Source organism: Notolepis coatsorum (assembly GCF_963971535.1).
Source record: "Notolepis coatsorum genome assembly, chromosome: 12".
Classification (NCBI taxonomy): Eukaryota; Metazoa; Chordata; class Actinopteri; order Aulopiformes; family Paralepididae; genus Notolepis; species Notolepis coatsorum.
The window spans coordinates 38058985-38192413 of record NC_140176.1 but is presented as its reverse complement, the minus strand read 5'-3'; the positions used below and the strand labels follow the sequence as shown (position 1 = coordinate 38192413).

The window sequence follows — 133429 nt, the reverse complement described above, 5'->3', positions numbered from 1 at the left end:
AAGCAAAGAAAATGTGTGTCAGCTGACCAGAAAGTGCTCAGATAGAATGTCTAGGATCAATGGAGATGATGGAGAGAGGAGGAGGAGGGGGAGGAGAGGGGAGAAGAAGGCTGGAAATAGGAGATAGTAGTAGGAGTAGGAAAAGGTACAAGAGGAGAGCACACCAGAGGAGGAAGAGGGTGAGGAGGGAGACAAATAAGACCAGGAACGGAGAGGAGAGGAGAAACTTATTATATTCATGTGATCGCAATATATTCACATGTGATCCCAATATGTTCACACATGATGATATATGATGATACACATGATATTCACACATGACTAGGGAGAGTATCGCATCGGCGATCCTACAAAAACAATGCATGCGTGTGTGTTCCGGTGTGTGTGTGTGCTAACCGTGTGTCTAACCGCTAACATTGAGGATAATTGCATGCCAATTAAAGACCTCTGCGACAGGTCCTGCATTATTATTATTATTATTATTATTATTATTATTATTATTATTATTATTATTATTATTATTATATATATTCACATGTGCTATCGTGAAGGTTAGCATGGAGTACAGTATGCCTCACTGAGCTGGACGGGTGCTTCACCTGCTCCCCACTACTGATGACATCCAGAAGAAGGTCCTAAGAATAAGGAGAGTGGACCATGACACCTGGCCTGAACTCTCCATCCCTCATCTCCATCTCCAGTCTCAGACCCAGTCTCAGACCCAGTCAGACCCTGCTGTCACCCTCACAGTCTCCTCAGACCCTGCTGTCACCCTCACAGTCTCCTCAGACCCTGCTGTCACCCTCACAGTCTCCTCAGACCCTGCTGTCACCCTCACAGACACAGCAGACCCTGCTGTCACCCTCACAGACACAGCAGACCCTGCTGTCACCCTCACAGACACAGCAGACCCTGCTGTCACCCTCACAGACACAGCAGACCCTGCTGTCACCCTCACAGTCTCCTCAGACAGAATCTTCTGACACACTGCTGTCCGCATGTGGAACAGTCTTCCAGGACAATGTATTGGACACATCACAGACGCTGGTCTTCAGGCTCCTCCTAGTCCACAGACACCTCCTGGCCACCCCCCCCTGGATGGAATTGTGTATCTGACTTTGCTATTGTTCACAATTACATCCAATAAAATAAAAATTAAATTTTATATAATATTTATTTTAATAAAACAAAATTATTAAATAAAAGCTCACATGGAATCATATTAATTAATCGCATAAATGATGCAGATCCCAAAACATGAGAATAATTATCCAAGCATGTCCTCTGTAGCAACCATGGCATAACTGGGAATTCTACAACAGATACATTTGGATAGATGGATGATGAGACATTACTGTCTTTGTTTTTCGTTCTCTCTTTTCTTTAGGTCTCTGTCTATCACTTCACATCTATCCTATATTGACAGATTTTTTTCTTCGTCTTTCTGTGTGTGTGCGTGCGTGCGTGCATGTGTGCGTGTGTGTGTGTGTTCAGATCCGGAGTTCCCTTTCAATGAGGAGAGGGTGATACCTGGAGGAGTCAACAGGAACTCGGCTATCATCGGAGGTACTGTACAAAACACTCTAATGTGTTCAGAGAAGTCATTTATATCTCATCTGTAAGATTTAAGAGGGTCTTGTTCACATTTATTAAATTTGTTTTAGTTAAGGACAACTCATTTACAATGATGACCTGGCGAGAGGACAGGGAACAGGGAAAGGGGACACAGAAATTAAATAGAAAAAAGACAGATGATACATACATCACAGAGGTAAGAGAAATAATCAAAAGACACATCAAACAAACAACCAAATTAAATTACAGTTTGCAGCTGGGTGTAAACAACTCTGCGATAGAGTCCTTAAAAGTAGTGAGGGGGATACATTTTTCCATTTTCAAAGTCTTTTGCATCTCGTTCCAACTGCTGGGGGCAGCAAATTGGAGGGTTGACCAAAGATTTTCCAAAGACTTGGTGTCTGTGTCTGTCTGTGTATCTACACTCGGGGGGAAAAGGACATCATTTTCAGCACATGCAATTGTAGGGTAGTCTAGGTGTGACGATGCATAATTAATTACACAGGTATAATTACACCCTTGGCTCATGGTTAGGATCAGACCGCGTTAGTTATGTTGTTGGTGTGACTTGCTTCCTAGCTTCTCTCCCTCTCCCCTGTGTTTCCTGAGGTCTCCATTCTATTCTTAACCCATCAAAAGCAACTTACACAGACCCACTTTCTGCCTCAAAGGCCTCATCCATCATCACAGAAAAACAAGGAATGTGTTGAATATACCAGACATTACATAACGTTATATAATGCAGATTTTTATTGAAAGCCTCTTTTCTATTTTATTTTTGTAATCCCCTTGTTGGGGCTATTTCTAATACCAAAGTAGGGCTGCTGGATAATTTTCCCCACATTGATATGTTTGGTAAAAGCAGTTTTATTTTGTGCCTCTTTAATGCCCGGTGTTGCTAGTTATCAACAGTCAAAAAGCGGGACAGTATTCCTCTTCACGTCATACATATATATATATTATGTGTAGCATCGACATTGTCAATACCTGGAGCTCTCATTTGAACCATTCCCTCCTGCATCCACCCCCCCCCCCCCCCCAACCCCCCCCCCCACACACACACACACATATGATGACCTTTTATTTGACCCCTATGAGTAGCATAGATGTGTGGCAAGGGGATTGGGTTTCCTCATTGAGTGCTTATCCTTATCATTAGGGCCCAAGTATCTTGTGTTGTATTATAAATAGGGGGGATTGGGTTCTGGGCGGAGTGAAGCCTGGTCTGGCTCTTGAGGGTGGTCTTCCTGTACTGGGTATCGGGTCACCACCCTCCTCTCTTCCCTCTTCTCATTCCTCGGGATAAACTGAGTATCATTAGGTCACAGCCAGGTGTCTTGTGTTTTATCGTAAATCCCAACGTACTGTGAGAGCTTAACATCTCCGCTGACACCAGGCCGTCCTCTCCGCTGACCCCCTGCAGGTATCATCGCCGTGGTTATCTTCACCATCCTGTGCACCCTGGTGTTCCTGATCCGCTACATGTTCCGCCACAAGGGCACCTACCACACCAACGAGGCCAAGGGCAGCAGCGACGCCGGCGGGGAGTCGGCAGACACCGCTATCATCGGCACCGACAACCCGGAGACCATCGACGAGTCCAAGAAGGAGTGGTTCATCTAAACGGGCCAATCGGGACACGGAGAGATGGAGAGAGAGAGAGAGAGAGAGAGAGAGAGAGAGAGAGAGAGAGAGAGAGAGAGCGAGAGAGAGCGAGAGAGAGAGGGAGAGGGGGCGGGTTCGATTTACAATTCCATGACCAATCACGGGGGGAGACGGAGGACAATGAACTCCCGAAAAGGGGCGGGGTTAGGGCGGGGTAAGGCGGTGTACAGAAATGTGTTTTTTTTAACATGGAGACTATGGGAAGGAGACGTCAGCGGTGATTTGTTGGAACACGGCATTTAGAGACTATATGTACATATTACTAACCGGGTCGTCCTTATTTGTATTGTGTTTGGACATTTTCAAGAGTCCTTTGAATACTGTATATGACAAATAATTATACCTACCAGGTTGTGTGCTAGCAGACGTTCATCGCCAGTTTCCGTTTCCGTTTTATTCACGAGAAGAAGAGGAGGAAGAAATCGTATATATATATATATATATAAAAATGATTAGAAGTTAACATGCCAAATCATTTGTTTATCAGACTGTGTTTAGAGCAGTCTGCCAACAGCGATGTCCGTCAAGTTCAACAGTCGTCCTAATGCCACTAATAATGGTATTAATGTAGAGTTGAATATGGATGCCAAAAGTCACTCTGTAAATACAGTGCGTTGTGTTATTTTCCCCTCCTTTTTCCATTCATTCAGAGAGTTCTATTCAGAGATCTACGTCCAAGACATTAACATTGTCGGAATTGAATACGTTTTCAGATCTATATCGGAATTATAATCGCGTTTCTAACCCATCACATAAATGTACGAAATGTTAAGAGTTTTACGTTAAAATCTTATGACATCCGATTGTATCTCACGCATGGGCGTTCCTTTCTGTGGCTGGTCAGGGGAGGTTTATCTCAAACGCGTGACAGAAGAACGTTCCCTTGTCTCGTCGGTCGTACCTCTCGGCACGGCAGCTTTCCTTTGGGGACGGGCGAAACGCCAAGCTCTCATTCGTTCGGACTTCAAGCGTTTCCGTTCGTCCGTCCTTCGCGGACGAACGCTCCTTCACGTGTCATTCGTCGATCAGCTCAGAGGTCTGCGTTCAAACGACCTAGTTGTGGAATTCCACCCTATTCCTGTACAATGTTGGCTTGGGTTGACGTCGCCAGGTGTGTGTATGTGCGTGCTTGTGTGTGTGTTTAGGCATCCATGTGGGCGTCCATGAGGACATCCATGCATGTGTCTGTGTGAGTGAGCGTGTGCTTTGCGTGTGTTGAATCTGTGGTGATAACTGGCGTATTAATGTATTGTGCCTTCCAGGTGTCTGGCCTCTTAGCCTTCCCCTGGATAACCCTGCATACTGCTGAAGCAACAGCTAGCTAGTTCGCGTACAGCAGAGAACTAAATTGAAATAACTAAATGGAATTGCCCTCCTCCGATGATTAATCAAGGGAATTAGCCTGAAAAGGGGGACCACTAATCGATGTCGTCCATGCTTGACCACGCCGGGGGGGTCAAAAGGCATTCCTCTGTTCCGCTGTTCCTAGGTTGAGGACCACCGACTAGTTCATACGTTGTTGTCATGTAAAAACCTCATACCTCCAATTGTCCTATTTCATTAGTAAGAAAGCATGAAGACAGATGGCATATTACTGCCATGTGAGAGAGAGAGAGGATAAATGTCGTCTGACAATAAGAATTGTGTTGAAACTGCCTGAAACTTTCATTTCTCCATTTCTCAGTAGCGATTGTAAAATCCCGTCATATCTAAGCGCCATCTTTATCTTTATTATTTTAGGAAACAGCCTTTACAATAGCTAAAAATCACAATATCCCAATTTATTTAGGTTGTTAATAATATTAAAATAAGAAATAAGAAAAGGGCCCCATATTTGATCTTGAAATGGGCCTTAAGGCCGTCTGTGTGTTTACATAGCAACAGAATTATGAAATTTGTCTTACGAGCCAATACGAGCCAACGAGCCAATACGAGCCAATACGAGCCAATACGGGCCAATACGAGAAAATACGAGCCAATATGAGCCAATACGAGTCAATACGAGCCAATACGAGCAAATACAAGCCAATACGAGCCAATACGAACCAATACGAACCAATACGAACCAATATGAGCCAATACGAGCCAATTGGAGCCAATATGAGCCAATACGAACCAATACAAACCAATACGAGCCAATACGAGCTTGTTTTTATTTTGACTTGATTTTAAAGTTTACATGGTCCTTTATGCATCCGCCCCCAGGATCAAAGGAAACCCATTCAAATGCCATTGTGTAGTTTTCAAAAATATATTTGATCAAAATAGAATAAATACAAAATGTCTCAATCCCTGAAATGGAGAGAGAGGTTTTTATTCAACAGCAGGTGTGTAGGAACTAAACACACAATGACACTACTGTACACCACTACATCTACCTTTTGTGTACACAAATGTACACACATTTTGTTCAACCAAAACTGAAAGGCGTTAGAATCAGAACTTGTTGCTTTGTGACGGTTGAGTCCAGCTCCGCCGTGACAAAAAAGATGTACAGTTTATTGTTTATGATCATCTTTCATTTAATGTTGTCTTGGTCGCTAATGGTTACCTTTCTGCGGCACCGGCACTCGCACCTGCGACACCAACCACTGACCGACCGCCATTTTGTGTTTTCTCTTCCTGTACGTTTGCTTTTTGTATATTTTATAAAAATGGCTGCTGTGGCACAGTACAATACGTGAATGATTTTATATGTCATCGCCATCTCATCGACATTAAAGACATTAAAAAGGGAAGGTTGATAATCTTTTTATGTAGATGCCTATTCTACCGCTCGCCGTCCAACCCTGCAGCCTGAGACGCTCGGAAAAAAACCTTGCTTTCTGAAACATTCTGAAACATTCTGAAACATTCTGAAACATTCTGAAACATTCTGAAACATTCTGAAACATTCTGAAACACCGCAAGTCAAACAGGGACATCTTTCGGGGGCTGGCTAGCGTAGAGTTCGAATCCAGCTGCAAAAAAAACGCATAGCGACACCAAACTGGTGGCTGCACTTGCGCGCCGGTTTAAATTCCTGCGCGTTCCATACAAGCTCTTGCCAGACGCACCAAGCTCCTGGTAGCCCCACAAAAAACAACGACTTGAATACAAAAACATATATTTAATATTATTTCATCTCCCGACAGCCAGGCCCAAAATTAAATACCAGTGTAAGTGAAATTTAAGACTTTCTAATACCTTGCAGATATTTGAGTGTCCAGAGAGTGGGCTTATTAATTTAGTATGGGCTGCTATTGGGGACGAACCTCTTCAATAGAGTAGTAGAATAGGCTTCTAATAGCCCCCAGACCTTCCTTTTAAAAACCATGACCCACCTTCATCCATCTACAGATCAGCAATCAGTACCTGCTGCTCCCGAATCCACCAAGGATATCGAACAACTGACTCTATCTACTGATCAGTGATTGGGACATTTCAAGTTTTATTTGTCTACATGTAGTCATATTTCTCACACGCACACACACACACACACACACACGTGCACTTTGTGGTTTGAATATTGTAATGAAAGGAATCGGAGCAGAAAGACCATGAACCATGTTTTGCTTTCAGTTCAATTGAGTTCAATAAAGAGTATTTGATCTTGAATAAAAACAGTTGTTTTTTGTCCTCTGTGGGTGAGTTCACAAGCCTACCTGTGAGTGTGACAGCCATGTGGGGAGGAGACAATCTTTGTTTCGGTTCATCTCGCATGCATAGTCCTGTCCCAGTGTCATTGGTCGGCTACGACCAGCTGTAGTACTGAAACTGTTTTCTCAGATACTTCAACGAATGAGGCCAAATTCTAAACATTAACATCATTGTGGCACGTTTCTGAGCTGTGGTCGACCACCACAAGACTCTGGGCACATTTTGTGATTCATGTGAACCTACTTCAGTGAAAACTTCATTGCATTATATCTCTCTTTGTTTAGTTTTCAAATTATTGAGGAAACAGTGATACAAAAGCCCTAAATATAACGTTATTCATTCATGTAGGATAACGGTCATTTAGGATAACGGTCATGCAGGATAACAGTCATGCAGGATAACAGTCATGTAGGATAACGGTCATGTAGAATAACAGTCATGTAGGATAACGGTCATGTAGAATAACAGTCATGTCCTTAGAGAGCTGCACTGGCTTCCCATTTCCGCACGAATCCGCTTCAAGGTCCTTGACCTGGCATGCCATGCAGCGAGGGGAACGGCTCCCTCCTACCTCCAGTCAATGGTCTCTAACTACACACCCTCAAGACCCCTACGCTCTGCATCTTCTGGCCGCCTCAGACCCACTCCTATCCGAGCTCCTGGGGGGTCATCAAAGAGAAGCAGGCTATTCTCAGTCCTCGGTCCACAATGGTGGAACAAACTTCCCACCACAGTCAGGACAGCTGGAACCCGGCCAATTTTCTGCTCTTGACTAAAAACACAGTTCTGTTAATTAATATATGAAATTAAAAAAATTTAGTTTTACTATTATGTATCTTACTACAATGCTACTATACTTATACTACTACCTATCATGTTAATGTGTCTATACTACTATGCACTCAGAGTGTAACACTGCTGACTTATTGTTCATCATTTGTAAGTCACTTTGGATAAAAGCGTCAGCTAAATGAGAAAATGTAAATGTAGGATATTACTCTTGACGATTCAACAAGCTACAGAACAAACAGATACCAAGACGATGATGAAAAACAACATGTCTGACTACTGAGTCCAGTGTGGGTATATGTGTGTGTGTGTGTGTGTGCAGGCCCGGACTGGCCATCGGGAGCACCGGGAGTTTTCCCGGTGGCCTGGCCTGCACAGATACAAAAAAAAAAAAATTATCTAAAAAAAAATATATATATATATTTTTTTATTATAATTTTTTTTTTTTTTTTGTCAGGCCATTGTTTCTAGTTGTGGCGGCGGCACGGCGCGATTGTTAGATAACCTAGGTGAGTGGGGAACAACCAGGATTTCACTGTCTGCGACAGAGTTGGAGAACTATCTCTCTCTCTCCCTCACGCGGATCACACACAGAAATGGAGCCGTTTGTGATTGGTGGAGGCGGGACCAGGCGATACAACTGATTGACAGCGGAGGCGGCGAATGGAATGGCAGATAAAGAGAAAGTCAAAATAATTCAAAGATAATTCAAAGATTACACACCTTTGCCACATTGGCTACAAACATAATCACTGTAAAGTTATCAAAAAAATAAGAATCTGATCAGACACAAGGGTTAAGTTGTTGTTCCCTTTCTAATTTCCTCAAAAACATCTAGTCTAGTTAATGTGATCAATATTATTTGACAATTTATGCTTTTTGTTGGAAATTTCAGTCAGTGAACTCATACTTTGAGCTCATTTTATAATTAAAATGATTGAGACAACGCAATCTTCTGTCTTCGTTGTGCATGCATGCGTGTGCTCACCACACGCGATACATGTGTCACTATTCTGGCAGTGGCTACTGTTATTATAGTATTGCAATGAAAGGTCTGTTATTTAATGTTTGTGTAAAGGGCTATTTTAACTGTTGATGGGTAGTGCATCAGTAAAGTGAATATGGTATTGTGCTCTTGCTCTGTTTGAATAGGTGGAGAGAGTGGTTAACTGTATTATAATAGTAAATAGAAAAATATGTTGTGCGCTTGCTTTTTTCTTTTTGAAGGTGGAGAGAGTAGCATTGCTAGGGCCACAACAGTTTTATTTGAGGTTCATAAGAGTACATTGTACTAAGCAATTGTTGGCTCATTAGTTTGTGATTCACATGCACTAAAATTCACCAGAATGCTGTCTTTGTAACAAAAAAATTCCAGGTGGGGGACCCCCAGACCCTCTGCTTGTGTGTGTGTGTGTGTGTGTGTGTGTGTGTGTGTGTGTGTGTGTGTGTGTGTGTGTGTGTGTGTGTGTGTGTGTGTGTGTGTGTGTGTGTGTGTGTGTGTGTGTGTGTGTGTGTGTGTGTGTGTGTGTGTGTATATGTATATGTGTGTGTATGTGTGTGTGTGTGTGTGTGTGTGTGTGTGTGTGTGTGTGTGTGTGTGTGTGTGTGTGTGTGTGTGCGTGCGTGCGTGCGTGCGTGCGTGCGTGCGTGCGTGCGTGTGTGCGTGCGTGTGTGTATGTGTGGACAGACAGGTGGGGGGAGAGAGAGTGAGAGAGATGGATGTATTGAGGGTGAAGCGATAGACTGATTTATGAATATGAGTTATGACTACAGTGGCTCTTCCTATATCACTTAAAAGCTATATGTACAGCATATAAACAGAATTACCTGACCTGACGCATGTATTTGAATCCCTCCTGCAATTTCACAATAGTGCTTAGATATATGGCGCCCCTGTGTGGTCAAATCGTGTAATTGCATACAGCAAAATAAGTAGTTTTTTTTAGATTACGTTTAGAAAAATATTAGAAAATTAAAAGTAAGATTTTTTTTTATGTTAAATATCAAAAGCAAGTAAGATAGGATAAGATAATTATCCCTTTATTGATCCCCTTTCGGAAATTCAGCATCATAGCAGCATGGGGAGGGGGGAGGGGAGGTACAGGTATGGGCATGGTAATAGTAGAAGTCAAGACATAATACAGGCAATCAATTTATAGTACAGTAGAAAAGTTTAAATAGGCAGTGTAAATAATACAATTAACTCAGAATATACGCATCTGAGCAAGTAGGCAGTGTGATCAAATGGTGCAGATGAGGAGCTGTATGCCCCATCAGTTAGAGTGGTATACATGAGATACCCTAACCGGCGTGATATACGTCATACGTTATATGTTGTAGTCTGTGCAGTTTAGGTGGGAGTTAGACACACTCAGATCAGACATTCCTAGTTCTGCTGCCGTTAGTTCTCCGGCTGCTGGCAGCGGTCCCTGTCAACTGTTGTGGAGCCTGATACCGTACCGCTGGTACGAAGGACTGGTTGAGGCGGTTAGTGGCTTCCTGCCCGTCACCCCTCCACCAGGCCCCAGGGAGAGGCCTCTGGATGCCAGCACTCTGCCCCAGGAACACTGATGTAATGAAGCAACCAGACAACTGAAACACTCGTTTTTCATACTGTACAATGATGAATGGCTTCCTCTGAAGATCCAAGTAATGTACGGCAGAGGGGCGACCTACAGTAGGAGAGCACACAGGGAACAAAAGGATTTGCTGAGCATGCTCAGATAATCTTCCCTAGATGAACAAGGGTCAATGAAATAACTCCTAGGAACATCTGATCACTAAGTGTGTCTGATTCTTACCACCTAACCTGCCACATATCATGCCAGTTAGGGTACCTTGTGTATACTGCACCTGTGTATACTGTTTACTTTACTTTACTCATAGTATATTCAGATTCTAAGTGTCTTATTGCCCATATTTATTGTAACGTATAATATAACTGATAGGGCATACAGACAGCGGTGAACAGGTGTTGTGCCGAAAAAGGTCTGCCTGCCGAAAAAGGACTGCAGTACCCACGTGAACGCGCACAAATCATTTTTTTGGTCCAATAGAGAGAAATGTCGGTTTGTCAGTCACTAAGTAGTTATAAAGTGCACCAATATTACGTATTATTGTGATTGTACTCAGGATGGCAAAGTCTGACATTGAGCCAATTCGATATTCTTGCATCTGATGACCTCTACTCTAAGTCCTGAAAAGTTTGCCATCGTCACCCTTTACAATAAATATGAAACTGTGGTACAATCACAATAATACGTAATATTGGTGCACTTTATAACTACTTAAAAAATATATTTGTGTGCGTTCACGTGGGGTGCAGTCCTTTTTTCGGCAAGCAGGCCCTTTTCGGCACAACACCGGCACTCAATCAGCGCAATCAGCCGTCGATGAGGGACTGCGCTACAAGAACCAGCCGGACCTTCAACATGTTGCCAGAACGTAAATTAGAACTAGGTACAAGTCGCTGAGAGAATTGCTAGCTTCTCTTTTCCCACGTATTCCAGAGAAAACTGTGTGACCTCGTTTTTGTCTTCCCTCCCAGGATTCCACGGACGCTCCCTTGTGTTCCTCCACCCTGACTCTGGCTCCCCTCACTCCCTTGTGTTCCTCCACCCTGACTCTGGCTCCCCTCACTCCACCCTGACTCTGGCTCCCCTCACTCCACCCTGACTCTGGCTCCCCTCACTCCCTTGTGTTCCATCAGCCTGACTCTGGCTCCCCTCACTCCCTTGTGTTCCTCCACCCTGACTCTGGCTCCCCTCACTCCACCCTGACTCTGGCTCCCCTCACTCCCTTGTGTTCCTCCACCCTGACTCTGGCTCCCCTCACTCCCTTGTGTTCCATCAGCCTGACTCTGGCTCCCCTCACTCCCTTGTGTTCCTCCACCCTGACTCTGGCTCCCCTCACTCCACCCTGACTCTGGCTCCCCTCACTCCCTTGTGTTCCATCAGCCTGACTCTGGCTCCCCTCACTCCCTTGTGTTCCACCTCCCTGACTCTGGCTCCCCTCACTCCCTTGTGTTCCTCCACCCTGACTCTGGCTCCCCTCACTCCACCCTGACTCTGGCTCCCCTCACTCCACCCTGACTCTGGCTCCCCTCACTCCACCCTGACTCTGGCTCCCCTCACTCCCTTGTGTTCCACCTCCCTGACTCTGGCTCCCCTCACTCCCTTGTGTTCCACCACCCTGACTCTGGCTCCCCTCACTCCCTTGTGTTCCACCACCCTGACTCTGGCTCCCCTCACTCCACCCTGACTCTGGCTCCCCTCACTCCACCCTGACTCTGGCTCCCCTCACTCCACCCTGACTCTGGCTCCCCTCACTCCACCCTGACTCTGGCTCCCCTCACTCCCTTGTGTTCCACCACCCTGACTCTGGCTCCCCTCACTCCACCCTGACTCTGGCTCCCCTCACTCCCTTGTGTTCCATCAGCCTGACTCTGGCTCCCCTCACTCCCTTGTGTTCCACCTCCCTGACTCTGGCTCCCCTCACTCCCTTGTGTTCCTCCACCCTGACTCTAGCTCCCCTCACTCCACCCTGACTCTAGCTCCCCTCACTCCACCCTGACTCTGGCTCCCCTCACTCCACCCTGACTCTGGCTCCCCTCACTCCCTTGTGTTCCACCACCCTGACTCTGGCTCCCCTCACTCCACCCTGACTCTGGCTCCCCTCACTCCCTTGTGTTCCACCAGCCTGACTCTGGCTCCCCTCACTCCACCCTGACTCTGGCTCCCCTCACTCCCTTGTGTTCCACCACCCTGACTCTGGCTCCCCTCACTCCCTTGTGTTCCACCACCCTGACTCTGGCTCCCCTCACTCCACCCTGACTCTGGCTCCCCTCACTCCCTTGTGTTCCTCCACCCTGACTCTGGCTCCCCTCACCCCCTTGTGTTCCACCACCCTGACTCTGGCTCCCCTCACTCCCTTGTGTTCCACCACCCTGACTCTGGCTCCCCTCACTCCCGCGGATGGACCCCCCGGTTATCACCTCTCGCTTGCCCCCTCGGATATTCATAGACTTGACCATTTAATTAGGCGCACGCACATCGCCACAACACCCCGCTTAGCCATTCACTTTACAACACCGGTAAGTAAAACACATCGTTTTTCATTTTGCATACACATAGGTTAGATACACATTCCACAAACATTCCAAGGACGCACCATACACTTCCTGCAAATCCCTCGACCCTATGTTTATATGTTTATATGTTTACTCCAGGCCTTTCTGTGTGGAGTTTGCATGTTCTCCCCGTGCTCGCAAGGGTTTCCCCCCCGATAAGATAAAACCCAATGGAAAAACATGCACAACAACAAGATCGCTAACGCTGTGGCGTCCTTGACGAAAACGGACAGGAGCACATGGATTGGTCCCCTGGCGCGGCTCACGTTGACGCCTGTCTGCTCCCGGCTGCCCTTGGGGGGGAAGAACGATGGGATGGGTTAATCGCAGAGACGAATCGCATGCATGCATTGCATGCATGCCGATTGATGACCTCTGAGCAGGTCCTAAATTATTATTTATAATAAATGGGCCCACGGGCTTCTTTGCTTTGTATCAGAGTCACCTATACTTGGGTCACCATATCGTTCAGCGTAACAAAAGGTAGTATTACAGTACAGTATCAATTACATTAATTAAATGGAATAATCCATTATTATGAGGAATTATATCTAAGAATTTCCTAAAGTTGAGGATGAGCCCTGAAACGATTAAACTCGTTATTGGCCGCCAATCGTTGAACACCAACAACGAGTATACTCGTTATTTGAACGTTATTTCTTTTATTCGATATTTTCATTCATTATCCATCCAGGGAGTCTGGTGTTATCATAGGGAATTAGTCTGAGATCGCAAAAGTCCAATACCGCCGTCTGGTAGGATGCGGCTCGTATTGCACATCCTTTGAAACTCTGTGTATTGGGCTGTGCGTCGATTATATTGGTCCGGGCTGACTTTTCCATGTCGGGCAAGGGGAGCGGTTGTCCCGATCGGCTTGAGGAGCATCAAATGCTCCAAATCGATGATGTATGGCGGATTATGTTGGCGACACGATCGACACCAATACTAGGACTCACGATCAGATCTTTTTCGGGCACATCCTAGTCAAGGTAAGGGCTATATCATATAAATATTGTGTTGATCAAAGCATGCCTTCATTGTGATCCGAGCGTATGTGTGTAACGCTAGTCCATAACGTATTCCGTTGGTGACGATCAAAGCATAAAAAACTACACCCCCCCCCTTTCATGCATTCATGATGGAACATAATACCAATCATATGCATTTAATTTTTTTATTGTAGCGTGTGTAGGGATGAAATGCCAATGGATTTAGTATAATACACGTTGCGGGCTATTACTAGCCTCCCATAGGCCACTCTAAAACCATACTTATATTCACCACGGTATAAAACGGGAATGTATGGATGGAATCTTTTTTTCTTTTTCACATATTGAACGATAGATACTCGATGTCAAATGGGCCATAGTATTGCATCCATAGCTATAATATAGAATATAGTTATAGCCCTGCAAACAAGGTGACGGACTCCATTCGTTTAATGCATGGCATCGCATAGTCGTATCCCGGAAACAGCGTGGCAGCCAATGAGTTAATGACTTTACATGATTACATCCGACAACAATTGGGGTTTAACACAAAGCAGACAACTACCTCATCTTTAATTCTGTTAAGAAGAGGACATAATGTCAGATGGGTTAAAGGGTTAACCTTCGGTAGTGTGGTAGTGAAAGGGTTAACCTTCGGTAATAATAATAATAATAATAATAATAATAATAATAATAATAATAATAATAATAATAATAATAATAATAATAATAATAATAATAATAATAATAATAATAATAATAATAATAATAATAATAATAATAATAATAATAGATTTAATTTATATAGCACACTTTAAACTCAGTGAGCTCTTAGGGTGCTTACTTAGGTAGTGTTTACTTAGGTAGTGTTGTAGTGAAAGGGTTAACCTTCTGTAGTGTGGTAGTGAAAGGTTAACCTTCTGTAGTGTGGTAGACATGCATTGCTATTCCTAGCACTATATGGGCAACTTTACACAATTCCTGTGAGTCTATTGAAGACATCTGTAAGGTTTTCTTTTTTTTAAATGCATTGTTTTATATTTCTAATCAAGTACTCAAAACCATCATTTTTCATCCTCAGGATTTCAGGCTGTTATGGCCTGGCTCCGCCCATACGCACTTTGAGTGACAGTCAGTCCACACAGTCTGCGACTGGTAGACAGAGAGAGATAGAGAGAGAGAGAGAGGGGGGGGGGGGAGAGAGAGAGAGAGTTAGAGAGAGAGAGTTAGAGAGTTAGAGAGAGAGAGAGAGAGAGAGAGAGAGAGAGAGAGAGAGAGAGAGAGAGAGAGAGAGAGAGAGAGAGAGAGAGATTATTATTATTATTATTATTATTATTGATAAGGCCCCCTCTCTCCCTCCCTCCCTCTCTCTTCCTTTCTTTTTTCTTTCTTTCACTCTCTCCCTCTCCCGTTCGGGGGGGTGTGCCGCGCGGCAGGTCCCCCCCCCCCCCCCCCCCCCCCCAAGTACTCCTGAATGCTCTCTATCTCTCTCTCTCTCTCTCCCTCCCTCCAGGGTTTCACTCTGCCACAGTATGAGGAAGTGGTTTCCACTAGCTGTGTAGATTGTGGGCGGGCATTAGCTACAACCACAGAGCCAATCACATCACTGTCCGCTACCCAGAGCCTGAGTGACTCACTCAGGCCTTCAAATCAGGATGGCCTAATTTACTGGAGCAGGAAATGGTCTGAGCTGAATCAGAGCAATCCGCCAATATGGTATTTAGACACTAAAACACATTGATACTAACTCCTATTACAATAATACAATGCTAGAGACTGAAAAATGACATTTATAATGCATGTCACCTTTAATACCTGCTGACATTACAAATTTGAGTTTTAGCTACTCTAATCTTTGGGTTTGGCATGGAGTTGTTTGTGGTCATTAATATTTGTGGACTGTCTGAATAACGGGAATAACATGTATTAACAGATTTGACATCATACATATACAAATCCAATCACTTGAAATACAAGATGCATCACGTTTAAACTGTTTTATTTAAGCGAAAGAAAAAACACAACAAGACAAGTCAGCAGTAGGGCTGGGTTAAAAAATAAATGGATTTTCTGATTCCAATCTATTTTCATTTGAATAATTTGATATTGATGAATAAAATCAATAAAAAATTAAAGTGTCCCAAATCTGAATTGAAAAGATGAGATTCCATGTGATTTGTTCTGTTCACACTCTAAGTCAGATTTGAGTCACATGCAGAATGCCTGCAGTCCGAACGTAAAACCCTAGGTGCTGTCTGTCCAATTATTAGCCTAAATCCTACAGTATAATAGAGCTGGTAGTTTGTAGGCAGTAGTAAGCCAATCATCTTCCAGTGTCCAGCCCACGGCCTAGAATTCCCACACCACAGTCAGACGCTTCTATTGCAGAATCAGGATTATAAACTGCGGGTGCTTATAGCCCTCTGTGGACGCAGGCAGAGCAAAGAGGTATCAAGATGAACTCCAAGAACACGGCAAGACCCCTCTGAGACGTCATGCAGGCGCCGTGGAGAGGAGGGCGAGAGACGGAGAGGAGGGCGAGAGGAGGGAGGAGCATTTACACAGCAGGACACTCAGCTGGAACAAGAAACAGGAGAAAACTAGTGAGTTAAAATGCCCTCAAAGCCTGGCTTTCATGTCACACACCTGGCAATGTAACAGCACTGTATAACAGAGACATTGGTAACACCAGCACTGTGTTGGTGACAAAGTGTCTGTGTGTGTAAAAAACTATAAAAACTATAAAAAATTTGTATTAAAAAAAAGTCTCAAGCAACACCCAGATGTGTGTAAACTTCTGTTCAACCCAATAAGTACTAGTAGGAACCGATAAATATTCTGTACGGATTCATACAAGGAAGTTACACCGTAAGTTACACGTAATTACACTGTAAGGTCTGGGTAATTACACTGTACAAGTTTTACCGCATGTGTGCGTGTGCACGTCTTTCTATGTTTTTAGTATCTTTGACTTGTCACAAGACTACCATTCTTCAGCGGTTTAAGAGTTGAAGCCGCAGCATGTATGTGCATCTTTCTATGTCTTTAGTATCTTTGACTTGTCACAAGCCTACCATTCTTCAGCGGTTTTAGAGTTGAAGCCGCAGCATGTATGTGCATCTTTCTATGTCTTTAGTATCTTTAGTATCTTTGACGTGTAGCAAGCCTACCATTCTTGGGCAGGATGGAGATGTTTTCAGGGAGGACACCGGTCTTCAAAGAGAACTGTCTGAACTTCTCCTGCAGGACAGCGCTCACCTCAGGACCACGGCCTGCCAACACAACAACACAGTCATTAGAGAAACCACAGTCTTACTTCTCAACAAAACACATTATAATAATTAATAATAATAATAATAATAATAATAATAATAATAATAATAATAATAATAATAATAATAATAATAATAATAATAATAATAATAATAATAATAATAATAATAATAATAATAATAATAATAATAATAATAATAATAATAATAATAATAATAATAATAATAATAATAATAATAATAATAATAATAATAATAATAATAATAATAATAAATGCATTACATTTATATAGCACTTTTCTAGACACTCAAAGCGCTCCCCACAATGTAGGGTGGAAATTGCCTCCTTTACCACCACTGGTAGCACCCAACCTTGGGCTACGCTTCAGGCTCAATGGCTGCCATACACTGGCACCAGGCACACATCACACTACACAATGGCTGAATGGCTCAGGAGACAGGGATTGATATCAGCCAATTAAAGGCCATCCCATAGTCGAGCGAAACGTACACGGAGCGGACTCCGCAGAGGTCCTTGCGGACTCAAATCAGACTCCAAGTGCGAAGCTCCAATTTTCTAACCGTGCGGTGTTACGATTGCGCTTAGATGGCATGACGATTGGAACCCAGTTGCAGATTTAAACACGGGAGCTTGGAGAGAGCAGGCAGGAGACGGCGGTGTGATAAACAAAGGCTTTACTTAAATGACAGGAAACACAGGATACACGTAAACACGGGTAACAAGAAATAATGACCCAGCAATGGATGCTGGGCCGACAACACCTAAATACACACACTAATTAGAGCAGAAGGTGATTGTTAACAGGACACAGGTGTGGTAAACAGAACTAACACAAGACTGAACACACAGGGAAATAACCTAGAACAAATGTACAATACAGAGGCACACAGACTAGAACACATTTACAAAAACACAGACAGTAGGAACACAACACTAAAACAGTGGAAACAATATAAACAACAAAGACAACAAATGTACCAAACACAGATTAGTGCAAATAATATAACATAGCTGAGTGGCCTGACCCCAGAGCTGCAACATCTGGATCACGCCACCAGATGGCAGTGGTGTATTGTGCAGTGGTGTATTGTTATTGAAAGGGGGTATGAAAGGAGGTTGTGAAGGTCCAAATCCTGGTCCAGCCAAACCGGGGGGAAAGTTACCGTCTGGTCCAGCAGGACCGGGGGGAGCGTTACAGTGCGGACGTCCGCTCACTTGGTGTCACACAAAACGCTGCGTTGACATCGACCTGCATCTAATGTGACGCCGATCTGCATTTTACTTTGCTCCGTGCCAAGTGAGAGTAGGGCAGGATCATGATTAAATGGGTAGGATTGGTCTGGTAAAACGTTGGCAGGTAGATGACACAAAATTTTGTTTTACTATCGCTAATCGTCATCCATTCCAATTCATATACATTTGGACCATGTCTTTTTTCATCATCTGAAGAAACTTGAGAAGTTTGAATGGCTTTTATAAATGAAGTGTGTAAAACTGCGAAATATTGGAACGGAGATAACCTAGACTCTTTATTTTGACATTGGATGACGACATGACAGAAGTCTAAACAGTGTGGGAAAAATTGTGTAAACTGGCGTGAGACATGTAGGAAATTGGTACGCAGAGGTCCGCTCGACTATGAAAGCTCAAAGAGTCCGCGCGGACCTCCGTGGAGTCCGCTAAGCTTATATTCCGCTCGACTATGGGAGGGCCTTAAGGGGAAGGGATGATTAGGTGGCCTTGATGTCAGAGACCTGATTGGGAATTTGGCCAGGAACATCGGGGAACCCCCTACTCTTTGCGAAAGGCGTCCTGGGTTCTTTAATGACCAAGATTCAGTCAGGACCTCGGTTTAGCATCTCAACCGAAGGACGGCACTCGCAGCTGTACCGTGTGTCCCTATTACCGTAACAGGGGCATTGTTACTGATTAGTCCAACGGACAGAGTGCCCCCTGCTGGACAACAACAACACTTTCCGACAACGGCCTTGACCGGGGCTCGAACCGGTGATCTTCCGATCATGAGTCCGGAGCTCTACTCATGTAGCCAGGCTGCCGGACACTACCGTCGTACTTCGCTCTCAACATCTGAAGAAGGAAATGACTACTTTGCAAATTGGGTACAGTTTAGGGATGGGCATCGATTTTCGGATATTCGAATAGTTCGAGGAATAGTTCATGCAAATATCGTTTTGTCTAAAAAAAAAAATTCCCTTGTTTTTACCAGCACCTACACAGCGTAGTGTATTGAGAGGGGACCCTATTAACTGTTACACCACTGAACGGCATGCTGGGTACAACTTGCTAGCTAGCCAGGTAGCATAGCAGTCTGTTAACAGCTGGGAGAAGAGAAAAGAAAGACACAGAAAGAGAGACTGAAGATGTTCCATGGTAGCAACGTTTTGTATGTTTGCCATGTTGTTTCACACACATTTCAAGCATCAGTGGTAACTTTCGGAATGAATGCTTTACATTTGCCTGCTCCGCTAGTGGGGGGGGGGGGGGGTTATATAAAATATAAAACAAAGTTGATCCTGTTTATCTTAGTGGGTTATGTAGTTATGGATTTGCTTCTTACTGGGTTCATAGTATTGTACAGCACTTCGGATAGAAACATACATCAAATTGCATAGGCCTATAGATGCTGTTTGAGGAAAAATATTCTGTGATTTTTACATGCATTATTTATTTAAACGGTGAAGTTGTATGTATAAAGAGAGACATGGACTCACTGTAGAGCTGGTTGACACCCCCGGAGACTCCGTTCTTGGTCTTGATGGTGTGGACCAGAGCGTAGGTGTCATACTGGACCTCAACGAAACGCATGTCATTATCGTTGTTCCACCCTGAGAGAGAGAGAGACGGAGAGAGAGAGTGGGAGAGAGAGAGAGACAGAGAAAGAGAGAGACAGAGAAACAGAGAGAGACACAGTTAGCCTGATCACGCACAGTGAGTTAGTCTGTCTGTGTGTGTGTGTATGTGTTCAAGAATGTGTTTGTGTGTGTGTGTGTGTAGCCTACTGTATGTGTGTGTACTGTATGTGTATGTGTGTGTAGTGTATGTGTGTATGTGTACTGTATGTGTGTGTATGTGTGTACTGTGTATGTGTCTGTATGTGTGTGTGTGTATGTGTACTGTATGTGTGTGTACTATATGTGTATGTATCTGTTTGTATGTGTATGTGTACTGTATGTGTGTGTATGTGTACTGTATGTGTGTATGTGTACTGTATGTGTGTGTATGTGTACTGTATGTGTGTGTATGTGTACTGTATGTGTGTGTATGTGTATGTGTGTACTGTATGTGTGTATGTGTACTGTATGTGTACTGTATGTGTGTGTATGTGTACTGTACTGTATGTGTGTATGTGTACTGTATGTATGTGTATGTGTATGTGTACTGTATGTGTGTGTACTGTATGTGTGTGTATGTGTACTGTACTGTATGTGTGTAGGTGTACTGTATGTATGTGTATGTGTATGTGTACTGTATGTGTGTGTACTGTATGTGTGTGTGTGTGTGTGTGTGTGTGTGTGTGTGTGTGTGTGTGTGTGTGTGTGTGTGTGTGTGTGTGTGTGTGTGTGTGTGTGTGTGTGTGTGTGTGTGTGTGTACTCACGCTGGCTACTGAAGGTGAAGCGTCCAGGAGTGTCTGTCTTCTTGGCCAGATGAGTCACACTCCAGCAGGTCCCATCAAGACTGAAGAAGAGGAGGAGGATGAGGAGGAGAGAGAGAGGGGTGGTCAGAGAGAGAGAGGGGAGGTCAGAGAGAGAGGGGTGGTCAGAGAGAGAGGGGTGGTCAGAGAGAGAGAGAGGAGGTCAGAGAGAGAGAGGGGAGGTCAGAGAGAGAGGGGTGGTCAGAGAGAGAGGGGTGGTCAGAGAGAGAGGGGTGGTCAGAGAGAGAGGGAGGTGGTCAGAGAGAGAGAGGGGAGGTCAGAGAGAGAGGGGTGGTTAGAGAGAGAGAGAGGAGGTCAGAGAGAGAGGGGTGGTCAGAGAGAGAGAGAGGAGGTCAGAGAGAGAGAGGGGTGGTCAGAGAGAGAGGGGTGGTCAGAGAGAGAGGGGTGGTCAGAGAGAGAGAGGGGAGGTCAGAGAGAGAGGGGTGGTCAGAGAGAGCACACACAAAGAGAACAACAACAAGCACAGGGGAAATCAACATCACTTGCTCACTGATTAAGATAAGAGATAAGAGATTCCTTTATTGATCCCCTTGGGGAAATCCGGGCATCATGGCAGCGTGGGGGAGGGGAGAGGGGAGGTACAGGTATGGGCAGGCATGGTAGTAGTAGAAAGACATAAATATAGGCCATAAACTATTAATCTGTATGATCGGTTATATTATGTGTCAATAAATATAGGAAATACAAAATTGTTTATCTGAATATATACTATGAGTAAGAGTAAAAGTAAACAGTATACACAAGGTACAGTGTAGAGCCTTTTACCTATAAGCCTACTGCGAGGGGCAAGTGGGCTGGCTTGAGTTAGACGCGTGCTTGAAGAATTCAATGTCCAGAGTGCTCGTATAATTTTCGATATGCCAATCCATTTATTGACCTTTTTTCTACCAAATAATATAATACAAAAAAACTCTTTTCCTAATTACACTGAACGCCGACCTATATGGCACATCAACACGAACACGACAAGACACGGTCAAAAACTGTATGGCTATTCCCCTTGCGCACCTGGGGCTCGTCACCCACTGATCAGTATATATGGGTAACCTGTGGTGGTTGCCATGGTGGTTGCCATGGTGACTGATAATGCCAAACCTCTGCACCGTGAGTTAAAATAAAACTAAATAAACAGAAGGGCATTTTGGCTCCAACATACAGTATACACAAGACCCTAACTGGCATGATATACGTCATACATTGTAGTCCGTGCAGGTTTTGGTGGTTAAGAGTCAGATTCACGATTCACCGGTGATTAGCGTGATTCTTCACATCACCTGCATCTTCACACAGCTGGTCCCAGGGCACCATGATAACACAGAGAGACTGATGTGAAGAGTGTAACTCACTTCAGAGTGGCGTAAGAGAGGTCCATGTCTCCTCCGGCAGTGGACGCAATCATGGATGTTCCCATCTTCATCGTTGCCATGTTGTCCACATACCACTGAGCGTTGGAGGAAAGACCAACCATGTACCACTTTCCAGCCATCTGGAGAGAGAGAGAGGGAGAGAGAGAGAATATGGTGTCAATATGTCAATATGGTGCTGTCATTGCATCCTCAATGAGCCTGAAACAGAGATACACTTCCTCACCAAATGTGAAAAATATAAATATATTAGAGGAACGCATTTAAAAAAAAAAAAAAAAATTAATAACAAAAGATTTTCTTAAACTATCAGATACAAAAACATGACCAGTCCTACTAGGGGAGGACTCAACAAGCTGTGAGCTAGCAGCAGTCTAGAGTATGTTGCTGCCTGCCATAAACTGAAGGACAGTGAGTGACAGTCACCTGACACACGTTTATGCTGTAATATTTGATGTTTTATGTTTTGATGATATTTTATGATGATATTTGTATGTACTTTGACATTGATATCTGTTTTCTAATTCATGTTTATGTTAATATTAATCATTTGCTTTGGCAACATGTACAAGTTACGTCATGCCAATAAGCCATTTGAATTGAATTGAATTGAATTGAATTGAATTGAATTGAATTGAATTGAATTGAGAGAGAGAGAGAGAGAGAGAGAGAGAGAGAGAGAGAGAGAGAGAGAGAGAGAGAGAGAGAGAGAGAGAGAGATGGGTGATAGAGAGAGACAAGTGTGGGGGGGGGGGGGGGTAGAGGGTTAAAGGTAAAAAAAAAATACACGATTCAATCAATGCTGAAATTCACTTTACGGAGGGACTATTCAGTATTTTTTTTTTTTTTTTTTTTATTGGTCTTTTTCCCCCTCCATTTTTCCTCCGATTTTCTCCCATCCCAATGTTAGTCGTATGCCAATTCCCAGTCCCTTCCTGGTCGCTGCGCTTTACCCCCCACAGTCAGATCATTTGGGAGAGTGGAGGCTACCACGTGCTTCCTCCGACACACGTCCAGCCAATCACCGCTTCTTTTCACCTGGCAGCGCGGATTCTCATTGAGAGGGCGTAGCGTGTGGGAGGACCACACTATCCCCCTCACGTCCAATCCGCGCTTAGCAGGCGCCCCGACCGAACTGTAGGAGTCGCTGTTTACAACGACCCGGACCCACCCCGCCAGCTTCTCCCACCCTCTGATACAGCCAATTGTATCAGTGCAGACGGCCAGCCAAGCTGGTGACAACCCCGGAGCTGTGAGCTGGATTCGAACAGGCGAACCAAGCTCACAGCTCCGGGGCTGGTGACGAACGCAATCTCCGCTCGACCACCTAACCGCCTGGGACTATTCAGTCTTAATAACCAGCACATGCTTAACGATATCACCTTTCTCTTAATTACAGATGGAAATTAAAAACACGGTTACTAGCCTCCTTTGACCTTTTACTTTGATTCCATTAACTGATTGATTTAAGATCTGAACTTTAACCTTCTAATCTAATCCGTGTCAGACATTTATTCCTACCGTCCCAGTGGGTTTAACCCAGATAACTGAATATTAACACACAGCGTTACAGATAGTACAGTGTAACGTGAGTCACAAAAGCTCTTCTCTCAGACTTCTCTCTCTCTCTTTCTCCTATTCTATCTCCATCTCTATCTCTCTCTCTCTCTCTCTCTCTCTCTCTCCTACTCCATCTCTCTCTCTCTATCTAAAAGTCAAATAAATCTGTATTATTATCCCTTAACTCATTCACTGCCAACAACGATTAAACTCGTTATTGGCCGCCAATCGTTGAACGCCAACAATGAGTATACTCGTTATTTGATCGTTATTTCTTTTATTCGATATTTTCATTCATTATCCATCCAGGGAGCCTGGTGTTATCATAGGGAATGAGTCTGAGATCGCAAAAGTCCAATACCGCCGCCTGGTAGTATTGCACATCCTTTGAAACTCTGTATTGGGCTGTCGATTATATTGGTCCGGGCGGACTTCTCTACTAACCTGAACCTAGGGCTTCACTCGATCGCATTGAATCGTTTTCGGGACCCCCGATTCATTATGTTGTGGTGGGTTATGTCGTGGGCCAAATGGAGATACGATCTACCAGATGGCAATCAAATAATTGGAATATTCTTTTTGGAATCCCACCAGCCACAGGAAAGAGCTATTTAACGTCAATTTCAGCTTGATTGTACATTGTTTTCATAACCATCGCCCTGATCAGCGTATGTTGTTGTACTAACAAATGCCGTTATTGACAATCAATTAATCAGAAACGACCCCCCCCTTTCATGCATTCATGATGTTCATCAACATAATACCAATCATATGCATTTTAATTTTGAATTGTAGCATGTGTAGGGACGAAATGCCAATGGATTTACATTTACATTTAGTCATTTAGCTGACGCTTTTATCCAAAGCGACTTACAAGTTCTGTATGACAAGTCATCAGGAAGGGCACAACTCTATCAGCTGAGTAACAATGTTCATCAAAGTGTTGCGTGAAACAGTGTAGGTTAGTTTATTAGGACAAGTGCATGACAGTAAGGTTCTATATCATACTGGCTGCCGCTCAGCGTCATCTGCACTAACCTCACTTCGTGCACATGCACTGAATAAAAATCCACAATGTACCTTTACATACCAACATTCGTCTGGCCACACCCCTATCCGCTACCTTCATAAGCAGGTGTGTGGTCACCTACTCGCCTCCTTCTTCCCTTTCACCACAAGGAAGTGCCTGTTGTATACATCACTTGACAAGGTTGTTTTAGCTGAAGAAAGTTGAGTTACGTGTTTAAATGTGGTTCCTTTGCCGCCGGACAGACGTCCGCTGTTGGGCGGCCGGCTCCTCTGGTGGCGGAGGATTTGAGACGCAAACTTTTTGTGTCGGCTCGCTCCCGTCGTAAGATGGTGGCTTGTAGACGCGAACGGCCTGGTTTTGGTGAGTTGCTGGAGCCGGATGAGGATGCGTCTGATTCTCCATGGCCAATGGAAACAGAGGACTACATGGTAGAAGCGGACGGGTTCTTGTTTGACGCCCCGGTGGAGACATGTCCGCCGCCCGTCCAGGTAACACTGGAGGGGGGTGATAGGTCTCCTTGGGGTTCCTCGTACACGGATGTTGGGTTAGAACCTCCGACTCGGCGGCAGGATGCCCTGCTATCAGCCACATCAGAATGTGGCTCTGTAACCAGTAGTCTGCTGCATGTGAGGGACGCGAGCTCGGTGGGGGAAAGTATGCAGGGGGAACTGCGTGCTTTGTTCCCCGAGCTCAAGGCGGCGGCGGCGGCGGCGGCAGTCGCAAACGGCGTGCCGCTGCCGCAGCCACTGCCTGTTCCTGTTCCTGATGATCTCATAGGTCATCTATGTCAACGCCGTCCTGTGAGAGAGATGGGCGTTGTCTGTAAATTTTTCCCCTCGATGGAGGCCTACGTCCGTCAGGGACAGGTGGTCTCCCACATCATGGGCCTCACCCCCGCCTACGTGCGAGTCACAAGGGTGGTGGGTTTGGTAGACGGCATGAAGGAGGGGGTGCCTCGGCTTGATAGGCCGATGGCAGCTCTCCTTTGTCCTGAGGTGGTGTGGGAGCCGTTACGGAAGCCGGTTCCCCAAGTGAAATCGGCGAGGCGGTTGGCTTACTGGAGTGACCAGTCATTTATCTCCGCGACTCAATCTCTGGCTGCCACTTCTAACATCGCACAGCTGGCGAGATTCATGTCCGGGATACTGACGGGCGGTACGGAGCTGACCGATTTGCAACATGATCAGCTCGCCCAGTCGGCAGGAGCCATCCTGCATCTGATCCAGCCGCAGGCCATCGCCGCTGGGAAAGTACGCGCCCTGGCCACTCTAGTCCAGCGCCACCTTTGGCTGGAGCAGGCGCGTGTGCCGGAAAGGAAGAGGACTCCACTTCTGACGGCACCCCTCTCCGATGCTGGACTTTTCGGGTCGGCACTGCAGTTGATGACCTCAACCTGCAGGGAGATGCAGGAGGAGCGTTCCGTGCTCCAGCCTCATTTCCCCCCGCCCGATGTCGCCGGTGGAGTCAGACGGAAGGCTCGTCGTCGGGGTTCCGCCGCCGTAGCCGCCGCTGCTACCACCGCCACTGCTGGACCTTCGGCAAAGAAGGCCAGGAGGAAAGAGGGCGCCTCCGCCACTGCAGCCGGCCCATCTACGCTCAGAGGTGACGGTAGGGATCGTCATGACCAGCCTCCTATCCTTTACCGTCCCTCCGGGGCTCCCCGGGGTGGCAAGTCCCGAGCGTGGCAGGCGTTGCTGAAAGTGACTTTTTTCCCTCTGTGGTCCCCCCCTGTTCCCTTCCCGGCCCAACATGTGTTTATTCACTAACATATGATGGGGATACGATGTGTGAACCTTTCGCTAGTGTGGGTTTGATAGAAGGGCTAGACTTTAAGTCTTGTTGGTCGCTACATTTCATGTTAGAGCTTAAGCAAGGCCTGCAGCTTACACTCGGTTGAAAAAGGTTTTTTTCTGCCTCGACCTGAAGGTTAGGTCTTCACATAAAAGTAGAGGTTAGTTGTGTGCTCTGTTGCTTAAACAGTGATATTGAGCCGCAACACTGTTGTGTTGGTCTGCAGTAATGCTTGTGTGTGTAAAGGTACCGCGGTTCAGGCCGCTCTCTCTCTCTATCAGATTTTCTGTGTCTTGCAACATAAACACGGGTGTCGGGTTCACACATACATAACTTTGGCCTTGTTATAAACCCTGTTCACAGACTTGTCTGTGGCTAGCGCGCATTGAATTAGCTTTGCGCTGTTCATTAGCATACTGGCTACTTAAGGTATCATATGGCTATTTGTTGTTGTCGTATTCAAGGGTTGGGCTTGCGAGGGGGTACCGGATAAACACCTCCTTCCCTCTTCTGATTGGTCGGGGGTTTTTTTTTTACTCTCTTTTCATTCGGTCCGGCCAAGCTGTTAGGCAGCTTGGCACGGGGGGGGGGTTCCCTGACTCTGCACCTATCACGGGCGGTTGAGTCATGGGTTTCCCCCCGTCATAGAAAACATCACTAGGCACGTTTCTATTGGACGACGGCTTCCGTGAGTTTTTTCAGACACGTATGTAGGGTCTGTCATTGTCAAGTTGTCGGGGCAGAGCGTAGGAACTTACTGTTCTGCTACGCTCAATATACATGTAACTTGAGTCTGTTGGTCACATCGCTCAATGTTACCGTGACTTTTCAATCTGTGGCTCACGTGGGAAGTCTCTCTGAGGATTCCCGTCTCCTCTCTGTGGTGAGGGTGGCGGGATGTAAGAATGTAAAAGATTTTTACCCTCGGCCGCATCACGTGGGATTCATGTCAGTCTGTGTTTCTTTCTTTTTAATAAAAAGAGGGAAGAATATGAAGCACGACAACTCCTTGTCGTTCTCCCAGGCGACTTGAAGGACCAATGTCTGGTGTCTGGTTAGACTATCCATTGATGTGTTTGGGTCTCGACGTGTACATAATGCTGGCTCGGGGTGTTTCTGATAAGAATCACGCATGAGGCTGGTACGCCTTGGTTGCTCGTTATTAAAACAGCATTTTTATAGGGCAACTGGGATGGAGGTTTTCTCTTCCAAGCGCCTGTTACTAGGTCTCGACGGATTCTCATTCATATCTGGGGGATGTTAACGGAATAGAACAAAACATAGGTAGAGGGGTCTCACGCCCTTGGGGTGGGCCACTGAGCGCGGTACGAATGGGACCGTCTGGGTGGCGCCCTCTTTTCATGTTTTAGATCGACACGCGTACCTACCCCCTCTCTTGGAGTGGGGATGTCGGCGTGGTTAGGGCACGGGACTGGTTCTGGTCACGCTGGTCCAGGTCAGTTAACCCGTTGTCCGCCAGGGACGCAGATCTGCTGTTCTGGTACCCTGAGGGACTTGTGCTTTTTTCGGAGGGAAAAATGCCGGGTCGGCCCGGGTGTCACAGGGTTGGGCGTTATGGAGACCCTTTGTTGGGTACATGTTGTACCCTGCGCTATCATGAAGGGGCTGGTTCTCCATTCTTTTCGCTCCTCTCTCACGCATGGCGAAGAGGGGGCTGTTGGGGTGGTCTTATGGACCTCCTCTGGTAGCCCTATGTGCTTCCCGAGCCGCCAGGCCCGGTCCTAAGTTGTGTTTCGTCGACCCGTAGGCCTGGAATAACCCTTTTTTGAAAACTGAAACACTTGTACTGCGGTGTAGCCAGTGTATACCCGCAGGTGTGTTTTGGAGTTTTTTCTTGAGGGGTTATAGGAACAACCACCGCATGTGGTACCAAGAGGGTGGTTGATTCCCTGGTGTGTTGGAGCAGAGTCAACTCCCGGGTTACCCGGTTGAGTGTGCCCCTGCACGTTCATGACGCCTGCCAATCGTGTCAGCTTTCTCTGCCTCGGCCCCTCTGGGTCGGGGTTTTTTGGTGGAGGCTTTGTCATGGTGCGCAACAATGCCAGCATACGCCCCTTCCGCCGGGGTGCTGTTTTCAGTTGACCCCTTTGGCGCCTGTCTCGTCCGCAGTGCTCCAGGCTCGGGTCAAACGCTTGCTGCCTGGTTTAAGGGATCGACCCCCTCTGGGGTCGTCTCCCCGGTGCGCTGCCTGCTTCCGCTGTAGTGTAGCCTTTTGAGTGCTTCAAGTTACGGCTATGCTGACTGCCTGAGTTTGCCAGGGTCAGTGTGCCAGGCGGCGTACTAGTGGGGGGAAGGGCCCGCTCTTGGAGGGGCCCTGTCCGAATACGCTGGCGATGTGGGGGGCGGTGTCACTAAGTGACCGCCTGGTGAGGTCTTGATGCTGTGGCGTCATTGACCTCTCCGGGCCCCCTTTTTCCGGGGGATCCAGTCCCTTCAGTGGGTCTGGGTCTTCCTTCGCGCTCCGCTTCTACGGCCTTGCCATGGGCTTGAGTTTGCTCTCGACCACGTGATTTTGGGGGCGGTAATGAGGTTTGTTCCTTCCGTTCGTTCCCTGGTGGCATGCGGGTTGTGCGTGTGCGTAGTCGTGGGGTCAAGCCACGGTCTGCTCACCCTGTGCGTTGAGTTGCTCGAGTTTTCTTCGCACGGTCGGATCCGTCTCCCTCCCGTCCTCCAATAGGGGGGGTATCCTCCATTAGGGAGGGTCGGGGGGGCTCGGTCCTCCCCGGTTCTGATGGTTGTGGGGGGCCTCAGTGGGGTACATTTGTCGAGCTTCAGGCTCCCGCTCAGCTCCTGTAGTGCAGATGACGCTGAGCGGCAGCCAGTATGATATAGAACGTAAGGTTATGAATATAACCAAGTTCTATGAATACTGGTGACGCTCAGCGTCGGGACGCCACTGCAGCCTTTGATCTCGCCTTGTGGTGAAAGATTGGGAAGGAGGCGAGTAGGTGACCACACACCTGCTTATGAAGGTAGCGGATAGGGGTGTGGCCAGACGAATGTTGGTATGTAAAGGTACATTGTGGATTTTTATTCAGTGCATGTGCACGAAGTGAGGTTAGTGCAGATGACGCTGAGCGTCACCAGTATTCATAGAACTTGGTTATATTCATAACCTTACGTTAGTTAGGTTAAAAAAAAATTAGATAATGGTTGAAGAAGTGCGTCTTTAGTCGACGGCGAAAGATTGGACGAGTTTCGGCTGTCCTAACTGGGGTGGGTAGTTCATTCCACCATTGTGGGGCAAGGACTGAGAATAGGCGACTTCTCTTTGATGACCCTCCCGGAGCTTGGATAGGAGTAGGTCTGAGGCGGCCAGAAGATGCAGAGCGTAGGGTTCTTGAGGGTGTGTAGTTAGAGACCATTGACCGGAGGTAGGCGGGAGCGGTTCTCTTTGCCGCACGGTATGCTAGGTTGAGGGCCTTGAAGCGGATTCGTGCAGCAATGTGCAGGTGCAGTGCAGGTCCCTAAGAATTGGGGTGACATGGGCCGACTTCGGTAGGTTTGAGATCAGGCCATTTAGTATAATACACATCGCGGGCCATTACTAGCCTCCCAGGAATTACCCTAAACCACTCTAAAACCATACTTATATTCACCACGGTATAAAACGGGGATTGTATGGCTGGAAATAGTTTTTCTTTTTCACATATTGAACGATAGATACTCGATGTCAAATGGGCCATAGTATTGCATCCATAGCTATAATATAGAATATAGTTATAGCCCTGCAAACAAGGTTTAATGCGTGGCAGCGCATAGCCATATCCCGGAAACAGCGTGGCAGCCAATGAGTTAAGAGTGAAGTAATTGAAGAGTGACATTCAATTGGTAGCAGCGTCCATGTTCAAAACCCATATTAATGAACACAATAAAAGGAAACATATCAATATATTGCAATATATCCATAATCTATATCTGTTAATACAGCGTATGGATCACAGGGATGCAAATTGGGTCAGATACTTGTGCAAATACGAGCCAAAGTCCTCTTAAGGCACCAGTACTTTATTAATAATTTTTTTTATTATTATTAATTATTATTAATTTCCAGGTTCTCTTTTTTTCAGCAATATAACCAATTTTCCAATATAATTAATAATGTTTTTGCAGACTCCTTCTCATCCAAATATCTAATTGTAAAAAGTGATCATTAATCATACGAGTGAAATGGTTTAAAATATATATATTCATATGTACTTTTTTTTCCAAGTCTGTGACATAATCTACATTAGACTATAGTGAAAGTGGTCAGTTATGTTCACATTCTTTTTTAAATCAATATCAGATTCCAGTGTGAACTGGTCACTCTCCTGAACTGACCCACATGCACAAATGAACAATAACGATGATGGACGTGAACATGGAGGACACTGAAGTCACAGTTATGGTTTAATTTACAAGTTGAGTGCAGTGGAGGCCAGCTAATTAAAACAAATCAGACCAGTAGCTGGTTTAAGACCACTATGAAAGTGTCCCAAAGATTCATCAGAATTGAAAAGATCAGATTCCATGTGATTTCTACTGTTCACACTGTGATGAAAAAACAGATGAGTCACAAAAGAGCAAAACATTTAGATTTGGGACACCTTTGGGACACCAGTGTGATCTCTCTCCTACTCCATCTCTCTCTTTCTCTCTCCTACTCCATCTCTCTCTCTCTCCTACTCCATCTCTCTCTCTCTCCTACTCCATATCTCTCCATCTCTCTCTAGCTCTCCCTCCTACTCCATCTCTCGCTCTCCATCTCTCTCTCTCTCTCTCTCTCTCTCTCTCTCTCTCTCTCTCTCTCTCTCTCTCTCTCTCTCTCTCTCTTTCTCTCTCTCTCTCTCTCTCTCTCTCTCCATCTCTCTCTTACCTGATCCAGGTTGAAGTCACTGACAGGTATAACCTCAGCGCAGGCGGCCGCCGCACACAGCAGAGCTATCAGCATCCTCAGCAGTGTTGTCCTCATGGCTGTCCCTCGCTGTGTGTGCGTCCTGCACAGTGTGTGTGTGTGCGTCTTGCACAGTGTGTGTGTCTGTGTGTGTGTGTGTCTCTGTGTGGGACCAGAGGTGGTGAGGACGGGACTCCTTATATTCTCTGAGGCCTGTCTCACCTCCCTCTCCCTCCCTCTCCACCTTCCCCTCCCTCCCTCCCTCCCTCCCTCCCTCCAATAGACTCAGCATGTGGACAGAAGTGGGGGCAGAGGAGGGGGGAAGAGGGATATAAGGAGGTGAGAGGGCGCGCGCGCGCGCGCGCGTGCGTGCGTGTGTGTGTGTGTGTGTGTGTGTGTGTGTGTGTGTGTGCGTGCGTGCGTGCGTGCGTGCGTGCGTGCGTGCGTGCGTGCGTGCGTGCGTGCGTGCGTGCGTGCGTGCGTGCGTGCGTGCGTGCGTGCGTGCATGCGTGCTTGCGTGCGTGCGTGCGTGTGTGTGTGCGTGCGTGTGTGTTATAGATTTTTTTTGTAATGTGACTCAATACCACCAACAACATCAATTCACCTCTGTGATAACACAACCAGATACATTCCTATGGTAGTAAATGTTTACTCTTTATGTACAAGTTGCAAAACTGCAACTGGCACTGATTTTGCGGCTGTGCTTTCAAGGAACCAAACTGAATGAAATAAAAAGAAAAAAAGATGTTCCAGACAATGATTCAGTTGTTTCAAAAATTCCCTTGGCTCTGCTGTTTTCAAATCTATTTCTCGTATACAAATGTAGGTTTTTTTAGATGTTTTGTGTTTTTGTTATGTATTCACCTCACATCTCTGTCAGTATGTAAATACGTAACAAATAACAATAAGTAAGAAAATGAATTGTGTCCCTCTGCTACTTTCATCTCTTTATTCTACTATAATACACTGTGTATAGGAAATATACAAAATGTTCTGGAAAGAAGCCATAATGTACTTTCAATGTTCGGGAGATCATAACCCTAATTATAACTACAGGAAATCACAGCGGAATTTTTTTATTCCTGCCCTGGTCTATCCCCAGAATCATTTTGATCAGAAGAATTTACAGCGGAATTTTCTTACCTCTGGAAGTCAGCTCCGGTCGGAGTCGTTTGTTTAGTCGCCCACGTCTCCGGCCTCAGGTAGCCCCTCGTCTTCACCCTGTTTTTGGAGGGGAGGTATGGGACTGCATGCTTTTAACCGTTGGCTCTGAATTCGCTGCCGGCTCACCTAGAGCATCCTGCAGAAACAACGCCAAATTGTGGTGGAAACTTACGAGTAAAAATTACTCAGCGACCGGAGAATGCGTTTCAGGATATTTATTACAACGAGAGCACGAGGTCTCTTCTTCCTACCCCAACCAGAGTCGAATTGTGAACAAGAGCCCAGAATACAGTTTGCTCATCAGTTTTATACAGTATACCAAAGCATAGACTCTAGGCGGAGCCACTCAGGAACAGGTGGCGAGTATAAATAGAGATGTCTCCTCCCATTCTTTCTCTTTCCCCCAGCCTCTCAGTGAGAGGAGAACTATAGAACTGCTGCTCTGCCATGTGAATAAATAAACCACACCAAAGATAGAAACCATGCCTCTTGACCACATTATTGTCGCCCTATAGCCGGATTCTGTCAACAGTCAGCCCATCCACCCATGTAAAGGGTAAATAAGCCTCCGCTAAACCACCAACATTAGACACCGATTGACCGTCAGCATGAATGGTTAAGAGGAGGGAAGAGTAAAGACAGCCCCGGCGGGGTACATGGGAACGGCGCCCCAACATTGTAGCATTAGCACCAGCTGCACGCGCTAAGATACTTGGAGAAACATCCAAAAGTGAGTCATGATGACCACGTTTATCCAAATATCCCGCCCCCTGCGCCAATACATCACTCGGTCGTCTCACGAGACAACGAGCAGTATTACACATGCCAGTACCAATGCCTGCTAGCGCAGGTCCTACCTGGGCGCGACGTGGCTCGACTGCCAACCGTCACGCGAAGTCCCTCGGTCCGCTGTCATGCGACGAGGAAAAAACAGGACAGGACCGCCGCGCTGTTTAGGACGTGCCGAGAAGGTTCCAGGGGCTGGCAAACTTCTGGCGAATTCCCAACATTGTGTCATTTCTCCTTGCGCTTCATAACAATCTCCAGTTTCAGGTAGTGCATCTGAGCTGCTTCCGCGTTGGAAACGAATGAGGAAGGGTGAGGCGTGACCACTTCCAGGGTAATATAGAGTCACGCATGGGAGTGGCGTGGTCACGTGCAAGTGGGTGCATTTGTTTTGTTTCCCAGAGCACACTAGGTGCTAGAGATAATGATATATCTCAGTAGGCAGAGCGAGACGCGAAGCCAGATGATATATAACCAGGCCTCCCCTTTTCCCCAGAGATCAAGGCAAAGCAGGAAACACCCTACTACTGTCATTGATTTTCAGTTAATGGTTTTGACTAATGGTTCACCGTTTCTTCACATAAGACCCATTGAGATAGAGGAGAATCAAAGTTAGAGGATGTCTTGTGCGGGGTGCATGCAGCTGTGCAGGGGTCAAGTCTAATTCCGTTACAGTAGAACTGGGGATGTTTTGAGTTCATTAAGACGATGAACTAGACATGGCTAAGTTCATTACCAGGCCAACACGACACAGTATATCATCGTTTAAAGGGAAATGTATACATAGGTAAGTTAATAATAATGAAGACCTACAGAAATATGTAAGTTAATAAAGGAGACATTGTAGTGCCGAGAGATGGGAGTCGGAGACGGTAGCTCGAGGTAGAGCGAACAGCATTTATTTGTGAGACAAACACAACATGCTACTGCTACGTTGCTTGCAGTCGACTGACTTGTGGTGGCAGGTAGTGCCACCTCATATAATGTTCGGGCGGAACTCTTGTTCCTAACAATAGTTCCGTGGGTGAATTATGTACAATTAACAATCACTACACAAGCCCCCCCAGAATTCATCCATGGTCAAAATCTCCACGGCGGGGAGAGACAACGACCCGGCCGCGGCGTGAGCGGACAACCGGGGGCGCGGTGCAAGCGATTGCGCCCTCCACGGCGCCCGGGGGCATGAACCGGCCACGGTGAGTGCGGAAAGCCAGGGGCGGGGAGGTAGGGGTGGCGCAAGCGCCCGCGTCCTCCCCGACACCCGGGGGCACAGACGTCGACGAGGCCAACGGCGGCTCCGTCGTTGGCGGGTCCCGGGGTAGCGGCGGACGGCCTCGGCGGGGGGAGAGGGCCAGCTCTAAGGGCTGGGAAATGTCTACGTGGGCGGGTTCAATCTTGTGGTGGTTGTACCCCACCTCAAAGGCGAGCCTTCGCCAGTCCTCAGGGGCCTGTGGGCTAGGGTGTCCGGTGGATAGGTCATTCAGCAGCGTCGGACCCGAGTGACCAATCGCGACGTCCTCCAGGCGTAGACTGGAATCTGCAGTCCCGAGGGCCTGGATGTCGTGGTCGGAGGCCTGTTCCGAGCCCCTGTTGACGTAGTCGAGGTCCGGCTGTACAGCTCCGATGACGACGTTGGGCTTCTCGGCGACGTGTCTCGCGGCGCACTCGGAATCGTACGTGAGCTGTTGTCGTGCCGACCATGGCTCCGCTACCCTTGACTCAGAAAACGTGAGGGGTTTGTGGTCGGTGAAAGCTGTAAGAAGGCCGCCGTATGTCGCCTCATCGCGGACACATGCCAACGAAGCCTGTGTCTGCGCGTTTATTAGGCGGCCATGTCTAATGTCCACGAGGAGCCCGTGTGCACCCAGGAAATCTGCCCCGAGTAGTGGGAACGAAATGTCGGCCGTGATGCAGTCCCACGTGAACCGCTGGCCCCCAAAACACAGTTCCACGGTCCTTGTACCGTAGGTGCGGATAGGGGTATCGTTGGTGGTCGTCAGGCGTGGACCTCTATCATCGCCGGCGGTGTCCTCTTTTGTAGCTGGCAGGACGCTCCTCTGAGCTCCGGTGTCGCAGAGGAATTTGCAACCGGAGAGTGTGTCTCTAATGAAAAGCAGCCGGTTCGACACACCTGCGCTCACCGCTGCTACTGGGCGCAGGTGTCTGCGTTTATGCGTTATGACGAAAGTGCAAGGGGAACGGCATCTTGTCGCCCTCGCGCCGAAACGCGCGTGGTAATAACACATGCCTGCGGCAGCGCTGCTCCTGTTCTTCCTCGCCCCTCCCCCCTGCGGCGTGTAACCGCGAGTCGAGGCTATTAGCCCTGGGGCAAAGTGTCGAGTGGCCAGGTAGAAGCGGTCTGCCTCTTCTGCCAAAGCACGGGGATCAGTAGTCGCTGTATTGGCAAGTGCCGTTTGCACGTGTGGCGGCATGTGCCTGAGAAACAGTTCGATAAACAGGAAATCAGGCCGTTCTGCACCCAGCAGGTTTAACATCATCTCCATGTGCTCCGAAGGTTTGCTGTCCCCCATGCCTCGTATAGCCAGCAAGCGTCGGGCCCGCTCTGACTGTGACAACTCGAATATTCTGAGTAGGTGCGTCTTAAACGCCTCATATTTATTCCGGGCAGGCGGAGCTGTTATGAAGCCTACCGTCCTCGCCGCTGTAGTGCTCCCGAGGCTCGAGACGACGTGGTAATATCTCGCGGCGTCGTCGTCAACCCCTCGTAGGGCGAACTCGTAGTGCCTCTGTTTGAGCGAACCACGCCGCAGCAGAATGCTCCCAAAACTCCGGCAATCGAAGAATAGCGGCATCGTTTGCCATGTTCGGTTCGGTCCCTGATACTTCAGCGAGACCAATGTCGGGGTCACCAGTGTAGTGCCGAGAGATGGGAGTCGGAGACGGTAGCTCGAGGTAGAGCGAACAGCATTTATTTGTGAGACAAACACAACATGCTACTGCTACGTTGCTTGCAGTCGACTGACTTGTGGTGGCAGGTAGTGCCACCTCATATAATGTTCGGGCGGAACTCTTGTTCCTAACAATAGTTCCGTGGGTGAATTATGTACAATTAACAATCACTACAACATACAGATCATAACCATTAGGGTTGTGATCTCCCGAACATTGAAAGTACATTATGGCTTCTTTCCATTCAGTATATTTCCTATACACAGTGTAGTGCTGTTAATAACTAACCCCACAAACACACTCTCTCTTAGCTGTCCATCGTGTTCGATGATGACGCTTGCTCCAGGGATGGGGAGAGGGGGGGGTGGGGGGGGGGGGGTTAGCGACGCTGCCGCTGGTGCCACTTCTCGTGGGCGTTGAGTCCGATCCTTGAGCCGCACACCCGTCCACAGATGGCGCAAGGGAAGCCAGATACCTGGGGGATGCCAGCCGCCCGCTGGTGTCGTTGCGTGCGCCTCTCAGATCTTCGGTCTTGGTTCGTTTGGTGTATTTGGGAAACTGCAGTGGCACAAGTGACTTGCCAGGCTGATCTGTCGAGTGCCAGAGTTTCAAGCTGCGTGATGTTTGCACACTTTAGGAGGTCCCTGGTGTAGTCCTTAAAGCGTCTCTTTTGGCCTCCAGCAGCCCGCTTTGCTCCTCTCAGTTGGCCATAGAGGACTTGGCGGGGCAGGCGGTGGTCAGGCATACGTATGGTGTGCCCTATCCAACGAAGATGTTTTTTGGCCACAGCTGCGGCCATACAGATTGAGTTGGTGTTGTTGAGGATGTCTGTGTGGGGGACTCGATCTTCCCAGGTCAGGCCGAGGATCCTTTGGAGGCAACGGATGTGGAAAGCGTCCAGGTTGGTGATGTGCCGGCGGTATGGGGTCCAGGATTCTGCTCCATAGAGCAGAGTGGAGAGACATACTGCGTTGTAAACGGCAACCTTGGTGCTGATCTTCAGGTTTCGGTTTTCAAAAACCCTGCTGCGTAGGCGTCCAAAGGATGATGCCGCTTTATTGATACGTGTGTGTATCTCCGCGTCAAGGGAGCAGCATGAGGACAGAGTGGAGCCGAGGTAGGTGAAATGATCCACTGTTTTGAGTGGAACACCGTTTATGTGAAAACTGGGAGGTGTAGAGGTTCGGGAAGTGAGTTGGGACATGACTTCGGTTTTTTGTATGTTGACCTGGAGACCGAAGGATTGGTACAGGCTGGATATGGTGTCGAGAGCATGCTGCATAGACTCTGGACTGTGAGCTAAGATGGCACAGTCATCAGCGTACTGTAGCTCACATACTTGGCAGGATTTTGTCTTTGTGTGTGCCTGGAGCCGGCGGATGTTGAAGAGGCTACCATCAAGGCGGTATTCCACATGGACACCGTCTTCATGTCCCATGGCTCGGCGGAAGAGGCAGGTGACGGCAGAGAGGAGGAGATTAAAGAGCACCGGAGCCAAGACACAGCCCTGCTTCACCCCAACATTAACCTTAAAGGATTCTGACTGGAGTTCACCCGTCTGGACTCTGGCTTGCATCCCGTCATGCAGCTGCTGAAGGATGGAGAGAAACTTGGGTGGTACCCCAAGTTTGTTGAGGTGTTTCCAGAGCAGCTCACGGCTGATGGTGTCGAAGGCTTTGCTTAGGTCTATGAAGGCTATGTAAAGATCCTTGCGATCTCCCGAACATTGAAAGTACATTATGGCTTCTTTCCATTCAGTATATTTCCTATACACAGTGTAGTGCTGTTAATAACTAACCCCACAAACACACACACACACACACACACACACACACACACACATAATATATAGTTTCAAGTTCAAGTTTCTTTAATAGTTGTCATACAGATACATATAAACACTAGTGCTGTCAATCGATTAAAATATTGAATCTGATTAATCGCATGATTGTCCATAGTTAACTCGCAATGAATTTTCTTTTCTTTTTTCTAAATCTACCACGGATCTTTTTCAAGTTTTAATACTCTTATCAAGTCAAGTCAAGTCAAGAGTTTTATTTGTCACGGCATACAAGTATACAATGAAATGTGGGTGGTCTTGCCCGCAACGATGTGCAATACAGTAGTACAACATATAATAGAATCCAATAGACAACATTGTGCAATAAACAGGTAACATAGTGGGACATCACGGTATTTGTACATAGTTATTTACAGAGCATGAAGGACATGCTAGGTCCCTTGGTAGTGCAATACACTGTTACTATTTTTAAAGTGACCTTTCTTTGTGGCCATAAGTGTGGGCGTGTGCAGCATGAGTGAGTGCTTTCTCATGTTAAAGTGGCTGCTAGTGTGCGAGCGTGCACAGCGTGTGTGTCGTGTGTGTGCTAATGTGTGCTTGTGTGTGTAGGGTTCAGTGTTCTGTGACCCTCAGTGTTCATTGTTCAAGGCTCTGATGGCCTGGGGGAAGAAGCTGAGCCGAAGCCTCTCTGTCCTAGTAGCTGGTGTTCGCAGGCGTCTGCCTGACCTCAGCAGCTGGAACAGGCTGTTATTGGGGTGGTGAGGGTCTTTCATTATTCTGCAGGCTCTGGATTTGCACCTCTTGTTGTATAGAACCTGCAGGGGAGGTAGTGCAATACCCGTGGTACGCTCGGCAGAGCGCACCACTCTCTGTAGGGCCTTCTTGTCCTGTGCCGTGCTGTTGCCATACCAGGCAGTGATGTTTCCAGTCAAGATGCTCTATCAACTATGATGACTATCAACATGAGAGTCAACAAATGCTTGCTTTATGCAGCCATTTAACACAAAAGGATTACATTGCATCCTCATGCAATCCTCATGCATTGCAAATTTGCATCAAATTCAAAACAGAGTGATGCACAAAAAAACTTAAAAGAAAATAATAATTTAAAACAATGAATAAAGTGTGCATGAAATAATAGGGGAAAGAAAACGTTAGGAACTTGTTACATTCACCCACACAAGGGCTGAGGACTCACACACACCCCCTCTCTCTCTCACACACACACACACTCTCCCAGCTCTCTTTTTCTCTTGCCCCTTCCTCATCTCTCTCACCCCCCCCTCTCTCTCTCTATATCTCTCTCACACACACACACACACACACACACACACACACACACACACACACACACACACACACACTTTGAGTCAGAAACAAACATAGTATCAATGAGAGTATCAATAATACACATGAAAAAAAGTCTAAAAAAGAAAAGTCTTAAAAAAGTTTTTTTTTTCTTTTTTTTTAACGCTATTCATGCGTTAAAAAACATAGTGGTGTTAACAGAATTGTGCGTTAACGCGTTAATGACGCGTTAACTTTGACAGCCTTAATAAACACACACACACACATACACACACATGTTCCGTTGTCTCATTTAGGGGGCTTTCTTATTAGGAACGGGTGCTCCGCTCCGTCCTCGCTCCGTCTTTGAGTGCGAACTCCCCCCCCCCCCCCTCTCCCCCCTCTGGTTTGTGTACACACTGCAGTCTTGGTTCGCTCCGGGTTTTGTTTACGGTTTGAGTTTTGAGCATAAGCTGCCGTAGGCGATGATGTCACACTCGAACATCAACACATCAACAGTTGAACACACGGTGATGGAAACTGGATGCCCGATATAAAGAAACCAATAACCAATAAATATGAAGTTATCTTTGAACCTCTGCTGTCAAGCCTTGTCAATATAACCCACCCCCTTTTCTCACAAATGAAACAGGTGTCGTGGAATCCGCTTTGAGCGTTTTCCAGGGTTAGCGGCTAACGGTAGTTAGCTTAGCCTAGTTATTGGATAAGTGTTAGCAGCTAACGTTAGCCCATTGCTTGCGTCAATTATATTGCATGTCATTGAAGGTCCGCGCTGGTCTGTGTCTATAATGAAATGAGAGGAAATCTGCACTAAAGCAAGCCTCATCTCAGCCGCGACGTGACAACATACTCGATGTTATATAAAAATTATCTCGCGGTCTACTTGAAAATCAGCCTGCAATCTACCGGTCGTTCACGGCCGACTGGTTGGGCACCACTGGTCTATAGAAATAAATGCATTCGAACAAGAAACCAATGTATAGACATAGCAATGGCAAAAAAAATGCCAGGCCTAATGCAGGCCAGGGAAGTCTTGGGCTTGTAACGTGGCTTCATCTCTACGTTTTCATCCACTGAGCCGTGAGGCTCAACATGCTTGTTTGGTTCGAGCCCAGCTATCGGCGTTGCTACCAGCTTAGCTGGCCGTTCATACTAATACAATTGGCAGTAGTCTCGGCGCTTGCTAAGCGGGGCAGGACTTGGTGGAGATAGCGTGCCCTCCCACGCGTTACACTTCACCAATGAGAGTCCTCGCTGCCAAGTGAAAAGAGCGTCACTGGCTTGACGGCGCACGTCTCGGAGGAAGCGTGCGTTCGACATCAGGACACCCTTGTACCGACTTGTGGGAGAACATGCGTACAACCAGGTAGGGGAGGGGGGGAATTGGCACAACGACTAATTGGGACGGGGAGAAAATCAGAGAAAAATAGGAGAAAGAGAAGGTTAAAAAAAAAGAAAAAAAAACATGCTTGTTTGGTTGAGGTCTGAACTCGCCAAATTGTCCATAAATATCATTTTTGTGGGTATTGTCCAGTTGTTGCTGTATGTTTTTATCTGCCCAAAATTCAAGCAAGCATGAAAGCATTACAGCTTTGCTTGCACACCATGCCCCGCTCCGTTGTCGGGGACGCTGGTTTGCACCCAAGACCACCTATTCCAGCGGTCCAGGTTTGGAGCGAATCAGCGTCCCCGGGGATGGCGGGGAGCGTTCTCATCACGCAATATTTTGGTGCGATCGCGCTCTGATTCGACCCCGAATGGCTAGTGTGAAAGCCCCCTTAGTTACCAGGAGCCTCATCAAAATGTTCCTTGACTTTATCCTTCTTATGATCATTTCAAAGAATATGATAATATGATACAAATTATACCTATACTAGCATTCATATTTTGGGTATTGATAGTTTAGTTTAGTTTTTGACAAATCTGAGAAACTTTATGTAAACGTCTGATTTAGAAGATAAATAAACATAATTTCAATAAACCACAACTCTGGCTTGGATGTTGGCATACGCACAACATTAACCCTTTCACACTACAGAATGGTTAACCCTTTCACTACCACACTACAGAAGGTTACCCCTTTCACTACCACACTACAGAATGGTTAACCCTTTCACTACCACACTACAGAAGGTTAACCCTTTTACTACCACACTACAGAATGGTTAACCCTTTCACTACCACACTACAGAAGGTTAACCCTTTCACTATCACACTACAGAATGGTTAACCCTTTCACTGCCACACTACAGAAGGTTAACCCTTTCACTGCCACACTACAGAAGGTTAATACCACACTAAATAAGGTTAACCCTTTCATTGTGACACTATAGAAGGTTAAACCTTTCACTACCACATGACAGAAGGTTAACCCTTTCACTACCACACTACAGAATGGTTAACCCTTTCACTGTGACACTACAGAAGGTTAACCCTTTCACTGCCACACTACAGAAGGTTAATACCACACTAAATAAGGTTAACCCTTTCATTGTGACACTATAGAAGGTTAAACCTTTCACTACCACATGACAGAAGGTTAACCCTTTCACTACCACACTACAGAATGGTTAACCCTTTCACTGTGACACTACAGAAGGTTAACCCTTTCACTGCCACACAACCCTCTCACTACCACACTACAGAAGGTTAATACCAGACTACATAAGGTTAACCATTTCACTGCGGCACTACAGAAGGTTAACCCTTTCACTACCACACGAGAAAGGGTTAACCCTTTCACTACCACACTTTCACTACCACACTACAGAAAACAAACCAAATCAACCGTTTTTGGGTGATATAGGAGGAATTAGAGGTTAAGAACCTTTTATAAATGAGGGCCCCCAGGGGACTGGGGTCCCTCTTGTTGATGCAAATTACGGTGCTGGTATGCATGGCCCCTGACCCCTGACCCCAACATTTACCTCTCTCCTTCTCCCCATGGTTCAATTTAAACAAATCCATCACTGTTCGTAACAGGTTTAGCTGAGTTTAGTTTTAGTTTTGTAATTTGAAAACACACGCAAGCTTGGGAAGAGAATTTGTCATGGATAACTTGAAAAAGTCCTGCACTTTGTATAGTTAAAGGTGCTGTAAGTGGTATGTCTTTGTTAAAATAAGTGTTGAATAGCTACATCTACATTCTGACAGCCATCACTGATATAGATTGTTTGGTCAGTAACGTGGGTCTCCCAGTCCCTCCGCTCTGCAGTAAACACAAAATACACTTTATCCAATCAGGAGAGAGAAGCCTAAATATTTTTACTTATTTCAAGAAATCTTGCCAAGCCAAATTAGCTTACTGCACTGGTAGATCATGTTACTTGTTTCAAGAACATAATTGGCTTGTAGAGCAATGTAGAGCTATTATTTTAACAAAGAAAACCACTTACAGCGCCTTTAATGTTGATGTAACTATCCCTTAGAATCTAGTATCTTCTAATGTATCTGCTCACTAGCGGGTCCTCCCGCCCTAGTTGGAGCTTGGCCAATCAGCAACGCCGGATGTCGTCATCATTCTCACCTAATAGGTTGTCTATAAACCTAACCCTTGCCTTACACTCAGTAGAGACCTCACCCTGACCATGAGATGCTCTCATCAAGCAAATAATCACCTGTTAATGCTGTGTTGACCCTCTGAAACACTTCAAGAACATGTAAACCTGCCTGGTCTTCTGGCACTGACATTACTTTGGAGCAACTAAAGGAACATGCCAACTTTTTGGGAAATTAGCTTATTTGCCATCTACCCTGGAGTTAGACAAGCAGATACCCTTTTCTTCTCTGTGCGTGCATTAGGCTTAGGGAACAGTTGCACCATTAGCCTAGCTTATTAGCATCATTCACTGGAAGTAGGTGTGCCAGTGTAACCTAGTTCCCAATCACTCCAAATACACTCCAAATACAACTCCAAAACGTCCCTGTAAACATGTTGTGACCTGTGTATTTACCACGTGGAGAATCTTTTTTGGTTGTTGACATTTTTCAACAAATATGGAGCAAATATAGTCAAATGGTTTTCCAGAGGTACAGCGATGAAGAAGGGGTTTGATAACTGGCTGTATGTATGTGTGTGTATGTATGTATGTATATATGTATGTGTAACGGTAGTCATATCGTCACCTTAAACTTCGATGCCCCAAGGGAGTTTCGAACCCGTGGTCGACAGCACAGACCACTATACCAAGAGGTGAATTCACTGCTTTGTATCGTGTCTATGTGTCTTTTTGAGGATGAGAGTGAGTTTAACCCATAGCACCGCTACTCACCCCAGTCACTTCACAACATCGGAAGTCCATTGTGAGTGCGCTTTGCGGTACCATCCGTTACATATGTAATAATAATGGCTAGAGAAACTATACAGGGTAACCTACAGTTTTGGCAAATATTAATAAGGAATTATTCAAAAAAAGATTGTTAACTAAGTAAATTTTTTCATTATAAGTCTGACAATAAAACGAGCAGTTAGTAAAGTATGAATTAGTAAAGTTACAAAAGTATGATCTGATGATGAGTAAAAAGGGGTGGGATTAAATAAGTGTATACTTCTTCCCACTTCTTTTCAAATATGTAAATGACAAAGAAATTACAAAAAATACATTTATTATTTGAACGGCTTAAGACTATATCTGTGGCGGTTAGGTGGCGTAGCGGAGATTGTGCTCGTCACCAATGCAAGAGGCTGCGGTCTCGACTCCCGGAGAGTCAGCATTGCCTTGGCTCGGGCTGATCGCTATACTAACTCGTTTGGCTGAGTTAGGGGGAGGGGAGCCGTGGGTGGGTCCTGGGCGTTGTGGACAGCGACCCCTACAGTTCGGTCGGGGCGCCTGCTCAGCGAAGGTAGGATCTGGTGAGAGGTAGTGCGGCCTCCCACACGTTACACTCTCCCAGTGAGAATCTGCGAGGCCAGGCTGGCTGCCGGCTGGCTGCACATGCGTCGGAGGAAAGCATGTGAGTATGTGACAGTCTCCGGCCTCTCGGACCAACAGTAGGGGAAAGTGCGCAACAACCAGGAAGGGGGTTGGGAATTGGCATAACGACTAACAGTGGGATGGGAGAAAAATCGGAAAAAGAAGGAGGGGGAAAAAGATAATAAAAAAATTAAATAAAAATACTATATCTGTACTTGATGTTTGTTTGTTATAAACGTCAATCAATCAATATAGACTACTAGGTCATATATAGACTAATAGGTCATATATAGACTAATAGGTCATGATATGATAAAATATGATATCAAAATGGCCAGTAACAAGGCAGCAGCATGGCTGGATCATCTGCAGATCGTATGAATGGACCTCCTCAGCACGAAGGGACACAGTCTGTTGAGAGAGTGGACAATTACAGAGAAACTCAAAGCATCAGTGTTATCCTACTATCCTAGTGTTGTCCTACTATCCTGCATAGAATAAGCAGACATCTGTCCTTCTGTCTGCATCCATTCTTCTCCTCACCAGGTTGGCCAATCAATCTGAAGTTGCACATGGGCATTGAGCTTTGGCATAGGCGTATGTATTGTCTGTCTCCTTTTTATTTTATTTTTATTTATTTTTTTGTCCCCTTTCCCTGTTACCCTTCGAGAGGCCCTTTTCCCTCACCAGGCTGTCACTGTAAATAAGAATTGACCTGCCTGATTAAATAAAAATAAATAAATAGGAATAGACAGGGAAGCAAATTTTTCCATTTTCCCAAATGTAAGCTGATTATTTTATGGTGTGTACATTCCGAGCAATTTTGGCAAGTCTGCACAAATCTGTGGCGCGTGCGTCCCCGGATATGGACCAGTAACCACTAAACTGCAACCAGATGGGGAGCCAGATGTGGGCTATAACGCAGTTGCCATGATTTATAGGCTTTGACAGTCAGGTGAAGCGGTTCAAATTAGGCAACATTTGCCGAGTTTACCTAACCAAGTTCAGTCCAAACACCAGCCTCACTAAAAGAAGTAAACGTGACTTTATCTAGGGAGAGGTGGGGGGGGGGACCTGCTTTAACAGTGTGTTGTTACCAGAGAGAATGGGACAGAGGAGTAAGTCTCTCTCTCTCTCTCTCAGTTTTTTTAGGACGTTCCTAACTATTCTACCCCCCTCTCTCTCTGTCTTCTCTCTGTCTCTCTCTCTCTCCCTCTCTCGCTATCTCTCTGTCTAGCTCTGTCTCTGTCTTATCTCTCTCTCCCTCGCTCTCTCTCCCTCTCTTGCTATCTCTCTGTCTAGCTCTGTCTCTGTGTCTCTCTATCTCTCTCTCTAACCTTTGAGAGAAGGTTAAAAATCGAATTGAACCGGCGGCTGGGTGGCGCTGCGGACTAAGCGGCGCGCTCATCACCAACGCGAGAGACACTGGTATCGAATCCGGCTGTCAGTGTTGCCTCCAGCTTGGCCGGCCGTCATACTGGCTCAATTGGCAGAGTCAGCGGGAGGGAAGCCGGTGGGGTGGTATTCTGGTCGTTGTAAACAGCGACTCCTACAGGACGGTCAGGGCGCCTGCACAGTGAGGGAGGGAGATGGTGAGGGTAGTGTGACCTCCCACACGTTACACCTCACCAATGAGAGTCCGTGCTGGCAGGTCTTGGAGGAAGCATCTGATAGACTTCAGGGCTCCCTAGACTGACCAGTGGGGGGCACATGCGAGCAACAACCAGGAAGGGGAGGGGCGAATTGGCATAACGACTAAATTGGGATGGGAGAAAAACACAGAAAACAGTAGGAGAAAAAGTGGATCAAAAAAAATTTATCGAATTGAACCCTTGCACTGAAGGGCCATTAAAAAAGTTCAATTTTAACTCTGTTTAGAATTATTTTGGACAGCCCATGTATTTGCAGTTTTAAAATCAATCTACATCACTTTGTAGTGTGAATGTGATATATGACCAGAAAGTACTTGATACCTACTGCCTTGACTATGAATGAACACAATCTTTAGATAATAAATATTTCCTCTGAAAACGTCAAACAGACTTATATGGTTCTTCGTCTGAGGTGTTTCAACTGTCTGTAATTCCACTACAGACCAGACTTTTGAGTTGATTTTCACTTACTGATGATGTGATCTCGGTCCACGGAGCCACAATGACCTGCAGAGAGAAACAATCAATAATATTAACCCTTTCAAGGTGTTTGGGAATGTTTTCTCTGAATTCCATCTTAGAATTCGAGCTCCGTATCTATCTACGCTAACTAAATCTATGTCTAAATCTATGTCAAATCTAAATCTGGCTCTACCACTCTCAGCTTTTATTGAGACATCACTAGAATGTTACAGCTAATTTATTTATAATCAAAGTGGTTGTGAAGGTTGCGGCTAGCCTGCCAAGCTCCTGCAAGCCTACCGGCGATGCCTACATGCAGCTGGCCAAATTGTGATTGTCTGCTACTCTGGGCTGGGCCTCTGACTGTACTTCCGTATTTACCATGTATCATCTCGGAAGCTTGGTCGGAGCGTTCCATTATCGATCGTGATTAACTACAACTACAACATGGACCAAATCAAAGAAAGACTGGCCAACAACGTCTGAAAACATAGCCATTTGTACAACACAATGCAGCACAGCCACCTAGTGGTTTGGCCGTGTACTGCACTGCGCTGAACTGACGTGGAATTATATCGGTCTAGCTCCCACGCGCAAAATATTGGCGATAGCCGACGTTGGCAATAGGGTCCAGCTGCAGCTCCAATGTGGAGTGACGTCCCCTCTCCGCCAATCAGCGTGCGCGGTCTCTGTGGCTGCCACAGGCTTGCCCCATGAGAGGATCGCTCCGGAGCTGCAGCTGGACCCTACTCGACGCATATCTCTGCCTTTTAGACGTTAGAATGTTCGGTTCTCAAAATTCACACGAGAGACCTACACCTGAAAGGGTTCATAGAAGCAGCGGTAGTGGTGGGTGGGCCATAGGGAGGCGAAGTCCTTCCCCTTCCACTAACCAATCATGAGACCCTATTTCAAAAAAAGAATACATACGGTTGTCAACGGCGAGAGACAAATAATGTTTTGACCCCGCTTGAGTCGTGCCATGAATTACACATATAAAGTTTGTCAATTTAAAAGATAATTTTGCAGGTCAAGAAGGTTGATTGACTTGCAAGTTAGCTAACGTTAATTAACGCTATCGATAGCTTTTGATGTTATAACATAACGTTAGCTACAGTAGCTGACAATTGGATATTTTTTTCCCATGGTGGTCAGCGAAGGGGAGGGGTCTCCCTCTCTATACTGCAACCCCACCTATCAACATTAAACATCATTATTCAAATATTTTTTGGTTATCAATTTTAGAGATTGATGCAGTTGGATTTCCATGGTCACGTCAACGTGTCACAAGTTAAAGTCGCTAATGTTTTGTGTTCCTGTATCTATGATGCACTGGACGTGTCCGTACTGTAGACGGGGAAGGGGAAGAGGTAAGCCAGTCCAAACCCCTTCTGCTCTGCCAGCTGTTCAAACTTGGCCAACACAGGCTCTGACAGGACATCTACAGACCTGCCTGCATGTGGAGAGAAACAGAGAGGAAGATCTGGTGACTTCAGACGCCTTGGGACAAGGCTGGTGTGGTGGAAATAAACTCGCTTGGTACCATAGTATGGTTGTTATTTAGGTCAATAGGAGGTTTATTAGGTCAATAGGAGAATTGTCTTAGAGGGGACCCTGGCCGGGGGGGTCCCGTAATGAGTACCCCCAAGACACAGACTACGACTGGAAAACATGGCATTTGGGTATTGGGGATTAATCAAGGGAAATTTGGACTACACAGTATGTGTGGGGGGGAAACATATAATTGCTACCACAATGGCCATCCCTCGTAAGGCTTTAAGAAGCATTCCTACAAAAGGTATAGTTTTTAATGTCAATAAGAAGCAAGTTACAAACATCTCGTGGCAGGTACAATGCAAAAAAAGCATTCTCACCGTGAACACACCTTGTTTTAAATCAAGGCTAATCAAGAGCACCTGCATCAATTAACTCCTGACAAACAAGACGTGTCCAGTTACTGTTTTAAGGTTGGAAATTAATTATTGTGACACATGAATAATGAAATATAGACTAACCAGACAGCTTACAAACTTGCTCAAACTATTTTCAATTACATACAGACAAGGAGTCTCTCCTTCACACGACTGAATACAGTGTTCACTTTTCCCAATATGCTGTTCTCTCAACCAGACACTTGCCACATCAAGTATCAATATTTATTCAACGTTTTGTTCTTGTTTGTTCAGCGGTCTGGTTACTTAGCGCTATTAGCCTTCCTCCATTGAAACCAATGACAACTGTGAGCTGCAATGAACCAATGATATTACTTTCTTTTTTTGTAGTTTTTTTGTTCATTAATGCAACCCCACTTATAGATAGCTTGACCAGATAAGCCTGAAAAATACTAGAACTAGAATTCCAAATAAAATAAAAAGCTGCCGCTTTTATCTAAAGCGACTTACAAATTGTGAACAACAAATCAGCAGGAAGGGTACAACTCTGGCAGCTAGGTTCATAGATATATATAGAACACTAGATAGCTTACCCGCGCTGCCAGCCAATGGAGAGCGACGTTGTCGTAGGGCGGCCATCTTGCCCCAGGCAGCTCAACTACTGATAACATTAATGTCTATGGTTATGAGTATTTTTGTCTGTGCAGATCACTCACCCTCACTCAAGGCTGACTGGGGCAAGATGGCGGCGGTTCAGCGACGCTGGTGACTCCGCCTTAAATATCTATGGCTAGGTTACCCTTAGCTGCCAGAGGTGTACCCTTCCTGCTGACTTGTTGTTCGTCAAACAGTGTCGATCTCAAGTGTTACACTCTGAGTGCATACAGTAGTAGTATAAACATATTAGCATGATAGGTAGTAGTATAAGTATAGTAGCATAGTAGTAAGATACATAATAGTAAAATATTGTTTGAAGAAGTGTGTTTTTAGTAAACGGCTGAAGATTGGCCGGGTTTCAGCTGCCCTGACTGTGGTGGGAGGTTCGTTCCACCATTGTGGAGCGAGGACCGAGAATAGCCTGCTTCTCTTTGATGTCTAAGTAAAAAAAAAAAAATATATATATATATATATATATATATATATATATATATATATATATATATATATATATATATATATATATATATATATATATATATATATATATATATATATATATATATTCTCCATTAGATGGGTAGATGGAGGCTAATGAGAGAACCAGGCCCACCGTAGAGTTTCATGGTGATCTTTCCCAGTTTCTGGTAGTAGAGGACAGCATAGGACCTGTAGTCAGTCTCTCCAATCACTATATCTATATTCAGCTCAGGACGGAGACCTACAGGACACAATAATAGGACATGTTCGTGTGGTTAGACAGATTCAAGATTCATGATTCAAGATGGATGCAGGCAGAGTGGCCAAAATCAAAATGTGTTGCTCATATGTGACTCAGATCTGTTTTTTCATCACGGTGTGAACAGCACAAATCACATGCAATCTGATCTTTTCAATTCTGATTTGGGCCACTTTCATATGTCAGGTCTGATTTGTTTTAATTAGCTGGCCTCCACTGAATTCAATTTTTTTTTTTTTTTTTTGTCTTTTTTCCCCCTCCATTTTCCTCCGATTTTCTCCCATCCCATCCCAATGTTAGTCGTATGCCAATTCCCAGTCCCTTCCTGGTCGCTGCGCTTTACCCCCCACAGTCAGATCATTTGGGAGAGTGGAGGCTACCACGTGCTTCCTCCGACACACGTCCAGCCAATCACCGCTTCTTTTCACCTGGCAGCGCGGATTCTCATTGAGAGGGCGTAGCGTGTGGGAGGACCACACTATCCCCCTCACGTCCAATCCGCGCTTAGCAGGCGCCCCGACCGAACTGTAGGAGTCGCTGTTTACAACGACCCGGACCCACCCCGCCAGCTTCTCCCACCCTCTGATACAGCCAATTGTATCAGTGCAGACGGCCAGCCAAGCTGGTGACAACCCCGGAGCTGTGAGCTGGATTCGAACAGGCGAACCAAGCTCACAGCTCCGGGGCTGGTGACGAACGCAATCTCCGCTCGACCACCTAACCGCCCTCACTGAATTCAACTTGTAAATTAAACCATAAACTGTGACTTCTGTGTCCTCCATGTTCACGTCCATCATCGTTATTGTTCATTTGCGTATGTGGGTCAATTCAGAGTGTAAACAAAGTTGCAGATGAGGGTCTGTATGCCCTATTTTGTTATATTATACGTTACAATAAATATAGGCAATCAGGAATTTGAATCTGAATACATACTATGAGTAGGAGGAGTAACAGTATACACAAGGTTCAGTATACACAAAGTACCCTGACTGGCATGATATACGTCATACGCTGTAGTTCATGCAGGTTTTGGTGATTAAGAGTTAGATACACTTAGTAGTTAGACAGGTGTGTGTGTGTGTGTGTGTGTGTGTGTGTGTGTGTGTGTGTGTGTGTGTGTGTGTGTGTGTGTGTGTGTGTGTGTGTGTGTGTGTGTGTGTGTGTGTGTGTGTGTGTGTGTGTGTGTGTGTGTGTGTGTGTGTGTGTGTGTGTGTGTGTGTGTGTGTTGATTGAGGGCCGGCGGTCTTTTAGTGTATGACCTGTGACTCGTGACCCTGCCTGATTGCAGTCCTACGTGGACATAGATACATTCACGTTTGGACAGCACTCACCGTTCAGTATCAGGCGTCCTGGGGTAGGGGTCTGATTGTAGACCTGTAATATCTCCCAACACTGGTGGTTACTGGGAAGAGAAGATATGCCAGCATCTTACAGAAAGACAAAGAAACTGAAAACATGAACAGTGGTCCTTGCTATCTCCTTTACTACTAACTTGATACTGTGGACAAAGCATAAAACATCATTACCTCATATCTTTTGCTCAATATTTCCTAAGTACAAATGATTTGATCACGTTGAATGTTAGACAGGATGAGAAGCACGTTCAGTCATAGACTTATCCCCCCACAACGCACCACAAACCGCCTCAGCCAGTCCTTCAGTAGCCACCAGGCTCCACAACCGTGGGCACAGACTGCTGCCAATTGCTGGAAAACTAACACCTGGTGAATTTGAGAACTGTTAGGACTGTCTGACTCTCATAATAAACACTGCACAGACTCTAGTGAGTTACTACGGTTTGGACCATGTATACCATCATCACTATTACTACTGTCTATTACTACTGATTAAATCCTGCCACCCACTACTGTTCACTACTACTACTGTTATCACTATTATCATTACTATCATTACTACTATCACTATCAATAACATTATAGTAAAGATAAAAATAAGCAGTGTAAACAATATAATTAACTCTGAATTTGTGTGTGTATGTGTGTATTTATTATTGTCCTTTTTCTCCTCTAAATCTTTCTTTTGATTTGATTTGTGAAGCACTTAGTGAAAGGTGCTTATACGGCGGGCTTTGCGTTTTGGACTCAAACTAAGTGTCCTGATCTTTTTAGGGAACGTCTCCTACCCCTTTTTAGTTCCTCAGGGCAGCCTGCTGCACAGCTAAGTGCTCTCAACATTTATTTTGAAACAACCGCAAGTAAAAACAGCACAATGAGTGCTGTTCCACACCAACGTTTCTCTCTCTCTCTCTCTCTCTCTCTCTCTCTCTCTCTCTCTCTCTCTCTCTCTCTCTCTCTCTCTCTCTCTCTCTCTCTCTCTCTCTCTCTCTCTCTCTCTCTCTCTCTCTCTCTCTCTCGTGGATCGTGGATTATAGGAGAGGACAGCAGGAGACACACACACCACTGATGATAAACGGGGCTACCGTGGACAGGGTGAGCAGCTTCAAGTACCTGGGGGTCCACATCTCAGAGGACCTGACATGGTCAACACACATAGGCACAGTAGTAAAGAAGGCGAAACAGCGTCTCTACCACCTGAGACAGTTAAGGAAGTTCAGAGTATCGGGGAAGATACTCCAGTCCTTCTACTCAGGAGCTGTAGAGAGCATCCTGACCGGAAACATCACTGCCTGGTATGGAAACAGCACGGCACAGGACAAGAAGGCCCTACAGAAAGTGGTGCGCTCAGCCGAGCGTACCACGGGTATTGCACTACCCCCCCTGCAGGTTCTATACAACAAGAGGTGCAAATCCAGAGCCTGCAGGATAATGAAAGACCCTCACCACCCCAATAACAGCCTGTTTCAGCTGCTGAGGTCAGGCAGACGCCTGCAAATCTCAGCTACTAGGACAGAGCGGTTTAGGCTCAGCTTCTTCCCCCAGGCCATCAGAGCCATGAACAATGTACATTGAGTGCTCAGAACATTGAACTGTCCACACACAAGCACACATGAACACACACACGACACGCACACTGTGCACGCTCACACACGAGCAGCCACTTAACACTTTAACATGAGCGGGCACACACTCATGTCGCACACACGCACACTTATGGCCAAAGGAAAGGTCACTTTAAATTAGAATAACAGGAACAGTGTATTGCACTACCAAAGCTAACTAGCATGTCACACATGCGCTGTAAATAACTATGTACAGATACCGAGATGTCACTCCATGTTACCTGCTATCTGTTACTGCACAATGTTGTTTCTTCTTTTGATTCTATTATATGTACCACTGTATTGCACATCGTTGCGGGCAAGACCACCCGCATTTCATTGTATACCTGTATGCCGTGACAATTAAAACTCTTGACTTGACTTGACTTGACTTGACTCTCTCTCTCTCTCTCTCTCTCTCTCTCTCTCTCTCTCTCTCTCTTGGCAACAAAAGAGGGGAAGGAAGACAGAAGTCAGGGTGACCTGACCTGAAACCATGAAGTGACAGTGCTGGTGAGTGAATCTTGAATGATGACGTATATAGAAGGTATATATATATATAAGATAAGATAAAATATTGCTTTATTGATCCCCTTGGATAGTAGTCCCCAGGGCAATAGTAAAAATACATAAATATGGGCAATATAATTAGCTCTGAATATAAAAATATGAAGAAAAGAAACAGTGTAAACAAAGCTGCAGATGAGGGTCTGTATGCCGGTTATATCGGTTATATTATACCAGCTGTACCGGCTGGCATGGTACTGGATGGCCGCTATGTCTCAGCCAAGGTTGATTACTGGGGCATATGCCCATATTAGGGAATCCGAGGAGAGTCCCTGCAGAGCAGAGCCGTCAGGCCCAATGCAGCGCACCTGTGTCAGATCAAAGCCCAATGAGTCCCAGAGTTTGTCATATATATATGATCATTTATTATATTCTCAGAGAGAATGTGCAAATGTGCACCATCTGGTGGTAAATCAAGGTACTGACAAGGTGTGTGGTAGCGCTTGCCTGACCACATGAATGAATGAATGAATGAAAACTTTATTTAACAGATTGCAGAATGGGTACAATACAGTACGGCTCAATACATACAATTGTTAAGGGGATGCAGACCTGAGAAAGACGTTTGTCTTGTTTCCATCAGGGTCCCCCATTTTCAATTCATATAGACATTTATGACATACACAACATACATGACATTTATGGCATAGGGACATATAGGTATTTAGTACTGATACAGCAGTTCAAAGAGGCAGTTGTTTCAAACCTGAAAGTTGTATGTTGTTATGCATGTGCCATATGTCTGAATCCCCTTCACACCATACATAGGGGGGGGGGGGGGTGCATGATGAGAAGTAGGGTCTTCTTTTAATATATTACTGTATGTTTTTATTGTATTGTTTTACATTGTACGTTTTTATTGTATTGTTTTACATTGTATGTATTTATTGTATTGTTTTTATTGTATGTTTTTATTGTATTGTTTTATATTGTATGTACAATATAAATATTGTATGGGGTGACAGTGGCTCAAGAGGTAGAGCAGTCGTCTGGCAATCCGGAGGTTCCCGGTTCGATTCCCGGTCCTCCCGGGCAGTGTGCTGATGTGTCCTTGAGCAAGACACTTAACCCCTAATTGCTCCCGATGAGCAGGTTGGCACCTTGCATGGTTGCCTCCGCCATCGGTGTGTGAATGTGTGAATGGGTAAAATGTGAGTAACAAATTGTAAAGCGCCTTGGATAAAAGCGCTATATAAAAAAGCAGTCATTTACAAGGGACTGGAGATGTAAAATAGCAAAAGCTACAATCTAGTGCAATGCATCTTTTCTCTTCGTTTTTATTTTCTACATTGTCCCTGAAATAAACTCCTATAATAATAGGTCCAGGGGCGTGCACAGAACATTTGGGGGGCCGGGGCTCAAGCTACAAAAAGGGCACTTAACCAACCAACACCCAGTGCTCATATTATAATTTTATTTGGATGGGCACTTGGGGCAAAGTGGCAGGGGCTCTAGCCTCCCTTCGGCACTATCTGTGCACGCCACTGCATATTTCCCCGTTAGCTAGCATGGCATATTAATATCATCATAAGCCTTGGAAATTCATCTCTACTATACGCTCTTATCAAACAGCCAGATGAGGAGGAGTCACTTTAGATCTGTACATTCTACTGTATGCTGTAAATTTAGTGGGTTTAGATTACCCTAACTCTTGTGGCGGTATCGTTCAAAACATGAAAACTGTGCTCTCACATTGTGTCGGGTGCATAAACAATGTTTCATTTAGAAGGGGGTGAAGCTTGTGAACTGGTCTGCACCGACAGGCAATTGACCTGTCTCAAGCTCGCCTGAGAGTCTGAGAGTTGGGAAAGCCTGCTGTGCAGGATAATCTACCTGAGCTATGGTTTCCAATGTTTGTTTTCTTTGTTCTGATGTTGTGACATTTTGGGAAAGGCGAGATAGAATGGGACCCAGGGTTATCATCACAGAGCAAAGATCAGCTAGTTTTACTGTGAGATATTGAACTATGTACTCAGGTCTACGGCAGATGATGCTGTTTGTTTTATTAAGATTAACGTCCAGTCTTCTCATAATGTGCCCGAAATGCACTCGAAGACAGAAAAGCAGACTTACTCACAGAACAACACTAGACAGGTCAGCACGGGTCATCTTGACCTTCCAAAGCCAACAACAAATCACATCATTTAGAGCCTCCAGCCAGTGGAGCTCATTGCCTACACACGTTAAAATACACCAGAGGCAAATACCTATTCACTCAAATCACTCAAATGTTTTAACTAATGAGAGAGACCACACAACAGAATAAATGAGAGAGACCATAACACAAACGAATGAGAGAGACCACACAACAGGAACTAATGAGAGAGACCACACAACAGGTACTAATGAGAGAGACCACACAACAGGTACTAATGAGAGACCACACAACAGGTACTAATGAGAGAGACCACACAACAGGTACTAATGAGAGACCACACAACAGGTACTAATGAGAGAGACCACACAACAGGTACTAATGAGAGAGACCACACAACAGGTACTAATGAGAGAGACCACACAACAGGTACTAATGAGAGAGACCACACAACAGGTACTAATGAGAGAGACCACACAACAGGTACTAATGAGAGAGACCACACAACAGGAACTAATGAGAGAGACCACACAACAGGTACTAATGAGGGAGACCACACAACAGGTACTAATGAGAGACCACACAACAGGTACTAATGAGAGAGACCACACAACAGGTACTAATGAGAGACCACACAACAGGTACTAATGAGAGAGACCACACAACAGGTACTAATGAGAGAGACCACACAACAGGTACTAATGAGAGACCACACAACAGGAACTAATGAGAGAGACCACACAACAGGTACTAATGAGAGAGACCACACAACAGGTACTAATGAGAGAGACCACACAACAGGTACTAATGAGAGAGACCACACAACAGGTACTAATGAGAGACCACACAACAGGTACTAATGAGAGAGACCACACAACAGGTACTAATGAGAGAGACCACACAACAGGTACTAATGAGAGAGACCACACAACAGGTACTAATGAGAGAGACCACACAACAGGTACTAATGAGAGAGACCACACAACAGGAACTAATGAGAGAGACCACACAACAGGTACTAATGAGAGAGACCACACAACAGGTACTAATGAGAGAGACCACACAACAGGTACTAATGAGAAAGACCACACAACAGGAACTAATGAGAGAGACCACACAACAGGTACTAATGAGAGAGACCACACAACAGGTACTAATGAGAGACCACACAACAGGTACTAATGAGAGAGACCACACAACAGGTACTAATGAGAGAGACCACACAACAGGTACTAATGAGAGAGACCACACAACAGGTACTAATGAGAGAGACCACACAACAGGTACTAATGAGAGAGACCACACAACAGGAACTAATGAGAGAGACCACACAACAGGAACTAATGAGAGAGACCACACAACAGGAACTAATGAGAGAGACCACACAACAGGTACTAATGAGAGACCACACAACAGGTACTAATGAGAGAGACCACACAACAGGTACTAATGAGAGAGACCACACAACAGGTATGAATGAGAGAGACCACACAACAGGAACTAATGAGAGAGACCACACAACAGGTACTAATGAGAGAGACCACACAACAGGTACTAATGAGAGAGACCACACAACAGGTATGAATGAGAGAGACCACACAACAGGAACTAATGAGAGAGACCACACAACAGGAACTAATGAGAGAGACCACACAACAGGAACTAATGAGAGAGACCACACAACAGGAACTAATGAGAGAGACCACACAACAGGTACTAATGAGAGACCACACAACAGGTACTAATGAGAGAGACCACACAACAGGTACTAATGAGAGAGACCACACAACATGTACTAATGAGAGACCACACAACAGGTACTAATGAGAGAGACCACACAACAGGTACTAATGAGAGAGACCACACAACAGGAACTAATGAGAGAGACCACACAACAGGAACTAATGAGAGAGACCACACAACAGGAACTAATGAGAGAGACCACACAATAGTATACCGAGAAATATAACTATGGTAAGGAACACATTTATGTTTAAAAAAAAATCACAAATTGTGCTCAGGAATAATGAGATACATTTTGGTCATTGACTTATTATGGAAATTGGTTAAAATCATATAAACGATTTTATCTGTTTTGTTCTTATGGACCAATTATGGAATATGTATTCTATGGTTGGAGAATTGTGACATTTGACTTGCAAACAACGAGAGGGCCTACCTGGGAGAGGTAGAGAACCTGGCGCTGTGGTGCCGGGAGAACAGTCTCTCCCTGAACGTTAGCAAAACGAAAGAGATGATTGTGGACTTTAGGAGGTCGGGGGCCATGCAGGGACTACAGCCCCCTCAGCATCTACGGGGCATCGGTTGAGAGAGTGAACAGTTTAAATTTTTTTTCTCATAATCAGGTATTTTTAATGATAATTTTTACATTATTACATCATTATTGTTATTGTTATTATTAACAATATTATTATGATGGTTGTATCAACCCTAAATCTGAGTTGGGGCGGGGGTGCAATGCAGACAAACAGTTTTGCTTTACTGAGCTCCGTTATCTGGGGGCTGTAGTTGGTCACTTTAAGCTGCACACCGGAGCATCTTTTAATCCAGCTGTTTGCTGTTCTCTGATATTTTCTGACATTTCGTTGATGCGTCGCTCGACACTTCAAGCTGACATGGGGATATCTTTTATCCTTGATTTGATTGTCTCTTTGTTTGGCAAGCCTTCAAACAAAACATCTGAGCTACAGAGAAAAGCCTCCTTGATATACTCGCCATCAGTGAATGGCTTTCCACATTTCACAATGCAATGAGCAATGCGATAGCTTGCTTCAGTTGCGTGGTTTTTAGCAGTCGTGAACACTTTGAGGGTGCTGGCTTGCTTTCCATACCTGGCCACGGCACGTTTAATCGATTCTGCCTTATCCGCCTGATCTTTGAAACTTTTTTGATGCTTCGTCTCAAAATGGCGTTTCACACCTGACGTTCTGCAAACTACATTTTCTAAACATAAAGTACACACAGCACGGTCCTTCTGACACACAAACCCGTAGTCGTCTGTCCACGAGGGCTGGAATGCCCGAATTTCCTTTGCTTTAACTTTCTTAGCGGGGGTTGCCATCATGAAAGACGGCACATACAGAATGCAACCGCAGCACTGTGTGATTACCTGGGAACTGTGCGCGGGAGGCCAGCTAACTGCTGACAGCTGAGCACCATGGGAACAGCTGTATAGCTGTCATAGGGGTGTGCAAAACAGTCGACTTGCAGGCACGCATGCCTAGGGTTGCCTACCCCTGATCTAGAGTGACGTAAAAGCTGCATGAATTCTGATATGACTGTTCAGACTGAGGTCGCATTGCAGGAAATCAGACCTGTATCTGATTTGGGACCACAATATGAAAGTGACCAAATCCTAATTGAAAAGATCAGATTCTGTTCACACTGTCACACTGTTCACACAGATTTGGGCAACTTTTGCCTGCAGTTTGAATGTAACCTTAGTCTATAGGCTACTCTATACGTCTCTGGTTTTTGGCTTTGGGAGCTAGTAGCTCATGTTGGATATTGATTCAACTTTCCTAGGCCATCCAAACAACATGTTGGGATTCTTAATTTGGGTGGTGTTCCCCTTTAACCCTTTAACCATTAAGAAAATACGTTTATGAGTGGAGTGGGACTTTAAAGCCTACAATACCACTTTACAGCATCAGAACACAAAAATAGCCTGTGGGTTACAGACTATTCTGCAACACGTTTCAAGTTAGAATTCTTCCTCAGACAGCAGTGGCATGCTGGTGTCCTGTCAGATATACAGTATGGCTTACAGTATGGCTCTCTTTAAAAAAATTCCTAATTTCTGTTGTAAGTCAATATTCTGTGCGGGAGGGGTCTGATCTAGGATGTTGACCTTTGGCTTCTTCCTGGGTCTTTTCTGGGGTCGTGGTCGACTCTTGGCGCCCCCCACGGCCTCCGCAGACCCCCACAGACACACACCTACTGTATCATCACCACCACTGTCATCCAACGCCACACTCCAGCCATACTGGAGCAGGTGTCACAGAATCAACCCTCCAACTATAGAATCTTCTTCTTCCTCTTCTTTTCAGAGTGCCGACGCTTTTGGTCTGAATTATTCACGCACAACCACACACACACACACATACAGTACATACATAGAGGGTAATGACCTGTTGGGTTGCCTATTAATGGGTTACTGGCATCAACGTGGGTCAACAGATGCAGTGTGCGTGTCTGACCCAGAGAGGGCGACATTTACCTTCCCAACCACGTGAAAATGAACTGGCCTTTTGATTAACTATGTCAGAGTTGGTTGCAAATCACTGGGACTATCCTCCATGGTGGTGGTTCTCACAGTGGAGTCAGGGGTTAATAGTAATTCATTAATTTCACTAATATATTAATTGATTTCACTAATATATTCTGCACTAGAAGTTAATACAGTGAGAGTGTATGAGAGTGACTATTCTGCTCTCTCCTCTGTTATCTCTCTACCTACAGTGTAGACAGTTATGGATTTCTGGATTAAATAATATGTGACATCAAATATCTTGTCAGATGGGGGTCACTAGGACAAGATCTCATTTCATTTCACTTCAAACCTTTATTTACAGGTGAAATGAGGTTTCCCTCATTTACAGTCACGTCAAGTGTACATACAGAAATAAGAAAAGAAAAAGAGCATATCAAATCACACAGCATATCAAATCATAACAAAGAGACAACAAGAGGTGCAAAGAGCAAGGATAATAAATAGATTAAAACACGTACAAGTTGATTGACAAAGGTCAATCAAGCAAACAAGCTAGAACGTCCCAGGCGGTCATGTAGTAAATTCTTCAGGCAAAGCCGTTGCAGTGACTTAAACAAGGAAATATTGTGCACTTCATACGTTTCTATAATTGTTTTGTCGAGACCAGAAAGCCTGTAGCCTGTACTTCCTGTACTTCCGTTTACACACTTTAGGAGGCATATCTTTACCAGCCTACTACCTGTGCGAGCTGCTGCGCTAAAAAAGTATGACGGGGCTCTATGGAGAAACCATGGCACTCCCCTGACTAAAAGTTGTTTCAAACTAAAACGGCTGCATGTAATTGATGCACGCGCACAGACATATACAGCGAACAGGTCTATACTCAAGTTGTTTAACATGAATACGTTGGTGTCTAAATATTGTGGCATTTTACCATAAGCCTCACAGCTAGTGGGCGTTTTTGCTGTATGGTGAAATTAGTATATATGCAGTCTGAGGAAATGTAGGCACATCCAAAACCATTCCACAGGTGCAGCAGGATACTGATGTTGATGCTGCCTCAAAAAGAATATCCACACCCACCCCCCACCCCACCCACCCAACCACCTCCAATGTACAGCCCCCCCCCCCCCCCCCACACCACCTACCCAACCTCCCCCAATGTACAGTTTTTACATCAAATGTATATACTATCTTTTCTGGACCCTTTTTGTATCACAAACAGTACTGTATTTGCAAATCTGGTATGTCATAAATGTATAGATGTAGCAGTACTGTCTATCTGTATGTCATGTATGTCATATATGTTTTGATGAATTGAAAATGGGGGACCCTGACGTAAACAAGACGATAGTCTTTCTCTGGTCTGCATCCCCTTAAAAATTGTGTGTATTGAGCTGTACTGTATTGTACCCATTCTGCAATCTGTTAATAAAGTTTTCAATCAATCAATCAATCAATCAATCAATCAATCAATCAACACTCTGTATATTACACTCCCATAGTGGTTTTAATCACAACGTTTCCACCTGAAAGGGCTTCGTCAGGTTCACCAAACATGTGAGGGGGTGGAGGTCCATCAGTCATCAATCAGAACAGCAATCATGCAATCATACAATTATACACAAATATATACATTTAGGAGATTGGAAACCTTCCAATCAGGGCTACCAATCAGGGCTCACATTATAAAATAGTATTCTATTATAACAAACGTTCAGAAAAGTAAATATTTAGTTCATGATGCACAATGAGCACCATATCACATTGAATGAGTAGAGTATTAGTAGATGGGTAGGCACTTTTTCTCCTTATTTTCTATTTTTCTCCCATCCCAATTTCGTATCGCCAATTCTCCCCTTCAATTCTCCCCTCCCCTGTCTTGAACGTTGCTAGACTATGCCTCCCACTGGTCGGCCGTAGGGAGGATAGAAGCCTTGCATCACGTGTCCCCTCCGGTAGACGAGGAGGCAGCCTGTCACATCTTTTCACCTGCCAGCGCGGACTCTCATTGGCGAGGTGTAACGTGTGGGAGGCTCACACTACACCGACCTGTAAGAGTCGCTGTCCACAACATCCAGATTACCACCCATCGACTTCCACCCGCTAACTCTGCCAATGAGTTAGTATGACTGCCGGCCCAAGCCGGAGGCAACGCTGACAGCCGGAGTCGAACCCGGTGTATCTTGCGTTGGTGACGAGTGTAATGTCCGCTGCGCCACCGAGCCGCCCCGAGTTCCTCCCTTTTTAAAGAGCCTGGATTATGGATTATTTCCCAGTTTAATGTTTTCATTTGTGTGGTTTATTTACAGACATTTGCATGTTTTTGTGGTCATAAATGTCTCTCAGCAGTCAGGCCCTGTCAGCCTCAAACAGGCAGTTTAGAATCCTGTCTCTTTAAATGAATAATGAGCTGCTTCTCCCCTGCGCTGCTGGACTTCCTGGTTCACGAAATTCAGATCAAACTGTAAAACTAGGCGTTTCAGATCAGGATCCAGCATATCTTATTCATCGCTTAAACTGTTGTCAGAAACATATTTTGGTAAACCGTGTAGGTGGAAAAAGAGAAGAATGAACAACAATAAACATCAATAGACATAATGCAAAGAGTAAACTATTGTGTTACATAGTGACATATGTAACGGGAGAAAAGGCTGAAAACGAGGCACTCTAGCAAGAAAGTATGTCATAAATGTATAGATGTAGCAGTGCTGTCTATCTGTATGTCGTGTGTGTCATATATGTTATGATGAATTGAAAATGGGGGACCATGATGTAAACAAGACGAAAGTCTTTCTTTGGTCTGCATCCCCTTAACAATTGTGTGTATTGAGCTGTACTGTATTGTACCCATTCTGCAATCTGTTAATAAAGTTTTCAATCAATCAATCAATCAATCAAAGACTGGACTACAAAGGAGGAATTTGAAGCAGTTCAGGACCAGTGAGTTCTATCAGAGAATAACTCCCTTAGACATGGACTTTGACGTGGATTGTGTAATTCTGCAGACGCATTCGAGGTTTTAAAGTACAAGCACCTCCAGCTATACAACACACTAAAGGTTTGTACTTCATTTTGTACTTTAGGTTGTACTTTAGTTTGTATTGTATATTTTCTATAGTGTTTGGACTTTATTCTTTTTGACCTTTTTTACTGTATGAAGCACATTCTCAGGGGGCTCATACAGAACCAAGCATTTCACTGTAATGTATGTACTTTATACGTGACAAATAAAAACAAACTTGAACTTGAGGTCAGGGGGAAACAGAAATAGCATAATGTGGCCTCTTTACTTTCAGTCAAGAATCAGAATTTATTTGAACCTTTTTCTGATCTAAGGACACGTGAAAAATCTCAACTTAATTAGTTTTTATGATAACAATACCATATGAAAAGTGTGATCTGATTTGTGATCTGTGTAAGTGTAGACGTGAGTCTATTTGGAGCTTGAGTTTGGTTCTGGGTGAGCTTCTCTCCTGTCTGTATCGGGGGTACAAAGTATGGGCTCAATTCATTCAATCATTTATTCATTAACTCCTGAGGGAATGTGCTTTAAAATACCCGATATGAAGGTATAATACCACCATGGTTTTACTATACCGCCATCCAAGATATGAATAGTAAAATTATAGATGTATTTTTTAAGTTTATTTAAACATTGTTCCATGCAGCAGTATTATAAAGATTTGGGGATAAAAACTGGATTAAAATATACCCTTTTTAATGAAAAAACACCATCACAATTGTATTACAAAAGAAGGACATTAAAAATATGCCAATCACTGCCATTTGCGTGGGAGAAAACAAATACTGTAAAAATATCACAATATGTTTTAACCATATCGCCCCCAGCCGTAGTGTGAAGAGGTTGAATTGAAAGTGGACCTGTGTTCTGAAAGGTTCTGAACGGTTCTGAATGGTTCTGAACGGTTCTGAACGGTACTGAATGGTTCTGATGGGTCCGGGTGCTTCTTGGCGGTTCTACTCGGCGTCGGGCTTGTCAACTTCGTTTTCTCTGGGTTTGAACTGGAGAGCCACGCTGTTGATACAGAACCGCTGGCCCGTCGGGTCCGGTCCGTCCTCAAACACATGACCCATGTGGGCGTCACACTACAGGACACAGATCATTCACACGCACACATATATGCACGCACACACATAAGCACATACACACACACGCGTATGCATACACACACACACACACACACACATAAGCACACACACACATAAGCACACACACACACATACAAACACACACAAACAGTGATTAGAATACACACCTTGGTCAGCAGCAAATATCAAGATACAAGATACTTGAATGCCACACAACTATGGTTGGTGGTAATTGTTTGCGGTACAGCATGTTAATTAAACACTGGGACATCAAACATCAAACACCCCCCTCCCACTCCCTACAATAAATACATACAGGACAGGACAGTCACATATAAGTGTCAGTTCAATTGAGTTCATGTTCAGTTCATGTTCGGATGCTTGCCCGTCTGTGCAAGGGGGGGGGGGGGGGGCGGGCCAGGACATTTAGTGTTTGGACTGCTGTGGTGAAAAAACTGTTTGTGAAGCGTGTGTGTCTGGTTAAAATGTACCTGTAGCGACCTGAGGGCATGCGCTGGATTGTGTGGTGTGCTGGGTGGGAGGGGTCGTTGACTATTTTACCAGAGCGGGTGACTGTGCGTGAGGTGTAGATGGAGTCCAGAGAGGGGAGGGAGCAGCCAATTATTTTGGAGGCTGTCTTGGTGATGCGTTGAAGTTTGTGTTTGGTGTGTTTGTCAGTGGAACCGTACCAGACTTCCAGTTGCCTGAGGAAGTACAGGCGCTGCTGGGCCTTCTTGATGATGGCAGTGGTGTTAATGTTCCGTTTGAGTTTATTGCTGATGTGGGTGCCGAGGAACCTGAATGATTCCGTTAGGGTTCAGTTTGTCCATATCTAGCATAAGCACTTCATCCTTCTAGTCAGTGCTATCGCGTGTGGTGTGTCCACTTTTTTTTTAAATGTGCATGAAGTACGCAGTTAAAACATTTGTCAATGATTCATTCATTTATGTGATTTTCCACAAGGCATCACTAAAATACCTGCATTTTAAAACTGGTTGCCTTGCTCCTGTTGAGTCCCCAGAAGACAACAAAGGCAGACTTTCATTGGACCCAGTCAGGGGTGTAAAGTACTTGAGTAATTGTACTTTGTTACAATACTTAAGTATTGTTTTGGGGGATTTGTACTTTACTTGAGTATTATTAGGTTTGTATACTTGTACTTTTACTCAATTACATTTCAGAGAAAAAAAACATACTTTTTACTCCTTACATTTAAAATGCAGACCTACAAAGTACAAATCTTGCAGGTCCAACCATTTTAATTAGTATATTTGTTTCTCTGGCCAAACTAACATTAACGTTATTAACTTAATCCTGCGGCCGCACTTTATTTAGCCAATCAAATCCTCATCAATGGAAAATTAACCCGCCCATACCTATGCTGATTGGTCCTAGAAGGCGGAGATCTTTGATTAAACACCTGCTATCAGAAGAATAGACAGTCAGAAAAAAAGTTTTTACTTTTACTTTTTAGTACTTAAGTACATTTAAAAGTAGAAACCTTTTTACTTTTACTCAAGTGTGTTTTAGCCAGATACTCTGACTTTTACTTGAGTAAGATTTTGAGACGATACCCATATTTTCACTTAAGTATAATTTTTGGGTACTTTTTACACCCCTGGACCCAGTTTACGTCCTGAACCGAAAGCGTTAAAGAGCCCCAGCGAGGATGTATTTGAAGATGACCTACAACATCCCCTGAAAACAACCTCTCCAAGTCAACTGAACTTTGGCCTCGTAATAACCCAGAATGCAACTCACATTTTTGCAGAGGACCTCTGTCCCGGCGCTACCCAGGCTGTTGTCAGGGCGACGGAGGATGGAAGTATGGCTCTCGTCACGCCCCCATGTCCCATGAGCCTCTTTGAACGCCGGCCAGCCAGTCCCCGAGTCATACTTAGCCTCTGAACTGCCCAGAGGAACAGGCAGATAGTTAGACACACGGACATAGAAAGTCAGGGGGAAATATGTTGCTAATCTTTGTAGGCTGTAGGTGAAGTGTTAGGGGCTAGGAGGGAAGGGGAGGGGGAGAGAAGGTAATTGACAATCTGGTTTACACATGTTTTACCCAAAGACGTGAGTTGTATAGTTTAAATGTCTGTGAGCTCACTGTACTCTCCTTCTCTCTCCCTCCTAGTTCAGAAGGTCATTGACGATCTGGTTTACACATGTTTTACCCAAAGAGGTGAGTTCTATAGTTTTACCCAAACGTCTGTGAGCTCACTATACCTGTACACTGTACAATCTTAACCTTTAACATGGCCATGTGGTATAGAAATCTGAACATAAAAGGAAGGAATAAGTTGCAGACAGGGGTGCAGTGCTGGGCATAGGCGGTCAAGCGACGTTTGGGCTTCGTCACTGAGGCAGAATTGAGCGCATCCTATTATTATGCAAAGTCTAGGTGATAAGTGCCGGCCGGACTGTGTGTGTGTGTGCGCGCGTGTGTGTGCGTGTGTGTGGCGTGTTGGGCGTGTGTTATGTGACAAAAGACCGCCCGTCTCGTCCCCAGCTCCGACTCATGAAAGAGGAGAGATACATGTATGCGCGTGCGCGCGGGAGCGCGCGTGCACGTGGCGTTTGGCCTTGGCCCATATTACGACTGCACCACTGGTTGCAGAGGATAGTGAATTTGGCCTCTAAAACCATAGGGAAGCCACAAAAACAGCGAAGCTACATCTACAACAAAGTGCTTAGGAAGAAAGCTAGGAAGATAGTGGGTGACCCCTCTCTATGGGAAGTTCGAGCTGTTGACAGAAACCGAAAAAAAATTATAATAATAATAATTTAAAACTCCTTCATTCTTAATGCCATTAAGACCATTAAATTAATCTTGCACTTGTTAGACCAGTTCCTTGTTGATGATGTATTGTATTCCTACTGTACGTTCTCTGCACTTTTCCATTACAGATGTATGTATATGTATAATGTACAATGTACCGTACTTTTCGCACTATAAGTCGCACCTGACTATAAGCCGCAGCAGCTAAATTGAATGATGTGTACATATATAAGCCGCACTGGACTATAAGCCGCATGTGTTTTAATGTTTAATTACCATATGTAAGGAGTGGAGCCTGCGGCTTAATTTGACTCAACACGGGAAACCTCACCCGCCCCGGACACGGAAAGGATTGACAGATTGATTGCTCTTTCTCGATTCTGTGGGTGGTGGTGCATGGCCGTTCTTATATTGAGCTTTAAGTTCCCACCTCTACAGAGAATGACTCCCACCTCTACAGAGAATGACTCCCACCTCTACAGAGAATGACTCCCATTGGGACACAATACTGTCGGACAAATAACAAGAATTAACTCATTTACAAGTTGTATTAAGTAAATAAGGGAACAGATAAATAACATTTCAATGCAGTAAAAAAAACAATATTTCGATTTTCGGTTTTTGTCCACATATAAGCCGCACCGTTATATAAGCCGCAGGGTCGAAAAATGGGGGGAAAAGCCACGGCTTATAGTCCGAAAAGTACGGTAATGTCCGGCAGCGTGGCTACATGAGTAGAGCTCCGGACTCATGATCGGAAGATCACCGGTTCGAGCCCCGGTCAAAGCCGTTGTCGGAAAGTGGTGTTGTTGTCCAGCAGGGGGCACTCTGTCCGTTGGACTAATCAGTAACAATGCCCCTGTTACGGTGATAGGGACACCGTATAGCTGTGAGTGCCGTCCTTCGGATGAGACGCTAAACTGAGGTCCGACTCCTGACTGAATCTCGGTCATTAAAGAACCCAGGGTCCTATCGCAAAGAGTAGGGGGGTCCCCAACGTTCCCAATCAGGTCTCTGACATCGAGGCCACCTAATCATCCCTTCCCCTTAATTGGCTTATATCAATCCCTGTCTCCTGAGCCATTCAGCCATTGTGTAGTGTGATGTGTGGCTGGCACCAGTGTATGGTTGCCATTGAGCCTGCGTAGCCCAAGGTTGGGTGCTACCAGTGGTGGTGAAGGAGGCAATTTCCACCTTACATTGTGGGGAGCGCTTTGAGTGTCTAGAAAAGCGCTATATAAATGTAATGAATTATTATTAATGTCTGCTGTCATTGTTGTTGTTTTATTTGTTTGTTCAATGGTGAGACCAAAGACAAATGTCCACACTGTGGACAATAAAGTGAAACTAAACTAAATTAAACTACTCTCCTTCTCTTTCCCTCCTAGTCCAGGAGCTGGAGCCGTTACCTGAAGAGTGGAGAGTCGCAGCAGATGCAGTGGTACATCCCCACCTCACTGTGGTGCAGGTAGAGCCCACTGAAGGGCTGGGGAAACACACACACACACACTGCTGTAAGTTACTTTGTTGGAGACAGCAGCACCAGATCATCTGCAAACAGTAGGCATTTGACTTCTGTAATGCCTACTCTCTCTCTCTCTGTATGTACAACGTGCACACACACTGTACACAGTCAATGGCACTTCGGCGATAATAGCAGACCTATGTAGATGATGTTATGTGTTTTGGGTATCTATCTAAAACAAAACATGCCTGAAAGCTGGTTGACTTCACGATGGACCCAAATGTCATTCTGATCTTATACCATGGATTTCTGCTTTGCACTATATAGTATATTGTATATTAGTGTATTGTATAGTATATTGTGTGGTAACTCAGTTACTTCTACTCTGCATTGAACATTGTACATATGTACATACTGAACACTTGTGCCTACGTATGTGACTTCTATTTTATACTTGCTATACTTATTTTATTTTATTTTATTTTATTTTATTTTATACTTATCTATTTTTGTCTAGCACAGTCTCTGGAGCATAACAGAAAGAAGCATTTTGTATAAAAGTATTCTGTACTTCTGTATGACAACTAATAAAGAAACTTGAAACTTGGATTATATGCAGACGACACTGTACATACATCTGATTACCATTATTACTCAGTAGTATGCATTTATATATACTTCAGCTGAATTACTTGTACAAGTGATGCCTATACTCAATGTATACCTACCTATTGCTTTCACTGTCTACGGCTGCCCTACACTGTAATCATAGCAATCATGATAATCATAACTACCTACCTCATACTATAGTCATATAACTCTGTATGAGAGCATGTACAATAGTGCTGTATATACCGTGTATATATATATACATTTATATATTTATATTTACCGCGTATATACAGTATATATCCAATTGTCCATCCATATATTATATCCAATATAACTGCATATAATTATTCTATATACCTATTTATACACCTACATATAACCCATACAACTCAGCATGATAGCGTGTACAATAATACTGTATATACTGTCTGTCTGTACATACCTGCACATACCTCACTTAGTTACGCTGCTGGCCAGTATGACTTACTACCATAGTGCCTTTATACCTGTATCACTGTCATATTAATACTACAACTATGTACATACTACTGTAGCACTATTACTCAGTAGTACTAATTCATATATGTTATACCTATAGTTCACCTGCACATTGTATATTACTGTTGCACTTTACTGTTACATTTGCATTCTGGTTGGATGACAAACTTATTGTCATTGTACTGTACGTTTGCTGTATAATGACAATACATTTTAAATCTAATCTAATCTCATTTATATTGCTACTGTACTTTACTGTTACATTTGCACTGATTAGATGCCAACTTTCAATGTTTCTGCAGGACGTCACGTGACAATGTAACATCACAGCTGAACCACATAAAGTCTACACCACAAAGTCGGAAGTCATTCTCCAACCTCCAGAATCTCAAGACCCTTTTCACATCAGCCACTTTGACTTGTCATAGAAGGGGTTTATACAGAATAATGAATATTGTAATTATTAATCTATGGTTCATTATTAATTATCTATGGTTACAAGTCAGAAATGGCTGCTGTGAACTGAGTCCACAAAACACCGGACAAAGTCCGTCTCTCTAATCTCACTGGCCCTGTGTTGAAAGGTTTATGAGGTCACACAGCTTATGTATTGTGTTGTTGCTGTTGTCCAAAGCACCGTCCCATACCGTGAATGTATACATCTTCACAGTTAGGTGAGGAGTCAAAGTCTACCTGTGTGTGTGTGTGTGTGTGTGTGTGTGTGTGTGTGTGTGTGTGTGTGTGTGTGTGTGTGTGTGTGTGTGTGTGTGTGTGTGTGTGTGTGTGTGTGTGTGTGTGTGTGTGTGTGTGTGTGTGTGTGTGCGTGCGTGCGTGCTTGCGTGCTTGCGTGCTTGCGTGTGTGCGTGCGTGCGTGTGCGCATGTCTATATTCAAGATTCAAGATTCGTCACATACATACACAAGACATATAGTGAAATTAAGGTGGCCATGCCCGCCTTGATTGTGCAACAAATACAAATAATAATAGAATAAAATAAAATAGATAATAAAATAGACATGATAAAAGAGTACTAAGATAAAATACAATACAATGCTAAGCTTACGAATTAAAAGGTAATGGGTCCTATATACACTACTATACAATATCCTATACAATATACAGTTATACTATGTATACTAAACTATCCTAGCTATACTAACTATACTATACAAAAACATACAGTTCTGTTTCTTCCTTTAAAGTGTGTGTGTGTGTGTGTGTGTGTGTGTGTGTGTGTGTGTGTGTGTGTGTGTGTGTGTGTGTGTGTGTGTGTGTGTGTGTGTGTGTGTGCGCGTGTGTGTGTGTGTGTGTGTGTGTGTGTGTGTGTGTGTGTGTGTGTGTGTGTGTGTGTGTGTGTGTGTGTGTGTGTGTGTGTGTGTGTGTGTGAATAAAGAGAAAATAGAGAGGAGAGAGAGAGAGAGAGAGAGAGAGAGAGAGAGAGAGAGAGAGAGAGAGAGAGAGAGAGAGAGAGAGAGAGATAGAGAGTAGGCATTACAGAAGTAAAATGCCTACTCTGTGCAGATGATCTGGTGCTGCTGTCTCCAACAAAAGAAGGGCTACAGCAGCACCATTATCTTCTACACAAAGTCTCCCAGACCTGGGCACTGACAGTGAATCTAACCAAGACAAAGGTTATGATGTTCCAAAAAAGACCCAGGGGCGAATTCACAAAGGGATTGTGCAGCTTTTTCTGACGCTATGCCTGTGCAAATAGCTCTGAAACACACCTTGCTATTCACAAAGCACGTGCAAAAGGTGAAATACCTTGCTAACTGTGTTGCCATCAGCATTGCGTCTCTGTGCGTCGGTGCTATTTGCGGGTATTTAAATGAGGTAATATAGGCGGGAAATGTGCCCCTTTCTATGCAAATTAGCCTCATTGCAAAAACACTCCAATTCACAAAGATCACCGCTAATTGCCACGCACAGTTAAAGTGATGTTATTTACGTCTTCAGGTCCATGAGGAATAGACCGTGTTTCGAAAGGTTTATTCTGGAGTATATGAGAATGCAGGTTCTATTCTCTTAACCTGTTAAGCCTTAAGGTCCCCCTATAGGGGGACCCTGCTTTTCTTTATCATAAATCGATCAATAGAGACCGTATTAGATCCCCAATTATCATATCATGGGGAATCATTGGAAAGCCACACTCATTGGCTACAACCCTGTGCAAAGATTTTCGATATCGCCAAATGATTGACGGAGCTAGAGCCCCAGGAGTCGGGGGTGGTAATGTGTACTTTTGCGTACTTTGGGGCACGCCTCATTATCGGCATGTAACTCGAGAACCGCTGAACAGATTTTGTCACCTGAAAGGGCAATCGACAGGCAACAAATAGGGCTTTAATTCTATCTATATATTGTATTAAAAGAAATGCACACCCGAGCCACTAGAGGTCGGCAAAGAATCATCCACATGTGGGCCCTTGGATGTTAACACATTGGGCGCCAATAATGTTGTACGACGGGTTTCAAGGTCATGCGAATTCTGCCAATCCACAGCGTACGACGTTATTGAGATCATATTTCATTTTTTAGCCATGGTATTCATAATTCCCTCACCCAGCCTCGGCTGATACAGTGGGAGCCTGCACAACTCTGCAACGCTTCAATACTGCCGCCTGGTGGATGATCGGGCGAGTTACAACCGGAAATGGATCTCTGGTGATCTCCGTGCATCTGGGAAATGCGTCCGGCACTCACATATTGTTGCGGGACTCTAGACACACATCTGTGTATATGGATCGCTGCCATAACTCAATAATCGATATGATTTGGGTGTTTATTATTATTATACAAACCGGAAATGGATCTAGTAGATCGCCGTCAAATAAGTGGGATCTTTTTCCTCCAGTCTCATCGGCGAACGGTAAGAGGACAGTAACGTTACTTTCAGCGTGTTTGTTTATTATTATTAATGCAAACTGCTCTGATCAATATATCACCCATACTACATAAAGCATTTACTGACGATCACGGAATTATAAACGACCCCCCCCCCCCCGTTCATCCGCGCATGATGAGTCATAACGTTTAGGATCATGTACAGTTGAAATTTTTAATATAGCATGTATCGGCAACAAACGGCAGTTGATAATCTATATATGTGTGTATGCCTATAACTCACATTCTAGGAATTACTGCAGAAAACGATAAAAACATATTTATATTCTAGAGGTATTTTTGTATGAATCTATGAATGAAAAAGTATAACGTTCCTACATCCTGAACGATAGATAATCGATGTTGAATGGGCCATAGTAATGTCAATTTAGCAATACAATTTAAAAAGTTATAGCCCTGCAAAGGTGAACATCTCCATAGGCTTAGAGTGGTGGCAGAGAGTGGTATGAGACGGGCAAACTCTGTGGCAGTTAATGTGTTAAGAGGTTAATGTTTTTAAATATTTTTTTTTGTAGCCAAGAGTAAAGACCATAACCCTATCAAAAACAGTAGTCAAAGTGTATATTTTAATTTTTACCGATGTTTTATACGATTGATCGGAAATACGAATTTAACAGAAAATGCTAATTATCGTAAAACCGCAAGGAAATTACTAAATCCAGATTCAACCCTGCCATTGGAAAGAGGAGCATGTTCCCTATCCATAGATGTATGATTTGGCCATAATAAGGCCAAGGTCAAGTTCAAGGTCATATATGAATTTATAATTAAAATCGATTATCATTAATTACTGTATCTACAAATCCTTGTTTAATCATCTTCCCTTTATTCATTTGCTTAGATTTTTTGTACACATGATCTCAATAAGGTGGTGAATGAGCTCAGTGAGCATTTTCTCGTACCCCGCAGATTTAACATGGTATTATTCACCATATATATAATAAATCAAGACTCCAAATGCTCCCAATGTACAAATGGGGACGAAGGGACATTTATGCACATGTATTGGGACTGCCCACCAGTTAAGACATTCTGGAAAGATGTGACCCAACAATTATCAAAACTCGTATCTTGGAATATACCTGTACACCCCTCGGTATTACTATTGAATGATGTTTTTGAGTTTGCAGTAAATCCACAGCTAAAGAGATTGGTTTTATCGGGTATCACAGTAGCTAAAAAGCTGATCGCATCACGCTGGTTTCAACCGGAAAAAATGTGCCGGAAAGTTTGGTTTCTTACATATCTCGATGTGATTTATCAAGAAATATCTACAGCAAGAATTCTGGGTCTCACTGAATCCAAAATGTCAATGTGGTTAGAAGTGGTGGAGAGAATAAAAGCTAGCTTATAATGGTAGTGTCTGGTTAGGTGCGAGGGATAATGGAGGTACTATCCAAGGTGGGGTCCGGGAGGGGGGGTTCGAGCTGGAGCATATGTGTGTAGGTTTTTAGATAACAGGTAGGGGTATATCCTATATAAGACAATTAACTAAAATGTGATTTCATTGGATGTGCACTGACAACTAATGCTTGTATATCTTATCGTGTGTTGTCATGTTTGTTTATGTGTTTGTTTAAAAAATAATACAAAAAAAAAATACAAAAAAAAAAAATCATAATTTATATTCTCCTTTTCTTCATTACAATTTACTCAGCCTAGTAACAGACACAATATTTCTGACACTGGAAATACCCCCAGGTCCCTAGATGTTCCTAGATACCAAGAACATGCAAATTGACCTTGCAGAAGTAGAGCAATCTTCCATTTACTTAGGCATGTACCTTTAGGCGAAATATTCCTACAGCTTAACAGGAAACATTAAACACAACTTAATTTCTCACTCTAAAAATATTTTCACTGTCCTTTCACAGTGCATAACTTCGGCCGAAAGATGGACAGGTCTGCTCAAAATAATTTATTTTGGGATGACATGAAAAACGATTTGGTACCATCTGGGTGGGCACATTCTAGATGTGATGTTTCTATTCCTATACATCCCTAGATGGTGTTTTGATATGACCATGATCACGTTTTTGTGCACCTGAGTCTCCTGAACACGTAGAGATAAACCGGAGAAAAACCTTCCTACGCTGAGCTATATGGTATTTCATACCTCCGCAACAATGAGGCATTCACCTGTAGGGGGTAGGTGCACAAAAATTACCATATAGCTCATCGTAGGAAGGTCCCATCGACTCTGGGTTTATCTCTATGTGTTCAGGAGACTCAGGTGCATAAAAATGTGATCATGGTCATGTCTCTATTACAGTATTGATTGTCAGGACTTCCAATTTGCGATCAGAGAATTGAAGCTTCTGTTGTCCTAGGACATGCATACTGTCGCATGGTATCAGGAGCCACTCAGATGCTCCACGAGCCAACTGCGCTGTCAGATATCCGGAACAGATTGCACGCCGTGAGCCAACAGTGCTGTCAGATATCAGGAGCAAATTGCACACGTATGGGCGTGTTTGCGCTAGTATATCATCCACACAATATCTTTAGTGAATAGGTTGCAAAGACTAAACACGCAGTTAAGGGTGCTATTAGCGGGCGCAATCCATTCTTTGTGAATTCGCCCCCCCGGTCTCCAGCACCGCGAACACAATTCCTCCTAGATACGATTGCCCGATAGCACACAAAAACTATACCTCGGCCTAAACATCAGTGCCACAGGGAACTTCAACCAAGCTGTGATTGACCTGAGAGATAAAGCAAGAAGGGCTTTTTACTAGGGCTGCACGATTCTTGCTAAAATGTGAATCACGATTTTTCTCTCTAAGAATTGAGATCACGATTCTCTCACACGATTCATATTTTTCGTCATCATTTAAAAAAGTTAAGTAAAAAGTAAAAAAAATATATATATATTTATTATTATTTTTAATTTCTTTGTACTTTTTTTTTATCATCTTAATTTAGAAATGAGATCGCCAAGATTCAGCAAAATGGGACAAACACCAAATTGAGACTGCATGCAAATCCATTCTCCGCATTCAACGGAAAACACCAAATAGTGCATGCAGAGCAGAACGAAGATACCCACTAATCATCAAAATACAAAAGAGAGCATTTAAATTTTATAACCACCAAAAAGAAAGTGACCCAGACATGCTCTATAACAACACCCTCACCTACAGAGAGACCCTAGAGAGATGCCCACTCAGACAGATGGTTCTGGGACTCACAAACAGCAGAGCTAGATATAAATCACATTAACCAAATTATATATAATCTGACACATCAACCCAAAACCAGAACAAATTGGAATGCTATTTTGCCCTAAACAGAGAATACATAGTGGCAGACACCTGAGCACTGTGACTGATCCAAAACTAAGGAGATCCTTATAGGTACACAGACACAGTGAGCACACTGTGAGAAAGGCCGCCATAGGCAGACCTGGCTCCCAAAAGAAGACAGACTGTGCACCCACTGCACACAAGACGAGGTGGAAACCGAGCTATACTTCATAACAACCTGCCCACTATACCAAGACATCAGAGACATACAGTATACGTCCCACAAATTGCAAACACCCAAGAGAGTTTGAAAACGTGACAAATAATGGAAAACTCCCATACCTACTGGATAAAAGTACACAATGTGCAAACACAGCAGCAAGATTTGTGAGCTGTTGTGACAAGAAAAGGACATCCAATGCAATACACCACCATAAAGGCTGTCAATCATACAAGTATTCTGTACTGTAGTGATCTCTGTACATAGAACACACAAACAGACCACATATACTGTACCTTTAAATACACTTGAAAAACCCATGTCCCATGTCAATAAAGCCCCTTTGAATTTAATTTAATTGGATTGAGAGAGAGAGAGAGAGAGAGAGAGAGAGAGAGAGAGAGAGAGAGAGAGAGAGAGAGAGAGAGAGAGAGAGAGAGAGAGAGAGAGAGAGAGAGAGAGAGAGAGAGAGAGAGAGAGAGACTTACCTCCTCTGTCCCCTTCTCTCTGGCAACAACATACTGTTCAGGAGTCAGTTTCTTATGCCAGTCTGTGGTCTCATCATAACGAGTTAAAGACGGCAAGGCTGTATAGAGAAAAAAACGGACCATCTTCAAGTAGAACATACACACACACTATTGATTGATTGATTGATTGAAAAGTTTATTAACAGATTGCAGAATGGGTACAGTACAGTACAGCTCAATACATACAATTGTTAAGAGGATGCAGACCTGAGAAAGACTTTCGTCTTGTTTCCATCAGGGTCCCCCATTTTCAATTCATCATATACATCAAATACTACAGGATAGTATTTGAACAGTTTGAACAGTCACGTACATAAGCTCTTTCAAGCAACATAATTTGATTCCGGAGTGTTAAAGCCCCTAAGAAAGATTAGGCCTTGCAGGACGGTTTGGGAGAAGATCAAAGATTACACGGATTTTGGGTATTGGATTGGTCTTTCTATTACGCACGTAATAAAAAAGGATTGCCTAACTGATTCTAATTCATTGTGCACTCCAGTTGCTGGAAAATAACAAAATAAAAAATACTACAGAATAGGTTTCCTGCAATGGAATTACAATAATATCCTAAATGACAGGGACTTGCAGCAGAGACGCGAGCACGCAGCTCATCAGGTCATGCGTGCAGCGACAGAAATTAAAATGTAATGGGATGGGTTGTCCGGTACCTCGACTTGTGGAGACGGGGCGGATGAAGGCTGGTATTCTCTTGGGTAGCACCGCGGACTTGACCGTCGCTCTCTGGGAAACGACGAAGGCGAGTCGGGCGATGAATCGAGACATGCCGGAAAGTCAAGTGCAGAAGAGCTCAGTATAAAGTCTGCAGCTCACGGAGTTATCGGCTCACTTGACCGCAGTGTTATACACTGGACGTCGACTCCACACACACCAGCCAGTGTCTCTACGCCTCCGCGAGTTTGCGCTGGTTCCCCTGCAGCCAGGACTGTCACTCAACCTGCCGCCCGTCTGGTGTAACTTGTGTTGTGTTGTAGATAATGATGTACAGACTACAGTATACAGTTCACTCGAGTCGACCACGTCAACAATAAGATGTCCAATTAAATAGGTAAAAGTTGAAGAGGCTGATAGCCCTGGGCCCCTGGCGCGCCTCCCTGGTTTATTGCTGGATAAACTCACAGTAACGGCAATTAGGCCATACGGCAAGGACGAGACAGAAGGCGAGGCTATATTGCCTATTATTAGCAGGATGCTCTTGTCGAATTAGGAAATAAATGAAATATATATTATATATATATATATATGAGAGAGAGAGAGAGGGGGGGGGCTGATGTAAACAAGACGAAAGTCTTTCTCTGGTCTGCATCCGCTTACCAATTGTGTGTATTGAGCTGTACTGTATTGTACCCATTCTGCAATCTGTTAATACAATTTTCAATCAATCAATCAATCAAAGAGAAGGAAAGAGAGACAAATTTAAAGGTGCTGTAAGCGGTATTTCTTTTGTGTTGAATAGCTCTACATTCAAACAGTCATCACTGATATAGAGTGTCCCTCGGCTCTGCAGTAAACACAAAATAAATGTTCTGGTATCCCGTTCCCACTTTATCCAATCAGGAGAGAGAACCCTAAATGTTTTTACTTATTTAAAAATAAATTCTGTTTACTGCAGAGTGGAGGGACTGAGAGGCCCATGTTACTGACCAAATACTCTATCAGTGATGGCTGTCGGAGTGTAGAGCTATTATTTGAACATATCATTAACTGTGGAAAATATCGCTTTGTGAACTGAGAGTCGAGGCTGCCAGCAGGCAGATAAGATGCAACCAGCTCTGACTTGCAGAGACTGACTCAGTGAGGCCAGAACACACAGCCTGGCCTTGTCTGTGGAGTTTCAACACACTAGAGCCAGGAGACAAAGGTCAAATCACAACTGTGAGAGAACTACATTACATCTGGCCGATGTCATTGTCTACCGAGTTGGTATATGGCATGTCCACAGCAAAACATCCGATTGATGATGATATCATTGTTGGGAGGGGTTCACTTTGACTGGGGCAACTATAGGGCAATGCTGTGGCCATGACATACAAGTTCAAGTTTACTTTTATTTGTCACGTATAAAGTACATGTACATTACAGTGAAATGCTTGGTTCTGTATGAGCCCCTGAGAATGTGCTTCATACAGTAAAGTAAAGTAAGTAAAAGAGGAATAAGTCCCAACACTATACCATATACAAACTAAAGTACAACCTAAGTACAATGAAGTAAAAATGCAGACAATGAAGTACAAAATGCAGACAATGAGGTATGGATGTCGTGCAAATCTCTTTAATAAAAATATGATGTAGTTCTAAAGTGAGTGTTAAGGTGAGTATTTGTTTAAAGTGAGTGTGTGCATGTGGATGTGTGTGCAATGCGTGGGATGGGTTGATGTTACATAGTCATTGAGTATCCGGGATAGAAGCTCCTTCTGAGTCTCTCTACACAGAACATTCCCCATGACATACATATACACAGAACATTCCCCATGACATACATATACACAGAACATTCCCCATGACATACATATACACAGAACATTCCCCATGACATACATATACACAGAACATTCCCCATGACATACATATACACAGAACATTCCCCATGACATACATATACACAGAACATTCCCCATGACATACATATACACAGAACATTCCCCATGACATACATATACACAGAACATTCCCCATGACATACATATACACAGAACATTCCCCATGACATACATATACACAGAACATTCCCCATGACATATACACAGAACATTCCCCATGACATACATATACACAGAACATTCCCCATGACATACATATACACAGAACATTCCCCATGACATACATATACACAGAACATTCCCCATGACATACATATACACAGAACATTCCCCATGACATACATATACACTAGGGATGCTCGATATTGGCTTTTTTACCGATACCGATATACCGATATTGTCCAACTCTTAATTTCCGATACCGATATCAACCGATACCGATATATGCAGGGTTGTTGTGGAATTAACACAACATTATGCATACTTTTGACAATAAATAAAATCAGAATTTGTTCTTACTTGCTTGCCTGGGTAAATAAAGGTTATAGAAATGTATTTTTTTTTGGAAAACCGATAGATATTTTCCGATATCACATTTTAATGCCGATATCGGCCGATAATATCGGACATCCCTAATATACACAGAACATTCCCCATGACATACATATATACACAGCACATCAGTGCACATGTAACATATTTCCCAATCCATTGTCCATTGAGCAGCTTTACTCTATACCTCAGATTCTAATTATTTATTGTAATATAGAATATAACTGATAGGGCATACAGACCATTGTTTACACTGTTTATTTTTATATTCAGAGTTAATTATATTGTTTACTGTTTATTTTTCTCATGTTTTTACATTCAGATAAAATTGTTTGGAATTTTTTTCTCCACAACTGAGGTAGGTAGATTACATTTTTAGAGACTAAAGTACCGAAAAAAGGTACCGTTGGGTACCGGTATCGGTTCAAATGTGAACGGTACCCATCCCTGACTGGTACTGTTTCGCAGCAAGGCTAGTGGCCTCCAGGAGGATGCCGGGCTGGTGCATGAGGTCCACTACGTAGGCAGTGTAGGCACTCGTCCGGGGGAGGAGGCCGTAGGCGGAGGCCGAGGCTCTGGAGAGCAGCACCACGTTCCAGGCCCGGTTGTACTCGCCTCTCTCCAGGGTGCAGCTCACACCTATGCGGTCAGCCAGACACTGCACGGGCGTGTAGGAGATAAAGCACACAAGGTCAGGGTATGAATACAGGCTCTTGTATCCGCTGTTCCCGTGGCAGTGGCTTTATTAACGGACGTTTCAAACGCGGTTCACGTTCAGAGTGTCACCTTTGGTGCTGGGATAGATTCACCGAACAACGAGAGCCTAGCAGTGTGGGGACTTTTGTTTTGTTTTGTATGTGACTCAGGCGGCTAGCTGAAGGATTGTGTGGATGTGTGTGTGTGTTTATCTACCTTTTTCACATGTAAACTAGGTAAAGATAGTTGAGAGGAATGAAATGGACACAGTAGGGAAGACAGGGACAGATGGAGAGAGAAGAGAGGAAGACGGAATAAAAAGGTCATCATTACATGAAAGAGTACAAAGATGAGTGATGGAGACCAACTCGGTCTAAAAAAGTAAATAAAGTACTAATTGGCCACAGGAAAAAAGGTACATAATGTAATGTTATATATTTAGATTTCGTAAACTAACAATGATTATGGTCACAAGGGAGTGCTCTGACCACTAGACTAAGACACTCACCCACCCTGATACAAATACAGCAATACTATGATTATTTGTTTTAACATTTAACAGTTATGGTTAAAATAAAAGTGTATTGTACCCATTCTGCAATCTGTTAATAAAGTTTTCAATCAATCAATAGGGTTATGGTTAAGGTTAGGTTTAAAGGAAAACTCCAACATTTTGGGAAATTAGCTTATTTGCCATCTACCCTGGAGTTAGACAAGAAGAGACATACCTTTTTTCTTCTCTGTGCATGCAGTGGGAGTAGGAAGACGCACACCGTTAGCCTAGCTTAGCGTCAGTCACTGGAAGTAGGTTCCTCCATTAGCCTAGTTCCCAACATCTTCCTACTCCTACTGCATGCACAGAGAAGAAAAAGGTATGTATCTTCTTGTCTAACTCCAGGGTAGATGGCAAATAAGCTAATTTCCCAAAATGTTGGAGTTTTCCTTTAAGGTCATAGTTAGTTTAGTTATGCAAGTGAACTCAGATGTTTTCGGAAAACGTTGAATGTTAAAAGAATATATATATATTTTTAAATACGTCAACTTTATTTACATATTTTAAGCAAGAGGGCTGTGGAGACAGATAGGATGGAATCTTCGGTGGTTCAGTGGGCTATGGGTTCTGGTCCCTTCCATGGAGCCTTGTAGCATGTGATCCCTGCTCTCTCCTCGTTTTTCCTAAATTTCCCTACTATGTATTTTTTTTTGTATGAAGCAGAAATGCCTTGAAATAATAAAAAGGGTAGATGGGATGATAGGAGGGGACATAGGCAGAGAGAGAGAGAGAGAGAGAGAGAGAGAGAGAGAGAGAGAGAGAGAGAGAGAGGATAGAGAGGGAGGATAGAGAGGATAGATAGAGAGGATAGATAGAGAGGATAGATAGAGAGGAGGGGACGGTAGCTAGGTTACTGTACCTTAAAGAGCAGGGCCCTGTGGCAGTAGGTTCCCATGCCGATCCTACCTATGGGGATGACATTGGAACACGCCTCATATTTGAGCTGGCTGAGGTGGAGCTCCCAATGGAACTTGTGTAGCTCCTCCTTCTTCAGCGCCCCGCCCATGGCATCACACACCAGCCTGACAACCAATCACAGACAAATCCATACAAGAGTGGCAATGGGCATAACGAATGACGAGGCCAGGAGACTGTTTTTATACGATGGACAGAGACTACAAGATACATTTCACTGTATAAGTATCAAGATCCAAAGAGATCCCAGACAAATCCTGAAGACTGGTGCACACTGCACAGTGGAAAGCCTTTGGGGGGGGAATTCAAACAAAGGGTTTTTACTGCGTTATCTTTATCAAAATCCTGTAGTGTGTGTCCAACTGAATGTCATGTCTCAAACATCTTGACTTATCTCAAACCCTGCTCTCTTTTCACGATCGTCTAATCACAACTTTGTTTGCTTCTGTGGAGGTTTTCCTCTAGTACGATCTCTGTTCACACCTCATTAAAAGAGGGCAGGGCTTGAGACAGGTCAGTTGCGTGACATTGTGACATTGCATTAGCACATGTGGCCAACCATTCAAATGAATAAAGAAAAAAATAATCACACTCCTGAATTTGCTGGTGGATAGCGTTTCTACTCAGGGAGAGACTGTATCAGACTTTTTCAAATCCAAGAGAGGTGCAACAAACACTGGTATTTATTCATTTGTATTGGTAAGCTTATACTACATCGTTACTGGAATGGAATTTTGGAACCTATGGAACCCGTTCTAGTGACTGGCTGGTCCTTAACACTTTGAGTGCCAGCCACGACATATGTCGTTATTTCATGCCGACCGCTGAGTGCCAAAAACGAGGAATGTCATTTTTTAATCGTTATCTTTTTTTATTAGCTATTTCCATTCATATTTCATCAATCTAGCCTCACGTTACCACTGGGACTCTCTCTTAGCTCGAATTGGGAAAATACCGCCCCCTATCGTCTCTCCGGATGGTATTGCAACCTTTGGATTGGACTGAATGAAAACGGATGGAGAAAAGAAAGTCCGGAATCCACATTTTACTTGTCAGGCATGTAATCCGAGCCGATTGCGTCTTTGTGGTCCATCAGAACAGCGGAGAATGTGTTTCGACCACACAGCGTTGGATCAATAAACGCGATCGATATTTGGAATGGCGATCAGGAATTGGAATAATCTTTTTGGAGAACATCTGATCTGAGGTAAGGAATCTATTTTACCAGTCTTGGGATAATCAGAGCTATTTTCACCTATATATCAGCGTGTGCCGTGTGTATGTGTGTGTGTGTGCGATCAGGAAATAAGATAATCGATTTTTCAGCCCGCTTCTATAGCGTGCATAAGTACACATATACTATCGATAATCTAGCGTTTATTTGAAAACGATTCATAAATAGGCCGAAAAATGACAATGTGTTTTGTGTATTCCAGTAAAGGGCGATTCATGTGGAATCTTTATTTTTTTTTCTGAAAGTTTAAAAAAACGAGCGTTTTTCAAAATGGTATAAAACGGAAATTAACCGATTAAAAAACAATCCGCTTCGACAATGTTGACTGCAAACAAGTCATTGATAAGTAACGGTCGTATTAGACACATAGACATAATTTAAGATATAGTTAATGCGTTCACAAATGTGATCGCTCTGTCATTGAATAGAGCGTTGGCACTCAAACAGGGTATCTAGGGCACCCCCTGCTGGCAATCAAAGTGTTAAGGTCCTCAGAGTTTGCTCTGAACAGGGTAAACTCCCGGACCCGGCGACCTTTGCCAAATGTCTCCTCCCCATATATTCTCCCATCCTTCTTCTCTGCCGGGTCTGTCCAATAAAGCAATAAAATGCCAAAAAAATCATCTTAAAATAAAAATAAAAAGAATAGAGAGCTGTTGTCAACCCTGCAAACCAAAATAAATGCCCAGTCCTTGAGAGAACAGTCTCCTGGTTTACTGTTTGAATAACCCCAAAGTCCGGCTAATTAACAAAAGTATGTTACGTGACCGGCACTTCGGCCCTGGAGTGTTAGGAGAACGCTCCCCTGTACTCTACTACGGTTCAGAACATTACAGGAAAAGGTAACACTTGACTGTAAATGAGGGAAGCCTCCATTGCTATTGGAATATAAATAAAGGTTTGAAATTAAATTAAATTAAGTCACCTGGCCAGGGCGGTGTACTCCTGGCTCTCGTCGCTGAGGGGGAGGATGGACCTGGTGGCCTCGGTGACCAGAGCTTGGAAGGAGGCGTCGTGGAGCTTCAGGGTCTGTGGCTCCTCTCTAGCAGGCTCCTGCTGGGCCATACTTTCATCTTCATCGTTACTCTTGTCATCCTCCTTCCGCCCTCTGATCTTCGCTGATTTACTACACAGCGGGGGAGAACAACGGCGGTGTCACTGATGTACTTAAAGGCCTGCTCCGGAATATAACGTAAACGAATGGGCAACCCTGTCACTGAAACAAAAACAGAGACGTTTATTCTCTAGAATTAAAGAGGTCATCAAAGAGAAGCAGGCTATTCTCAGTCCTCGCTCCACAATGGTGGAACGAACTTCCCATCACAGTCAGGACAGCTGAAATCACCACAGTCAGGACAGCTGAAATTACCACAGTCAGGACAGCTGTAACCATCACAGTCAGGACAACTGAAACCATCACAGTCAGGGCAGCTGAAACCATCACAGCCAGGACAACTGAAACCATCACAGTGAGGACAACTGAAACCATCACAGTCAGGACAGCTGAAACTATCACAGTCAGGACAGCTGAAACTATCCCAGTCAGGACAGCTGAAACTATCACAGTCAGGACAGCTGAAACTATCACAGTCAGCTGAAACCATCACAGTCAGAACAGCTGAAACTATCACAGTCAGGACAGCTGAAACTATCACAGTCAGGACAGCTGAAACTATCACAGTCAGGACAGCTGAAACTATCACAGTCAGCTGAAACCATCACAGTCAGGACAGCTGAAACTATCACAGTCAGGACAGCTGAAACCATCACAGTCAGGACAGCTGAAACTATCACAGTCAGGACAGCTGAAGCTATCACAGTCAGGACAGCTGAAACTATCAGTCAGGACAGCTGAAACTATCACAGTCAGGACAGCTGTAACCATCACAGTCAGGACAGCTGTAACCATCACAGTCAGGACAGCTGAAACTATCACAGTCAGCTGAAACCATCACAGTCAGGACAGCTGAAACCATCCCAGTCAGCTGAAACCATCACAGTCAGGACAGCTGAAACCATCCCAGTCAGCTGAAACCACCAGTCAGCTGAAACCACCACAGTCAGCTGAAACCATCACAGTCAGGACAGCTGAAACCACCACAGTCAGCTGAAACCATCACAGTCAGGACAGCTGAAACCACCACAGTCAGGACAGCTGAAACCATCACAGTCAGGACAGCTGAAACCATCACAGTCAGGACAGCTGAAACCATCACAGTCAGGACAGCTGAAACCATCACAGTCAGGACAGCTGAAACCACCACAGTCAGGACAGCTGAAACCATCACAGTCAGGACAGCTGAAACCATCACAGTCAGAACAGCTGAAACCATCACAGTCAGGACAGCTGAAACCATCACAGTCAGGACAGCTGAAACCATCACAGTCAGAACAGCTGAAACCATCACAGTCAGGACAGCTGAAACCATCACAGTGAGGACAGCTGAAACTATCACAGTCAGGACAGCTGAAACTATCACAGTCAGGACAGCTGAAACTATCACAGTCAGGACAGCTGAAACTATCACAGTCAGCTGAAACTATCACAGTCAGGACAACTAAAACCATCACAGTCAGGACAGCTGAAACTATCACAGTCAGGACAGCTGAAACTATCACAGTCAGGACAGCTGAAACTATCACAGTCAGGACAGCTGAAACTATCACAGTCAGCTGAAACCATCACAGTCAGGACAGCTGAAACTATCACAGTCAGGACAGCTGAAACCATCACAGTCAGGACAGCTGAAACTATCAGTCAGGACAGCTGAAACCATCACAGTCAGGACAGCTGAAACTATCACAGTCAGCTGAAACCATCACAGTCAGGACAGCTGAAACCATCACAGTCAGGACAGCTGAAACCATCACAGTCAGGACAGCTGAAACCATCACAGTCAGGACAGCTGAAAATATCAGTCAGGACAGCTGAAACTATCACAGTCAGGAGATAAGAAACTATCACAGTCAGCTGAAACCATCACAGTCAGGACAGCTGAAACTATCACAGTCAGCTGAAACCATCACAGTCAGGACAGCTGAAACTATCACAGTCAGGACAGCTGAAAACCATCACAGTCAGGACAGCTGAAACTATCACAGTCAGGACAGCTGAAACTATCAGTCAGGACAGCTGAAACTATCACAGTCAGGACAGCTGTAACCATCACAGTCAGGACAGCTGAAACCACCACAGTCAGGACAGCTGAAACCATCACAGTCAGGACAGCTGAAACCATCACAGTCAGGACAGCTGAAACCATCACAGTCAGGACAGCTGAAACCATCACAGTCAGGACAGCTGAAACCACCACAGTCAGGACAGCTGAAACCATCACAGTCAGGACAGCTGAAACCATCACAGTCAGAACAGCTGAAACCATCACAGTCAGGACAGCTGAAACCATCACAGTCAGGACAGCTGAAACCATCACAGTCAGAACAGCTGAAACCATCACAGTCAGGACAGCTGAAACCATCACAGTCAGGACAGCTGAAACCATCACAGTGAGGACAGCTGAAACTATCACAGTCAGGACAGCTGAAACTATCACAGTCAGGACAGCTGAAACTATCACAGTCAGGACAGCTGAAACTATCACAGTCAGCTGAAACTATCACAGTCAGGACAACTGAAACCATCACAGTCAGGACAGCTGAAACTATCACAGTCAGGACAGCTGAAACTATCACAGTCAGGACAGCTGAAACTATCACAGTCAGGACAGCTGAAACGATCACAGTCAGCTGAAACCATCACAGTCAGGACAGCTGAAACTATCACAGTCAGGACAGCTGAAACCATCACAGTCAGGACAGCTGAAACTATCAGTCAGGACAGCTTAAACCATCACAGTCAGGACAGCTGAAACTATCACAGTCAGCTGAAACCATCACAGTCAGGACAGCTGAAACCATCACAGTCAGGACAGCTGAAACCATCACAGTCAGGACAGCTGAAACCATCACAGTCAGGACAGCTGAAAATATCAGTCAGGACAGCTGAAACTATCACAGTCAGGACAGATGAAACTATCACAGTCAGCTGAAACCATCACAGTCAGGACAGCTGAAACTATCACAGTCAGCTGAAACCATCACAGTCAGGACAGCTGAAACTATCACAGTCAGGACAGCTGAAACCATCACAGTCAGGACAGCTGAAACTATCACAGTCAGGACAGCTGAAACTATCAGTCAGGACAGCTGAAACTATCACAGTCAGGACAGCTGTAACCATCACAGTCAGGACAGCTGTAACCATCACAGTCAGGACAGCTGAAACTATCACAGTCAGCTGAAACCATCACAGTCAGGACAGCTGAAACCATCCCAGTCAGCTGAAACCATCACAGTCAGAACAGCTGAAACCATCCCAGTCAGCTGAAACCACCAGTCAGCTGAAACCACCACAGTCAGCTGAAACCATCACAGTCAGGACAGCTGAAACCACCACAGTCAGCTGAAACCATCACAGTCAGGACAGCTGAAACCACCACAGTCAGGACAGCTGAAACCATCACAGTCAGGACAGCTGAAACCATCACAGCCAGGACAGCTGAAACCACCACAGTTAGGACAGCTGAAACCATCACAGTCAGGACAGCTGAAACCATCACAGTCAGGACAGCTGAAACCACCACAGTCAGGACAGCTGAAACCATCACAGTCAGGACAGCTGAAACCATCACAGTCAGAACAGCTGAAACCATCACAGTCAGGACAGCTGAAACCATCACAGTCAGGACAGCTGAAACCATCACAGTCAGAACAGCTGAAACCATCACAGTCAGGACAGCTGAAACCATCACAGTCAGGACAGCTGAAACCATCACAGTCAGGACAGCTGAAACTATCACAGTCAGGACAGCTGAAACTATCACAGTCAGGACAGCTGAAACTATCACAGTCAGCTGAAACTATCACAGTCAGGGCAACTGAAACTATCACAGTCAGGACAACTGAAACCATCACAGTCAGGACAGCTGAAACCACCACAGTCAGGACAGCTGAAACCATCACAGTCAGGACAGCTGAAACCATCACAGTCAGGACAACTGAAACTATCACAGTCAGGACAACTGAAACCACCAGTCAGGACAGCTGAAACCACCACAGTCAGGACAGCTGAAACCATCACAGTCAGGACAGCTGAAACCATCACAGTCAGGACAGCTGAAACCATCACAGTCAGGACAGCTGAAACCATCAGTCAGGACAGCTGAAACCACCAGTTTGGCACCCTTCCTGCTGACTTGTTGTACAGAACTTTTAAGTCGCTTTGGATAAAAGAGTCAGCTAAATGTAAATGTATAATTGATTGACGGAGCTCTTGATACAACGGCTAACACCACTAGACATAGACAACGGGTAAATAGGTAACAGGTAAATTCGTTTTTAATTGTATTTTTATTTTGTGGTAGTAAAATGTTGGTTTATGTTGGTAATGTTGCAAACATTGGAGTACAATAGACCTATATTCAGATGTATAATTGTTCAAAGCTGCACTATGGCTCACTGGCACCTTGTGGCCATGGGAGGTTACTGCACCGTGTTTTAAACAACGGATAAGAGAAAAAAAGAAATGCACTTGCACTGTGTCATTGTGTGTCATTCACACTGTGTGCTCCAGAAATGAGACGGCAGCCTTTTATGGATTTTGCGATGAGCTCCTATGGCCCACGTCACTGTGTTTCATGCATCTCTGTTGGTTAGTTTGATAAAGAAGCAATATTCTTTTATGAAAAAGTTACACAGTAGTTTTAATAACGTAAACGTCTTGTTTGTTCAAGGCATAAGGCTGACCAAGCTGGTCACACCAGACCATTTGAGGCTATAGCAGCGAAAGTGAGTGGTGTGTTGAGGTTTGTCATTTGTACACTCTCCAGAACTTAATTAATAGAAATATTATGCATTGTCACTTTAAGTTTTACCACTGTATACTGTAAAACTCTAACACTAAAACACACCCTGGGATTGATACCTTCCGTCTGCCTTGCTGGATACGGACCTTCCGTCTGCGGAGCTGCCCTGCCTCTCCTCTGACAGATCCTCAGGCTCCCTGCAGGAGAAACACCATCAATACCAGTATCTCCTTCTCTCTGTGGACTCTTAGTCCATGTCATGTTGTTGTTGGTATGTATAGATGATGTCCATGGCATGTTGTTGGTATATGTATGGATGATGTCCATGCCATGTTGTTGGTATGGATGATGTCCATGTGATGTTGTTGGTATGTATGGATGATGTCCATGTCATGTTGTTGGTGGTATGTATGGATGATGTCCATGTCATGTTGTTGTTGGTATGTATGGATGATGTCCATGCCATGTTGTTGGTATGTATGGATGATGTCTGTTGGAGCCAGATTCAGTCCTTATTATTTATTTATTTAGTTAAATATATGAAGCAATATTGTTTGGAAAATGATTGGAAATGAACTTGATTGATAACATCTTTTATTTGGTATGATTTGGATACGTGTTGCTTCCACAACGTGGCGGCGTGTCTGGTCCAGCCCATTTTGAACCGGTGATTGCAGCACCTGAGCGAGTGAACACATTTTTATCAATGGGACTGGTGCCCTAGTGAGACACGAAACTGGAATGCAAGGGACGCAGCCCAGACGGTTTTTGACCGCCGCAAGCGCTACAAGGAATTGGAAATTAGAAATTGGAAACAAGAACACCATGCAACGTGAAAGAGCCAGCACACCTCCACGTCGTATGGTAAGAAGAACCCATCCACGCTAAACAAGCTTCAAGTAAAATGCAATAAATACCCTTTTTGATAAACCAAACAAACTCATCTCCGCTGTCTTCATACGGAAAAGCGCATGCACGCGTCAACCAAGGTTGTGGATCTCACAATGTCCATGCCATGTTGTTGGTGGTATAGATGGATGATGCCCATGTGATGTTGTTGGTGGTATAGATGGATGATGCCCATGTGATGTTGTTGGTGGTATAGATGGATGATGCCCATGTGATGTTGTTGGTGGTATGATCATAAAGATAATGAGTTATACTTGTATGTGTACTTGATCATGAGTTATACTTGTATGTGTACTTGATCATGAGTTATACTTGTATGTGTACTTGATCATGAGTTATACTTGTATGTGTACTTGATCATGAGTTATACTTGTATGTGTACTTGATCATGAGTTATACTTGTATGTGTAATTGCTTATTAGTTATACTTGTATGTGTACTTAATGAGTTACACTTGTATGTTTGTACAGTCTCCTCCCCCCCCTCAATGTACAGTTTTGCTTGTTTATACAGTGTGCCCCCCCCCCCCCCAACCACCTCCAATGTAAATTACCCAGTATGGTTGTCAATATCCCAATGTACCCAACCCCCCCCACCCAACCTCCTCCAATGTACAGTTTCTACGTCAAATGTATATACTCCCTTTTCTTGACTCCTTCTGTATCACAAACAGTACTGTATTTGCAAATCTGGTATGTCATAAATGTATAGATGTAGCAGTACTGACTATCTGTATGTCATGTATGTCATATATGTCCTGATGAATTGAAAATGGGGGACCCTGATGTAAACAAGACAAAAGTCTTTCTCTGGTCTGCATCCCCTTAACAATTGTGTGTATTGAGCTGTACTGTATTGTACCCATTCTGCAATCTGTTAATAACGTTTTCAATCAATCAATCAATCAATGTGTACTTAATGAGTTACACTTGTATGTGTACTTGATCATGAGTTATACTTGTATGTGTAATTGCTTATTAGTAGGGCTGTCAGTTTATCGCGTTAATTAGATTAATTAATTACACAGCAAATTATCGCGTTATGAAAATTAACTCAAAATTAATTACAAAAAAAAAGATTTTTTTTTTTTTTTAATACGTTTTTTTTTATCTCATTCATTCCATAAGAACGTAGAATACACATTACAGACTTTTTTTTATATGGTCCATTTGCATGTTCTTGGTATCTGATTCTAGGGACATCTATGGATCGCAGGGAATGTATTCCCAGTGTCAGAAATACTGTGTCTGTTACTAGACTTGAGTAAATTGTAATGAACCAAATGAGAATATCAATACAATTTTTTTTTATCTTTGACTGTGAATAACACTATGCTCAAATTGACCAGACCTGAAAAATCTAAGCAAATTAATAGATGGAAGATGATTAAACAGAGGTTTTGTAGATACAGTACTGAAATCTGCCATCCGGACACATGCAATTTGAAATATGATTATAGAATATAGAATATCAGGCATAAAATGGTTATGCGATTAAAATGCGATTAATTAAATTAATTAATTACAAATCCTGTAATTAATTAGATTAATTTTTTTAATCGCCTGACAGCACTACTTATTAGTTATACTTGTATGTGTACTTAATTATGAGTTACACTTGTATGTGTACTTGATCATGAGTTATACTTTTTGTTTATTGTTTGTTTAAAAGGATGCCCATTAGCTATCTTATGTATGTTTATTACATGGCGTTTTAACATTTTAGCGCTCGGTTGCCCATAGCAGCGGTCAATTATTTCTCGATAATTCACCGCTGCTATGGGCAACGCGCAATAATGACCGCTGTTAGGGGCAACAGAGCGATATTGACCAATCACAATCAAGCATTTTGATCGCAGTCACGAAAGCTAAACTCAGCATATGCACAGCTGCACTACATCAGGTGCAATCAAGTCCACACACCTGCCGTCTGCCGATGACAGAGGAGCAACAGAACAATTGCGTCTGCATTTGATCTCGTCTGGTCGATGGTGTAAAATGAATTACGTATATTGTTAGTAAGTTAGCCCTGTAATAAGCGGGATAATGTATAGCTATACTCGGGCATTGTCGCAAAATAATTGACCTTCACTGCGTTCCAGAACGCAGTGTCGGTCAATTATTTTGCGACAATGACCTCGTAGCTATACATCATCCCTTACGTAGTTGATCATTAGTTATACTTGTATGTGTACTTGATCATGAGTTATACTTGTATGTGTACTTGATCATGAGTTATGTGTACTTAACCATGATTTAGGCTATACTTGCATGTCATTACAACCTACTGTACATAAGATAACATACCACAGGTTATATTATTTCCGGAGACTATAACACCAATATGAGGCCGTTATTCCCAGAGCAGAGTCAGTAGTAGGCTATGAGGTGAAGCCAGAGCTGAGGCCACAGATGTATTGCATAATAGACTACTTAAGTATGCCTGGCGGGGGTGTGTGAGTGTGTGTGTGAGTGTGTGAGTGTGTGAGTGTGTGAGTGTGTGTGTGTGTGTGTGTGTGTGTGTGTGAGTGTGTGAGTGTGTGAGTGTGTGAGTGTGTGTGTGTGTGTGTGTGTGTGTGTGTGTGTGTGTGTGTGTGTGTGTAGGAAGTGAGGCCCCTGAAGGGCCACTGCTCTCTTTAGCAAAGTTACTGTAATTGTTCCAAATACTAAAAGCCTGTGTGAGCACGGACATGTGCTCTCATGTGTGTGCACGGCTCTGTGTGTGTGTGTGCACGGCTGTGTGTGTGTGTGCGTGTGACTGTGTTTATTGTGTGTGTGTGTGTGTGTGTGTGTGTGTGTGTGTGTGTGTGTGTGTGTGTGTGTGTGTGTGTGTGTGTGTGTGTGTGTGTGTGTGTGTGTGTGTGTGTGTGACTGTGTTTAGAGCTTTGGCATTATTACACAAAGGCTCTTTTTACTCTCAGAGTCTGTCACCATCTTGGAGGGATGAGATCGCTTTCACTATGAGGACTGAGGGAACAGCGGGGGCGCGCTGAGGGGCGGGGGGGGGGGGGCACGGTGGTGGGGATGGTGGGGTGTAGGGGGGGTGGGGGTGCGGCAGGGGAAGTGGGGATGGGAGTGGAGGAGGAGAAGAGTACGAGGGGCCCAGTCTGGTGTCGTCTAAATGGAATGAATAGACGTGGTGGTACTGGAGGTGTTCTGAAGCAGCAGAATGAATAGACATGGTGGTACTGGAGGTGTTCTGAAGCAGCAGAATGAATAGACGTGGTGGTACTGGAGGTGTTCTGAAGCAGCAGAATGAATAGACGTGGTGGTACTGGAGGTGTTCTGAAGCAGCAGAATGAATAGACGTGGTGGTACTGGAGGTGTTCTGAAGCAGCAGAATGAATAGACGGTGGTACTGGAGGTGTTCTGAAGCAGCAGAGTGAATAGACGTGGTGGTACTGGAGGTGTTCTGAAGCAGCAGAATGAATAGACGTGGTGGTACTGGAGGTGTTCTGAAGCAGCAGAATGAATAGACGTGGTGGTACTGGAGGTGTTCTGGAGCAGCAGGATGAATAGACGTGGTGGTACTGGAGGTGTTCTGGAGCAGCAGGATGAATAGACGTGGTGGTACTGGAGGTGTTCTGAAGCAGCCGAATGAATAGACGTGGTGGTACTGGAGGTGTTCTGAAGCAGCAGAGACCCACCATCCCCTCGGCACCGCAAGAAACATGTTGTTAAGAGCTTCATCAAAATGTAAGCCATTAACATTAGCTAAATACTTAGTTTAATACATTTAAAATGTTGCCTTTTTAATTGTATTTATTTATCTATGTATTTCTTTTATTTAATTTTTTTTTATATATACATACAGTTGAGATTGTCTCTCTATGTTGACACTGTTCCATAAAGCCACACCATTGATAATGTATTGTAAAACAATGTATTGCTTAGTGCCTTGTGTGCTGGTTAAGACCCCTGTTGGCCTGGGAGAGCCTTTTGGTAAATGGCTGCTTTTTTTATATAGCGCTTTTATCCAAAGCGCTTTACAATTTGTTACTCACATTTTACCCATTCACTCACACATTCACTCACACATTCACACACCAACGGCGGAGGCAACCATGCAAGGTGCCAACCTGCTCATCAGGAGCAATTAGGGGTTAAGTGTCTTGCTCAAGGACACATCAACTCGCTGCCCGGGAGGAGCGGGAATCGAACCGGGAACCTCCGGATTGCCAGACGACTGCTCTACCTCCTGAGCCAGTCGCCCCTTTTCTCCTGTGTCTCCCCTACTCTGTCCCCCTCTCAGCCTTCCTACTGTCTCAATAAAGAACCTTCTCTCCTGTGTCTCCCCTACTCTGTCCCCCTCTCAGCCTTCCTACTGTCTCAATAAAGAACCTTCTCTCCTGTGTCTCCTCCTCAGCCTTCCTACTGTCTCAATAAAGAACCTTCTCCCCTGTGTTTCCTCCTCAGCCTTCCTACTGTCTCAATAAAGAACCTTCTCTCCTGTGTCTCCTCCTCAGCCTTCCTACTGTCTCAATAAAGAACCTTCTCCCCCGTGTCTCCTCCTCAGCCTTCCTGCTGTCTCAATAAAGAACCTTCTCTCCTGTGTCTCCTCCTCAGCCTTCCTACTGTCTCAATAAAGAACCTTCTCCCCTGTGTCTCCTCCTCAGCCTTCCTGCTGTCTCAATAAAGAACCTTCTCTCCTGTGTCTCCTTCTCAGCCTTCCTACTGTCTCAATAAAGAACCTTCTCCCCTGTGTCTCCTCCTCAGCCTTCCTACTGTCTCAATAAAGAACCTTCTCTCCTGTGTCTCCTTCTCAGCCTTCCTACTGTCTCAATAAAGAACCTTCTCTCCTGTGTCTCCTTCTCAGCCTTCCTACTGTCTCAATAAAGAACATTCTCCCCTGTGTCTCATCCTCAGCCTTCCTGCTGTCTCAATAAGGAACCTTCTCTCCAGTGTCTCCTTCTCAGCCTTCCTACTGTCTCAATAAAGAACATTCTCCCCTGTGTCTCATCCTCAGCCTTCCTGCCGTCTCAATAAGGAACCTTCTGTCCAGTGTCTCCTCCTCAGCCTTCCTACTGTCTCAATAAAGAACCTTCTCCCCTGTGTCTCCTTCTCAGCCTTCCTGCTCTCTCAATAAAGAACCTTCTCTCCTGTGTCTCCTTCTCAGCCTTCCTACTGTCTCAATAAGGAACCTTCTCTCCAGTGTCTCCTCCTCAGCCTTCCTGCTGTCTCAATAAAGAACCTTCTCTCCTGTGTCTCCTCCTCAGCCTTCCTACTGTCTCAATAAAGAACCTTCTCCCCTGTGTCTCCTTCTCAGCCTTCCTACTGTCTCAATAAAGAACCTTCTCTCCTGTGTCTCCTCAGCCTTCCTGCTGTCTCAATAAAGAACCTTCTCTCTTGTGTCTCCTCCTCAGCCTTCCTACTGTCTCAATAAAGAACCTTCTCTCCAGTGTCTCCTCCTCAGCCTTCCTACTGTCTCAATAAAGAACCTTCTCTCCTATGTCTCCTCCTCAGCCTTCCTACTGTCTCAATAAAGAACCTTCTCCCCTGTGTCTCCTTCTCAGCCTTCCTACTGTCTCAATAAAGAACCTTCTCTCCTGTGTCTCCTCAGCCTTCCTGCTGTCTCAATAAAGAACCTTCTCTCTTGTGTCTCCTCCTCAGCCTTCCTACTGTCTCAATAAAGAACCTTCTCTCCAGTGTCTCCTCCTCAGCCTTCCTACTGTCTCAATAAAGAACCTTCTCTCCTATGTCTCCTCCTCAGCCTTCCTACTGTCTCAATAAAGAACCTTCTCCCCTGTGAGAGAAAATGGTGGTTTTTTCAATGTATATTTGGTTTATAAACTGCTTTAAGAGGGTAATATCATTATCATCACGGGATGATATTGACGGTGGAGAAGAAGCGGTTTCACAGGCACAGGCCGCGAGGAGGGTGTTTGTTTTGAATTCCGAGCTGAAGACACAACACTGATAGCGAGTGTCTCCCAGAGCGAGGGAGAGCGGTTCATCTTAATGAAACAGTAGAAACTGCATTTTAATGTGTGAAAGGTTAGCAGTTGTCATGACAGCACGTCGCATGACAACCAGAAGGCGGGGCCGTCGTTGCTACGATGAAGATCTATAAGTCGAACGGTGTTTCCGGGTGTAGGGCAGACAAAAAATCTGACTGAGACTAAGAGGGAAGAAACCAGAAGAGACTCTCTCTCCTCTCACCACGGAGGGGGGGGGGGGGGGAAGAATGCCACATCATCATTAGCTTCGGCTACCACGAGGATGGTCTTGGCTAACGAACAGGCCTGACCATTGTTGGACTGAATAGACTGAACACACTGAAAGATCATTAGAATAGACTCTTCAAGGACAATACAATCTGTTAACATCTGAGCTGAGGTTTCTGTTTATCAAATAAACCACGCTTCTCCTTGTAAGGTATTTCACATTGTCGAAGTGTCGAATTCTTACGGAGGTGGAGAATTATTATGGTTTGCGGATTGTACTAACGGGGAGAGATAAGGATTTTATCAGCCAGTATCGGAGACGTCAGGACTATTAAAAGTACACAACGCAGAGGAATTGGATGGAGAGAGGATAACACGAGAAGACGTGATACTGGCCAGATTGATCAGGATCTAACACCTGTGTCTCCTTCTCAGCCTTCCTGCTGTCTCAATAAAGAACCTTCTCTCCTGTGTCTCCTCCTCAGCCTTCCTACTGTCTCAATAAAGATCCTTCTCTCATGTGTCTCCTCCTCAGCCTTCCTGCTGTCTCAATAAAGAACCTTCTCCCCTGTGTCTCCTTCTCAGCCTTCCTGCTGTCTCAATAAAGAACCTTCTCCCCTGTGTCTCCTCCTCAGCCTTCCTGCTGTCTCAATAAAGAACCTTCTCTCATGTGTCTCCTCCTCAGCCTTCCTACTGTCTCAATAAAGAACCTTCTCTCCTGTGTCTCCTTCTCAGCCTTCCTGCTGTCTCAATAAAGAACCTTCTCTCTTGTGTCTCCTCCTCAGCCTTCCTACTGTCTCAATAAAGAACCTTCTCCCCTGTGTCTCCTTCTCGGCCTTCCTGCTGTCTCAATAAAGAACCTTCTCTCCTGTGTCTCCTTCTCGGCCTTCCTGCTGTCTCAATAAAGAACCTTCTCTCCAGTGTCTCCTCTTCTAATCTGAAGAAAACACTACTAAGTGGAATGTATTGCCCACTCTCCTTTGGACATAAAAAAGAAAAAAGAATCTCCCAGTTTCTGACGTGTTGAATCTTTTTGAAAAGATGAGGTTTTTAAACGAGATCATAATCCATTATCGTCATTATCATCAGTGGTCATGGTGTCGTACTCTGCTGCTGCCACCAGGATGATCGGCCGTCGCTGGTTCACCGGCATCCGAGACAACTCCCCCAGAGTCAGAACCTTCTGATCCACACGGGTCTGACGGAGAGAGAGAGAGAGAGAGAGAGAGAGAGAGAGAGAGAGAGAGAGAGAGAGAGAGAGAGAGAGAGAGAGAGAGAGAGAGAGAGAGAGAGAGAGAGAGTATTAGTTGATGTTCAGAGATGACTGGGATGATAGACTAGAAAGCCTACAAAAGAGGGTACTACGAGTGCTGTCATGGTCCGGGTATCGAGCGCCCTCAAAGCCTCTTTTCCATCGCTTTGGTCTCCTGAGGCTCGCTGAATTTAACATTCATCAAAACGCATCAATTATGTATCAAGTTGTCAACAACATGAATCACAGACTGTCTGAGCTTATCCCAGTCTGCCAACCACTGCACATCCACAACACAAGAAACAAGCATCTTATATCTGGCAAGAGGAGAAGGCTAAATTGTGCTAGCCTAAGCATAGCATGCAGGGGTCCACAGATCTGGAACAAGCTTGATGAAAATCTAAAAATGACTAATAATACCTTAAAACCTTTAAAAAATCATTGAAAGAGGAACTGCTAAAATCATATCTCTAATTAAAATTATAACTTAGGAATAAAATTGTCTGTATTATGTATCTCTGTTATATGTCAGTTAGTAGGTAGGTGTGTAAACCTACCCACGTTGTAGTTTTTTGTTTTGTTTTTGATTGTTTGTTTTGTTTATTTTGTTATTGTTTTGTTTGTTCATATTCTGTTTGTATCTGTGTTCAGGCTCCCTCCAAAAGCTTTAAATAGCTTCTTGGGAGACCTGGCACATGCACACAATTTGCGACATGTTATCACATGAGGATACTCGCATGTAAAATGTATCGTGTGTGTGTGTGAATAAAAATTCATTCAATTCATTCATTCAATTCATTCGATATAAACTCTATGTAATATATATAATAGTTGTATATTAATGGCAGTATATACTTTTTTAAGACAGATAATCTCCTTCTCACTTTCTCCACACACACACACAAAAATGTGTGTAAATGCGCACGCACACACACATACACAACATACATCAGCCTGATCTCGCTTAAAATATGTAAATAAAGTACTTATCGACCACAGGAAAAGGGTACATATTGTACGTTATGTTATAGCCATAAGTAATATATTGACAAGTAAATAAGTAAAGGTGCCTTTACTCAGTGTCGGTGCTATGGGGGGCATTTGCAGGCCACGCCCCCCCCAGATAGCGCATTGTGCCCCCCCAGTCATGCCTGTGTTGTTAATGAATTATTAATAAATTAATAAATTAATTAAATGTATTATAGTAAAAGTCAGGCGTTTTCCTTTATAAATAGGCTATATAGGCTATTATTAAATAGCTTCTTAAAAGCAGTGTTGGGAAAGTTGACTTTCTACATGAACTAGTTCAGTTCACAGTTCACACATTTTAAAATGAACTAGTTCAGTTCATAGTTCATAATTCAAAATTTTGAACTAAAGTTCATGGTTTCAAAAATGAACTAATTTATAGTTTATAGTTCTTTTTTCAATACGTTGCTGCAAGCTATTATTTGTCAAATGTATTGCCACAACCCATATAGAACCACAGACAGCAATCAGAATACTGGCATTTCCATAACGCTTTGCTGCCGCCCATTCAGTCCACACTAGTAGCAGCTGCAGCTTTCATCTCTACAGTATATTTTCAAAAACATGAGGAAAAACGTGCTGCTTGAATGGTCTTTATTAAGTATAATAATCTAAATATACTTAAAGTACCAAAAGTGAAAGTATTCATTGTGCAAACATATAACATATAAACATGTGCCGACATAACTCTGTACTAACACAACACGATGTAGGAACCAGGCTGAGGTATGAAACTAAGGTTGTACCTCAAAGTTCAATATTAAAAGTGCAAAACATTTACTGACTTTAACTAAAACTCTTTTAAATGCTCATACGCTGACTGTAGAGTCTGACTCTGAGCGAGTGCTGCTGCTATACTACCCGGTTCCGCGGTTCCACATTGTTCTTGTTGTTAGTGTCCCCTGCACGATAATAAACGGTGACGCGATGTGATAGGACCACACGGAAAACGGCTGCTTGGCCATCTCTGATTGTCATGCAAAGTCAAGTAGCCAGGTGAGCACCCGGCGCTAAGTACCACAGCTGTCTTTGCATATCAACAACTGCCCAGTCTTCAGGTGTGCTCAAATAGGCTTTTCTCTCTCTCTCTCTCTCTCTCACACACACTACGCAGTACGCACGTTGCGAGAACTCAAACTCTGACTCTCACACACACATACACACAAGGTATCTCTCTCTCTCACACACACAAGGTATCTCTCTCTCACACACACAAGGTATCTCTCTCTCTCACACAAGGTATCTCTCTCTCTCACACACAAGGTAGCTCTCTCTCTCACACAAACACACACAAGGTATCTCTCTCTCACACACAAGGTATCTCTCTCTCACACACAAGGTATCTCTCTCTCACACACAAGGTATCTCTCTCTCACACACACACACACACACAAGGTATCTCTCTCTCACACACAAGGTATCTCTCTCTCACACACACACAAGGTATCTCTCTCTCTCTCACACACAAGGTATCTCTCTCTCTCACACACACACAATGTATCTCTCTCTCTCACACACACACAAGGTATCTCTCTCTCACACACAAGGTCTCTCTCTCTCTCTCACACACAAGGTATCTCTCTCACAAGGTATCTCTCTCTCTCTCACACACAAGGTATATCTCTCTCTCTCTCTCACACACAAGTTATCTCTCTCTCTCTCACACAAGGTATCTCTCTCTCTCACACACAAGGTATCTCTCTCTCTCACACACACAAGGTATCTCTCTCTCTCTCACACAAGGTATCTCTCTCTCACACACAAGGTATCTCTCTTTCTCACACACAAGGTATCTCTCTCTCACACACAAGGTGTCTCTCTCTCTCACACACAAGGTATCTCTCTCTCTCTCTCTCTCTCTCTCTCTCTCTCTCTCTCTCTCTCTCTCTCTCTCTCTCACACAAGGCATCTCTCTCTCACACAAGGTATCTCTCTCACACACAAGGTATCTCTCTCTCGCACACAAGGTATCTCTCTCTCACACAAGGTATCTCTCTCTCGCACACAAGGTATCTCTCTCTCTCACACAAGGTATCTCTCTCACACAAGTTATCTCTCTCTCACACACAAGGTATCTCTCTCTCACACACAAGGTATCTCTCTCTCTCACACACAAGGTATCTCTCTCTCACACAAGGTATCACTCTCTCTCTCACACACAAGGTATCTCTCTCTCTCTCTCTCACACAAGGTATCTCTCTCTCTCACACAAGGTATCTCTCTCTCTCTCTCTCTCTCACACAAGGTATCACTCTCTCTCTCACACACAAGGTATCTCTCTCTCTCTCACACAAGGTATCTCTCTCTCTCTCACACACAAGGTATCTCTCTCTCTCTCTCACACAAGGTATCTCTCTCTCTCACACAAGGTATCTCTCTCTCTCTCTCTCTCTCACACAAGGTATCTCTCTCTCACACAAGGTATCTCTCTCTCTCACACACAAGGTATCTCTCTCTCACACACACAAGGTCTCTCTCTCTCTCACAAACACACACAGCATCACGTACGTCACGTGGAATCCCAAACACTACACACATTAACAAATTAGGCGAAACTGCAAATTATCAGACCTATACACAGTATATACCAAGAATAACTTCAGTATGAGTACAGCATATTTTGCATATTGTTAAAAGATCTCTCTCTCTCTCTCTCTCTCTCTCTCTCACACACACTACGCAGTACGCACGTTGCGAGAACTCAAACTCTGACTCTCACACACACATACACACAAGGTATCTCTCTCTCTCACACACACAAGGTATCTCTCTCTCACACACACAAGGTATCTCTCTCTCTCACACAAGGTATCTCTCTCTCACACACAAGGTAGCTCTCTCTCTCACACAAACACACACAAGGTATCTCTCTCTCTCACACACAAGGTATCTCTCACACACAAGGTATCTCTCTCTCACACACAAGGTATCTCTCTCTCACACACACACACAAGGTATCTCTCTCTCACACACAAGGTATCTCTCTCTCACACACACACAAGGTATCTCTCTCTCTCACACACAAGGTATCTCTCTCTCTCACACACACACAATGTATCTCTCTCTCACACACACACAAGGTATCTCTCTCTCACACACAAGGTCTCTCTCTCTCTCACACACAAGGTATCTCTCTCACAAGGTATCTCTCTCTCTCTCACACACAAGGTATATCTCTCTCTCTCTCACACACAAGTTATCTCTCTCTCTCACACAAGGTATCTCTCTCTCTCACACACAAGGTATCTCTCTCTCTCACACACACAAGGTATCTCTCTCTCTCACACAAGGTATCTCTCTCTCACACACAAGGTATCTCTCTTTCTCACACACAAGGTATCTCTCTCTCACACACAAGGTGTCTCTCTCTCTCACACACAAGGTATCTCTCTCTCTCTCTCTCTCTATCTCTCTCTCTCTCTCTCTCTCTCTCACACAAGGCATCTCTCTCTCTCTCACACAAGGTATCTCTCTCACACACAAGGTATCTCTCTCTCGCACACAAGGTATCTCTCTCTCACACAAGGTATCTCTCTCTCGCACACAAGGTATCTCTCTCTCTCTCACACAAGGTATCTCTCTCACACAAGTTATCTCTCTCTCACACACAAGGTATCTCTCTCACACACAAGGTATCTCTCTCTCTCACACACAAGGTATCTCTCTCTCACACAAGGTATCACTCTCTCTCTCACACACAAGGTATCTCTCTCTCTCTCACACAAGGTATCTCTCTCTCTCTCACACACAAGGTATCTCTCTCTCTCTCTCACACAAGGTATCTCTCTCTCTCACACAAGGTATCTCTCTCTCACACAAGGTATCTCTCTCTCTCACACACAAGGTATCTCTCTCTCACACACACAAGGTCTCTCTCTCTCTCACAAACACACACAGCATCACGTACGTCACGTGGAATCCCAAACACTACACACATTAACAAATTAGGCGAAACTGCAAATGATCAGACCTATACACAGTATATACCAAGAATAACTTCAGTATGAGTACAGCATATTTTGCATATTGTTAAAAGAGCAAAGGCTGGCTTATGTAAATTAAACACATGACTTATCATCAGGCGTCAGAGTTTGAGTTCTCGCAACGTGCGTACTGTGTAGTGTGTGAGAGAGAGAGAGAGAGAGAGAGAGAGAGAGATACCTTGTGTGTGTGAGAGAGAGAGATACCTTGTGTGTGTGAGAGAGAGAGAGAGATACCTTGTGTGTGCGCACGTTTCGTTTTGAGATCGGGGCGTGCATGTTTGGGTAGGCACTATTGGAAACCTGGCTGCATTGACTGTGATCACATATTTATTGATGACAATGGTGATAGTTGTACTGTACCTACAGTACTTAAATATTCGTAGGCTTGTCACTTGTGGTTTTCTCTGACGTGCACGGTGCACAGTAGGCTACTCAGTGTGTGGTTTCGCCGATGCGTGCACGTGCGTGTTTGTGAGAGAGAGAGAGAGAGAGAGAGAGAGAGAGAGAGAGAGAGAGAGAGAGAGAGAGAGAGAGAGAGAGAGAGAGAAAAGAGAAAGAGAGAGAGAGAGAGAGTGAGAGAGAGAGAAAGAGAGAGAGGAGAGAGAGAGCGAGAGAGAGAGAGAGAGAGAGAGAGAGAGAGAGAGAGAGAGAGAGAGAGAGAGAGAGAGAGAGAGAGACTGTCTTATGTGCACTCATGTTTTGAGATTTGTGTGTTGGTTTGGAAATTAGTTTTCTGAAGCCTATATTTTATGAATGGGAATCTATGGCCCCCTGCTGTGCGCCTATGCCCCCTGTTAGATTGGTTCTTATGCAGAGTCTGCCTTTACCTCAAGACTACAGAGACACACTTTTCTCATCCAAACCCTAACCACACGGTTGAGGAACGAATCAAAATATTAATGAATTAATAGATAATGAGATGGACACAAATATTCTTATTACATAGATAATACTATTATTATTTGGGGGGGGGGGGGGGGGGGGGGGGGACATGTTATAAGCTCCATTGATGCCGTATGCTCAGCCTAGGTTCACCATCTGTTCACCTGTAGGACTGCTGTCAAAACTACCTGTAGGACTGCTGTCAAAACTACCTGTAGGACTGCTGTCAAAACTACCTGTATGAATGACTGCTGTCAAAACTACCTGTATGACTGCTGTCAAAACAACCTGTAGGACTGCTGTCAAAACTACCCGGACCGCTGTCAAAACTACCTGTAGGACTGCTGTCAAAACTACCTGTAGGACTGCTGTCAAAACAACCTGTAGGACTGCTGTCAAAACAACCTGTAGGACTGCTGTCAAAACTACCCGGACCGCTGTCAAAACTACCTGTAGGACTGCTGTCAAAACTACCTGTAGGACTGCTGTCAAAACTACCTGTAGGACTGCTGTCAAAACTACCTGTAGGACTGCTGTCAAAACGACCTGTAGGACTGCTGTCAAAACTACCTGTAGGACTGCTCTAAAAACTACCCTAGGACTGCTGTCAAAACTATCCGTAGGACTGCCCTGTCTCTTTGTTTGGACCCACGGAAATATCAGTAATCATATTTTTAAAGTCGTTTGTCAAATGAGAGAAAGAAAAAGGCAGGCGTTCTCTCGTATGTCGGCTGCTCCATGACAAGCAAGGTCTCCCCTACATTTTCAAAAGCCTAGAGCAGAAAGACAGAAAGTCATGCAGAAAGACCTCTTTAAATCAAAATGTACAATTTCATTTCATTTTAAAACCAGATATGTTCTAATAATATTTCAGGATATATGTAACTCATTCAGTATAGAAGAAAGCATAAAAAGCGACTAATTGAACAAATCGACGGATTATTGGATTAGTAACAGGGGACAGACATAGTATGAACACACACAACCCCCTCCACAACACATACACACACACATGCGTGCCCCCTACCTGTCCGACATCATAGAAGCCATCTGAGGTGATGTTTGTGCTGCTCAGTCTCCCGCTGAGGCTGTATTTGAGTGGCAGGTTGGAGTCCAGCAGCCGGAGCAGAGCCAGCTGACTGAACCTGTTACTCATATTCAATGACTGATTCATCTTCTGCAGCTCATCCAGACATCTGGAAACACAGACACACAGACACACACACAGTGAGACAGACAGATAAACACACACAGACACACACACAGTGAGACAGACAGATAAACACACACATGCACACACACAGTGAGACAGACAGATAAACACACACATGCACACACACACAGTGAGACAGACAGATAAACACACACATGCACACACACACAGTGAGACACAGATAAACGCACACACAGACAGTGAGACACAGATAAACACACACATGCACACACACACAGTGAGATAGATAGATAGATAGATAGATAGATAGATAGATAGATAGATAGATAGATAGATAGATAGATAGATAGATAGATAGATAGATAGATAGATAGATAGATAGATAGATAGATAGATAGATAGATAGATAGATAGATAGATAGATAGATAGATAGATAGATAGATAGATAGATAGATAGATAGATAGATAGATAGATAGATAGATAGATAGATAGATACAGACAAAACACTATCCTTTACTGCCATCTACTGGCTCTGGCTCTACCCTTATCATACAGATACCCCTATATATATTGATGCTTAGTGGTGAGACAAGTAACAACAGTGTTGTGAAGGATCAGATTAAACCGAATATATATATTTATTTATATATATATATTTAATTGTATTTGTATATCGTTTGATATCCCCTGTACATTCCTTGTACAATATGCATTGAATATCCCTTTAGTCTACTAAACAGCCCATAATAGTTTCATTCTACCATTGGACGAGAACCTGGCGCCAGGTTGCCATACCCCTAGGTCCAAGTTCAATCGTGCCGCCTAACATGTCGTGGCAAGCCCCGGTTCCGCGCAGGAATATGTCGGGCGAAATACGAATGGTACTATTTGTTCATAGCGCATATATATATGGCGCAAGTAAAGTAGAACTTTCTTTTAGTCCAGTTCTTTACCATCCAACAGAGTGACAGACGCAAAGCCTCCCCACGACGCACGTGTGGTGTAGTAAGGCCTACTTGGCCCCAGAATAGGCATTGAGATATCGTGTAGATTAATAGTTGAATAGTCATAGTTTGGCACTATACCGTCGAGTTGGACGTATTCTATTAAGCTAATAATAGTCTATTTATGTATGGTGCATCGTTCGGTTAGAGTTCTAAAGTTATCAGTACCCCCATCGTTCCTGACGTTATCTGGACGCTGAGCAGACCCCTAGTGGTGCTTGCATCCGAGGAGCTCCGGGCCAAGAGCGACTGGACCTGTATATTGGATTACTCTACCCGGACGACGGCGAGCCTTCCACGGCTTGGATTATGCTTTGGGTGCTTTGATTATTCCATGGATAAAGGCCAACACTGCGGAGTGTTGGAACTACCCCCCGGAGAGGACTCCAGGTGAGACGGCGCTCTACACCAGTGAGGTCGCCTCACGTCTCTCCGTTGTGGACCGGCAGCTACCGTCCACAGAGGGTCCAGCTGTATTCGTCTGCGGACCGAGGTTCTGTGGGCACCGTGTTCAAGACTTTGAATTCTCCCAAGACACCGTCGGCCAGATGGGATACCGCCAGCGGCTTCTCTAACCCCCCCCCTCCTACTGTCTTACAACCAGCGGGACCCCCCCCCCCCCCTTAGTGTATCCAGCTATAATCATTTAAGTACCATTGTAGGAAAGCCTGCTAATAAGACTATTTTGTTGTAATAGCCCTTTCATATGTTGTTGTTGACAGGAAAGGGTAATTGATTTATGCCTGTGTAATCGTTCAGTACCATGTGCCCCGATCAAGTGTTGCACTCTAGTCTTCCAATAACGTTACTGACCATTAAGAGTTCTCTCCCTTTAAGTGAGCAAGCCGGTCTCCGTGTTACTGCCTGACGACTACTTCGTTCTGTACCTGCCCTTTAAGAGTCCCTCCCCTTTAACGTGCACAAGCTATTCTCTGTGTTGCTGCCTGATGGTGCGGCTGCTGTAGCAGTAATGCCCATCCCTTTGAGGAACGTGTGCGTAAATGACCAACGTGAGTACGGTACCTATGTTTAATCCTGCCTAATTCACCCTTCAGCAGCTTACTCTACCTTTATAGTGTGTCTCCACTGTTCTATTCCTGTCGACGTCCTTCCCTCTGTTATTGAAACACCGCGCCGTTAGCTTAGCTACACGTTAGCCAACCTACGTTGCCTGCAAGTGATGCTGCGTGGTTAGCTTAGCCGCACGTGAGCTAGCTTAGGCTATATAACTCACTCACTACTTCTAGTGAATAGAACGTATCTTTACACCTGGTTTACAGTCCACCTACCTATACCGTTTACATGCACTGAAGGAGTAATTCCCTGCATAGGTTATGTAGGTTATATATATTAACTCTGGTTAAGTGAATGCCCTAGTGGCCTAGTTACTAGTTGCAATATACTACTAATGGACATTATGTTTATGTACACCACTACTGTGTCTACTAATGTATACTGTATTGTATCACTACTGTGTTATTAATGTATACTGTATTGTATTCTTCTGTAGACAACCACACACATGGAAATATCCCAACCACACACACCTTTCTGTTCCCAATAAAAGACAATACCTGCAGCACGCCTCTGTGACTCTCTAATAGGAGTTAAAACGCCATAGTGTCCGCCAGCTCTATTAAACGCATCCCGTGGAGGCCCTAGCCCTCCGTTTCATGGTCCTTCGAAGCCGGATAGAGCTCCTCCAAGACGCTATGGCAGACCAGGACACCACAGAGACCACCGCTCACCCGCAGAGAGAGCGCCACCTACCAAGCCACCTACGTGACCTCGAAGTGGATCATGAACCTGAACTCAGTACTCGGATCAGTCAGTACTCGGATCAGTCAGTACTCGGATCAGTCAGTACTCGGATCAGCCAGTACTCGGATCAGTCAGTACTCGGATCAGTCAGTACTCGGATCAGTCAGTACTCGGATCAGCCAGTACTCGGATCAGTCAGTACTCGGATCAGTCAGTACTCGGATCAGTCAGTACTCAGATCAGTCAATTCCTAGACCCACCATAAGGTCAGATGTCGGCTCCCATCGTTCATACCCGGCGAGTACCACAAGGGCCCCGTATGAAGGTAGTAGGTCCTCACGTCTGTCAATTCCTAGACCCACCATAAGGTCAGCTCTCTCACCAGCCCAGGAAGCTATCCTCCAGGAGTACATCCACTCCCTGGAGCTTGAGCTACAGCGCCAGGTACAAGAAGACTACGACGCCAACCTGGAGTGTAAACGTTTACAACGCATAGAGCAGGAAGCACAAGATGCACGGGAACGCCTAGAGCAGGAAGCACAAGAGGCACGGGAGGCTAGGGTTAAACGCCTGGACAGGCAGAGGCGGCTTATGAAGAAGGAGAAGGAACTTCAAGTAGCCAAACTGGTCACCTCACTTCAAGAGTCAAAGATGAGGGCTCTTGTACGTGCAGCAGCATCTGAGCCGACCTATCCACCACCTGGACAACAGCACCACATAGTGGCACCTGTGCCTCTAGCCCTTCCTACCGTACCACAGTACATGCATCCCCTGCCGGCTATCCCAGCCGCCATCACTCCAGTGATACACCATCCAGCACAGGCGACGCCTCGCCCTGCTGCTCCCCCTGTGTCGCCAACCCAGCTCCCAACATGCCTGGTTCAATTGAGCAACCTACAATATCACACAGGGCCCCCTGTAGCTACTCACAGTACCAAGAGTCCTACCTATGGTGCGACCATCCCTAGTACTCAACTCAGTACCCAACCTAGTACTCAACTCAGTACCCAACCTAGTACTCAACTCAGTACCCAACCTAGTACTCAACTCAGTACCCAACCTAGTACTCAACTCAGTACCCAACCTAGTACTCAACTCAGTACTCAACCTAGTACTCAGCCCAGTACTCAACCTAGTACTCAACTCAGTACCCAACCTAGTACTCAACCTAGTACTCAGCCTAGTACTCAACCTAGCACCCAGCCTAGTACTCAACCTAGTACTCAGCCTAGCACCCAGCTCAGTACCCAAGCTAGTACTCAACTCAGTACCCAACCTAGTACTCAACTCAGTACCCAACCTAGTACTCAACTCAGTACCCAACCTAGTACTCAACTCAGTACCCAACCTAGTACTCAACTCAGTACCCAACCTAGTACTCAACTCAGTACCCAACCTAGTACTCAACTCAGTACCCAACCTAGTACTCAACTCAGTACTCAACCTAGTACTCAGCCCAGTACTCAACCTAGCACCCAGCCTAGTACTCAACCTAGTACTCAGCCTAGTACTCAACTCAGTACCCAACCTAGTACTGAACTCAGTACCCAACCTAGTACTCAACTCAGTACTGAACTCAGTACCCAACCTAGTACTCAACTCAGTACCCAACCTAGTACTCAACTCAGTACCCAACCTAGTACTCAACCTAGTACTCAGCCTAGTACTCAACCTAGCACCCAGCCTAGTACTCAACCTAGTACTCAACCTAGTACTCAGCCTAGTACTCAACCTAGTACTCAACCTAGTACTCAACCTAGTACTCAGCCTAGTACTCAACCTAGCACCCAGCCTAGTACTCAACCTAGTACTCAACCTAGTACCCAGCCTAGTACTCAACCTAGCACCCAGCCTAGTACTCAACCCAGTACTCGACTAACTCAACCTAGGAACTCTCCCAGTCCTCCGCTCCCTGCCGTTGAAGACCTCTCTTCACGGAAAGATCTCGTCCAAGCAACAGTCAGGTCCCTTCACGGTGCGGCTGATGCCCAGACCACTGATCAGCCTTATGAAGCGGCCGACTTCCTCAACGCTGAGAAGGTCCTCCTTAAACAAACCCAGCTGGACTCATTCCCAGAGGAGATCAAGGCCCTCAAGTCTGACCGACCTCTTCCCCCAGACAGTCGTTTCGCCACTCTATCTCCAGAGTACGACAAGGCTACCTGTCTCCCCAGAGTAGGCGGTAGGCCGCACAGGGCCGAGAACTTGGAGATGGATGACATTCACCCAATCGTCTTGGATCCACATCACCCCCTGACAAAGCTGATCATCCAAGATTATGATCAAACTCTTCTCCACCCCGGGCCTGAGAGGGTATTCATCAATCTCCGATCCCGACTCTGGGTCCTACGTGGAAGAGGAGCAATCCGCAAGCATCAGCACACCTGCCGAGAATGTCACGCCAGGCGAGCAAAGCCTGACATGCCTAAAATGGCCACCCTTCCGCCCTGTCGCCCGCGTCTCTACAAGCCCCCATTCTATTCCACCAGAGTAGACTGTTTTGGGCCATTTCACACCAAGATAGGGCTCCGGAGAGGCAGAAGTGGAGGAAGGACGGCAAGAAAGTCGCTCGGCCAGGTGGCCCTCATCGTTGACCCGCGGCTTCCTCGGGCACTCTGGCAGCCAGGGAAGGTCACTCAGACTTACCCTGGAACTGACGGGCGCACTCGCACCGCAGCTGTCCAGGTGAAGGACAGAATATACCTGCGCCCTGTGTTCCGGCCGGTGCAGCTCCCGAGTCTCCCGGATACAGAGGACCACTGAGACTTTCCTGTTTAGTTCAAAAGGTCTAAGTAGACTTTTGGGTGCGGCTGTGTAGGAAAGCCTGCTAATAAGACTATTTTGTTGTAATAGCCCTTTCATATGTTGTTGTTGACAGGAAAGGGTAATTGATTTATGCCTGTGTAATCGTTCAGTACCATGTGCCCCGATCAAGTGTTGCACTCTAGTCTTCTGATAACGTTACTGACCATTAAGAGTTCTCTCCCTTTAAGTGAGCAAGCCGGTCTCCGTGTTACTGCCTGACGACTACTTCGTTCTGTACCTGCCCTTTAAGAGTCCCTCCCCTTTAACGTGCACAAGCTATTCTCTGTGTTGCTGCCTGATGGTGCGGCTGCTGTAGCAGTAATGCCCGTCCCTTTGAGGAACGTGTGCGTAAATGACCAACGTGAGTACGGTACCTATGTTTAATCCTGCCTAATTCACCCTTCAGCAGCTTACTCTACCTTTATAGTGTGTCTCCACTGTTCTATTCCTGTCGACGTCCTTCCCTCTGTTATTGAAACACCGCGCCGTTAGCTTAGCTACACGTTAGCCAACCTACGTTGCCTGCAAGTGATGCTGCGTGGTTAGCTTAGCCGCACGTGAGCTAGCTTAGGCTATATAACTCACTCACTACTTCTAGTGAATAGAACGTATCTTTACACCTGGTTTACAGTCCACCTACCTATACCGTTTACATGCACTGAAGGAGTAATTCCCTGCATAGGTTATGTAGGTTATATATATTAACTCTGGTTAAGTGAATGCCCTAGTGGCCTAGTTACTAGTTGCAATATACTACTAATGGACATTATGTTTATGTACACCACTACTGTGTCTACTAATGTATACTGTATTGTATCACTACTGTGTTATTAATGTATACTGTATTGTATTCTTCTGTAGACAACCACACACATGGAAATATCCCAACCACACACACCTTTCTGTTCCCAATAAAAGACAATACCTGCAGCACGCCTCTGTGACTCTCTAATAGGAGTTAAAACGCCATAGTGTCCGCCAGCTCTATTAAACGCATCCCGTGGAGGCCCTAGCCCTCCGTTTCAACCATCGCTATCGTTTCCTAAATATTCCAGGTTGTATACTTACTCCCTGCGTAACCAGAGATTGGACATTCAATGTTGATTTACCTACGAATACTCATTTGCCATAAAAGTGCATATTTCATATTTCAAATCATAAATGTAATTAAGTGAACGTTGTATATACCTTTTGCTATATTAAACCTTCGATTTGGTACATTTGTGTGGATTCGTTTCATCAGGTGGGAAAGTGTTCATCATACTTATATCATGTACTGGATGGCCAGAAGTTAAAGTACAAGAGGTAGTGGTATTAAATATCATATCTAACAATACAGTCAGGGAATTGTACCCCTCAGTTACAAACAGAGTTACTAGGTCATAGAGGGGGGGGGGGTGAGTCACTTTCTACTGTGAGTCACGTTGGAGTACGTTTCATGATCATATGGCCCATGAAAGCCATTCAAAATCCACTAGGTGATTCTTTAAAAACGCATGGCTTTAAAAAATGTAAATAAGATAATTTCTTAAAGGTGCTGCAAGTGGTATTTCTTTGTTGACCAGCCATCACTGATCGTAACATGTAGACCACTTATCTTAACATGTAGACCACTTATTTGAACATGTAGACCACTTATTTTCAGACCTTATTTTATTACAGCACTTTAATTCCGGAAAAATAAATTGTTTATTTTCTCACTTTTTGAAGATACAAGGTTTTCATCATACAAGTTTTTTTTTTTATCACATCCCTGATCCACCTTGACAGTGACCGCTCAGCAGTGGCGTGCAGATAGGGCCAAGGGGGGCTTGAGCCCCTGCCCTTTTGCCCCAAGTGCCCATCCCTTTCAAATATAAAGACGGAAATGTATACTACTATCCACAAAAAATGTTTCCTTATCTACCCCGCATGTCACACCCCTGCCCCCCGCATGCCACGCCCTTGCCGCTCAGGTCTGGAAAGTTGCCCTTATTGCCCGGTCGTCTGCGTCTCACCCAAGCCTGCAGAGCTCCACCGCGGTCGGCTTGTCCATGGCACACACCGTCACGGCCCAGCATGCATTGCGCCGCACTTCCTTATGACCGGAGCGTAGCAGACTGACTAATGGAGGGAGGCCTTCTGCGTCTCTCAGCTACACAGAAGGAGAGAGGGATGAGCACAGAGAGGGGACGGAGAGAGGAGATTAGCATCTTGACTCTATCTCCCCGTGTGTCACATGGACACTCAAGCTGCCATTTAGTCTCGACTGATACATGATGACAGATGTTTTATAACGTGAACTGTTCCTTTAATATTTTGATAATTTGTTGTAATGATGAATTAAAGGGGAATGCCATGTGATTGAAAAAATATTGTCAAATAAAATAATAATAATAATTTTTATTTATTTTTGCATTGAAAGCTTGGGGTCAGCTTAGAAACAGACGCATCATTGTTTAATATGTGATTGCTCTGTCCTGTGTGTGTGTGTGTGTGTGTGTGTGTGTGTGTGTGTGTGTGTGTGTGTGTGTGTGTGTGTGTGTGTGTGTGTGTGTGTGTGTGTCTGTGTCTCAATGCAGTGCAGAGGTTGAAGAGTCTCTACATACAGTAATCTCTCTGTGTATATGTGTAATGCTAGTTTGTGTGTACGTGCGTTAGTCAGCATAGGTCATGACAAGTCTTTACATAATCTGTGTGTGTGTGTGTGTGTGTGTGTGTGTGTGTGTGTGTGTGTGTGTGTGTGTGTGTGTGTGTGTGTGTGTGTGTGTGTGTGTGTGTGTGTGTGTGTGTGTGTGTGTGTGTGTGTGTGTGTGTGTGTTTTCGTGTTCAACGTTAAACTATTTGAACTTACCCTTCTGAACACACTTCTTATATGGAACTTACCCCCCCTTGCCCACTCTCTCCTAAAGCAAAAAACTAGAGATGAAACACTAAAATATCGGACCTCACATGGGTGTAAAATAAAGAAGGAAATTGGCTGTCAGAATTATGGTTCCCTATGGGTTCCCCCTCATTGAAGTGACCTGCCATGTCTCTTTATTTCAGCATGACAGGTCACCTGTAAATCCTGTCACATGACATTTACTGTATGTAGCTCAGTTTGAGGATAATCTATGTGCCATATGCTGGGATTATAAACATAGCCCTTTACAAATGATGGACGATTTGTTTTCTCTGGCCTATGTTTTCCCCTTCTAACCTACATAATGTGCGGTTGAGCACATTTGGTGCCCCCTAGGCAAGCTTTTTTTGGCAAATTTTTCCCTTTGACACATTTATTTTTTTATGTCAAAAAATTGGTTGCAGGGCGGCCGGGTAGTGCAGCGGACTAAGCATCTGCCTACCACCACAGAGACAGTGGGATCGAATCCAGCTGTGGTGCTTCCGGGTTGGCCAACCGTCCATACTAACACAATTGGCAGTGTTAGAGGGTGGGAAACCCGGCGAGGGTGGGTCCTGGTTGTTGTAAACACTGTAGGGCTGTCTTAAATACTTCAAAGCTTCGTTCGATGGGCATGGGATTCAAATATGAAAATAAAATTTGATTATTAAAAAAAAAATAAAAATAATATGAATTGTTTTTTGTGCAAAATCAACTCTGCCTCTCTTTGTTAACACTTTGACTGCCACTCACGGCTTTTCTCGGATTTACAATAGTTACGTTGAAAGCCACTCACAAGATTTCTCTGATTTTTTTTTTTTTTTTTTTAGCGATCTGAAATCATATTGCATCACGCGAGCCTACCCAAAGGCCGCCGGCGATCAGATGTGAAAAAAGCGCCCCCTATCGTCTCCCAGATGACATCAGGGGTTTTGGAATGGACTCAATGAAAATGGATGGGGAAAGAAATATATTCCAGTCCACATTTTCCAGTCCACTGATGCAGCCGGGGTTACCAGAGTTCATTCTGGAGACTCTGAGCCGCGGCAAGCATGATTTCTACTGTATACACGTTAGATCTATACACTTATCGATTTTTTTCGAATGGTGATCAGGAATTGGAATATACCAGTTGGATACCATCTGATGTCAGGTAAGGAATCTATGTTATCAGTGTTAGGATAATCAGACTCGTTTTGATGAAGATATAAGCTTTTTTCTGATATGTGCTCCAGCGGTTTCACTGTAAAATCCATGAGGAAATGAAACCGGCTATTATCAGCACGCGCCTTGAATGTGCGTGCGTGTACGTATACTATTGATCATCTAGCGTTTATTTGAAAACGATTCATAAATAGGCAGACAAATATCAACGTTCTGGAATATTCCAGAAAAAGACGATTATCACAGAATGGGCTGTTTTTTTACCTCAAAACGGGTGCTTTTCAAAATGCTCTCAAACGGAAATGAAGCGATAAAAAACCAATCTGCCTTGACAGCACTGACTGGAAAATGATTCTTTGATAAGCGACGGGCAGATTAGACACATAGCCATAATTTAAAACATAGATTAGGCGATATTAACGTTAACATTAGCGCCGATGGTGGCATTCAGGCACTAAGTCGTGCGCCCCCTGGTGGCACTGAAAGTGTTAACTACAACAAGCAATGCTGTTTGTTATTTAAGATGAGGTCGGACTCGGCACTGACAGATTTGTGATCATTGTGCTGCTTTTATAAAGCCTCAAATGACGGCTTACAATATTTCATGAAAGCAAAGTGTTTTGTTTGTCTAAGATTTAAAAAGGTTTAAACTTTACAGCACTAACAAAGTTGAAGTGCTGTACAAGTCCCACAACATAAAAACATATATATATATTAATAAAAAAAATTAAAAAATTAAAATTATCTCGAAGCTTCGAATTAAAATTGAATCTCGGTCCCGAAGCTTCGAATTCCAAAAAAATTCGAAGGTCAGCCCTAGTAAACAGCGACTCCTACAGTTCGGTCGGGGCGACTGCACAGCAAGGAAAGGATCTAGGAGAGGTAGTGTGATCCTTCCACACGTTACACTCTCCCAGTGAGAGTCCGCGCTGCCAGGTGAAAAGAAGCGGTGGGCTGGCTACACATGAGGAAGCATGTGATAGTCTCCGCCCTCCCGGACCGACGGTAGGGGATAGAGTGCGCAATGACCAGGAAGGGGATTGGGAATTGGCATAACGACTAACATTGGGATGGGAGAAAAACGGAAAAAAGGAGGAAAAAGATAATACAAAAATATATATATATTGGTTGCAGATATAGAAGGGGGCACAAAAAACTCTGCCCAGCCCAAATACATATATATTAATATATATATATATATATATAATATTTATTCTTATTAATTTATTATTTTTGTTTGCTGGGGGCAGTGTTTTGTGCCCCCTCTGGGTGGCGCTCTAGGCAACCGCCTATGTCGCCTATAGGAAGCTCCGACCCTGATGGTACAGTACAGGCTGGGTATACCAGCTAGCACAGAGTCAAACTGACCTGTGTCCTTGCCTCCGAGCTGCAGGCCAGTGCAGCCAGGCAGCGTGTGGCCTCGAGCAGGGTGTGTGAGTTCCTGGACTTCAGCGGCTCCACCAGGGCCTGCATGGTGCCGTGTGACAGGACGCTGCAGCGGAGGGGCTCGTGGTTGGCCATGTTGGCGAGGGTGGCCGCGGCGTGGGCCACCGTCTCTGTACAGGCGTCCTGGAGCTGCTTTACCAGAGGGTCGCTCCCCTCTGCCTCATACACCGCACTAACAAACACCACACACACAGACAGACACACACACACACACCCCGGCACACACAGACACACACCATACACACACACATACACCACACACATACAGATTATGTAAAGACTTGTCATCGTACGCCTCATGACCCATGCTGACTAACGCACGTACACACAAACTAGCATTACACATATACACAGAGAGATTACTGTATGTAGAGACTCTTCAACCTCTGCACTGCATTGAGACACACACACACATGCACACACACACACACACACATGCACACACACACACACACACACACACACACACACACACACACACACACACACACACACACACACACACACACACACACACACACACACACACACACACACACACACACACACACACACACACACACACACACACACACACACACACACACACACACACACACACACACACACACACACACACACACACACACACACACAGGATGTGGTAGAGATTTATACAATCCTCTATGTCTCACACACCACACTAAAACACACTATTCATACTGTATACAGAGATTGATTGAACAGGCTCTTGATTGCAGATGGTTAAACACACACACACAAATATATGGACATTATAAACCCTCCTACACACATTCAGTCACTCATAAACACACACCCTGACATAGACACATACACACTCAGACGCACACACACCCTGACATAGACACATACACACTCAAGACTAGGGCTGACCTCGACTAGTCGAATAGTCGACTAATCGATCGAAAGGAGCCGTAGTCGACTGCCAACCTCTTAGTCGAATGCAAAAAATATATATAATATTTTATAATAATAAAATAAATTTCACTCGTCTAATGAACACACTAGAGTAGACAAATATAAAGATGTATCCATCAGTGGACCAATTGCATGGTTTCGCAGAGGACAAGAAGCCTTCAGTCGACTCCTTCAGACATTAAGTACAGCCCAAATGGAATGATAAAAAGGAAGATTATAAATAAATTCTAATCTTCATTTATTATTATTTCTTTTTTGCATTCGGGGGGGGGGGTAGTCGACTACCAGTCGACCATGGGGAGGGAGTTCCAAAGGGTGGGGACAGCGACACTAAAAGCCCTGTCCCCGATGGTCCGCAACCTGGCTTGTGGTATGGTGAGTAAGCCTGTGTCAGAGGAGCGGAGATTCCAGGAGGGGGTGTAGATGTGGAGCAGGTCGGATAGGTATTGAGGGGCGGTGGTATGTAGGGATTTATATGTGAGCAGGAGGATCTTGAAGGTGACACAAGATTTTACGGGAAGCCTAGTAAGTCTTTGCACTGCTGTGGTCAGGCAAGCGCTACCGGAGTCTCATGGCCAGTACGGAGAGACTCAAAAGGAGATTCTATCCCCAGGCCATCAGGATGCTCAATGACTCTATGCTATACTAACTCACCCATTCTACATTCATTGCCCACACATCCACATGCACACACTCACTTTAAACATTCACCTTAACATTCACTTAGACACTTAGGGCGGCTAAGTGGCCCAGTGGGCAAGGCACTCGCCACTAACGCAGGATATGCTGGGTTCGAGCCCAGCTCTCGGCGTTGCTTCCGGCTTGGCTAGTCGTCCATACTAATACAATTGGCAGTATTAGGGGGTGGGAAAGCCGGTGGGTGGGGATCGGACGTTGTGGACAGCGACTCCTACAGGTCGGTTGGTGCGCCTGTACAGCAGAATCAGGAAGCAACGGGGGCAGCGTGAGCCTCCCACGCGTTACTCCTCGCCACTGAGAGATCGCGGTGTGCAGGTGAAAAGATGCGACGTGTACCGGAGGGGACACGTGATGCAAGGCTTCGTCCACATTGCAGCCGACCAGTGGGAGGCATGGTCTAACAACGTTCGAGACAGGGGAGGGTAGAATTGGATAATGCGAAATTGGGATGGGAGAAAAAGATAGAAAATGGGGAGAAAAAGTAGATAAAAAAAAACATTCACTTAGACACTTTAAACAGAACACTACACCATACTTTATCTATTTTATCTATTTATTACTAAAAGATTTGCACTACATTTTTAAAAGAAATTGCATTTGAGCATTTTGTACTTTAGTTTCGTATATTGTATATTTTGTATAGTGTTTGGTCTTTATTCTTTTTACTCTTTTTTTACTGTATAAAGCACAATCTCAGGGTGTGATGGATCACGGTTTATGTGGGTTTTATTTTAGTTTATTCTGTATTTTATTTTTTTATTATTTTTTTAAACAAACATATAAACAAACATGATATACAAGCATTAATTAACAGTGCATATCCAATGAAATCACCATTTAGTTAAATGTCTTATACAGGATATACCCCTAATACCTGTTATCTAGTTCCCTATTTTAGTTTATTCTAAGGTGCTTTGGATGTATTTTTGGTTCTCTGTTGAGCTGTCAATCACCAGACACCAGTTAATTGCCATGCGGCAGGGCAGGTGTGTGGGCTTGATTGCCACCTGATTGGTGTCAGGTGTGCAGTGCTTTAAAGTAGGTTTGGTTGACTGTGTTCGGATGCTTGTCCATTTCATGTTTTCCCTCACTAGTAGAGGAGTGTCTCAAGCTCATGCTTCTAGGGTTTTATCTGTCTCTAGTGCTGTTGGTTTTTTGTTTTTTTTTCAACTGCTAGGCAGTGGTGGTTACTTTGTTGTTTTTTCCCCAGTTATTATATACTGGTGTTTTATTTTTATTTATTTTATTTCCCCCACTCTCTCATCGCTCAGCGATTCCAGTGGTTACCCCTCTGGGGCAGGGACGTGCACAGGACTTTAGAGGGGCAGGTGCTCAAAGGCTGTTTTAACCTAGCCCGATTTTTAAAGGCCCTTTTCGGGGCGGGGGGGGGGGGGGGGGGGGGGGGGGGCCTTTTATGCTTTTTGGGGGGTTTTGGTGATCAAATATTGAACTATAATAATCAGTGCAGGAGCTCACTTATCCTTGAAAGAAATTGACTTAAAAGGCCCATACATCTCCATAAATGTTCAGGGGGGAGGGAATAAGTGCTTACCCTACAGACCCCATGAAGTGCTGTATATTCTGTATTGTTTAATATAAATGCATTTTTTATTCCAATCCCGATTTGTATTTGAAATTCCCAAATCCCATCGGACTTGACTTCTTCGTGTCCCTCAATGAGTGTAATACCAGCATTCAACTGTATGCACCACAGCGGTTTCTATTATCATAATCACCACCACCCACGCTATGCATAAAATATACAGGATAGGGATGCACGATAATTATCGGGCCGATATCAGCAATTATGACGTCATCCCGATAAACCCGATAACGTTATTGATAGCTCCGATAATATATAATAAATGTTTTGGTTAAAATAAATCCGGTGTGGGTGGATTTGGATGAAGGGCGCTTGTTTTTATTATAGCCTCCTCCCGTTTTGCCAGTACTGTGGTACGACTGACAGCGTGTGGTTTAGGAACAGGGAGTTTTTCACAAATCCAACGCTCCCTTTCTTGGCTGTGACGTAGTCACGTTACATTCGGAGGCAGACAGTCGATCTGCTCTTCTTCTTACCACCTCTTCTTCTTACCACCAATCAGAAGCTCTCGTTTGTTTATTTACCTCCGGATTGTCGGCCATTATTCTACTCGGAGCTCAGGCTAATAACGTTAGCTCCCCGCCAGCCACATTGACAAGTACCAGCGCTTATACATTACTGGCAAATGTCTTGTTGCACTTGTGGCAACGAGCGTTGTCAGCATCGACTTTAGTAAAATAGACCCAGACTTTTGAACGTTTCGTTCTGTCCGCCATGATGAGAACAGAGCTGTCTGTACTCGGCAGCACCCGTGTGTGTGTGAGCACTAGGGATGGGTACCGAATTCGGTACTTCTGAGGTACCGAACCGAAACACGTCGGTTCTACCGAGTATCGAATCAAGTGAGAGAAAAAAAAGTATAATTTTTTTTTTTCCTTTTTTTCCCCTTTTTTCTTTTTTTTCCTTTTTTTTTCTTCATGTCAACGTTCACACGCACAATATATGCTTACCTAGGATTTGACTTGATTCAACAACAAAGCAGTCGGAGCAATGACAAGCCGAAAACTGTCGAAATTGTAGTTATTTGAAGTTTGGATTTTTTTTTTTACGACTGAGGTAGGTAAATTAAATTTCTTGAGACTAAAGTACCGAAAAAAGGTACCGTTGGGTACCGGTATCGATTCACAGGTACCGGTACCGGTATTGGTTCAAATGTGAAAGGTACCCATCCCTAGTGAGCACAGCCCCCTCCTCGCGCAGGCAGAGACACCGAGGCAGGAGAGATATAGAAAACAGCCAACAAGATTAGTTTGCAACGTTTAAATTCCTCAAAAAAAACCTCCATAATTTCTCGAGTACCGATAGCAGTACCGATGACGTCGGAGCTTATAAATACTAAAAAAAAAAATATATATATATATATATACATTTAAAAAAAATATATAATACAATACATATCGGTTATCGATATCGGCTTGAGGAGCATAAAGTTATCGGTATCGGTGTCAAAAAATCAATATCGTGCATCCCTATCCGCGGAGAGGCACGCTGAGGAGGCCGTGCAAACTGCAATGGAGTATGGGGCATCTCTCTCTTTACCTAATATTTTGATTCTATCCTGACATTATTCAGTTGGAAGGGCAGTCTATATGCGTAACGGTAAAAAAAATTCAAAAAGAAAAAAAAATTCAAAAAGGGCACTTTTTTTTATGAGGCTCAAAAAGGCAGGTGCTCAAGCACCCCTTGGGCTCTATGTGTGCACGTGCCGGGGTAACTTTAAGATTCCCCTTTTTGTGTGTGTCTGCGTGTGTCCTACATCCCCCGCCCCCAATCCTGACACAGGGGGCTAATACAGAACCAAGCATTTCACTGTAATGTACCTTATATGTGACAAATAAAACAAAACCCTGAAGTTGAACTTGAGGTTGACTCACTAGGCGTTGAGCTGGTTGTCGAGTGTGAGATGGGACAGGGCCTGGGCTGCTGCCTCTCTCAGCTCTGAACTCTCGCTGCTCAACAGCTGCACCACCGCGCCGATACAGTCTGAAACACACAGTGTTTTGTGAGAAGGTGCGTGTATTTTTACTTTGTGTGTTTGTGTTTGTCTGTATGTATGTGTGTGTGTGTGTGTGTCTGTTTGTCTACGTGTGTATACATGCGTACGTTGGTATGTATCTGTGTGACTGGATGTCGGTGTTTATGCATGTCTGTACATCTGTGTGTGTGTCAGTATGTGTTTATACATATATGCGTGTGTATGTGTATATATTTGTGTGTGTGTACTGTAGCTCTATGTCCGTGTGTGTGTGCGTGTGAGTCTGACTCAGGTCTCTGAAGCAGTCCTTGCTGGCAGGGAAGAGACTCATGGTGGCCACCGCCTGGCAGACGTCCGTCCTCACGCTGTCACTGTCCACAGACAGCAGCTCCACCAGGGTCTTCTCCACCGCCTGCTTATGGAGCAGCTTCCGGTTCTCTGCTGCAAACACAACCACACACAACACAGGACCCGTCAACACGTGTGGAGAGTGGCTTTTTCCAAGTGTTTAGAACTGATAGGTTTTCTAAAGCTTGGAGAAGGAGGCAATCTAGACTAGTTGTTTGCATTATGTACAATATGTACAATATGTACATAATATGGCTTTAAAACTGTATAGGACCCAGGCCTAGAACTGCACCCTAAGAGAGGGAACTGCGCCCTGGGTGGGAGGTATGCCCTGGGTGGGAGGTTCGAAGGGTCGAAGTGGGTATCAAACAGGAGGGAAGACTGTCAAGTTTTAAACTGTGGATACCAAACAGAGAAGGTAAGGACGACTTTGAACTGTTGAACAGTAATGCAGAACAATTTTATTGCACTGTAAAAAAATAGATTTTATGTCTGCACTTTATGTGTTCATTTTATGTCTATTCTATTCTACTCTTTTATTGCACTGCACTATTGCACTATTTTACTCTGTCTATTTTATCTTACTCTTTTTATTATTGTCTATTTAAAACTGAATCAAACCATTACAAGGTGACCTGTTGGGATGTTAGATCCTAATGTGAAAAACTGTTATTTATATGTCTGCACTTTATGTGCTCATTTTATGCCTCATTTTATTGTATGTCTCTTTTCTGTTGTGAAGCACTTTGAGCTGCAGTTCCTATATGAAAGGTGCTATAGAAAAAGTGTATTATTATTATTATTAATATATGAAATACAGTAATTATGAGATTGATCTATTTCTGTTGATGTCAGCCGAAACATCTACAAACATGTCAGCCGAAACCTGACCAATCTTTCGCCGTCGACTAAAGACACTTCTTCAATCACTATCTTAAATGAAAAACATAGATAATAATAACCTTCTTAACACATTGAGTGCCACGCCCTTTCCGGGAAATTAGGTCTAGATTGCCACCGCTTTAATCAATGGGAGGACGGGTATATTTGCGAACGCTTAAACTATATCTTAAATTATGGCTATGGGTCTAATACACCCGTCGCTTATCAATTACTTGCTTGCAGTCAACATGTATGAAATGGATTGTTTTTTCATCTGTACATTTCCATTTTATACCGTTTTGAATACGAGTATAGTTTTGGAGATTTCTAGTAATTCCAGATAAAGACACGATAATAGCCCTTTAGTGAAATACACAAAACACGTCATTTTCCGGCTGATTTATGAATTGTTTTCAAATAAACGCTAGATTATCGATAGTATATGTGTCCTCATGCACGAAGAGAAGCAGGGTCTGAAAAATCGCTTCTCCATACTTTGGTCGGTGCGAACCTCACACACACACACACACACACACACGCACGCTCCGATGGCGGAGAAAGGAACATCTGATTACCCCAAGATTCGTAACATAAAGTCCTTACCTCACATCTGATGTCATGCAAAAAGATTAATCCAATTCCTGATCGCCATTCCAAATATCAATCACGTCCATTGATCCAACGTTATAGTCCAAAACACATAAAATAACACCACGATGCTTCCAGTCCCCCCAGTCAATGCAATAGTATCCAGCTGCATGCCCGAGAAGTAAAACCTGGACCGGAGTTATTTTTTTGATGCACAGTCCCAGCCAATCCAAACCAATGATGTGCAATACCATCCGGGAGACGATAGGCGGCGGTATTTGCCCTTTGCGAGCTCAGACCCATTCCCAATGATAACGTCAGGCTGGATGGATGATTGTTGCACATGTTGATTCCCCTTCTCCTCTCTATATATTACACACCTGCAACTGTCACCCAGCCTTTTCACTGTAACTTAACTGTTTTGCTTCATGTAGGTATCATGTGTATGTCATTTCATTTGGTTGTTTGTTTGATGTGTGTTTTAACTATTTCTGTCTCTCTTCTATATTATTTGATTTTATTTAAGTTAATTTATTTAAAGAATTTTATGAGCAGATTTTGAGTCTTAGTTTTAGGTTAATAGTCATCCTAGTGAACTCCAGCAGGACATGAGTCTCAACTTACAGCCCCGTGCTGCCCTGGTGATGGCTCTGACGGCAGAGGACTGGACCTCGGGTGAGGAGGGAGAGAGGAGGAACTGCATCAGCCTGGTCAGGCCTCCCACCTGGTCGATCATGTGGAGACTCTGCTCCTCATGCACACTGTTAGCCACTACCTGTATGGCATCAGCGTGGAGGTCACTGAAGTCCTGTCAGAGAGAGAGAGAGAGAGGGAGGGAGAGGGAGAGGGGGAGAGAGAGAGAGAGAGAATATGGTTTGCAAACATTTACAAATATCAACAAGCCCTTACAGTGACAAAGGGACACTCATACTGTACCATATACTATATTATATAGATATATTTACTCTCACCGCATATATTATACAGTATACCTATCCTCACCTGTCTGTACTTACCTGCACATAGTCCTTTACTATATCTATATCTGTACATATCCTACTCTTACTAGTTACACTGCTGGCCCGTAAAAGTCATACTGTCATTATTTATTATACTACAACTCTGTACATACATCCGATTAGCACTACACTCCGTAGTACTCAGTTGTACCTGTACATTTCACACTGCTACATTTGCACTCTGGTTGGATACCAAACCTACTTTTGTTGTGCTGTACTTGTGCTGCATAATGACAATACATTTTAATATAATCGAATAAATACTAATACACACACACACACACACACACACACACACACACACACACACACACACACACACACACACACACACACACACACACACACACACACACACACACACACACACACACACACACACACACACACACACACACACACACACACACACACACACACACACACACACACACACACACACACACACACACACACACACACACACACACACACCTTGTTGCTGAGGAAGTCCATGAGCTTCTCGAAGCCCATCTTCTCGATGAAGGTGATCCGCGTGTCTGCGTCGGTGGTGACGTTCGCCAGCGTCTTCACGGCCAGCAGCTGGATGACGGGGAAGTCCGACGACAACAGGTGCAGCAGCAGAGGGACCCCGTCCAGCTTGTGCACCGCCTGGCGACAGGGCAGGTCCTGCACACGGGGCACACAGGGCACACGCACGCGCAACATATAATACATAAACAGGTGTATTCTGAAGGGGCGTTTCTCTTTTGGTGCCCGTAGGAAATGATTTTGGTTTTGATTATTTGAAAAGAGGAATATGTAGACTCGACCCACGGACAGATGTGGAATAACCTAAATTAATTACATTTGTGAAAATTAAATCTGCACCATTTTTAAGTGTTTTTAGTCGTCAATGTTTTTAGTCGTAGTGTAATTTAGGTTTTTTTCACATGATGACAAGATGTTTTTCTTATCTACCTACTGCAGAAAGTACACAAAAGCTCCCTGTTGTCATTGTGCATTAAGAAAAATAAATGTATTAAAAATTCCAATTGACCAATCCCAAGCAATCCCTCATCTCTTGACCCTCCAATCACAATCGTTGCCTTCCTCGGTCAAGTTAAGAGAGATTGGAGCTTGGGATCGGTCGATTACCAAATGAAAAAATCGAAATAAATGTTTCACCCATCGAAACGGGCACACTGCAAATTACATAAATGTAATGAATAGATTGCAATTTCACATTTGAGAGGCAGCAAACACGTGCACGCACACACACACACACAGTGGCTCGGGAGGTATAGCAGTTGTCTGGTAATCCGGAGGTTCCCGGTTGTATTCCGTCTCCTCCCGGGCAGCGTGTCGAAGTGTTCTTGAGCAAGACACTTAACCCCCTAACTGCTCCCGATGAGCAGGTTGGCACCTTGCATGGTCGCCTCTGCTATCGGTGTGTGAATGTGTGAGTGAATGGGTCAAATGTGAGGAACAAAATTGTAAAGCGATTTGGATAAAAGCGCTATACACATGCACGCACACACACACACACACACACACACATGCGCGTGCATTGCTAGCCAGTCCACCTGAACCAGGTTGAAGATGGTCTCCAGGGTGTTCTTCTGGACGTCTGGGTCTGGGCTGGACAGCAGCTGGATGAGAGGCGCCATTCCCTTGCTGTCAAAGATCTTCACCTTGAAGCTCCAGTCTACTGACAGACAGGCCAGACACAGAGTGGCGAACTCATGCACCAACTTGTCCTCTAACCGAACAACGTACAGAGAGGACAAGAATAACACACACACACACACACACACATCATTAGCATCAGGTTTTACATGCAGTATAAGCCAGCATGCATAACAGGAACACATTCATTTTTGTTCATATGTGTGAGCAGTCGACTGACCTAAAGAGTGTATGTATGTATTATGTATGTATGTATGTATACATGTATATATATGTGCAATTGTGCATATGTAGTTGTATATAAAATGGCTAGATTAACTATACAGGGTAATTTACAGTGTTGTTGATCAAAGTGGCAAATAAGGAGTTTTTCATTATAAGTCTGACCATGAAGGGAGGAGGTCGTTTCTAAATTAGTAAATTATGATTTGAGGAAAAGGGGTGGGATTAAATAAGTGTATACTTCTTCCTTCCCACTCCTTTTCAAATATGTAATGACAAAATGTAGTTAGACTTTTGTGTTTCTTTTATACATTTATATTTGAATGGCTTAAGGCTATATCTGTTTTTGTTTGTTGTTGTTGCATATTTGAAATAAACTTCAATCAATCATTCAAAAAAACACGCAGAGCTGTGACTTACCTTCAGGTGACAGTCCGGCGATGATCGAGGGAATAACATCTAACTTCTTCAAAGCACGCTTCACGTCAACTTTAGATAAGAACAGAGGAAGGGGTAAATAGAAGCACAGCCTCTATCCAGTCGGTAAGTCAGAGAGCAAGTTAGTTAGTTAGCTAGCCAACCACTCGGTAAAATAGGGGGCATTGCCATGGCAACAGCGGTTGTTTCACGCACCGTTGTTGGCCATGATGCCCAGGGCCATGAAGGCGTTACGTCGGACCAGCTTGTCTTCGTGGGCGATGAGCGGAGATAGAGGCCCCACCGCCCCCAGCCCTAGCAGTTCTAACCTGTTCTCATCTCCTGACACCAGAGGGAGACAGAGAGTAGATAATCTGATTAGGATGAGGGGCAGATCAATGGAGAGTGTGTGTGTGTGTGGTGTGTGTGTGTGTGTGTGTGTGTGTGTGTGTGTGTGTGTGTGTGTGTGTGTGTGTGTGTGTGTGTGTGTGTGTGTGTGTGTGTGTGTGTGTGTGTGTGTGTGTGTGTGTGTGTGTGTGTGTGTGTGTGTGTGTGTGTGTGTGTGTGTGTGTGTGTGTGTGTGTGTGTGTGTGTGTGTGAGTGAGTGAGTGAGTGAGTGAGTGAGTGAGTGAGTGAGTGAGTGAGTGAGTGAGTGAGTGAGTGAGTGAGTGAGTGAGTGAGTGAGTGAGTGAGTGAGTGAGTGAGTGAGTGAGTGAGTGAGTGAGTGAGTGAGTGAGTGAGTGAGTGAGTGAGTGAGTGAGTGAGTGAGTGAGTGAGTGAGTGAGTGAGTGAGTGAGTGAGTGAGTGAGTGAGTGAGTGAGTGAGTGAGTGAGTGAGTGAGTGAGTGAGTGAGTGAGTGAGTGAGTGAGTGAGTGAGTGAGTGAGTGAGTGAGTGAGTGAGTGAGTGAGTGAGTGAGTGAGTGAGTGAGTGAGTGAGTGAGTGAGTGAGTGAGTGAGTGAGTGAGTGAGTGAGTGAGTGAGTGAGTGAGTGAGTGAGTGAGTGAGTGAGTGAGTGAGTGAGTGAGTGCGTGCGTGTGTGTGTTGTTCTTGTTGTGGGCCTAGCTAGGCTATTAGTGAGAGCACTCAGTCAGACATAATCAGTTAGTCTAATCAGGGCAATTGTGATGCGACTGAACGGGACAAAGCAGAACGGGGCAATTTGACAGAGGATGAAGCTCCTCAACAAAGGCTCCAGAGGCTGAACGTTATGAACAATGCTCCACGGAGCCACAATGACTGCGCTTTGAGACGTTTATATGCATTTAAGATCATTTTTACATAGTACATAGCTTATATATTGTATAATTTATGTTCATTGCATGGTCTAGTATCCGTCGGTGAGATTACCTCTGTCGTGTACCCTGTGTGTTCAACTGTTAGAATGTGGATTGTTGTATGTTCCTGCACAGATAACCAAGGCAAAACCAAGGTTCCCTCTCGTTAGCACAATACCATGTGCAGCCACTTGGTTTTTCTATTTGTATTTGTGTATTTATTTATTTATTTTGTACCTTTATTCGTCCAGGAATGATTTGCTGAGATCTTCCAGCAGCGATGCCCTGCTTTACACTGCAGTTCCACACATTCATACCTGGAAGCTGCTCAGTACAACCAATCTTCTACTGGGGGCGACATGACTCAGGAGGTAGAGCAGGTCGTCTGGTAATCAGAAGGTTCCCGGTTCCATTCAGCCTCCTCCTGGCAGCGTGTCGAAGTGTCCTTGAGCAAGACACTTAAACCCCTAACTGCTTCCGATGAGCAGGTTGGCACCTTGCACGGTCGCCTCCATCGTCGGTGTGTGAATGTGAGGCATAAGTTGTAAAGCACTTTGGATAGAAACGCTATATAAATGCAGTCCATTTACCATTTACTGTTGTAAATGGGCTTTTGGTATATAAAAATGGACTGCATTTATATATATTTTTAACCAAAGCGCTTTACAACTTATGCCTCACATTCACTCACAGACGGGGGAGGCGACCGTGCAAGGTGCCAACCTGCTCATCGGAAGCAGTTAGGGATTAAGTGTCTTGCTCAAGGACACTTCGACACGCTGCCAGGAGGAGCCGGAATCGAACCAATAACCTTTCTGATTTCCAGACGACCGCTCGACCTGCTGAGCCACTGTCTCTCATTCACTAGTCACCTTCAGGACACTAGCCCTCTCTTCTCTTAACCTTTAGGCCTCCGCAGATTTTACATTTACATATAGTCATTTAGCTGACGCTTTTATCCAAAGCGACTTACAAATTGTAAACAACAAGTCAGCAGGAAGGGTACATTCGACTCTGGCAGCAAAGGGTCAGTGGCATTGTTCATCAAACAGTGTTGAACTTGAGTGTTACACTCTGAGTGCATAGTAGTATAACATTAGCATGATAGGTAGTAGTATAAGTATAGCATAGTAGTATAGGTACATAATACTAAAAAGACAGTAAGAAGGTTTTTCTTTTATTTCAGATAATTTGTTTGAAGAGGTGTGTTTTTAGTCTACAGTGGAAAATCGGGTTTCAGGTGTCCTGACTGGTGGGAAGTTAGTTCCACCATTGTGGAGCGAGGACCGAGAATAGCCTGCTTCGCTTTGATGACCCCCAAGGAGCTCGGATAGGAGTGGGTCTGAGGCGGCCAGAAGATGCAGCGCATAGGGGTCTTGAGGATGTGTAGTTAAAAGATGTAGAGCGTAGGGTCCTGAGGGTGTGTAGTTAGAAGATGTAGTGCGTAGGGGTCCTGAGGGTGTGTAGTTAGAAGATGTAGTGCGTAGGGGTCCTGAGGGTGTGTAGTTAGAAGTGGCTTCACGCAGCAATGTTTTGCAATGCATAAAGTTTAATAGCAAACAACTTCACCACAGACTGCAGTTGTTTTAAATTATTTTAAATGTTTAATTGATTGACTTTCCGTCTCTATATTGTTTTCTTTTTTTGTATTTATCATGTGTTGTATTTCTCGACATCATTGTAAATGAAAGCTTGCTAGATCTACGTTTCCGACACTCAACCGCTGGGCCACAGAAACGTAGATCTACGTTTTTGGCAACCAAATGGTTAAGAGCGGTTTTGGATGTGGGTAGGGATTCACATTTTTTTACGGCTGTGGGTAGGGCGTTCCACATTGTTGTGGCATAATTGCGAAACGTGTTTAGTCCCTTGTTTGTGCCGAATCTGGGTTGCACATGATTTGTGGAACTCCCTCTGGTGTTGTGGGCATGGTATTCACTGACCTTTGGGAAGTATTTCGACATGTACATGGGTACCTGTGTATCTTGTAGACCAGGCCCATTGCAAGTTGCTGTACTCTGTCATCTACTCTAAGCAATCCTAGGTAGTCAAAGTGGGCAGGGGTGAGGTGGGTTTTAAGAGTAAGGTCAAGTAGTAGTCTGACCAGTTTTGTGATGTTTGTAATCTTGTTTTTAGCGCCTTTGAGGTGCTTTGATATCATGAGGTGCAAGCATAGTCGTAGTACCCTTGGATGAGTGCTCCTGCCAGTCTTCAGGGTATTCTTGTTTACCAGAGAGGAGATCCGGTACAAGAATCTAGTTCGTTGGTTGACATTTTTGATTACATTGGATGCCATTTTGTCACAGGAAAGATTTGCCTCTAGGATGGAACCCAGGTATGTAATTTCATCTTTCCTTGAGATAATATTGTCACCCACTGTAACTGAGAAGCCATCGGTCTTGCTGAGTTTGTTATTTGATCCGAAGAGAATGGACTCTGTTTACCCAGGTGTAATGATAGTTTGTTATCAGCGAGCCAGGTGCAGATTCTGCCGAGTTCTGAGCTGAGGGTTTTTTCAACCTGTAACTTGTTCTTGTCAGATATCAGCAGCGCTGAGTCATCCGCGAACAAGAACAAGTTGACGTTGCATAAATTAGGAACAGTAGCGGTCCTAGCTTCCTTGTGGAACACCACAGCTCACTGGGAGGGGGGGGGGATAGAGTACTGTATACCTCCACCATCTGTTCTCTCCCCTCCAGGTAGGATTGCATCCAGCTCACTGATAGACTATCAAAACCAATTGCTTTTAGCTTGTCAATCAGAATGGAGTGATTGACAGTGTCGAAGGCCTTTTGTAGGTCCAGCATGACCATGCCGCAGTATTTGCCCTCATCCACCTCTTGTTTGATGTGGTCGTTCAAATAGAGAAGGCATGTGTCAGTGGAGTGGGATGTTCTGAAGCCAGATTGGAATTCGTAGATTCGATTTTTTTTCCGCAAGGTACTTTTCGACCTGTTCATAGAAAATGTTTTCCATGACTTTCGAGATGGAGGTAAGAATAGAAACAGGGCGGTAGTTGCCTGGGTCTAATTTGCTGCCTTTTTTTGTGCAGGGGGGTCACTCTCGCAATTTTGAAGTCTTTGGGGACGTGTCCCTGTTTTATGGAGAGGTTTATTATGTGTGTGATGACTGGGGTGATGGCGGCTGCTGAGTCTCTGAGGAATTTGGAGGGGATATTGTCATGGCCAGTGGCCTTGTTAGGTTGGAGGGCGCTCAGTTTTTTGAGTACCTCATCTGTTGTTACCATTTCAAGTTTGAAGTCGTCTTTGCGGACCCCTAGGTTTTTGTAGTATGCTACTATGTGTTCTACCCCAAAATGCCCTGAGTGGGAGGGTAGTTTATTAACCAGTGTTGTGGCTATGTTTGTAAAGAATATGTTTAGGTATTTGGCCACATCCAGTTTGTCTGTGATGAGAGTGTTTTCTGTCTTTAGGTTTATGTTTGTAAATCTGGTTTTTATGTGCACATTCCAGGGTCTGTAACTGAGAGCCTGGACAACGAGAACAAGCTGTGCCGTGGAACCACTTTAAGATTAGATAGGTGCAAACAAGCTGCAGGGAAACCAGTGCAGACCTCTGGACCATATTAGTGTTTGTTTGTATACAAAAGCCATTCTGGGGCAGCTTCCAGCTTATAAGCACTTTACTTACTCCTTCAACCAAGAGGTGGATGTTACAATCTGAGATCACAAAATGATATCTCATACAGTATCATGTTCCTCCTGTACAGAACTGAATTTGGGGAAACACGTGTTCAGCTGTGCTGCTACTGTATGTTATCTTGGAACTTCTGGAATTACAAAAGGGTTCGAAGCTAGAGTCCCTCAATGGAATTTATCATTTTAAAGAATTAATGGGACACCTGCTTGCCATGGAGTGCTTGTGTTTTTAATTTAGTCTTTTTCGTTGAAATGTGACATTTTCTCAACTTTTTTTGTATTTGTGTGCTTTGTCATCTTGTTTTTCATTTGTGTTTGTTTTAATGTTGTTTTATATTTGATCATTATCTGTATGCTGCCTTCTTGGCCAGGGCCCACTTGCAAAAGAGGTGGGAATATCAATGTGACTACCCTGCTAAAGAAAATGTATATATATATTTAAATATGGCATTGAGCAGATCACCTTTTCTAAGTATGGGACCACACTTTTCTTTGTGTTGTTCTGCATTAAAGTAGCCTATATGTTGTTTTCATATAAGTCACGAAAATGTATTAAATACTGAATTATATTACTTTCCTGAGAGGGGTTCCATCTCTTTAAAAACAAAATAAAAAACAAAACAAAAAAACTGTGAAATCCAAGACATGGAACAACGTAATTATACACAAGCAGCTAGGAAGCATATAAGTAGGGGATACAGATTCTGAGACAATGAAAGGTTAACATGAGGGAGGTATAGTAGAGGTACCTTTCTCTGCAAACTTATAGATGGCCCCACAGGCTTTGGCTAAGACCTCTTCCTCGGGGGAGCTCAGCATCAACACTACAGTGGCTGGCTTTTTGCTCTCGAAGGGCAGCGGTTCAAACTGTTGGAAGACGAGAGGTTTAATGAGATAGCTCTCGCTCCCCACTCACCCGTGTGTGTGTGTGTGTGTGTGTGTGTGTGTGTGTGTGTGTGTGTGTGTGTGTGTGTGTGTGTGTGTGTGTGTGTGTGTGTGTGTGTGTGTGTGTGTGTGTGTGTGTGTGTGTGTGTGTGTGTGTGTGTGTGTGTGTGTGTGTGTGTGTGTGTGTGTGTGTGTGTGTGTGTGTGTGTGTGTGTGTGTGTGTGTGTGTGTGTGTGTGTGTGTGTGTGTGTGTGTATGTTTAACTTATGTGTATGTTTTTCTGTCTATCCTCTCTATGATGTAGCGACATTTCCCAGCTTATTGCAACATGTGTTTAGCTTTTAGTGTTTCTTCGAGGGACATGTAACCTGCTTACCCTTACTACTGCATCCGTGTTAGGAGATTCCTTTTCCTTTTCCTTTTTGCCTTTCTTCTCTTTCATCCTGAAATTAGAAATAACGTTAACTTAGCTTTGAAAAACGCTTTGAAAGAGAGCAGCGGACGCCAGGCCCGGACTGGCCATCGGGACGAATCCCGATGGGCCGGAAGTAAAGTGGGCTGGTCCAAAAAATATAAAATTCATGGGGGGAATGCGCCGGCAGGTTAAACTCCATAGTACGCATGCTTGCTCGCACAGAAACAGTCCGTCCAGATGATGTAGCCTACACAGCGCTCTACTACAGATACACTACCCAGAGCGCAATGACACATAGGTGACAATAGTGTGTGTGCGTGTGTGCGCACGGGCCGGAGTGACTCTGAACGTCTCAGGCTGAATTTGTGTCTCCTAGCCTATCCGTGACATTGAACGAGAGAAACTCAATGCCATTTGGAGCATACCGTAGCGTAGCCTAATTCTCCTAATTCTCTGACACGGTAGCCCAGTGTTTCTCAAAGTGGGGGGCGCGCCCCCCAGGGGCGGCGCAGAGGCATGACAGGGGGGGGCTTGAGATTTATTTAAAAAAAAAAAAAGAAAAAAACTTTTTTTCTTTTTTTTATTACAGAAAAGTATCACTAAAGTGCTATCTGTTGCAGCTGCACTGTTCTCCATGAAAATACCATTTCTCAAAATCTGAAAATCATTATTTAATAAAACACAGAAAAGGATCACCAAGTTACTCTGGATAAAAAAAAACTTTACAGACAACATTGAGACAAAGCTTCCTGACACATCTCCATCCAAACTCTTGGAAGAACTCTTTGAAATCTCATCTGATACCACCTAGAGAGCTAGTTTCAGAGTGTGGTGCTGAGTACCAAGTATCTCATCTCATGGCCCACCAAGTATCATGATGCAGCAGTTAAGGTGTTGATACCATTCAGCACCACATACAGTATCTGTGTGAAGCTGGCTTTTCATCCATGACAGCTCTGAAAACAAAATATAGGGCCAATTTGAAAGGTCACGATATTGGTGTTATTTCAATAAATTTAAACATGGCCCATTTCATGACTATTTTGTTGGGGCGAGGGGGGGGGGGCCCAAAATGTTTTGGTCCGTCAAAGGGGGGCCTGACAGAAAAAGTTTGAGAAGCACTGCCATAGCCTATTCTCTGACAATATAAGCCTTCAGAAAAAAAAATTGTTGTCCTTTTAATGAAGGAATACTCTCCAAATCAGATAACACGGACAGATGAGGTACTCAAAAAACTGAGCGCCCTCCAACCAAACAAGGCCACTGGCCATGACAACATCCCCTCCAAATTCCTCAGAGACTCAGCAGCAGCCATCACCCCAGTCATCACACACATAATAAACCTCTCCATAAAACAGGGACACGTCCCCAAGGACTTCAAAATTGCGAGAGTAACACCCCTGCACAAAAAGGGCAGCAAATTAGACCCGGGTAACTACCGCCCTGTTTCTATCCTTACATCCATCTCGAAAGTCATGGAAAAAATAGTATACGAACAGATCGAAAAGTACCTCGCGGAAAAAAATCTAATCTACGAATTCCAATCTGGCTTCAGAACATCCCACTCCACTGACACATGCCTTCTCTACTTGAACGACCACATCAAACAAGAGGTGGACGCGGGCAAATACTGCGGCATGGTCATGCTGGACCTACAAAAGGCCTTCGACACTGTCAATCACACCATTCTGATTGACAAGCTAAAAGCAATTGGTTTTGATAGTTTATCAGTGAGCTGGATACAATCCTACCTGGAGGGGAGGGAACAGATGGTGGAAGTAAACGGTACCCTATCCCCCCCCTCACAGTGAGCTGTGGTGTTCCACAAGGAAGCATACTAGGACCGCTACTATTCCTAATTTATGCAAATGACATGTCGTCAGCTTGTGACTGCAACTTGTTCCTGTTTGCGGACGACTCAGCCCTGCTGGTCTCTGACAAGAACAAGTTACAGGTTGAAAAAGCCCTCAGCTCGGAACTAGGCAAAATCTGCATATGGCTCGCCGACAACAAACTATCATTACACATGGGCAAAACAGAGTCCATTCTCTTCGGTTCAAATAACAAACTCAGCAAGACCGACGGCTTCTCGGTTACAGTGGGTGACAATATTATCACAAGGAAAGAT

General features: G+C 44.4%; 5 protein-coding genes across 5 annotated transcripts in view; 1 reads left to right on the top strand and 4 right to left on the bottom strand.

Moving 5' to 3' along the window:
* cntnap2a (contactin associated protein 2a) overlaps positions 1–3198 on the top strand; it is a gene marked incomplete at both ends in the record, with an annotated part of 675314 nt that extends 672116 nt beyond the window's left edge. Inside the window, 2 exon segments of the mRNA XM_084325811.1 lie at positions 1495–1566; positions 2999–3198. Of these exon segments, the coding sequence (XP_084181937.1) occupies positions 1495–1566; positions 2999–3198 (272 nt within the window).
* A 12636-nt stretch (positions 3199–15834) lies between these two features.
* LOC311238213 (lipocalin-like) lies at positions 15835–31544 on the bottom strand. Its single transcript, XM_084326238.1, has 6 exons — positions 31378–31544; positions 22100–22239; positions 20697–20776; positions 19812–19925; positions 16956–17057; positions 15835–16362 (listed from the first exon to the last, which is right to left on the bottom strand). Exons 1-6 carry the CDS (start codon positions 31471–31473, stop codon positions 16343–16345), a joined length of 552 nt encoding a protein of 183 aa, XP_084182364.1. The 5' UTR covers positions 31474–31544; the 3' UTR covers positions 15835–16342.
* Positions 31545–47713: 16169 nt separating this feature from the next.
* Positions 47714–63121, bottom strand: c8g (complement component 8, gamma polypeptide; the record flags this gene model as incomplete). Its single annotated transcript, XM_084325810.1, has 5 exons — positions 47714–47844; positions 49554–49661; positions 51011–51081; positions 59089–59306; positions 63116–63121. 5 exons carry the CDS (start codon positions 63119–63121, stop codon positions 47714–47716), a joined length of 534 nt encoding a protein of 177 aa, XP_084181936.1.
* Positions 63122–63515: 394 nt separating this feature from the next.
* Positions 63516–76683, bottom strand: msrb2 (methionine sulfoxide reductase B2; the record flags this gene model as incomplete). Its single annotated transcript, XM_084325808.1, has 5 exons — positions 63516–63644; positions 65409–65556; positions 67839–67915; positions 75862–75959; positions 76569–76683. 5 exons carry the CDS (start codon positions 76681–76683, stop codon positions 63516–63518), a joined length of 567 nt encoding a protein of 188 aa, XP_084181934.1.
* Positions 76684–79434: 2751 nt separating this feature from the next.
* armc3 (armadillo repeat containing 3) lies at positions 79435–131328 on the bottom strand (the record flags this gene model as incomplete). Its single annotated transcript, XM_084325807.1, has 17 exons — positions 79435–79668; positions 81119–81281; positions 83334–83534; positions 88392–88469; positions 96451–96542; positions 103518–103686; positions 111234–111370; positions 114632–114881; positions 119825–119933; positions 120214–120366; positions 122368–122551; positions 123237–123431; positions 124328–124503; positions 125073–125141; positions 125286–125411; positions 130751–130868; positions 131263–131328. The coding sequence occupies 17 exons, from the start codon at positions 131326–131328 to the stop codon at positions 79435–79437; spliced, it is 2520 nt and encodes an 839-aa protein (XP_084181933.1).
* Between the last annotated feature and the right edge of the window lie 2101 nt (positions 131329–133429).

Coding starts and splice junctions, on each gene's coding strand:
- LOC311238213 (XM_084326238.1), bottom strand. CDS start 31,473: ATGAGGACAACACTGCTGAGGATGCTGATAGCTCTGCTGTGTGCGGCG. Junction 20,777..22,099: donor CTCTCTTACGCCACTCTGAA/GTGAGTTACACT, acceptor CCTCTTCTTCAG/TCTTGATGGGACCTGCTGGA. Junction 19,926..20,696: donor CTTCACCTTCAGTAGCCAGC/GTGAGTACACAC, acceptor TCTCTCTCTCAG/GGTGGAACAACGATAATGAC.